The sequence below is a fragment of the Ixodes scapularis genome, unplaced genomic scaffold, assembly GCF_016920785.2.
Source record: "Ixodes scapularis isolate PalLabHiFi unplaced genomic scaffold, ASM1692078v2 PGA_scaffold4__175_contigs__length_147842914, whole genome shotgun sequence".
In the NCBI taxonomy this organism is placed as follows: Eukaryota; Metazoa; Arthropoda; class Arachnida; order Ixodida; family Ixodidae; genus Ixodes; species Ixodes scapularis.
In genome coordinates, this window is record NW_024609879.1 from 100,177,266 (window position 1) to 100,307,070 (window position 129,805).

The 129,805-nt window shown below is 45.5% G+C and overlaps 1 protein-coding gene and 1 non-coding gene across 3 annotated transcripts; one reads left to right on the forward strand and one right to left on the reverse strand.

Annotated features, from left to right (window-relative positions):
- Nucleotides 1-14,073: 14,073 nt before the first annotated feature.
- On the reverse strand, nucleotides 14,074-93,279 carry LOC120842421 (pecanex-like protein 1). 2 transcript variants are annotated; one of them, XM_042293261.1, is made up of 42 exons: nucleotides 92,939-93,279; nucleotides 89,385-89,584; nucleotides 88,599-88,807; nucleotides 88,350-88,496; nucleotides 86,270-86,362; nucleotides 84,438-84,601; nucleotides 83,669-83,803; nucleotides 81,359-81,671; nucleotides 79,147-79,355; nucleotides 77,759-77,942; nucleotides 76,486-76,755; nucleotides 72,999-73,151; nucleotides 72,361-72,417; nucleotides 71,757-71,871; nucleotides 68,793-68,974; nucleotides 64,299-64,404; nucleotides 63,309-63,504; nucleotides 59,287-59,538; nucleotides 56,979-57,133; nucleotides 54,837-54,990; nucleotides 50,854-50,886; nucleotides 49,678-49,852; nucleotides 47,895-48,005; nucleotides 46,023-46,114; nucleotides 43,357-43,463; nucleotides 41,138-41,246; nucleotides 40,211-40,303; nucleotides 38,465-38,615; nucleotides 35,544-35,679; nucleotides 34,342-34,519; nucleotides 33,797-33,905; nucleotides 33,351-33,480; nucleotides 29,850-29,908; nucleotides 27,972-28,187; nucleotides 26,539-26,792; nucleotides 24,769-24,999; nucleotides 24,189-24,292; nucleotides 23,747-23,897; nucleotides 21,802-21,953; nucleotides 20,782-21,135; nucleotides 19,206-19,315; nucleotides 14,074-16,663 (listed from the first exon to the last, which is right to left on the reverse strand). In XM_042293261.1, exons 1-42 carry the CDS (start codon nucleotides 93,089-93,091, stop codon nucleotides 16,218-16,220), a joined length of 6,948 nt encoding a protein of 2,315 aa, XP_042149195.1. In that variant the 5' UTR covers nucleotides 93,092-93,279; the 3' UTR covers nucleotides 14,074-16,217. The 2 variants fall into 2 exon arrangements, with proteins under 2 accessions (XP_042149195.1, XP_040069465.2); XM_040213531.2 differs by having other exon boundaries at nucleotides 88,341-88,496; nucleotides 92,939-93,250.
- Nucleotides 70,627-70,707, forward strand: Trnas-aga. Its single transcript has one exon. It is a non-coding gene; the product is annotated as a tRNA-Ser (tRNA).
- Nucleotides 93,280-129,805: the final 36,526 nt, after the last annotated feature.

Genomic DNA, 129,805 nt, shown 5'->3' on the forward strand with positions numbered 1-129,805 from the left:
TGAGGAGAAACCATGTGTGCGTTCCGCGCCAATGTTTTTTTCGCATCTTCAGTAGCTCTCATCGCCATATCCCCTTGTAAAGAGTGGTTAAGACATTTTGCGTTTCAAAGTGACCGATTGCGTTACGACCCATAGTGTTCAACTGCGGCGCGTCGCGCGGACCTTGGTTGCCATCTTGTCGTAAGCATTCATAAGCGATTGTGACACTGCTGGTCACAATCAAACGCAAATGTCCGAACCAAACAGTGGCGTAGCTAAGCCATCCGGCACCCCTTAGGTCTTTCGTGCACCCCCCCCCCCCCCACCCCTCCTCACTCTAGTAAGGCAGGGGGGGGGGGGGGAGGGGGAGGGCGATGCCGCCGGAGGTGGTACGCTCCATGTGACTGGGACGCCTGCTACTCGATGCCCAGCCCCCCCCCCCCCCCCCCCCCCCCACCTTATCCAAATAGTTCAGGGATAATTCTCCCGAATAATCCGGGTTATCTAGGAAAATCTTCCGACTCTATCATACTCTCTCATTAAATAGTGGGCCCGGAACGTATTCCTACAGCTTTCGAGGGCTTATTTTCGCTGTCCAAAAATTCTAGCTCCATTGGCGATGTATACGCGAGCAGAAAACTGCGTTGGATTACTTTTTTCGGGAGCTGTATAAAAATATCTTGCACAAAGAAATTCATGAACACTTCAATAACAACACCAAAGTCATGGTAACAAAGCCAAAAGAACGGCCCACGACCACCCGCCAAGTAAATCCCCGACTGCATCAATAATTTATGAATTTTAAAAGACAACGCGGGACAATGTGTTGTTCATCTTCCACCATGTACCTTCAACCTCGTTCGGTCTTCCCATCTCTCAACCCTGGTAGCGACTTGGCCCATGAACCTGCAGTCACACTGTTAATACCTGATATAAAAGGTGGTCTGCAGAAACTGTCCGAGGTGTGTTTTGCTTGCATGACTGTCCCATTGGCCAAACAAAGACAGTCTGCAGGCATGTTCGAAGCATACAAATGTGTAAGATGCACCGAATGTGCTGCAGCCATGTCCACAGATAAATATGTCATCATGTTTGCAGGGAACTCCGTGTCTTTTGTATACAATGTGCGAGCAATGGGACTGCGTGCAGAGGCCCGCATTTTCTCTGCACTTCCTCGCAGGAAGTGTCCTTTATTCCTAGCTGTTTGGATCAACTTTTCTCGGGATGCCCGCTTCCACGACATTACCTGAGTCGCCGTCTCTTCGTTCGAAGTCCCCTTCCGAAAGCTGCCCGATGGTGACGTCGTCGAACGAGGCAAGATCCGAGCTGGCGCCGAAGAGCGTCTGACACCGGCCTTGGGTCGTCGCTCCGTCCAACGCAGCGTAGCACGAGTTGTTGACGCAGCTGATCCTTTGTCTTTCCCAACGACGTCCGCGACAGCAGTTCCAGAATCGACGCGCTGTCACCAGGTCATCTAGAAAGTTCAAGGCGAAAACGTGAGTGTAGCCTCACACCCAAGTCGGCCGTCATTAACGGAAGGTTCCAGAATCGACGCGCTGTCACCAGGTCATCTAGAAAGTTCAAGGCGAAAACGTGAGTGTGGCCTCACACCCAAGTCGGCCCGGCCGTCATTAACGGAAGACTCTTTATTGAGTTCTCATAGACCACTGGGACCCATCACCCAATCAAAGACGGCCCGCTGACAGAAAATCAGCGTCCATATGAGGACGTGCACACACCGAGCGAGGTTTACGCACTCCGACACGTTGAAATTAACTATTGCTCTCTAATTATACCACGACTACAACTAATATAAACAAACTAATGATCCTAAAAAAAAAGACCCATCCGCCAATTCAATTCCCAGCGAAATTCAGCGGGGAAAATGACGTCACATGACTTTGTGTCACGTCACCTAGGAACAAATTCAGTTCCTCCGCTAGATTTAGCAGTAAAATTGACGCCACGTGACCTTAACACCATTTCAATTCCACGCTAAATTTAGCGGGGAAACTGAATTGGTGTTGAGGTCACGTGGCGTCAATTTCCCACCTAAATTTTGCAGGGAAACTGTGGAAGAAGGGGAAGTTATGGAGAAGGAGAGGGAAGGAGGAGAAGGGGAGATAAGGGGTGTTAGGTATGTAGAAATCCTGTTTATTAATTAAAGTGTTTTTTTTTTTTTCTTTATAAAAGTTGAACTTTCCATAGTTGCGTGGGCATTTTTTTTTCTACTTTTTCTACGTTGGTGTCGGCGTTCTGGAGGGAGCTTTTGCGGGGGCGTAGCGGCCGCGAGGTGGAAGCGCTTCCCCCGCGGAAACGTCTCCGGTTTCGGGAGGCTGCACGGACAGATCCCTGGGACAGCCCGCGCTTGCAGCTGCTTGTGGCTTTTAACCGAGTGTGCCTGTCTAAAGAGGGTTCCGACGCTTAGTGTCAAATTGTCGGTTTTGGCCGGTGTAATAATTTAGCTGTTGGCGCCAGCCAGACTGGGAAAAATGTAGGCAATGACTCTAGAAGGAATCTGGTTTTGGCGGTTGGAGCGCCAGGCTGACAGCTCGCCGACCATTGGGTAACAGTGTACCACGTGGGAGTGGTAGAATTTGAAGGGATTTGTCGGTCCCTGAAGAAAAAGGAGGCTTCTACGAGTCTACAAAAGGAGTGCTGAAAGGATTCACGGGGATTGGATTCGATTCGACTTTGGGAGACTGGGGACAAAGGTATGGGGTTTAATTTCGGGATTTTAACTCACTGCTGAGTTCATGTTGTTTTGCTTCGTAATAAAAGTGGCCACAGTGGCCACTGCAAAGCCAACCAACGTCGTAATGTGTTCAACAGAATCGAACAGCTTTTAGATTTTGTTTTATCAACATCCCGGGGGCTTTTATGGGGCGAGCATTACCCGGACCAGGACTCCACCCGCATACCAGGAAGGTTGACAAGGGGGGAGGAGGAGGGGAGGGTCCTCCGTACCCTCTCCTCCTCCTCCTCCTCCTCCTCCTGCGTACCCTCCCGTCACTGTATATAGAAAAATCAAAATACCTCAAGAGCTGCGCTCTAATTTCGCATTACAGAGATTTGTGAACGTCTTTCAATTATTGTTTAGCCACAATATCATGGAAGCGGTCAGTGTCTATGACTATAGCTCTTCCCACCTCTTTTCACTTTAGCAGAGCGAACGCTGGAGAGGAGGTCACACCCTTTCCAGCGTTCGCTTTGCTTAAGTGGAAAGAGTTGGGAGGAGCTTCCACTTTATTCTTAACGTGTCACCAAATATTTATTTTCAAGTGTGGAAATCTTGCTTCATCTTTCGAACTTGACTAAACGCTGATCTATCATCAGCATCTGACGCAGGGAATTCTGTACAGTTCCCCATTGCCGTACGAACTATGCACTTAAACAGTGCGCACTCATTGGCGGCGAACCCAATTTCTCCTGAGGGGAGGGATGCAATTTATATTTATACAGAAGCAACCACGATTGGCCAATCGGGCACTGTAATGTGCAGGATCGAAATCCTTTCGTCGTATTATTCTGGTTTTATCGACGGAAATAAGAGTAACGCAGACTTCCAACTTCAACCTCGTTGGTTTTATGAACACGATGGCTTCGAGATTCCGCCATGCTTGTTACATCTATACCATCGAGCTTGTCGTTCACATTTGATAATCCTATAGTCATGCCGCCACGAGTAGAAACCATAAAGTCGCAGTAACACTATCCATACATTATACAAAAATCACGGTATTCGCTGAGACATAATGACAGAGAAATATCTGGGGAGACGCCTCAAGCGTTTTCGAAGCACTTTTGTTGAAAATCACATAAAATGTTAAAAGCGCGAACTGAAACACGGACAAAACAAGAAACACCTACGACAAGGGCAGGCGCCACTTACAACTTAATTTATGAGAGAAAAAACATTCACTCAGCCAGACTGTCGTTCGCCATACCGATAACAGGCTATAAATCGATAACATATCGGAAGTCTTCTGTGAAGCCATCTAAATAAGACAATTCCGTATCCTGCAGAAAAATAGATGGTATATGCTTACACAGTTTTCACCCGCGTTCTTGATAAAGAAAGCATCAACGATTTCTCTCTCCGTCTTACCATCCCCTCTTTTAACAAACTTTAACAAAATTACGAGGACACCTAAGCACTTCTTATGAGTTGTGAATGCGAAAGCATGAATGCCGAATCGGACGCGGCTGAGTGCTCCTTCGAGTTTTGCGGTGCGAGTATTGAGGCAGGCGCCGCCATGTTCGTCAGCACCGAACAAAGTTCGTATCGTTTCGTATCGTATTGTAGTTTTTTTTTCTTCTGTTGTTGTAAAAGGTTAATAGTCGGTGACAGGTGAAGAATAAAGTGGATGCTCCTTCCACCTCTTTTCCACTTTAGCAGAGCGAACGCGCCAAGGATGGCCGTTGACACGTCTCGGTTACCCACCTGGTAAGATCTCGCCGTGTTGCTTTGCTGCAATAACATCACTCCGGCGCGTCGCAGGCAGTGACGCAGTTGGATGTATAACTGATTAGGGGTCCCGGTCCCTTCTCTTAGGCACGATGACGCGAGAGACGCTGTTATGCATGCGGCGTTAGTTATCGATAAATGTTACAGAGAACTGCGCAGCGCTCAGACTAGATATCCCCGAGCACAGAAATCGAAATGTAAGAATCTACTTATAATATTAGACCGACAGAATGTTTACGACCGAGTCAGCTTCCGCCCACACCTCGTGTGTGCACCACGCGTGCGCAGAGACCAGGTTCGCGTGATGTGAAGCGTTTGAACATGTACCGCCGAGAGCAGCGCCCCCACTGTGGTGTGACGTACGTCAGAGCCGCCTGTGGTGTATAAACTCAATAAAGACAGTAAGCGAGAAGAATCACTCACGAAAGCCAAAACACTAACGTGATTTTGGTGGCACTGAAGTATTACTTCAGCCGGCACTGGGGTAGATCAGTCAGTAAATGAAAGCGTGGAACGGAAGAGGAAGACATACATGAGCACAAGCCACATTCCCTCAAGACTGCGAATGCTATTTTCAAAATGAAGACCCGAGATTGAGAAATAAAAACAAAGCAAGAATAACCAAAGAAACAAATTGGTCAGACAAGAAGGTTTCAGACACCATAAGTTGTCAGCCCTCATTGAAAAATATTTACCTCAGTCCCGCATCTTTTTGGTAGACCAATAAAATCTCGTCTGTGTCACGCCATATTTTCACAATTGTCGCTGGCGACACGAGGTATATAAATAATTATAAACAGACAACACGATTGTTTTATCCAAAAATAATGACCGTGAGCTAAATGAAACTAAGCCAGACAGTGGATAAATGTCGCAGGACTAAGAAGGAATGATATCGTGAAAGAAGAGAACTCCAACACTCTTTTTCGTTTCTGTCTCCTGTTTTGCAGACACAATCTGGGGCACGTATAACCTTTGCTATGTGAAGATCGTCTTGCGTCCATTCAATGGCAGCAATACATACGTTAATCCAAAACACTCCACTAGCGCGAACACAACTCCGACGCTTTTTCGCATTTTAATTCTAAAGTAAAATGCAAAAAACGTCCGCATTTAGTGTCCGCATTTTCTTCGAAAGTAAAATGCATAAAAACCTTAGTAGATCAAAATGTACAACTCAGGTTAGTATCCAATTCGAGCACTTTCCAGCACTATACTGTAGTTTTGATGCGATTGCAATTGTTTGCACTAACAGTGTTACGGAGTGTATACAAGCGGTTATTTTCTTGTTGTATCTCCAGATGGGTCACAAATAACAGCTTATGCTGAGCATTTTTTTATATCGCATCTCGCTTTGAGCTGTGGTAAATTTTTGCCTCTGTTATCAGCAGTTCCATGACCCCGACCGAGTTGCGAAGCGATGGTTGTCGCAACGAGAGATAATTTGAATACAAAAGAACGCCAGAAAAGGCCACGGGTGAGTTAAGTGCTTACAAAGGACTTTTTGTTCAGGGCTAGCTTTTTGATGGGTATTAAATAGTTCAGCCTCTTCACTACCATTTAAAATACCCTCGAACTAATTTGCATTTGCATCATATGGCTTTCCAATGGACACGAGAAATCATTGACCATTCCCCTCTGCAGCTCGTCGACATCGCAACGTCTTACATGAAGGGCAAGTTTAGAATTCGTAGATCTATTTTTAATTATTCACGTACACACACCAAAATATCGTATGCTGTAAAACAGATATAAGTTTCAAAACCAGTAATTTTATGCTTTCTTCTTGACTCTGTGGGTGCAAGTTCGTATGGGCTCACTAACTCACAAGATGGAGGCATAATTTTATCTTCGACGCTTCTTCTTCTCTTTGATATGCCTATTGCAAACTAAATTAAAACTTGCCCTTTTGAAAAAAGAGAAATGGGAAGATGACAAATAGACAAATAGACCATATCAGGCTCTATCTTTGAAATAAAAAAGCGAGAGAGAGAGAACGCGTTCTGAGCATGCGCAATAGCTCTCTTCTTGAGGAATGCAAGCACCGCGCATGCCTCCACAGCCCAGTGACTCGGCATTTTTCGGCTGGGGGAAAGAGCTGAAAAGGCGTATACATGCGCAGGTCCTTATTGAACCTTCTAATTTGATTGCTTTGAAGTCTACATTATGTATGCACAACTATTGTCATACCTCCCTGTAATTTCAAGATGGGAAAGTATGCAGGCGAGCTGGTTACAAAAGATCATAATCTAAACCCTGAGACACGGATAAACAAAATGACGAACTCGTGTCCCGTGTCAGCCATGAATCAGGCTGGATGCATTGTGAAATAAAAGAAACTGCGAGCTAACTCGCAAAGAACCTACCTTGTTGCAAGACTTCGGATCCCGGATCTTGTGCCTCTGTCCATAACCATGAAAGCAGCATGGTGCCGACAGCCATGACGAGCAGAACCGAAGCCATGGTATGACACAGTGCCTCTTACAATGAACGCAAGCAAGGTCCTCTTCAGTGACGTACAACAAAACCTTTTCTTTTTTTTTTTTTGTTTCTTCACATGGCCACTTGCCAACTTCAGCGTCCGCCTCCAGTTCAGCCGGCACTTGTGAATCGTCCGCTCGAACATACGTTCAATCTGGACCAGGAGACCATAGCTTTCCGAAAACGAAGCCAAGCAACGGTTCACAAATTCGGCAGCGGAAGAACCACTTTGCTGAGGACAGATATTTCAAGACTCCTTTGACGCAGGCTGTAGACGTCGATGGCCAGTCCCTGACCACAGCCCGGCCCGCTGGCGTCACCTGTCTCAAGGTACACAAGGAACCAGATGTTGCTCGTGGGTGGCCCACGGATGTTGCAGGCCTAGACAGAAACAGACGGGTGTCCAAAGTAACGAACGTCAGCAGGCAACAGTCCACTTTTATGGCGGCCTCATATATTGGGCTAGATTATGGGGGGCGACGTTATCGCTTGTTATCAAAAAGGCTCTTCCAGTGCATGGCTCTTGTTCTCCTATTAGTGAGACGTTGGTGAGAAGGTTGCCGGAAGAAAAAAAAAAGAGGCAGTAAGGAATGCAAATTATTTCGAAGACCTCGTGCTGATGATAACGGCGGCTTAAAACTACTTTGGGAACGGTTTCCTGTCGATGTTTGGACTCTAGACAACCGTAGAAACGTATCGCTGTAATCTGACTCTTTAGAACGATTTTATAATAAACATGACGGGACCTATCTACATTGATAAGAATGAAGTAAACAATTCAACCTGCGACGACTCAAGGTCAAACGTGAAGGTTCAACTATAGAAAGCTGAGCATATATCTACAGGCGTAAAGGATGGTATAGTATACAACTCATTTGCGTGTCAACTTAGCAAGAGTAATCGTGATCCATAAGAGTCATTCTTTATTGTTCATATTGCATCCAATTTAATAAGAACCTACCATAAATAATGGCGCCGATTCTGCTCTAAGGACTCTCGTAGTAGTATAAAATGTTTACGGTTAGTTTGTAACCCACAGATTGTCCCCGTAAGACCTACATAAAGAGAGATTGCTTAACAAGGTCAGAAGACAGCACAAGTCCGAGGTATTTACGAGCAGTTAAAAAAAAAAAAAGAAGTTAAATTTGAATTTTTTGTATGAAACGAACATTGTATTTCTTTACCCAAACGTTTTAATGTTGGAAGTCATCTCGCTTGCGTTTTGCTCTTCTCTTTACAAAGTCAAAAGTTGTCTAATCTTCAAAAACAAAATTCCCACGGAGCACCAAAAAGTCGATCGGCCGACGGTTGGCCAGTGTCCGAATAGCTAGGTCACTGGCAAGCTGTTTGCCACCACAGACATCGACAATTTACGCAGATATTTATCTACGTAAATATGATCTACCATGTACAATTCTACATGGTAGATCATATTTACGTAGATCTTCGCTCATTAGCGTCAAGCGCGACTCAACTTTCAAGCAAACAATTCTACCGTGAAAGACTATACATATACCTGAACCGGATAACGAGACTGGATATAAAGAAGTACAATCATCAAGTGAGTGACGCAGAAAAGAAAAAGAAACAAGCGGGAAGAGAGAGAAAGAAAGGAAAATAAGTCTACCGCGTGATCACCCAGAGGAGAGAAAAGGACAAATCTACTTGTGTCAACGAATGTTGTTTGGCCCGCGGGTTTTCACGGCACGCCGCGTCGGCGAGGACTTGGACAAATAGCAACCAGCTGCCGCGTAATCACACGCGACGTTTGGTCAGCCTAGGCTCTCTTCGCTTGACATCTGACCTCGTATTTGAATATCCATTTTTTATGCACTTTCCCCCCGGCTCTCCCGGAAGCCGGGCGATAGGGTTTACTGCGAGTTAAGTCGGCGGTTTCGCACGTGTGGCGGCGTTCGTGTTGTGGGTGGCAGATTACTAAAACAAAGGGTTGCATGATCCTTTTTACGGACAGGAAGTTTGTCTGCCTTGACACTATAGGTAACTTCCGTCTCCTTGAACTTTGGTCTGCAGTATAGGACTGCCAAGAGTCTCAACCTGATTCACGCAGTAGCCTTTAAATACACGCCATGGAAGGCCGGTTTGTCGACGTAAAAATCAGCTAGTGCAGGTGGGAGAACAAGTGTTTGCAATGTTTAGTGTGCCGTCCGACGGCACATTACGCCCGCATTCGAATGCCGTCCTTTAGTGAAGAATGTCTTGCTTTTCGCACTTTGCGGCCGAAATTCGTATGCCTATTTTCGGTGTACTCTTTTGTGTTAAATTTGCCAATTATGTGTATACTCAGATTCCATGAAACTTTCATCATAACAAATAATATCTGAAAACCAAAGAATGATGGCTGGCTAGTACTCTATGGTCTCACAAATATTACAGCGAAGCTGTTTATGGCTAGGGTTCCGTGAGTTTTTCGAGTGCGTGACCAAAACCTCTACGCTCGCACCGCCGCACGAGCACGCCTTCCCCGTATAAATGAATCGAAGTAAATAACCAAAATAAAGCGTTGACGAACGCGCGCGCAAGATGCCATTTGTTTTAGGCTTTTGCTTGTGAACAGTTCCTGCTCCAGACGCCAGCACCTGCGGCGCGTGAAACACCATTCCGCATGCCTTCTTCTTGATGCTTGGGTAATTTAGCAATAGGTCTATTTCACCTCACCATAATGGGGAGGACGCGTATAGTCCGGACTCCCAAAGAGCAACGCGCCTACGAAGAGCAACGGCGGGAACGGCAACGTGAAGGTCAGCGGCGGCGGCGGGCGGCGAACACCACAAAACGCCAAACGCCATGCGGCAAACCAGAGAAGACGACGAACGTCGCGAGGCGGAGAACGCATCAAATCAATGTGTGTGTGCATCCTTTCGTCACGATGATCACCGATCAAGACAATAAATGTGTTCGTACCTTGGTTCAAAATTCTGTGTCACGTCTGTGTCGTGTGCTAAGCAGCTTCGCTGGTCGTCCACCTACGCAGAGTGGAATGGCTCATGATTTTTAGGTTCAATACACGTGCCTTAGGTTCTTTTTTTTGTTTGTATTTTGCAGAGGCTGTAGACGCCACTCAAGAACGTGAGATTTACACTCGAATTTATTTCTAATCGTAATCGCGACATTGAAGAGAGTGCCACTTCGGCAAACTGGAGAAGATCGCAAACCTGCATAGCGCAGGCGTAAAGATACAAAAGAAAGCATGCTGCTACATAAGAAAGCATACAAGAGTGCCGTCGGACGGCACTCTAAACAGCATAAACAAAACGAAAAAAAAAATAAGTTGCTTGTATGTTTATGCGACCTTGATGTTGGTACGCCTCAACGGGTGACCGCGGTCTCTTAGCTGTAGATGAGAAATTTAGCAAGTGCAGTACAATCGCTAACCTGGGGTTTTTAACGCGCATCACGCAGTAGTTACTACGCGAACGCATGCCAGTACGAAACTCATCCAGATCGAACTGGGCAGGGGTGGGGCAGGGGTCGCTGCAGAAACTTTCGCTGCAATCATCGAGCTGAGAAGTGTTAGCCCACTCGGCCACCCCGCAAAACCGCGCTTCCCACCCGACCCAAATCTTTCGCATATTTACTGATTTAGTGGTTTTCGATGAAGCTCAACACGTTTCTGATTCGAACCATATATTTATCTTCACTAATCCTGAAAGCCGAAAAAAATATAATCCCGAAAGCCGAAAAAAAAAAAAAAATCAGTGACTGTAGCGCCATTTGCACCAAAGGGCCTACCATGCTACATCCCGCTACGTCTAGTCAAAATGCGAGAAATTTTCGCCAACGTTGCGCCAAAAGTTAATTTCGCCAACTCAATACTCAAACTGATCTCTCAGGTCCAGTGGCGTTACTATGGTCATCGGCACCGTGGCCCACCGCGCGACCGCATTTTGTGTTCCTGTCTCAACAGGAGCACAAAATCGATAAAAATGGGCGATAGTACGCGCACTGCAATTACTGATATGTTTTTAACGATATCAAATATGACGGATCAATGCGTGGCTGTTACGTCATATGCTTTCCCATTGTGGCCGTCCTAACATATTTGAGGGGCTGTGGCACCACCAGCTGGCCAGTCTCCCCCCTTTAGATTGGTCCACGGCTATCAAACTTTGTTCCGCATCCCAAGATATTGTATAAAACCATTTGTGTGAACAGTGTTTCGAATTTGTACATTGTTGTTTAAAAAAGAAAATAATAACGCATGTTTGCGTACTGCTATTTCAGGAGGATGTGCGCGCCCGTCCTGGAAGGATACTTCTCCCTACACAAGCCTGTGATGTGGAGAAGCGTCGCAGCGAGAAACTCGTCTGCGTCGGGTTGTCCGACGACGTCACAGGAATTTGGAATACATTTTAGCGCTCAAAAAACAGGGACAAAGAGGCGAGAAACAGACAGCACAGTGTTTCTCGCCTCTTTGTCCCTGTTTCTTGAGCGCTAAAATGTATTCCAAATTCCAAAACCAACTAGCCCAGCAATCGACTCTACTGACGTCACAGGTTCGCAAGCATCTGGGTGCTCTCGTAAACGGTTCAATCGTGTAAAAAAAAAAAAAAAAATGTGAATAAGACATAACAAGTTAGTGATGGCCAGTGGTAACAATTCTCAACATATGTTTGTATGTACTATTTACACCAAGCCTATTTACCCCAAACCAGCCTTCAAACTTAAAAAGTCTTAGACAACAAGCAGAAACGTTTGAGAGCAGACGACAGTTCGAACGATCAGGCAGCCGTTTGAAGTTGAAGACGCACTGAACATAGTCCGCAGGTGGTCCGTACAACTTGGCGGTTTTCCCGCGTTCATATTGGAACAAAACAAATAAATCTGACGACCACAAGTATCCTTAAATTCAACACAACGTGCTCCGCACAAGCAATCGTGGTCCGGCGGCGTCTGGCTTTCCTTTCTCACGGCCCCTATCTACGTTCTTGGACGAACCGAGCAGGCAGAAAACACATGAAAGCTGACCTTCCAACCTTTCCCCGACTCTTTTGGCACAGTACCAGTCGCGGCGTTTTGACGAGGCAGGTTTCTTCCAAAGAGCACAGGAATGCACGTCCCGCATGGTGACTTCTGCCCAGTCCCAGACCGGAAGTGCGCCCGACACGCTACCACCACGCCGTGACGTCAAGGCGAGGGGAAGGAGCTATTGCCCTGCCTCCAGCGCGACAGCGCTTCAGCGTCTCGAGCGCGCGTGCGCAGCCAAAGCACAGCGGAAGGCATGAATGGCGTGCGGGAGGCCGGATGCTCCAAATTGCCGTTTTATCGTGGGTAGCGCCATTTTGAGAGCGAGAGAAGAGGGGAAAGGGCTACCGGCGCGTTCCCCCTCGCTGGTGCGTTAGAAAGAGTGAAAGTCCCGGATGAGAGGCTTCGCCGGTTTTGGGTGCACGCGTTAACCCGACCTTCGTTCGCACTCTCTTCTCCGCTTTAAACTCTCAAACTTAATTAGAGCCACGGGCTTCGATGGAGGCTGTCCCCCGATCATCGGGACACCATTGCTCTGTCATAGCGTGCAAGCATAACGACAGAAAGCGTCGAATACCGTCCGAGGACCTATGTAGCTTGCACGGAATCCGGCAAGTGCGGCTGCAATTAAGCTTCATCACTTTCCACATGACCCCGATCTCGGGCTGCACTAGTTGCGTACGTAAACCGAAAAGACTTTTCCCAAACACCGCCCTCTCGACTGCTCGGACATTTAGTGAATGGAGCACACACCGAACGCTGCGCCGCCGATGAACATGGGGTCCGCTCGTAAGGTGTGTCCAAGTTTTCTCGCGGTAATTGCTGTCTCAGGTTGCAACTAGAATGTTACGATTGAAGTCATAATCTTACGAGGGGTTATGAAGCTGCGGATAATGAACGATTTTTCAACTTTTTCTTTCTTAGTTTTCCACCTCATCTCACAAATCGCGCAGCGTACCAAACAGTTCAAGAAGAGGGAAAGGAGGAACTCCCCTCTTGCACCGACCCTCGTCTGTGTACTCTTCACACTGCCATTCTCCCCCTAGAAGATTAGCCCGTCGCTCGAAATTCAAACAAAAGCTGCTTCCCCTCCCCCCCCCCCCCCCCCCCCCCCCCCCTTTCCTCGTTCACGCCAAAGTTGACAGTGCTGTGGAAGCTACCTGCTTCTTGGACCAACCACACTTTTGCCACGTCATCACGCTCCCTCACTCTGATGAAAGGGAGGCGGCTGATTGGTCCGGCAAGCGAGTAGCTCCCACCACACTGTCACCTTAGGGGTGAAGGGAACATAGTGAGGTCGGGTGTCGTGCTTTGGGAATTGCGGATGGACACATTGAAAAGGCAGAGAGCTTTCGAAGGGAAGGAGGAACGAAATAGCCAGCTACGTTTTCAAATTTTCGTACCGAAAATCTGGTTTTTGATTTCCTATCTTCTTTCTTTTGGCCCACTAAACAATATGCTACTAGTAAAATCCCAATCTAAACTCATTTATCTCATCCGAAAATTCGTTTCATGTCCTCTTCAATGTGAGCTTGTTCTGAGCAACAGCGCCCTCAAATATTCCAAGCGCGCCAATGCACTACGTAAATCAATTAAAAAAAAAAAAGATTTGTAGCCTGTTTTGGCCTTTCCTGACAAACTTCTCGTACATAGAATACGTCCTTACAGGGTCACATGACCACCGTCCGCTAAGTTGGCAAAACGTAAACCACTAGAAAACAAGGCCTGCACCTTTCTCCCTTAACGTCACAATCCTCGCAGTACGGCCTAGCTTGCCTCAGTATCGTCGACAGCCCATCTTGCAGCGTCTCACGAACGCGACGTTAGCACGCAGCGACGCCAAGACGGCGCGTCTTGGCGTCGCGGAGTCTCTCGTCGAGCTTCAGCGTGTTTGCCGCTGGGCGCGGGTCGGGGATCCACCAACGATGACGTCATGCGCAGGCCTTGTCTTCCAAGTGGCCCTCCGCTGGCTCGTTTTGTTTGCAACGCGTCCACACTAGCGATGTAGTTCTTCGTTTTTCCTCGCGGGAGCGGGTGTTCTGGCTGGCTATGTTAAGTGGTTGAAAGTGAATAAACACTATTATTTTGAATGCTAGCGTTTTTACCGATCAGAATGACATAAGTAATTTGTGTGTGTCGCAAAAGGGAAATGACAAACCAAACTCGGTGGATGAATTTTTATATTACAAAAAGAGAAAGGACACATAATATTGCCACCTGGGCTCTTAAACAAAGCACCAATGAATGCAGAATGACAGAAATATATTTCAACTTCTCCGCTAAAATACCGGTGGAAGGTTTACACAAATACAAACGTGTGCCATTAAAAACAAGAGCAATCTGCTTAGATGGTAGTACAAACAAACGAAGCCCTTTCCAGATTTCAACTTGAAGAGCATCATCACAATACAATTATGCTCCAAGAATAAACTGAAAAAAAAAAAAAAAAAAAACATTCAATAATACCGGTTCGTTCTCCTTAGACTAGGCTGATTGTGGTGTATCATGGATACACCACAATCACACAAAATAAAGACCTCAGATGCTCTTGTTAACACTCATTTTTAAGCACATTGGGCCAAAAAACTCCATATATTTACAAGCAAAAATATCCATACATCACACTCTGGAGATGAAAAGACAATCCGAAATCAACTTTTTACACTATGTACAGGACAGGTGAAGAGACCCTAACTTAATGAGAAAAATGTTATGGACCCCTTGCTCTGCGTGTCATGTTCATCTAGTGTTTCTGCTTTGTAAATCTAGCACTCGCTTGTTTCAGAACTTCCGCTTATATATAGGTACCTGGACTGACTAGTGTTTCCTAGTCACACTTATCCTATTGATCCTCAGAAAAGACATGCTAAGACTGGTGTGTATTGATGCAGTCACTTGTCATCACAACAAATGATATGACCTTGCCTGTGCTGCCACTGGGAATGAAGGGCAACCGACTACATGACTGAATGCCATGGATTTTGGTGTCAAACAGGCCTGGACCTTGCCAAGAACAGTTTCTGACCATTTGCCTTTCACAATCACAAGGTATGTAACCTCCAATGCAGATGTTCCATGACTACAAATAGACGGTGCCAAAGAAACTGGGAACACAAAAGGGTACCTGGTTAAGCATGCACTAACTAACCTAGTTGACCGTTTTGCTGGATAGTTCCGAAGCTTCACAATCTGAAAACTACTCATCTTGCATACTATATGCTATACACCCTGCAAGTCCCTTCAAGGAGAATTTCCTGTACAGGTACACTACAAGTGGCAGTTTCAGAAGGTCTGCCTGCATCTCTGTTCCCTCCAACTCTCCAAACCTGATCTTTGTACAAAGGGAAATAACCTCCAAGCTTGATAAACACTAGCAGTAGAATTGCACTGGATATTTCTAGGACATCAGAAAGAGATACCTCAGGCAGAATAAAGAGGACAGACTAGACAGACATGGCAAGCTTTCAAGACTTCTAAAGAATGTTCAAAGATGAATAATTTACCTTGAGACCTAAGCACTTCTTGAAGGATATCTAAATATAGTTTTGAGGGCACTCGAGAGCTCTTAAGCAAACCTTATGAAAGGACAGTCCACAGGGCCTTTCCACGTATATACTAAGACATGGAAAACTGATATTCCTTAGGGCACTGAAAAGCACCTTCTAGGCAGACAAATAAGAATACTTGAAGAATTTCCACAAATAGAACCAGGACTTTAGGGCCGATCTTGCTGGGAGGCATCCATGAAGGACGTCTCCAAGAAACCTTTCAGGACACTGAATAGATTCCGCATGCTCAAAGTGCCATTTAGGAAAAGAAATCAAAACCTGATGTGCAAAACTGCCCATACGTCTACTGGGATGCCTCAAGGTAACCAGCACTTACTAACGAATGATCCAGTTTGTGTGGTGGGCCATGGGGCATGGGTCGTGGGCCAGTTTGTCCTGGGTCACGAGTTATGCAACCTCTAACTACGACCCATGGACCAGGGTCCATGGGTCGTGGACAATGGAGGCACCTTGGTGGCCTTGGAGTTTTTCCAGTCACATGGAACTTTCAGAAGAACCATCTGGCAGGCATCCAGGGAAAGCCTCGCAGGAAGGCATCTGCAAGGCCACCAGACATGTCCAGCACCTACTAACAAACAATCCAGTTTCTGTTGTGGGCCATCATGGAACCTCGTTGAAATATGGAAGTTTCCAGTCACATGGCTCTTCCACAAGGACCGTGTGGCAGGCATCCAAGGAAAGCCTCACAGGCAGACATCTGCAAGGACACTGAGACATGCCGCAAGAGATGTCGACCTTCAAATGTTCACCTTCTCGGTAGAAACCACCGCTGAGTCCCAGACGGCCGTGGCGCCACTTGCATACACCGACGCAGAAGAAGAATTCCTCCTACCGCCAGTGGCCTCTACCAGAAACGGACTGGCCGTCACGACAACCGCAGACTCCGTGGGACACTGCTGCTGCCTCAGCGGTGTCATGCCAAGGAGGGTGCCCCCTCCCACCGGCGTCGGCTTGTACACCACTGACGACGACACAGCAATGTTGCTCAGCGAGGTCCTGGTGAAGCTGGTGCTGTTACGGCCGAGACTGCTGACCGTGCTTCCACGGCCGATGCTGCTCGAGGCCGAGACACGTCCCATGCTACGGCTTCCCTGGTCCCCTGAGCCTCCATTACCGCTGCTGCTCCCAGTTTCCGTTGCCGATTGGCTCACCGAGTGAGAGCCACTCGAGTGACTGCGTCGAGCTGCATGAGGAGCGACGGCAGAGATGTCTCCAACTCCTTAAAAGGCACCTAGTAGCGTACATTCATCCTCAGTTCCTTTCTAGGGTGTTCCAGATGACCTTCTTTGGGCTGGAATATAAGCCCTTAACTCCTTCGTTACGACGGGAAAATAACTGTTTTTTATAGGCCTCAGAAAAAAAATAATCTTTTCACACCACAAATAATGGTTTAGCACATATTGCAGCACAGCAAATTACAGACAACTAAATGCTGTTTCCAAAAATGTAAGTTGCAAAGCAAAAAGCTTCATTAAATTTACACACACATTTTAAAAATTGCCATTTTCAAGGTTAGTTGAAAAAAAAAAAAAATAGAAAAGCCTGGTATGCACAAAAACAATCCCATAAAAAGGGATTCAAAATAGTATAAATTTCAAAGAAAAATAAACCAAAAACACTTTCTGGGGGGAAAACACTGCATACAGCTGTTTCTCAGATGCAAAAAAAAAAAAAAAAAGAAACGTTTACAAATCTCTGTAATGCGAAATTAGAGCACAGCTCTTAAGGAGAAGGAGGTGAAAGTATGACTCTTTGTGCCCTCCCCTTCTTCTCATTAACCAGCTAAACATAACGGGGAAATTTTCCCGCTAAATTTAGCAGGGAAATTTTCCCGTTAAATGTAGCTAGAAAATTTCCCCCACTAAATTTAGCGGGTTAAGTTTCCCGGCTAAATTTAGCAGGGAAATCGATGTCACGTAACATCAACAGCACTTCAGTTTCCCCACTAAATTTAGCGGGGAAAATGATGTCATAACTTCGTGTCACGTCACCCATTGAACAAATTCAGTTTCTCCGCCAGATTTAGCATGAAAATTGACGTGACAACGACACCAATTAAATTTCCCGCTAAATTTAGTGGGGCAGTTATGCCAACGCCGATGGCGATGCCGCAAAACGCGGAAACGGGCGCCCAAGAGCTGCGCTCTAAAAGAAAAACTTGTCATGGTGCTTGTTCCATGCGATGAAGCAGTTACTGGTTTTTGTCAGGCAGAGGTGCACCTTCCAGTTTTGGCACACATTTGCTTTTTGCTCAACCTTGCGGTTGTCATTGCACATTTTGCAGTTTCATTTTTTCGGCATCTTCTGGGGATGGTGCTGCAGTTGTTTTAGTACAAGGTCAAATGGAAGAATGTCTTCATCGTTGAGCTCAAGCAGCTGCTGGACGAGCACCAGAAACGTGCATCCACGCATATTTGCTTGTGTTGTCACAGATGGTCTTTATTACCTTTGTGGCGAAGAGAAGAAAGAATTTTCGGGCAGTTGTAAACTGCATTGCGCTGCTCCGTAGCGCTGCGCCTAGATCTTCTCCGGGCGGAACCTTCTTGGGCTGTACTGAAGTTTCATACCCGCGGGTGGCAGGACGTCTTAACCAAGTGAAGACGCCCTGCCACCCGCAAGGAGACCGCCCAAAGTCCTAAAACTCAACGGTGAATGGCTGAGGACGTTCCGGGCCGACTCGAAACATTGTCGCTGTCAGAGCTTGAATCTGATGAAGAGCTATCATCTTTGGACTTGTAGTTTGAGCCCTCATCGCAAATATAAAGCGCGGGTGCACTATAATTCCGAGTGGGATGCTTTTTTCGCGACGCAGTGAAGCCTGGCGACGACTGCATGGTAACGATGTTCACTGCACAGTAAACATGATAAGCACCTGCAGCGGCCCTTGCCAAGAATTTTACCCAAGAAATGAAACCCAAACTTTTATAAACTCACCCATGGCCAGTCCTGCATGAGGGACATAGGGCGAACCTTTAGAAATGTGGTGTAGGAGAATAAAACCTCTCGGGCTTGAAATCAAAGCTTACTATCAAACAGCTGGCACCTTCTTTGGCTAATTATCCCCACTCAACAATGTCAGATAGCAAATCCGATGTCGTAATTATGTCCCTTGTCTTACAGGGGAGTCATTTAATCACAAAAAGTTCATATTGGTGCAGCATAGTCACGAGCGACAGACGCGCAGTGGAGGGTGACGGCCACGCCCCTTTTTGCTACAATGCACACATTTCAGTTCAAGAAAATTTTCACCAAAAAGCACAACTCTGTGAGAGCAACGGAATCGAAACTGATTCCGAAAGTCCATTTCTTGGGCTAACCACTGGGTGGCGTTAGGTGCCTGAGAAACGACTTTAACGCATCGAAATTGATGATTGAATTCATAGATCACCGGTGATCGATCTGAATAGGCGTGGTTACGAAACAGTCAAAAATTTCTAGCATGGCAAGTCACTTTAAAGTTGGTGGAATAAGGCGGTCGGCTAAACCAAGCTTACCATGTGGTAATATAGGTCATCTAGGAACCAAAGGCTGATACAACCATGAGTTGCTATTGATTTATCCTGCCAAAGACTCCTTAAAGGTATATGTTTGTTGTACACCCTTCAAATGCCTGAAGAAGTGTGGAGCTGACTGGAGTGTATGAACATTACTATGTCAAATGTATCAGGCTTGCCTCAAAAACCAAGTAAGTACCACCTGCCATTGGAAGGTAGACGCTGCCCTACCTCTTGAGATGCTCCCAGACAGAGAGCCGGCCATGGTGTAGTCAAACATTGTGTCTTCTTGGACGGCAGTGCCACCGCTGGAACAGCCCTCGCCGCAACGTATCTTGAGCCTGCAAAGAAACAATAGAAAACTCCAAGTCACTCTGGATACTTGTAGAAGATGTTAGCCCAAAATATCCGGCCAACAGAAATTTTCCTCCAAGCTTTTTGACCCTTTCTTTCTTCAAGGGTTGACACCAAAGGCTGGTTCATACACGAAGTGCAACGCTGAGATGGCATGAAGCAAGTGCAGCACCAGCGCTAGAGGCAGCTTCGACTCGTCGCTTCATTGTGTGTGTAAACAGGGAAGACCGGGTCCCATGCAGCACAGCATCGAAACAGCACTGATGTAGCAGAAAGTCAGCACCTTGTCTATAGTGCTGATATAGCACTGCACCGTAGGCGTGACCAGGCCCTAACAATGCAAATGGTTCTTTGGCTACCAGATTTGTCCTGCTGATTAGGGAATGACCTGCAAACGCTTTTTAAAGCATTCAAAGGGGAAGCAGAAATGCCTTCTGTCTCTGCCTCCCTACCGAGCTTGGTCCATCAAAATCGAGATAAGCTTCTAGTTCAGTGAAAGGTCAGTGTAGTGAAGGTCCATTTCTTCGTTGGTCATGCTTGTGTTTTGAGGTCAGTTGGATGTTGTTTCTCGTGTTCCTCGCTATCGTTTTGCGAGCAAGTTGGTAACCTCCGGGGAGGTTGGATCATCACATAAATGTGACGACGTGAAATAAGATTTGTAGCTGCGTTTTGAGACAATGTGTGTGCTCGTCTGTTTTTTTACTTGTTCCCGGTCTTCGGTTTTAGAGCGCAGCTCTAGGAGCCCATTTCAGTGTTTCGCAGTGTCGGCGGGAAAATTGATGTCACGTGACCTCAACACCAATTAAATTTCCTGCTAAATTTAGCAGGGAAATTCAGTTTCTTTGCTAGATTTAGCAGACAAATTCAGTTCTCCACTAGATTTAGCAGGAAAATTGATGTCACATGACCTCAACACCAATTCGATTCCTTGCTAAATTTAGCAGGAAAATTCAGTTTCTCTGCTAGATTTAGAAAAAAAATTAAATTTTTTCGCTAGATTTAGAGAAAAAATTGACATCATGTGATTTCAACGCCAATTCAATTCCCCGCTAAATTTATCAGGAAATTGAATTGGTGTTGAGGTGACGTAACGTCAATTTTCCCGCTAAATTTAGCGGAGAAACTGAATTTGTTCATAGGCGACATGACACCAAGTCATGTGACTCATTTTCCCTGCTAAATTTAGCGGGGAAACTGAATTGGAGGAGAAGGGGAAAGGAGGGGATGAAGAACGAGGAGAGGAGGAGGCACATACCCTCCCCTCCTCCTCCTCAAGAGCTGCACTCTAAATTCGCATTACAGAGATTTGTGAACGTCTAATTTTTTCATTATGTAGTTAGTTCACCAGCTTGCCCGCGGTTCTTCAGTTTCATCGTAAAGCTTAGAAAAACTTCAAATATTTAACGCCGAGTCGGACCGGACGACACAAAGGAACCGAAGGGGTCGCTCTCACCGGTTCCAAAAGCCCACGAGGGCACCTCCGAAGCGGGACAGGCTCAGTGGCCCCCCGATGAGGCCGCACAGCTGCTGGGAGGTCTCCATGAAGGAGGTGGTCAGGGGGGACACGTAGATGGGGTACCCGATGGGCTGGTCGCACGACGAGTTGATGATGTTGCGCAGGGCCTGCTTGGCGTTCTGGATGCTGCCCCGCTCGGGGTTGCGGTTGCGCAGGTACACCAGCTCCTGCTGCTGCCCCGCCCACAGGCCCCGCACGCATTCTCGGTTCACCTTGATCACCCGGAAGCTCAGGTGCCGCCGGTTCAGCATGATGATCTTGTAGTCGTCCGAGCTGTCGTCGAAGACATGCCTGCGAACGTGGGGGAGATGCCGACGTCCGTGTGAAAACCCGGAAAGGAGCCGCTTTGCTAATCGGACGTCCCATTTGCACGGTGCGTTTGCTTATGACCGAGTTCTCGCGATCCTTTCCAACAAGATTAGACACTGGCACGCCGGCACCGTCTATGAGGTGGCCCTGGAACCGCATTTCACTAGAGCAAAGGTTTTGCGGTACTTGCAAGATAAAATGTGCAAACTATCAGCAAGATACGGCCGTTTATGACATTGTGAAAAGTTTGCAATGGAAGAATGCACTGGCGGTATCCGTTGTGTAGCTGGGGAACACCGGGCATTTCCATACACTGCCTAATTTCTTTGTGCATCTTCTTTCTTTCTTGGCTCAAAAATCTTTTGACAATGTTAATAAACCATTTCTCCTAGAGAGTATGTACAATTTATCTCACAAATACCCTTAAAACCTTCACCCTAGTGAAACGCAGTTCCAGGGTTACATGCCAGTGTGCTCTCTCGTGGTAAGAGATCACAAGAACTCGGTCACGAGATAAACAAACGTGAGTGTTTGAAATGGGCCTTACTTTGTGCTTTCTAAACAAACTAGCAACAGAATTGTTGTGCGGCGAAGCGATGTAGCCGAGGTGGTGAAATGCAATGTGGTGCTCATTGTTAGGTCTCTGACCTGAGGGCCAGCAAGGAAGGAACACTGGAGAGGACGGCGTTGCGCCAGGCAGGGTCCGCCTCGTGCGAGATGACCAGGTTCTTCTCGTAGTTGCTGATGGCATCGTAGAGCGCCGTGTGGTCGTCGTACTCCTCCGTCGACATGAAATGGTCCTGTAAAGACCTTAGAGTTAATATAATGTTCTAGAGGGAAAGGTTCCATACCTTGCGGCCTTTTAGAAACGGCAGGGCATAGACACGCAGACGTCAGAGGTCCCAGCAAGTGGTTTTGATGAGCCCACCTCATTGGTGAGACCTAACATACCAGGCGAAAATCACTCCACTTCCAGCTGGATTATGGAACTGGAAATAAGGCAGTCCAGCTGGATTCCAGCTGGACCCAGCTGGAATCCAGCTAGAATCCAGCTGGACTGCCTCCCTTCCAGTTCCATAATCCAGCTGGAAGTGGACTGATTTTCTCCTGGGAATTATACATAAAAAAGCAGCAAAACATCACCTCTAAGGTCTGCACCTAGCCCTTTTATAGCTTACAATTCAGGAAAACAATGGTATTGTGCATTGTATGAAAGTAGATAAGGTTAATGAGCACCTCTGTCACCCTCTCTCACTTGTTCTTTCTCTCAAGACCACCGATGTCAGTACCTATGATCTGCCATGTTTTGCTCTCGGCTTTACTCCCTTGTAACTACGGTCAGATGCCCATCTAAGTTTGTCCACATAAAGTCCCGGGCACACTCCCCCTTCATTGACTCGTGCTGTGAAACGAAAGCAAAGCCAAAGCTTTGTTGTTATTTCAACATAAAAAACGAGACAAAACAAACAAAAAAATTTTCTTCATTTTTTTTAGCACAAGTTTTACAAAAAAAGTTGGGCAGCATATCAACGTACTAGTAAGATGCCTAAAAAGCAAAAGAAAGTACTTAAAAATTTAGAGCCCTTCCACTTCACATAAAGATGTAGGACCAGCGAAACTGTTATCTTTACGACGTCTAGGACAACTTCTTGGATGACCTCAAGGACGACTCCTAGATTACGACGTCTAGGATGACCTCAAGGATGATGTCTAGGACGACCTCAAAGGTGACTTCTAGGACAATGTCTAGGACGACCCCAAGCCCCAAGGATGACTTCTAGGACAACCTCGAGGACAATGTCTAGGACGAGCCCAAGGATGACTTCTAGGATGACCTCGAGAACAACCTCTCGGACGATTTCAAGGAAGACGTCTCAAATGACCTCAAGGACAACATCTAAAACAACCTCAAGGACGACTTTAGGACGAACCTAAAAAAATCCAGCCTTTCCACCCTGGTGAAAATCAGAGTGGAAAGGCTGGAAAGGTTGCCACCATCTATAAGCAAAGGTGGCAACCAGACAACTGGCTTGCCGGTTGTCTGGTTGCCGCCATCCCTCACAGAGGGTGGCAACCTTTCCAGCCTTGTCTGGTTGCCGCCGTCACTCATAGATGACGGTAGCTGTCTGGAGTTTCATGTCGACATTTGTTTGTCCACGGACACAACACTGGGAAAACTAGCCCTTAACAGCTCCGCTGTAAAAACAATTAAACATTTCCGGTGTTTTCCTGTGACCACACGCTCCACAAAAAGAGGCGTTTTTTTTTTGTACGTAGTTACATATCATTAGACTGATTCCCACTGAGTTTATTTTCTTATTGCATTTTATTTCTATTTGTTTTTTCTCGGACAGGGTCCAAAAGAAGGGCCAGCGCAAAGCCTGACAAGGCACTAGTCCTTTGCCCATAGGTACATACACTGCAGAAAAAAACATTTAGCTGAACGTTACAAGCACAAGCATCATGACTGGCATCTTTACGATACCACATAAATATACAGATAACAAAAATACAATGCAAAATACAAAACACGTTCGCAGAACTCTTGAACTGACCCTGAAAATCAAAGAATAACTGCACTGCTAATGCTAACCTGGTGCAACTTGAGTGCCATCCGGACGCTGGGTGCCACAACGCGACGCAGCAGCTCCATGTCTTGGAAGACCCACTCGTCTCTGACACACGTGATGCGGAAGTCTCCCTTGAAGAGCGCGTGCAGGCCGTACAGCAAAAGGTCCACGCTGCTGTAAGTGCCAACCAGGGAACCCAAACATTGATATGCAAGTAAACATGCTCATATATGAAGCAGGAGTCTACAAAAACCAGGTGCCTTCCTTAAAAGAGGTACTGCAACCTGCTGACCGGGTCAAGGCATCATATAACTTTCAGAACTACGGACACATCTTACAAGCACACAAAAAGCCACCAAACCCATAACAGGTAAGGAGCTAGAGCATTGTCCTGCACGGTTCCAACAAAACTGACAGGAGGTAGGCCGGAAGTCGGCGAGAGGTCGGCAGGGAATCGGCACCAACCTCGAGAAGGAGTTGTGCGAGGCTGTCCCCAGGGCCCGTCGAGCCAGGAGGCTGAGCGCAAAGCACAGTGAAACCAGCATCGAGTTCCGGTCGTGTTCCAGAGTCTGAAATATATGCTCCGTATCACGAGAGAAAACAGAAATTGGCAAGAGACTTACAAGAGGTGCTTAATAACCAGCCCATGTGACTACAAAATGCAACTTAAACAGAAAAGAATAAATGTGTTTGCACAAATTATTGTTTTTGAGTTTGGATAGTCAATCTACTTGGATTCCAGGTGATAAATATTCCATAGTATTACATTACTGAACTTTGGTTCCGGGCAACACCACCAAGAATTAAAAGGACTGTGCACTCGAATTTTGTTGCTGTCAAAATCAGGCGTGGGCACAAATTGAACACAAGCGCTGCATTCGGCTGAAACTTGCATTCAATGCCTCGGCAGACGCTTGGGGCCCAATTTCCAACTCGGTGTTGCACTAGTGTGATGCCATCAGAAAAAGGGAGGCAGTGGACAAGCTTCGATTAGTCCAGGTTGTTCCAGAGCGGCTAAGAAGACATGAAACAAGAAGTGACTGACCTTTCCTGACCGGTTCACGCAGAACTGCAGCCACTCGAGGTAGACGTTGCAGAAGGAACTCCGCGAGATTCCTGACGCGCGGAAATCATAGTCCTCGTCAATGTTCATGTTGAAGACAGGGTCCACGTCCGTGTAGTTGCGCTCCAGAGTGGGGCTAAGTGCGTCCCGCACAGCCGGAAGGCCTAGCCAGTCTTCCAGGCAATTGGACGTCACCGTGTAGTACACGATGGACTGCATTTCAAACATGGCATCCTCAATCATCCAGGCAAAACTGTTCTACTTAGACAAAGTTTCCGTTACAGTAGAACCTCTCAATAGTAAGGGCCAATATAGCAAAGATGTTCATACCTTAGAGTGTGGAGGAGAGGGGAGGGGGTTGGGGGGTGTCAAGATGCCTATGTACCGTATATACGCGTGTAATGGCCGCAGGTATTTTTTTATGATTTCGGGCGATTACAAGGGGTGTGGCCATTACACGGAGAAAAATGAAAAAGGTTTTTGGAAATATATTTTTTTTGCCGAAAGTTTCACTACTTGCCTTCATTAAATGGAAGTACTCACACGCCTTGGTTGAACAAGAAAACCTTTATGGGTATTGCATAGACAGGCGTGCAAAGCCCTTTCCACTCGTCCGTAGATCACTTATCTTCAGAACTTGTCTTGGCGTCCGGCGTCTCGGCGTCGTCGACACCGAACATTGGCCTGGCTTTGTTTACTGTTGTCTTGAGCAAAGGCAACTTTGAGTTTAGAGCTGGCCGTGTAACTCGCATACTTCCCCATCCAGTAGCCTGGAGTGGGTGACACCGGGAAACTGGGGTACTCGCAAACACAAAGAGATGCACTGCGTCTGGTTCGAGATTGTTCGAGATGAAGCGAGAGGCGCAAACAGACAGGATAGAGTGCCTCAATGTTGTTGGCTGCCGCAGCCGGGTGGGTGCCATCTGCCTGCAGTACTTAAAAACAAAAAAAAAAGAAATGGCCGCACCTACGGTTCTAAAGTTGTAGGTGCCCCTGGCCTATACACGGGTAATTTTTAAATATATTTTTGCGGCTTTCTTTGTTTAAAGTTAGGGGTGCGGCTATTACACGAGCGCGGCCATTACACGCGTATATACAGTATATTATAGGGTGGGCTAGATTTTTGGGGGGGGAGGGGTCCCTATAAGCTCCCCCCGGCTACGCCACTGCCTTAAAGGCTCGATTACAAAAAAAGAGTACAAAATACTAACTCGAACTAAAGTATGATAAATTGATTTTGTAAGCCAACACTTATAAAACAATAAATCAAGCTGGTAAGCCAACACCTTGACATATACCTTGAACCCGACACCGAGAGATACTCCGAGCCCAACCATTAATTCAAACCCCTCAGCAGATTTTGAACCTGACAGCCCCCTTTCCATTTTAAACCCAGCACCCCAATGCATACCTTAAACCCAACACACCACTGTACATTTTGAATCCGACACCTCGACATATCTGGAATCCGATACCACTCCACACATTTTGAACCGGACACATCTCAAACCCGACACCCCTCCACACACGTCGAAACTGACACACCTTGAACCTGACACCCCTCCGCACATATTGAACCCAACACCCCAACACATGTTGAATCTGGTACCCCTCAACAAATTATGAAACTGACACATTTTGAACCCGACACACCACCACACATTTTAAACCCAGCACCCCTCCGCACAGTTTGTGTCCGACACCCCTCGCCACCCCTCATGACCATTTTGAACCTGACAGCCCTCCGCATACCTTGACGTAGTAGGTGACCAGGGCCTTGCGCAGGTCAAACACCTGGAGCATGGACACAGCGGAGTTGTCCGAGATGGAGTATCCCTCCAGGATGTACTTGGTGGCGGCCACCTGCCAGGCGAGCCAACGCTGGCCGAAGGCCGCATTGGCCGACAGCAGGTGTGGGAAGTGGCCTGGCTCGCAGCAGCAGCAGCCCTCGTCCTCCTCCACACCTTCGCTGATGGCCTCCACTTCGCGCTGCTGGCAGTAGGTGCCTGCAAGGTTCAGCAGCCTCGGCATCACCCCAAAGATGTCCCCCTCAAAGTTTCAAAGAAAATGTTAAAGGGACCATAAAAAGAATGCTGGCATTAGGGAACTGGATGATTCTCCTTTTCTGCATCCAGCTAACTTGTCAAAATGTCGCCCGTGCAAAATTTTTTTTTCCTCTTTCTATTTTGTTATTTTTATTGTACCCGACACACTACTGCACAGTTTGAACCTGACAAACCAACATACTGTAACATCCCGATAGGTAGCCCCCCTGAAATCGAGAGCAAATCAAGTGAAAATAAGGAGTGGGCTAACTTTTGGTGTACAGCCAAGAAAAGTTGAAAAAACAGTATTTTTAGGTCGTGTTTTCCTGCCAAACTTGTTATCACAGTGAAGGGCAATGAAGCAAAAGATGACTGTACTTCTCAGTCAGCAATGTTCGCTTATATCCCGCCACAGCTGCCTAGCCGCCTTTACGTCGAGGTCATCATTGGTCCGAACACTATGATTACTAGGAGTGGGCCATCTCATGGTGTTTAAAAGAAACTAGCAAATCAAGCTAAAAATAGGCTTCTATAGGTTTCCAGCTCAATGTGGAGAAAAAAGCAAAGGAAGCGAGAAAAAGAGACACACACTGCTGGTTTTTCCCTCTTTGTTCGGCTGGAAACATTCAGAGCATGTCGAACAAACCAGCTGAGCTCTAGGCAGTCACAACTAAAAATAGGGGTAGGGAATCTTTTGGGATATTAAGGTATGTTGAATTTGATACCCCTCCACACATTTTGAACATGTCATTTTTTTATACATTTTGAACCGGACGCCCCTTCACACATTTTTAACCCGACACCCCAACCTATAGCCACAAAAACTGATACCCACTTCATGTATTAGGAAAATATAATGTTTATTCCATACACTAATTGTTAATAAGATTAAATTGTTTTAATAATCTACAAGGTGTCTTTCTGAAAAATCTATGGGTTTTTGTTTTTTTTCACCGCAAAAATAAACTAAGTATTGCCAAACGCTCATTCTCCATCCAAATGTACCGTAGCGTTAGAGGTCCGAACCGGATGCCAAAGTTTCAGAACTAACTGTTACCTTATTCATAACTTATATAAGTACCTCTGCCATCCACTACCTACTATTCACCAACAAGGAGAGATCTAAAGGGGAGAACTCACCCCTGAACTCTAGTCCGCGCAGCTGGAAGGTGACTAGACCGTTGGCGAGCTCCACAATGTGCAGCAGGCAGTTGAGGTTGTCCGACGCGAGCACGAAGCAGTCGCCCTGGGTCACGCTGCCCCAGCGTCCCAGTGCAAGGTCCCCGTACAAGCTCTGCTGCAGCGAGCGTGTCAGGTGCTCGTAGAAGATAGAGTTGAGATTGTTGTCGTCCGAGCCTGCTCCCGGAGTAGAAGGAAAAGCCCAGTCTCAAGTTTTTAATACGAAAGCATTAACTGTCCCATGGAGCGAATCGACGTCATCAGCTTTGAAGCCGCGCCAAACGGCACCTATACTCCCCTGTCCCAATGGAGCGAAGAGAAACCGCAATCTGATGCATAGGCTCCCATTGGCTGGCGCTCGTCATCAAGGAACGAGGCTCCCATTGGCTCTCGCGTGGCATAGTTCCAAAAACACTCCACCAGACAAGCCCTTTCCATGGCGGCGCAGTGCACGTAGCGGCCCGGCCGTCGTAAGGGGGAGCGGTGGCCTCACAGCCCGCGCGGGCAAACTCCGGAGAGGCTGCACGTCCGAGCTCAGCGCGGCGCGGAACACATGCTTGGCTGTTGGCCGCTACCTGCCACTATGCTGCAGACGACTAAGTGAGCAGAAGAACGACATTCATGCTTTTGCATTCACAACTCATAAGAAGTACTTAGGTGTCCACAGAATTTTTGTGAACTAGACTGTGAGAACAATCGTTAATGAAGGAAGAAAAGGGGTCAGGCAACACTGAGGCGAAGAGAGAAGAAAAAAAAAAGATGGCAGTCTGGAAAGTGTGTGGTATTTGCTAATGTTGTTTTGTTAACTTGTAAGACTATGTTTCTTTAAAAAAAAAACTATGTTACTGGAAGAAAGACTCAACAAATCAATCATTGATAACTTAGAACTATAAAAAAAAACTGCTACAATCTTTCAAGAAATTAAAATTTATTGATTATTATGACAGTTGTGAGAGCTGCAACTGTCGGTGATAATCATAATACTACGGTTGTTAGGTAAATATAATAAAACTCCTAGTGAGCAAAGAGAGTTTCATGACCCAAATTTAATTCTTGGGTCTAGCAAACCATTTTAATTGCTATCAACAGAGACTGATTGATTACTATAACAGGCATGAAAGCCTGAACTATCACAGTAATGGTAGAATTATGGACAATAAATAGCACGAAAGACAGACAAGGGCATGAACACGCGGACGGGGCTAGCACTAACTTAAAACTGCTGTTTTAATGCATTTCCTTTTGCCACTTTCTTTTACAGCGAAGCTGTCTACGGCTAGGTTCTGGCGGATCGTCTCCGGCGACACACCGAGCAAGGACCAACAATTTTCAAATGGAAAGATGTATGCCCAACTTTATACTCCTCTCCACTGCCCTTTCCTGAGTCGTCTATACTCCTCGCCACGCACGGCGTCCCTCTCTCCTCCGACATAGCGCAATGCCGCACGCTTTTCGGCGGCCACCTGTGCAGCGCACCAGAGCCTGCGCCGTGATTGGTGTAGCCGCACAATAATAAAATGTCATTGTCTCTACCAGAGCGCCAGGCTTCCCTTCACGGGGTGGAAGGGCTCTCAATTTTTTGCTCATGTAATAATCTCGAAAACCATTTGCTAATAGAAATCTTGACCAGTACAGGAGAAAAGAAAGGGTTCTTTCTTTGGGAGCTGCACAGAACTTGCAGTACTACTGCACATGGCTCTTGTATACGCAAGCTTGGGAGATCAAGTTGGTTGATGATTAGTACCAATTCCTGTCCAAGTAAACCACTAATGTCGTCTCCATATTCTCGACACAACAGATATGAACTGACTACTTAAACCACTGGACAAATCTCCTTACCTGGATTCCGTTCAAGTTGGGAAGATAGCCTAGTGTTGGAATGGTCCACCCGCTTGGTGCTGAAACAAACCATTGAGGAAAAACTGGTGAATGAAATCCTTCAAGCTATCTATTGTTCATCTACAATTGTTTCATCGCTACAATAGAAGAATTATTCCTGATAAGTAGCTGCGACAAAGTAGAAAAAAAAGGAGCGCAGCAAAAGCTTTAATTTGTAAGACAGGCTTCAAACTTGAGTTGCAACCTATCATGTCTACATTAATGTGCCAATTCCAAACAGGTAAATTAGGACTAGGATTCCCTGTTTTCAAAGTTAATTTTTCGTGAAATTTGGAGCATGTTTTTTAAAGTTTATTTTTCGCGGAAAACACAGGCTTCATTGAAGTTTCTTTAATGCAAAAGCATTAATTAACTGTCCCACGGAGCGAGCCGGCGTCACCAGCATTGAAGCCGCGCCAAATGGCACCTTAAATCCTTTCTCCAAGTGAAGCCAGCTCCCAGCTATGAAAGCACGCGAAATGCCTAGCCAAACGGAACCTAGTTTCCCCGATCCCCAAAAAACGGAGTAAAGCTGATGGATTTTGGCTTTGGTCCCATTGGGAGGCGCACGTCGACGAGGCTCCCATTGGCCGCTGCGCGGCAGTTTTAACGACCGCCCCTCCATGGCACTGCGTGTCTGTCAGCGCGCCGCTAACACGAAACGTCCAAGGTCAGAGCAGCAATGAGAGGGCGCGCTCTGCTATCAACGCAAATACGCTGCAGACGAAATAAGGAAGCGGAAGAATGATGTGCATGCTTTTGCATTCACAACTCATAAGAAATGCTTCGGTGTACCTCAAGCCTTTTTTATTTCGACTCTCAATTCTCTGAAATTCCGAGATTAATTTTACTGTTTTCATTTTTTTTTTCATTAACAATACAAAATAAAGTGCATCCTGACACAAACATACCCTTAATTCGTAAAAACCCGCCTGTATCGAAGATACTTCTGCGGCTGCATTTGGCATTGGCATACTTGCCATTGGCAATACTAACTTTCCCGCAACAAATATTGACAAAGATATTGCTTCAATTAACGCCAATACTTTACCGGTGCACATCAGTAGAAAGCATGGAAGCTACAGCAGTCCTGCCCTCTACTATGAATTCTCAAGGTTTATTGCTTTCACCGTCCTAACAAAACAACCTTTCTGGCCTCTAAGAAGCGGAAATAGTATGCTCCAAACTGGAAACTGGAACAGTGGCTTTTGTCGTGACCCAGAAGTACAATGACCCGTTGCTCCGAACAAACTTTGACAAGATAAACAGTAAACCCTTTTATCAGTACTAGTCAGATATTTTAAAAAGGAATCTGGCCACTCCTCAGGATCACCGACCCCGTGCTCTCACAATATTCATTCGTAAAACACCATCCTTTTTGCTTTTTATGTTACCATTGTGACCTCAAAATCGCGGAGCTTTTTGGATAAATTCGAATTGACGAAAATTTTATCGGCGAGCGTTTTCCCCGAGTTTTTCGAATTCATTCCAAAAGACAGAACCTTAATTATGACACACATTACAAGTGCACAAAAGTCACACAAAGCAACTTTTAATATTTTCTAATGCACAGGTTGTGCTTCTCAACTAGTAAAGTTGAGAGCATAAAGTGTTGTTCAAAACCGCCATGCTTGTGAACGGTTAAAAAATACAGTGCGACTTATGTATGATAGACTCGGTGAAAGGATTTTACTACAATAAACATAATAAAAAAGCTAGCAAATTCAATATATATTTGACCACATTCTGGCATGAGTCCACTTACTATGACATGTTGCCAGTATACCAAACACAGTGATGTGATTGGCCTAAGCCATTTTGGAGCACCTTTTAGAGCAACCAAAACAGTGTTTTGGAGCAGCAAATGTGGACTTTGGAGCAGCCAAGACAGTGTTTTGGAGCAGCAAAAGTGGCTTTTGGAGCAGCCAAAACAGTGTTTCAGAGCAGAAAAAGTGACGTTTGGAGGATATATCCTTAGAAAAATTAATATTTGTTTTAAGGGCTGGACAAACGAAGGCCACTTGTGTTGTGTTGTGATGTGACGTGTTGGGGCGGAACTCGCTGCTTGTGTTTGTGGTGCTGAGACATCCCACAAGTATACAAAGCTGCAAGTGTTGCCGAAAAATTCCAAAAAAAAAACAACAACACTTGCTATCGTTTTACTGGTTCCCGACGTGGCAGATTTTTATAAAAAGTAAGCAAACCTAAAACAATGAATTGCAAGCATCCCGGCTGGTGCCTCTCGTGCAATCATGTTCACATGCACGTGAGGGCAACTTCGGCAGGCTTGCAGTTCCACGTGATTCGCCGCGCGAGCGGAGACAACGGCTGTTCGACCGAAACCGAAACCATGCTACCAACTGGTTCCCAAAATAGTATGCAAAATGTAACTGTCCAGCATACGACAATAAAAAGACCAGCGGCGCGTGCTTGCCAGGCCGGCAGGCGAGGTACAGGCTAAACACACAGGAAAAAAAGAACCTGAGAGTATTGATGCAAGACATTACGAATCAAGGTCAAAAAGCTTTTGGAGCGCTTTGTGCAACAACTGAACTCGAGACAAACAAGCGCGCTGTGTGGGTTCAGCGTGCAGACATTGCCTTCGTTGCTTTAGCTCACTTCTCGTCATCAACTTTCTTTCGCCGCGGATTTTTCACGTACCGGGGTCCCTCTCGAAAGAAAGCTCACCGAGAGAAACCTAGGTAATCAAAACTTCGCCAAGCATTAATTGAGTTAAAGAGGGATTTTTATAGCAGCGTATGATTTAAACAAGAGCAGGAATGTCGATGCGTTTCAGTTTAGAAAGCGCCATATCTGCAACGACGTGGGGACGGCAACACACGACGTCGCGCGACCACGGCGACTGTGGTCGCGCGAGCGCTTCAGCTCACAAAGTAACTCTCGCCACGCAAAAACGTGGTTTTGTTTCACAGCATGACGGCATGGCTGGAACCCGGCACACTAACGTCGGGGCGTCCGCACACGCACACGTCTATCGCTAGAAAAAAAGAAAAAAAAGAAAAAGGCGCGAGACGAGATTTCCGAGACAATGAGAGCGCGAAACGCAGGACGGGAAAAATCATGCAAGACCGAATAGACAATTGATGCAGGGTACTTTGTGTCGGGAGGCGTCTTGTGCCACCTAGCTCATGCATGCTCAATTACGGCTCTTAGTTTCGTTTTTAAAAGGTGACCAAGATTGCTCCTTTGGCTTGGCGCAGATTAGCCATATCTCTGTGAAATGTAGCAGGATGTAGCAGGGTTAGCCCCTTGGCGCAGTTTGGCGCAATTGGCGCATCAATCACATCACTGCAAACACATCTTGCATAGTAGACAGGTTTTCTGCAACTCAGTTGTATGTACTGTTTTTTTTTGCCTTTTCATAAGACTCTAACAACTGTAACTTGTAGCGGATCCTATTTAATGGATGTCTGTCCCCGGCAAAAAAAGGCAGGCACTCACTTGTAGTCTCTTTCCCAAAACTTGACGGGCCTCACGTAAGATGTGAAGAAAATGGCGCTTCCCAGCACGGGACTGAGCGGCGTCGACAGAATGGCCGATATAATGGCCTGCACAAACAACATGGCTGAATCTGGAGTCTAATGGTCAAGGAACCTGGTATCCAAAAGTCAAAGTTTTTACACTCTTAACAAATATTGATTGTGTGCTTCCTCTTGTAACAGAGAACAGATGTTAGATTTCGGACATGGAAAGTTTTGTGCGTGGATGATTTCCCAGCATGGCTTCTCAATAGATTTCAAGCTGGAGGGATGTATCATGAGAGAAACTGGGACTGACCCTGTATAATGGTTACTCCACTGTTGGTAAATGACCTTTCAATATTCAAGATGGTCCTTCAGAAACCGCTCTTTGGTTCAGACGTAACTAGAAGCGCTAGATAAGGATACGAGGCACACTGAACGGCTGGGCAAATGCGTGGAAGGCAGAGCCCCAGGTGATCTGCCACGGTGCAATGTAGGTGATGATGAAGCTCATCTTCAGCAACAGCTCATAAACCTGCAAAAAAAAAATTAATGTCAAGGTAGAGCTAATCGCGTGACAAAACACTGCCACAATTTTACCCTTCTTCGTCAATAAATGGTAAACGGTTGCACATTCTGTTCTTCCAAACTTATAACGCATGTTTTTAAAAACTAGAGATTGGAACAGGAGACCAAGGACAAAACTGAAAAACATTGCCAGAGTTGTCCTTGAAGAGTTTGTTTCAGTCTGCACAGTACTGTTCTTTACCCTCATCTTCAGACTGTTCACTTCATCAAGCAAAATTATTTTATCAAAAACAATGGGCAACGTCATGATGCACAATGAAACAATTTACATCACTTTATTTTCTTCTCAATTTCAAACTAACATAACCGAATACAGAAGTGCAGACAAGAGGTGGAAGCAAATCGGCAAATGGAAGTTGGCATGTGGCAAGAACCGAGACTACCTTTGAGAAGACAAAGAGGCAGCAGAAGTAGTTGACGAGGAACGGCTCCTTGGGTCCCCTGTAGTCGTAGCGGAAGAACAGGCTCGCAAACAGAAGCACCAGGAAGTGCTGCGAGGGGTCGTTGAAGGCGCTGCGCAGGCACTTCATGCTGCACACCACCAGCACCACGCAGCCGCCCCTGCACCAAGAAAGATATCCCAACGTCTTCATCATACCCGATAAGCTCAGAGACGCACACAATGTGCCTCAATTGAGCTGGGCACATGCTGTGTGTGTGACATCACCTGAGGTCAGTAGGTCACGTGACTTCAGGATGTATTGTAACACCGCGACATCATGACGTCCCTATGGGCTACATAGGCATGGTCTACATGTGAAAAATATGACAATGAAATTTGATGCTGGAATCTGGCACCGTAATCTGACGCTGAAATCGGACACTACAATCTGACAATGGAATGCAATGATCTTCTCATAGAAAACAAGCATATATGCACATTCTGTGGTAAAACGAAACATGCAATTGTCGAGCATCACCTGTCACGTCACAGCAAACGCAATTCGGTTGAAGACCGAGGTATCGTTCGTTATGCTAGATATTTAATTATTGCTTCAAGTAAAAGGAATGAGTGAATTCCACATACGTGGGGTACGAGATAACAAGGTTTATTTCCAAACAAATTCAGAAGGTGTGCTTGAGTTTGTTAGTCAGTTCCATTATCCAAGTTTTCTGACTGCCGTCTCCAACGCATTCCAAACTGTCCGACAGTCAGAGAAAGTATTTCACAATAAATGCATAGTGACGAATAAAAAAAACATGTATATTAAATGTACTGGACAAGAAAAGAATAAGAATGACAAAATATGAGCATTTATATTAAAAAAAACACTGCACTATGAAATATAACAACGCCACAAGGAACAGGCTGAAGCTCGTATAGCCGATACAATCACACTTGACAGAACGCCGCTAAAAATCTCAGTCATATACCTGTAAGCTGCCTTCATGTTGTTGTTTTTTTTTGTGGAAATTGAGGCATCGATTGTGAGTATTTTTTTGGCTACATCGGAACTGACAAATAATTTGCTGAAAGGTCTTCTTCGGAGGTTTTCGTTTTTTTATATGTGTGAAAACAAGAACACTTAGGTATATATAAATTAGGAAGCTACAAAACTCCCCCGATTATACTGAGGATACTCACGCGACTCCGAAGCGCTGGATGACGTCCGGCGTGCTCACGCTGAGAGCACTCAGGAACAGGAGTGGGTAGATGAAGTTCTTTTCCACAAACCACATCCAGACCTGCACCTTCTCAAACCACATCACCTTGGCAGGCTCTGACAAAAAAAAAAGATTCCAACAAAACACAACTAGAACATTTTGCAAGTACAGTAGACTCTCACTAATTCAAACTCCAGGAAGCCACAAACTTTGTTTTTATTATCAGAAGTTGTGAATTATAAAAAATTCATCTAAATACGATGCAGGATAAAATTATGATTTGCCATATGAATGGCTACACATAGGAAGCAGATATTTGATGATTACCTCTACATAGGCCTACAGATCATAAGCAGGTGTGCCACACACAAAACATTTGCAAAATGTAGGACATAAGTTTAATTATCTCTCAAAAATTTGTTCATCGTGGACTGCTTAGACAGCACGTCAAAGCTCAAAACAAAATTAAGTTTGTACATCGGGCCAAGAAGTTGTCTAGTGTGGACTATAAGGAAGGGGACACATGAGTGATGAAAACGTGCATCGCACGGCAGTTTTCATAGCAACTTGCGCGGAAACTGTGACGTGGACCTATGCCATGCTGCCACGTCACAGCGTCTGCGCAAGTTGCTACAAAAATCTCCGTGTGGTGCCCGTTTTCATAGCTCGTGTGGGCCCTGCCTGAGCCCCAGGGGGCATCGGTGGCCGAGTGGTGTTGCGCACACCATCTCACAGCATGTGGAGCGAAAGCTCGTGCTGCAGAACCCAGGGATCCTGGGTTCAATCCCCACCCCTGCCCGTTTTGATCTGATGATCATTGTACCGGCGTGCAGTCATGTATCACTACTGCGTGCTGCACGTTAAAGACCCCAGGCTAGCGGTTGCCCTACACTGGCTAAATTGCTCATCTACAATGACTGAACCGTCGCATCTTTGAAATGGCTGACCAGCTACACGCTGTATAAATATTCCTACAACCCCGATAACTTTTGCTTGAGCCCCGTTAAGTGCCCTTCTCACCGAGCACCGGTGTACTGCGGAGAAGCAACACCCGCAGAAGCAAGCTCTGCGGGTGTTGCTTCTCTGCAGTGTACTGGTGTTCAGAAAGAAGCGCACTCAACGCGGCCGCGAGAACCAAAAGAATGAATTGCACGAAAACTCCGTTTGAATTTAAGCGGCTTATGAACACATAAATAAAAACATAGAGAGACAACCAAAGTTTTGAAATTTGTTTAAGTTAACCAGAAGTACAAAATGTCCAAGTTTGAATTATCGCGAGCCTACTTATGTCGGTATGTCGGTGCTGGAAGGTAAAAGATGTCTGCTAAACGAGAACATACACAGATTGACATCCTTTAAAGAATTAATTTTATTTAATTTAAGATTTAATTTTGGAATTTTGAACTCACTTTTGGAGAAGAAAGATTCTTTTAACCTTTAATTTTGTTCAGTCAGCTCAAGCACATTCCAAGAAATGGATCACATACAAGGCATCTATCTCTCATAAACGAAAATAAACATAGAACCCAGCAGAAGGACTTTCCCTCCCCGTGTCACCTGTCGCTCATAATTTTGCTGTTTACTCAACGAGAGTCAAATATGTCCTCTTGCTATAATTCCTGACATGCGCAGTGAGGACACGAGCTCGGACCGAAGGCTCACACAGCACTCGTGTGATGCTTTATCATTACAAGAGTGCACTGTCGGAAACATGCAGGAGCCATATGTGCAGGGTGTTTTTTTCGGATTCACAGATATGTTTAAAAAAAAGCCACAAAAGCTACAGTAACTCAGTTTGTGCAGGCGAGTTATGCGTCCAGGGGGACATAATACGGGGGGGCTAATTGTCACGATAAGTCAAATAATTACCTATAATTTATTAATTGACTTTTTATTGAGGAAAAGAAACATATGGTTTTTATCAGAAACTTGCTGGGCATCATCAAAAACCACTAAATCAGTCAATTTGAGAAAGATTCGGAGCATGTGAGCAGTGCGGTGGTGCACTAAAGCTTCCACTGCCGAAACAGCTGAAATGCTGGAGGTACGAAAAAGTAGGGGATAACACCACCGTGCGCTTCTCATCCTGGTTTTTGCAGCGCCAACCTAGAGCTTGTTGCACGCGCAGTAACTTTAGCGCAACACCACACTCCCCATGCGCTCCAAATCATTTTAAAATTCACTTATTTAGTGGTTTTCGACAAGGCTCAGCCAGTTAGTTTCTATTTGAAACCATCTATATTTCCACTAATTAAAAAGTTTATTTACAAATTGTAGTTACTTATTCTACTTACCCTGACAATTAGCCCCCCATACAAAGTCCCCCTGGCCATATATAACTCACCTCCACAGATTGCATTAGTATAGCTTTCTCATCCTTTCTAAAAAAACAATCTGTAAAGCCTCAGAGAAAACCAAAAGCAACTGCATCTCCACGTGGTGAATGATGTTGATTGGGGCGAAGCTCTGGTGGTGCTTGTCTGCGTAGACGGTGAGCCGCAGCATGCCGAGCCTTTCGTTCGTTTTCATCCATGTCACGCTGTGGTCAAATGCTCAAATGCGTATATAACCACGTTCCCATACCACACATTCTCGATGAAAACGAATGAAAGGCTCGGCATGCTGCGGCTCACCGTCTAAGCAGACAAGCACCACCAGAGCTTTGCCCCAATCAACATCATTCACCACGTGGAGATGCGGTTGTTTTTTTTTTCCTCCATGAGCACGGATGCACGTGCACCCGACGGCGGACGGACATACGGATATGGCTAGCCCCTAAGGAGCTTCGCCCCTAAAAACAACGTAGAATGACACATTCTCCGTTTAAACGGCTGACGGGCACTCGCTACCCAGGGACCACCCCCAGGCACCAGAGTTGCAAATGAGGGTGCTCCGACTGACCCCTGACTTCAAACTGCTGGTGCTCGTTGGACTTGAGGATGGGGTGGGAGCAGCACAGCCAGGGCAGCTGCTTGCGAAGCTGCGGCATGCAGTAGTGCAGCACTAGGCCCCAGCCCATGGCTGTCAGGTGGAGCACCACCTCCAGGTACGGCTGCACAGCAGGGGGCACACCAGGGCTCACCAAACGTGGCACAACCACAGGTAGGGGTACAGTCCATTTTTCGGGTAATGTGAATGCCACCGGTTGGAAGGTAGAAATTAATTAACTGATTAGTCAGTTGAGTTGAACTCCAAACATCATGCCTAAAAGGAAACCAACACTAGATTTTTGCTTTTGAACTTTTATAAACATAACCAGCATAGTGCAGTCTCATTGAAAACTGCACATTATGCCACAAAAAATAAAATCTGGAAAACATTTTGAAGAATAGAATTATCAATTATTATTTAGGTTCATGGCGAAAAACAGCACGACTGGGACGAGGACCAAGAAGAGAGGTACACTGGACAAGCGCCGACTAGCAACTAAAATGTTATTGGAACAGAAAAATGAAAAGTTCAGCTGCTAGTCAGTGCTTGTCCAGTGTATCTCTCTTCATTGTCCTTTTCCCAGTCGCACTGTTTTTCACTATCAACTCCTACCAACTTGCCCAAAATGTCTTCTAATAAATTATGTAGGTCTCATAATCATGCTGGACAACAATACATGAAATGCTAAAGTGGTTTATCATAGGAGACAAAGGTGCCACCTCCAAAAATTAATAAAAGCGCACCCAACTTTTCCCAGCTCAAAACCTGGTTATTAATCAGTTAAAAACTTAATTGTGATTTGCACATTAATCCGAATCAGGGGTTCTCAAACTGGGTTCTGCAAAACACAGGGGTTCCGCGAGCTGGTCTGATGAGTTCTGCGGGCACCCAAATCGCAGTGCTCCCCCCCCTCGATTAACTTTCCACAGTCTGAGTAGGCGTCGCGGACAAGGCAACCTCACCCTTCGCACTAATATGTATATATATTTTACATTGTGCCCCAGGTTAACCCTTCTGCTGTCTTATTCTTTCTGTAATACTCCATCTTGTCTTCTTCTGAAAGTGCTCTTGTTGACTATCAATACCTTTATTATTGAGAAAGCATTAACTGCCCCATGGAGCGAGCCAGTGTCATCAGTTTGAAGTGCAAAAACGGCACCTTAGATCCTTTCTCCAAGTGAAGCCAGCTCCCAGCTATGAAGCCATGCGAAAAGTCTAGACAAAGGCACGGTAGTTTCCCCCATTCCAAAGGAGCGGAGTAAAGCTGATGGATTTTCGGCTTCAGTCCCATTGGCTGGCACGCGTTGACGAGGCTCCCATTGGCCGCTGAGCGTCAGTTTCAACGACCGCTTACCCCACGGCGCTGCGTGTCCGGCAGTACGCCGTTAACATGGAGCATCCAAGGTCAGCGCGCCGAGGAGCACGCGCGTGCTGACCGGCGATGAAAAATATGCAGCAGACGAAATAAGGGGGCAGAAGAATGACGTGCATGCTTTCGCATTCACAACTCATAAGAAGTGCTTAGGCGTACCTTGAGCCTGTTTTTGCCCAGTGTGATCAGTTGGCAACAGGGGGGGTTCCATGGGACTTTTTGAGGCTTGCTGGGATTCCCAGGGACGAAAAAGTTTGAGAACCCCTGATCTAGGTATTAAATAAATTACCTGGCCCTAATTTAGGTCTTAGCAAAACGAAAGCCTTAACGTGACTTTTTCCTACCTGCAACGCAGAAAACATGGTGCTGACATGGACTGCAAACGCTAGGACAGCGATGAAGACGCAGTGAATGGCGTCCGTCCTCAGTCTTGCCCTCTGAAATCAGCAGCAGCAGAAATTGAGAATTAAGAGCACGGTAATGTTTACAAAAAAAAAAAAAAAAAAAGATATATATATATATAATGCAAAGGTTCAAGCAAGCTGGACAAGCTGGATTATAACAATAATATTTCCTGGAGGAGGAAAACAAGGACACCAAAGGACAAACACAAATCTCCAAACACAACTAGGTGACTAGTGTGCGACTGAAAAAAGTCGCGCACCAGTCACCTAGCTGTGTTTGAAGATTTGTGCTTGTTCTTTGTCCCCCTTGTTTCCCTTTTCCAGGGATTATTATCAATACCATACATCGATTATTTATTTATTTATTTATTTATTCAAATACCTCGCTTGTACAAAAACCTCGAATGTAAAAAACAACATTTGGAGAAAATCAAAATTGAGGCAAAAACCATAGAAAGTTTAGCAGAACAAAAACACACATGAATCAATAATCAATCAAATCAATCAGTCACCAAAACAAAAACACACATGAATCAATAATCAATCAAATCAATCAGTCACCAAAACAAAAACACACATCCATCAATAACAAATCAAACAGTAGAAACCTAAAGGACTACTAGTAAGAGCAAGACCATGTGGGCGACATATTTGCATTATTGTTTCTACATGAGTGGACAAAACTTTTTTTGAGAAGAGGTGGGGATTCATGACGTGGGGGAGGGAGAGGAGTGGCGGGGGTGGGGGTTGGGGGGGGATGGATCATTTGGCATGTGTGTGCTTGCTTGAGCCCCCCTCTGCCTATGCCCCTGCAGCCCTCTGACGGACATCTCAACGTTTCCTAGCGGTGAAAGAAAGGTCACTCACAAAGGTCTTCTCCAGCTTTGCCGGCAAGGGGTCAACGTGTTCTGTGGCCCCCACTTCAGTGGCCCCCTTGGGGACTTTCTCTGCCCAGATCTGTCGTTTCACCAGGTTCCTGCCGACAAAAGTCAATGTCGCTATGTCATTCCAGTGTCGTGCCAAGCAGCCACCAAGATATTGGAGTAAAGGCTGGTTCCCACACATGCTTACAACAGGGCGCCCTGGTAATCTCTCACGACGACAAAACAGACTGGGGCCAGCTTTCGGGTAGCCATTATTCCAGGCTTCCTTTCCTTTCAACACTTTTCTCTCTCTCTCTCTCTCGGGTAGCCATGGAATACTTGTAATTTCCGTATATCCCTATATTTTTCACGCATCATTCTTTCTTAATTGGCCTGAAAAGCTTTTGACAATGCTACGAACAACCTCATATATAGCATATAAATTTGATCTCGCAAATATTGCAAAACCTGCGCTTTATTGAAATACAGTTGCAGGGTCACCTCATAGATGGCGCCAGCGTGCTCTCTCGTCATAAGAGATTGTAAGAACTTCGTCATAGGCAAATGCAGGTGTGTCAAACAGCCTTAAGAGGTGCAACCGTCATCTTTTACTAAGAAGAGGTGGTGCTCTATACCGCTGAGCTACAACCCACGTGAACGGTGAGGATGTACTATTCTAGTTTTCTTCTGTCGCTGATCGTACCTGGCTCCTCGTTCAAGTCTAATGTTTATTTTATCCGATTTTTTATTTTTCTTTGTGTGCCAGTAATGCACACAATAAGAGGATTTCAGTGTAGCAGCCCGCTGGACGCCAGGTCCTGCATACAAGCACACCAGTGCTTTCGCGTGCCTGCATATGTAACATGTTTATGATCTGAATAAAATTTCTTCTTCTTATTAATATTATTATTTGTTTTAAGCTACAACAGAGCCAGCCACTTATAACAAGCTCTAAAAGCTTAGTAATGTGTTAGTTACACGAGGAGTATGCTATAAGTAAAGTTCCGTGTATTCGGATAAAACCGAAAAAACTCAGAAAAACAATCACCGGTAAAGTTTTCATCGATTTAGATTTATCCGTAAAACTGAATTTCGAGGTCACAATGGTAAAACAAAAAGCAAAAATGACAGTATCGTACGAATATAGTTTGTCGAGCACACAGTTAGCTATCCTGAAAAAAGGCCAGTTCATTTTTTTTTTTTCATCTTGGGTCTATGACAAAATGGAGTTTTTCGTTTATTTCGTCAAAGTTTGTACAGTACAATGGGTCAATGCACTTCTGAGCCACGACAAAAGTCACTGTTCCGGTTTCCAGTTTGGACCATACTATTTGTGCTTCTTAGATAGAAGAAGAGTTGTGTTTCTGTTGTTTCTATAACAGTAAACAAAAATGTAGATTTTAGTAAAGGGTAGCTGGAGCTTTCATGCTTCCCAATGATTACATTAAGGAGTTTGGCTATTTCCAAGTACTGATGTTTATTGAAGCAACACTTGCATGCAAGATTTGTCGTAGGACAATTAGCAATCCGAATAGCAAGGGCGATTGGGAGTACTAACTTTTATCAACTTATGTTTTTGTCTAGAAATTATTTTGAATTTTGAAAAATTCGCACGAAAGCAGAGTTTAACTCTAAATTTGAGAGACCTGGGAATCAAACAAAAATAAACTTCAAAGAACCCCGAATTTCCAGCAAAAATAAACTCCGAAAAACACCCTCTGAATTTCACAAAAAATAAACTTCAAAAACGCGGAAACCTAGTTATAAGTAAAATAGCATTTCCACGTGATGAGCCTTGCTCAAAATTTGTTGTTCCCTTCATATGTGTTTGCTAGGATGGAAGCTTGTTAAGAGTGAACTAGCATTTGCACATGATAACCCTCGCTCTAAACATTTTGTTTCCTTCATATGTGTTTGTTAAAACAAAGGCTCGTCACAAGCAAAATTCAATTTACACATGATAAGCCTTCCTTAAAGATAGTTTTCATTGAAATGTTTTTTGCAAAAAGGTAAATTTGAATTTACATGTAGCCTTGCTTAAAATTTGGTAGCTCCATATATGTTCACTACTATGCTAAAAGTTTGTTGAAGGTGGACATGTTACAAGAGGGCGGCACAGTACACTGCTCTGAGACAAGCTCCTACGGCAGCTCTCCAGGCTGGTCTTAAGAATCAGAACAAAGAGACCAAAGATAGAAATGAGCCAACCCCGATTCAGCTCACCAGAGAATGGTGGGGTCGCTGGCACTCCTGCTGAGGAGGTAGCACGAGCTCACCAGCAAGCCACAAAAAAGCGAGAACATGATGTGCTGCGACGGAATGTGCCCCTCCTGTAGGGAGACACGCATCTCTCGGTTTAGACAAGTCTAAGGCCGTTGGGAAAGAACTCGATTCCATACCACACTAGAGAAACGCACCTCAAGCCCAAAACCGTCAGTCGATGTCGAAGGCGATCAATCTTGCATTTGTGCTGATGTTCCACACACCGTGCGAAAATTAACATTGCATTCCAACCTTGCCGAAACAAAGTTCTCGAATTTGGAGAGGTTTAAAAATAATTTGTAGCTTTTGAAACTTCTGCCGCCTCTGTACCTAGCCCCTCTATTGTTAGACCTATGAATGGTCTGCATAAAACTAGCCACGTAAGGCATCCAATTGCAATTCACTAGGGATGTGGATGACTAGAGGGGAGTAATGCCCAGTCCAAAATTTGAAGGACGATTTTACGTGAGGAGAAAGAAAAAAAGGAGCTCCTATTTTCAAGCTACGCTGTTTACTCACAATTGATCCAATCTGTGTGGTGGCCCAAAGGTAATATTAGAGAAATGCCATAGACCGTAAGTAGAGTTCCATGTTTTCGGATAAATCCGAAAAACTCGGAAAAAACTCCGCCGATAAAATTCTCGTCAATTTGGATTTATCCAATAAACTTCAAATTTCAATGTATCAATGCCAAAAAAAAAATGACAATATTATTTTAATTTAGTTTGGTGAGCGCACAGGGTCAATGGTCATGAGAAAAGGCCACCCCAGTTTTCTTCAAATCTCGCACCATTGACAAAAGGAATCTGCTGCTTTTCTCGTCAAAGTTCGATCAGGGGGGCTATGCAAGACAGTGGGACGAAAGAAACGGGACATCGCCGCCTGCTGCTGTGTCCCGGTCTGTTCATCCCGCCTCGTCCCACCGTCTTGCATAGCCCACCCCCAGGACAACAGGTCATTGAACTTGTGGGTCATGACAGAAACCACTGTTCCGGTTTCCAGTTTGTGCCATATTATTTATGCTTCTTAGAAAAAGGAGGGGTTGTGTTTCCTGAACATTGAAAGCTATGATCCCTAGCGGTTTCAAAGAAAAGGGAAGAGGGGGTGGGCAGTTGAAGCTATTAGTACATCCTTTACGAGATACTGTACCCTACAGATTCCCGGTGTATAGTGCTGAGGGGTAGGATGGGATGAATACGAGCTCTCCAGCCACTAGCTCCAGGAGTTTATTGATTTTAAGGGGGGACAGAAACCTAAATTTTAAACTTTTCTTTTTAATTCTTTTTTCAATTTTGAGGTTTTTGGTTTTAGAAACCAATTTTACACCCTTACACTAAATCCGATAGTCATACGTCCAATAGTTACGTCGATATAAAATATTTTCACCACATTGTGAGGCAGTAACAAAGTAAAAGAGTTCTATGTTTGAATGCATTTTTCTCAGTTCCACTTTTTGCTGCAAATTTCACACGAAGGAATATTTTGTTCGAAGGGGAAAGTATTCTGATACCACAGTCAACATGTTTCTAAACTGAAATTTACTGGGGAATCGGGCTATCTACTTTAATTTGTTTTAAGATGAAGTCCTCAGTGATAAAAAAAACCAAGTTTTCAAAAATTGACAGAGGACAGATATGCATCTCATATTTTGAGGTAATAACTCTTCCTGAAATATTTACATTTGAGTTATTAAAACTAGATAGCCCAAAGTCCCACATCCTCCACTTTATACTCAAGCAGCCAAAATGGTGCTTAATAGCTTCATTTGCATATCATAGATTTCTTAACAAAGAGTGACACATCAACATATATGTAGGTATGAAAATTTGTCCTATAGAGCTGAAAGTTTGCACGGTACACTTACATCTAAAGTTTAATCTCCACTGCAAATTTCATTCCGATCACGTGAGTAGTTCAGAAGTTCGACCTCTAGCCAGTGTCCCCCCTTAAGCTATCGACGTTTATCGAAGCAACACTCCTACACTCCTGTGCAACTTTCATCGTAGGACAAGTTAGTATTGCCAATGGCAATGGCACCAATGCCAAATCCAGCTGAAGAAATAATAATTGATACAAGTGCGCTCTTTGGAATCTAGAAAACGTTTACAACGAGATATTATTCATTTAAATTTTATTTTTGAAAAATGGCGAAAACTACAAAATTAAGCTTCGAATTTCGGAAAATTTGGAATTAAACAAAAATAAACTCCGATAAACTCAGAATTTCCAGCAAGAAATAAACTCTGAAAAATTTAACGAAAAATTAACTCTGAATACACGGAATAGCAACTACTATAAGCAATTTATTTTTTCCCTTACGAGGCTCCTGCATTTTATTAAAAACTTCAACAATGGTCTATCTCTGCCATAATAAAAAAAAAAAAACAGTAGAAAAGCAATCGCCTTCTTTTAATTATCGCAGGAGCTAGGCTTACATTGTATGAATATCGACAAAAATTGCTGCCCTTCTTTGAGGTAGGACCAACTTTTTAGGGCAAGTTAATCATGTGATAGTTACAGCTTGAAGGCTTACAGAGTCTAATATATGCGGTTCATTAAAATGCCCACCAATCTATCTGACCACCACTGAAGAGGCTATAAAATATACAGCAATGTTCCAATCACACCTTGAGAGCGACATATGCAACACCAGACAGGAAGACCACGAATGCCAGACTCCTGGAGATGCAGTAGACCGCAGAGACCAAACCAGTCGTAGCTGTGGACAGAGAGAATCACACACACACATACAATTAAATGTGTGAAAAAAAAAAAAGTGCATCCGTGACGGTAAATTCTGCAATATTTTACGGAGACGTTTTACCGCCAAAAAAGGGGCATGCAGATGCATCGTGTTTTGTAAACTGCAGAATTGGTTGCAGGAGTAATTTAGACTGGAGCAAGTGCCTACCCCCGAATTTTGTCATAATTATGATCTTGGATGAACCCTAATTGGGTAGTTTACAGTACACTGTAGACCGCATATAAAGTATGTCGCGAGAGTCGAGAAAATCCGCACTATAAGCGGTACCGCGGCATAACCAAAACATCAATTTTTCAAGCCAAAATACATGCCATCAGACAACTTACCTTTGTAAAAGAATTTATTTTACGTTAGATGAAAAATAAAGCTTAGTTTGAGGAAAGTCTTTATTTCACCAGACTAGTACACTTCTCTCTCAAGTGTGTCACACATTTTGAAAGAAGTGAGCGACTTTTGCCTGGTGCAGCCTTTTAACGGCGTCGCGGGTTGCGGATGGACATAGCGAGCGTTCGGAATTTCTAACCCTAATCACTTTTCTCCGGCAATGGAAACGCGTGAAAATTCGCGTCCTTTATACGGTACGCGCCAGTAATAGCTTCAACTTGGGCACAGGCATGAAATGCTCCAAATAAAAAATCCGGGCGACGTTCGAAAACACAAATGCTTAGAAAGCACCACTGTAGTCGAAGTAAACAAACACGACGACACGGGCGTTTCTGCCGTCTTGAGAGTGCCGCCACAACATCACCGCACGAGTAGGTGAATCTTCCCTTCTAGTACGTGCTGGGTTATCAAAACGACACACGAGGAAAATTCACAGTCAAGGATAGCGCTTTTACGTGGAACGATGAGCTTCTACCACGCCGTCTACGTTGACGATCAAAACCGACGCCATGTTTCCGGATAGAAGCAGCCGGCCGGCCGGTCCGCGACAGGCATGCAATGCGCGCGAACACTTCTCCTCGACCTGCGATTGGTTTGTCGTTGCGGTTGTTTCCAACATTTCCAACGCAGCGGAGGGATGCACACAAGTGTACGACACGTGCCTGTGTCCCTCCGTCGCTACGGCAACTGAAGCCTCCCTCTTCGCTTCTCCCCGCTTCTTCGAGCAACCTCTTTGCCCCGCGAGTGCCGCTTGTGGCTCGTGCCGTTATCTAGTGTCGCACAGGGAAGCGTGTTCTCTGCGTCGGTCAGTCGGCGCGGTCGTCGGGCTGTTCCGAAAACCATACTATAACCGGTATTTCCCTTCGTGCGCCTGCATTTTAAGCGGTATGTAATTACATGGAGTTCTATTGGAGGCGGACCGGTGGTTTAAAAAAACTGCATTATACCCGGTCCTGCACTATAAGCGGTTACGTTGTAAGTGGTCTATACTGTAATTAGGAGGCAAGCACATGTTTTGAAGGATCCACACCAAAAAGAAAACTAAAGCTAAAGACAGATGAAAAAAAAAAAAGAAACATAAATGTCATGAAAAACAAAATTATTGCAAATGACCACTCAAAGTGTGCTGCGATTGACAGCGATAGGTGCTGCGATGTGCAAAGGCACGTTGAGGGAAATTTGCCTTCAGCCAGGGGGCTGTACAATGCTTGCAATGGGTTCCTCGCTTTCAGTTTAACTGATGTAGGAGACATGTGAGAGGAGATGTGTGCTTTGATGGAACGATTGTGCGAGGTGTTGCGTGTGTTGAAAAAGGACCCAGAGAAAGGTCTCCAAAGTGTGATGAACTTGCCTGAGCCCCCGAAGAGATTCATGTCCACTTGTTCGAGCAGATAGATGACGAAGGTGTTGATCTGAGGAAGCAGTCCGAGGCTGAAGGTCAGCGGGAATGCCAGAATAAACACTGTGGAAGGAAAAAAAAAGAAAGGTAAAACGAGAACGGACGAAGAAGAAAATAAATAACATATGAAGAGGTTGGCAGCCTCGAAACGGATATATCCGCAGATGCAGAAAGTCCTCGAGGCTGGTTCACACATTCGTGAGCGCTTACGACCGAGTGCCTTAAAACCTCTTGAGATCTCTTTTGACGAGGGCACACAGTGGCGCCATCGGTCGGGTGGCTGTGGAATGCTTGGCATTTCGGTATAATAATGCGTCTGCATTTACCGCTCCGGTGCACACATCTGTTTTTAGTTTCGACCAACGAAATGGCTTCGTGAGTCTATGGCGCAGTTATTGCCGAGCTCTTTCAGCTCCGTTTGTTCACTTGTTACGTCCGTCTTCCCTTTTATGTAAAAAAGAAAGAGGCTCCTCACATGCTCCCGACGATGCGCTACAGTTGAAACACACTCCTCTTAGGATGGCACCGGGCCATAGGAACGTGGTATTGTTTCCCCAGTATGCCCAACGTACGATATGACGTAAAACCGAGGTGCAGCGATGCCGCTGTTTGCACAAAGCAGCCGACAGCCAGGAGGAAAGATTGGCTCTTAGTAGACAACAGTATGCAAACCGTAGGCGGTGATCGAGAGGAGCTGCGGTGGATTTGTCCGAAACTGCTGACATCGAGGAGAACGGACCGTCTCTCCAAAGACACTGGTACGCGGACTGTTAAGAGGTTTGAATTCCCCTTTTCCCGGCGAGTCGGGTCAGCCATACATATGCTAAAGGGCATTCCAAACTGGTCTGCAAAACATTGTCCAGACAAATCCGTAAAACTGAACCCGTTTTTTTTTTTTTTATATAACTTTCGCAGGTTGCAACAGGTGCATGTGTACGAAAACGTCTGGACAAGGTAGAGAGATAGCAACGGGACCGGCGATAGGCAGAGAAAGGGGGGGGGAGGGATTGAGCGGCAAAGGGAAAAATGCACATTAGTCTCCACGGGCGGAAGAGGGAGAAAAGGCTCCCCTATGGGATTTTCGAGTGGCTTCAAGGGGAGAACACAACGAAGGCCATAAGGATCCCTTTGTAGTTTTGTAAGGTCCCTGAGAAGTGAAAACCCCACACCACACCACACCCCGCTCCCGCACAAGGTTTGCGAGGGGGGTAAGGAGACAAGGAGGGTGGACTACCTTCTCCCGACTGGCTACTGCAAAAATCAGGCCTCCTCTGTGCTCCCCCAACTCCTGGCAGAGATTAATGTTTTCAACTTTGAGCGAGCGGGACCAGGAAAAAGTCACCGTTGAAATCACAGGAGACGTCACTCCTCTCTCACGGATCGTTCCTGGCGATGTTTTGCGGACGGGTTTGGACTACCCTCGACACGTTTCGTCAAGAATCAGTGTAGCGACAGCGGAAATTTCAGCGTAATTTTTTCCGATTTGTTTCGTGAATCATTCTGCTTGAAAATCTTTTGACAATGTTATGTACACTTGATTTTGCAAATACTGCAAAACCTTCGCTTTAGTGAAATGCAAGGATAGTCTTGTAAATGGTGCCAGCGTGACAGTGTTTTTTCTCGTCGTAATACATTGCAAGAACTTGGTCCTAAACAAATGCAAATGTGTGAACGGGTCTTAAAGGCCGGCCCTACGATTGCCATGCATTTAAGAATGAACAGCGGGCACGCTCACCAATCAGAAAGCTCCTCGCCCAGGTGACTGCGGAGTCGGTGAACAGGCGCAGGCCGTAGAGCGTGACTTGGGGGTACTGGACCTCGGAGACGCTCAGAAACTGAACTAGGACCAGCAGCGAGCAACAGAGGCAGAAGTAGACCGGTCGACTGTATAACACCACACGGTTGAAGCCCTAACAGGGAAACCACAGAAAAAAATTAGGAATCAAAAGGTCAAACATTGTTTACCTTAAAACAACGCTAAAGTGAATTTCGAGATTGTCTTTTTATCGTAAAAACTCAACCTATGCACCCTAAGAATCCTAGAAAACCACAAGCTTCTCTCGTGCATGGCCTTTTTCCCACTGAAAATGAGCGCAAGCATCCCAACATGCCCCTTTTTTACAGCGGAGCTGTTAAGGGCTACCGCCACCTACTGCCATCTATGAGCGACGGCGGCAAGCCACGTATCTGGTTGCCATCGTCGCTCATAGATGGCGGCAGCCTTTCCACTCTGGCTCGCCGACTTGCAGCCGGCCATTACTTTCTATTGTACAGCTCCGCTGGTTTTCCTTCTTCACCACAGTGGAAAAGCCAAAAGTATTTTTCTGATACCTTTCTCAGAAAGTGAGAACGAGGCATACTTTGTTTTGAGATGAACTTTTGCTCAAAGCAATCTCAAGAAGATATGAGCAAGTCAGTTTCAGAACTTCCTATGAGCAATCGTGAAAAATGGCAATTGGCTTGTTTTACATCGGGGGCTAACACCATCTGCAAAATGATAGCAAAAACAATAACAAAAAAATGTTTTGCAATTAAAATTTTGCAATGCAAGTTTCTTCTCTCACAACTATTATTTGATCAGAACGCCAAATTGAACACCTAGCACAGATCTGGCCAATCATTGGCCAATGGCTGGAAAGGGCCCTTTGGCCAGTGGCCAGACAGTGGCCAGCCATTGGTCGATGAATGGCCTTTCTCTTGCCATTGGCCAATGGCCACTGGCCATCAGCCATTGGCCAAGCATTCGCCAATGAATGGCCACTCTTTGGCCATTGGCCAAAAGACCATATCCAGCCATTAACCATTGCTTGGCCAAATCTGTGCTGCTTAAGAAGCTATTTCAACCGCTACTCGAAAGCTTTGGATCTTTGCAAATGCTTAGCAGCGAGAGATAGGAAGGCGATGCACTTACGTGAGTTGGAGATGCAGCATCTGGCTGCACACTCTGCAACCAAACCACAAAATTGTACGATAATTAACTCCGGTTGAAACTGCTACCTTTTTAAAATGAAAACATTGACAAGGATCAACTTTCTTTTCTCTCCTTGACTACTGCAGTGAAACCGCGTAAAATCGAAGTCATAAAAACTGAAAAAAAAAAAAAATCGAGATCAGCAAAGTTTTGAGATAAGCGAGATACTGAATTTTCACTGCACTGATTGGGCATTGCGTGAATAGAATCCTTTTAACAACTGTGCCAGTTGACTTGACACACCACGCACAAACAACACTCATAAGATGAGACAACAAAACTAGATAGCAAGACCGAACAAAAAAGGAAAACGAAAAGAACTTACAAAAAGAAAATTAATGAAAGAAAAAATAAGATGAAGGGCGGAAGATAGCATTGAGTACGAGGAAGAGAGAAACGGAACCGACTGCTAAGCCATATTGAATCTGGGGGAGGAGGAGGGGGGAGAACAAAAGTAAGACAACAGACATCCTTGAGGTGCATGCATGCTGTTCACGTTGGGGTGCTCATGACTACAGGACTTATTTTTAATGCGAAAGCATTAACTGTCTCATGGAGCGAGCCGACATCATCAGCTTTGAAACCACGCCAAATGGCTCTTAACCCTTTGCCGTCATGCGTCGGGCCAGGCCCCAACATCGGAGAAATGCGCTTCCGGTCAGGAGTCGGGCGTCGCCCGACACTCATTCCCGCGTCCTTTTAAACATGCTCCTTCGCTCTTCTTGCTGGATTGGTGGCGCCATCTCTTAGAAAACGCTTCAATCACATCACTCTTGAAAGGGTTCAAGTTTCTTCTCATAGAGGGCACGACTAGTCATAAAGAAAAAAACAAGACATGTTTTATGTTGTATGTTTTTTTTGCGCAACGGAGGAGCGCGCAAATTTCAACTTCGCTGGCAAGATGGTTATAGCCACGTTCCGGCCACGATCGTTTTATGTAACTCTCTGCGTGATGTAATTGAAAGTAACAACGATTTCAGTGAAGAGGACGACTATATCCCTCCATCAGATGATGGAGGGATATAGTCGGATAGGTCGCCTCTCCATCAGATGATGGAGAGGCGACCTCTGTGACTTGAGTGAAAGTAGTGATGAATATGAAATGACTGCGCAACACAGCGGCCGCAGAGCCGCTCCACCACAAACGTTGTTCCGAAGTTTGTAGACAAACAATCTCCCCGACGTTCCTGTCCTTACATTCAGTGTACGATGTTACCTTCGTACGGTGAAATAATTTTACTTTTCCGGGGCCCATGCGTACAAAATAGTTCCTGACCGGAATGACCATTAAGTTGATCAGAGTATCTGACCACAAAAGGTTAAATCTTTCTACAAATTAAGCCAGCTCCCATTAACCGGTTAGCAACAGCACCTTTTACACCGCTTCTATCCCATTGGCTAGCGCGTCGACCAGGCTCTGATTCGCCGGACCTGCAGCGCCATGGGGTGGCCAGTCGTTAAAACTGACGCTGTGCGTCAGTTTCAACGACCGGCCACCTCATGGTGCTGCGTGTCCGTCAGCGTGCCAACATGCGTAGAGCAAGAATGATGTACGTGCTTTCGCATTCACAACTCATAAGTGCTTAGGTGTACCTCAATCTTTTTTCTATTTTGCACTTTGTCGGATATGCGCAATGGTGCACAATTCTTTTTTGTGTGTGTGTTTGTTTTTCCTGTTTTTTCGTCAACCAATGTCTAACCACCGAATTCACAAACCTCACTCCGATTGAGGGGCCCCTCCACTTCCTCGAAGAAGGTGCAAGGGCCGGCACTGGCCAATCGCGACGACGGAGAGGCGGCCTGGGGTCGTCGCCATTGGCCAGCGCCGACCCTCGCACCTTCCTCGAGGAAGTGGAGGGGCCCCTCAATCAGAGTGAGGTTTGTGAATTCGGCAGTAAGCCACCAGTTCATTCTATGCAACACCCCATGCCCGTTTTTTAGGGGCGAAGCTCCTTAGGGTCTAGCCTTGTCCGTCCGGCATCCGTGCTCACATCGATCTTGCTGGTGCTCGTGCTCATGAGCTCACGTGCCCGTGTAGGGCAAAAAAAAAAAGAAAAAATGTTTGCACAGTTGACAGGATTCGAACCTGTGCGGGGAGAACCCAATGGATTTCTAGACCATCGCCTTAGCCGCTCGGCCAGGACTGCGGGACGAGTAGGGGGCTCTGAGATGTGGTAGTAACTGAAGAGCTGGGGATGTCATGGATGAAACGTTGAATGTAGCTGCTCACTGTCTATACAGGAGAGGGCACTGCGGTCAAATGCGTATATAATCGCGTTAAACTTTGCATGCATTGGGTCAACATTTATAGACGACAAGGCGCTGCGGTCAAATGCTCAAATGCGTATATAACCACGTTCCATACCACACATCCTCTTTCTGACATGGATGAAAACGAACGAAAGGCTCCGCATGCTGCGGCTCAGCGTCTACGCAGACAAGCACAACCAGAGCTTCGCCCCAATCAACATCATTCACCACATGGAGATGCGATCATTTTTTGTTTTGTTTTGATTTGTGTAATATTTGTTGTTAAGATTTTGAGAGATCCGAGGTCGATCCTGAAAACTTTTTGAGATAAGCAATGAGTGAATATTTATGGGAGTTCATTCCATGACAAGGAAATCTTTCGAGTTAACTGATACTTCGAGATAACCCAGTTCGAGTTGAAGGGATTACTGTATCTTTCTGCCTCAAGCCAATGAATACATGTAAGCAGCATGTGTCGTGACACTGCGAAAGCTATAAACAAAAAAAAAAAGATTCCTCTTTCTATATGATTAATATTTTGTCTAGTCAGGTTTGGCAGAGGCATAACAGAATACATGCTACAACAAGCTGTGCAACCCTAGAAAAAAAAAAAAGAAGAATTTTGCAGGTAAAAGCAGTTTACAGTGCTGAGAACAACCACACACCCCAAAAAGGTTTTTTTTTTATGTGATTTAATATGATATCACGAGACTACCCAACCAATATTTTGCTACAGAATCCCAGATATTTTTAATAAATCCAAAAAACTCAACTGCTCGAAACCGAAACACGAGCACGGAAGCTCATGGCTGCAAGTCACGTGGCCACACCCGACTGCATTTTTTTTTTTTTCTCCGCTTCTCGGGCGTGTGAGGCAGACGACGACAACAACGAAGTTGCGTGTACCATTTGTCGTGCAATTGTTTCGCACTTATATCCCTTCCACTCGATGTTCTGCACTTGAAGATTGATTGGCCGGTACCACGAAGGACAGCTCCGAAGTAGCAGCCCCACATCCGTCGCAACGTTGGTCCGTCGTGCGACGTTGTCGCGTTGTCCAGCCTGTGGTACTTCGCTACATTGAGAGTGACGGGTACATGTACTTCCTGTGATCTGTGCAAATTTTTTTTTCAAACAATGTATTTGCAACTTTCTGCAAGTCACAAAAATGGGGTTCATATTCTTTCCTATTTTTAATATTGAATCTGTGCCTTAGATGACCTACGACTTTGAATATATTTGGTACACATAGTTTGAATGCCACGTGACCATGAAAAAGAGAGTGAGTGCGACTGAAACCAGCCAATTCTCAACTGGCTGTTCTCAGACAAGAAGAAAACAAAGTTCAAGCCACAAATTGTGTTTGGGTAGTTGGGCTCTTATAGGTCATGTTAAAAAAAAACAACCTCGGCGAGCATAAATACCTTGTAGGTGTCCCTTTAGTCCAATAAAGCAGGAATCCAAGAATCTCTGGCACACGTCTCCCTCCCCCCCCTTCCCCCCCCCCCCCCCCCCCCACAAGACTAGGAAACCAGAAAAACAGCAAAAGCAAAAAACAAAAGAAATACAGTCATAAAGTTTTGACTCCCACTAAGTGAGCTCAGCACGACTGAAACATTTTGTCTCAGCAACTGCACAATACTGTACTGTTAAAAGTAGAGGCTGCCGCCCACCTTGAGCAGGCTGTACTGGCAGCTGGCCATGACAAAGCAGAAGAGGAAGCTGTAGATGTCTTGGAAGAAGCCCAAGGACAGGCACAGGGCTCCCAGGGCAGCAACCAGGACGGCCAGCATCACAGACAGAATGTTCTCAGAAATCGTCAGGTTCCTGGAAGTTCCAGGAAACAGGAACAGGACAAGAGCTCACGTAATTGATCTAACCTTATGGATAAATAGAAATTTGCAAAGAAGTGCCTACAGGGGTGTTTCTGTCCTTGTGGAGACTCATTTGCTCAAATCGATCTGAGATTTTTCCAAAAGTGTTGACAAAAATATTGATAATCGTCCTAAGGGCAATGACATTCTCTTGAGACTTCAATTTCATGCCACAAATGCTGAAGGATAATTTGCTCTTAATTTCAAACCTGTTAATTGAGTACACATCCATGCTGATGTGCACACTCAACATCTGTGTTTTTTGTAAACTTCACATCTGGTTGGTAAGATCTACATAAATAAGAACAGGGAAAACTTCCACTTCCAAGCTTTTTCGTATAGTAATTATTTTGTTATTCTGGGGAAGTGCTTGTATGTTTGGTTTCTGTAAAGTTAATGGTAGAATAACGAACACAAATTAACTCTGATAAACAGGGTTTATCTATGCAACTTCAGGACATTCAAACAACCACAAGTTTCTTGCTTCCGCTTCATGTGCATGCAGCAGTTAGGTGGCGCTGCGTCGCTTCAAGTTGGGTGTGTGATTAATGGTACCAGAGAGACAGATTAGTAATGGAGGGCTGCGTAAAACAGTATTTGGAACTTTCACAACAGGCACCAATCAAAATGGTTGTCATCTGGATGATCAACGTAGAACAGCAAGTATGAGGTGAGGCATATGACACGTAAGCAATTATAATTTTGTCAAATATGAGTATGGTTCCGTGTTTTTGGATACATCCGCAAAAATTAAGAAAAACATCTACCAGTAAAATTTTGGTCAATTCGAATTTATCCGACAAACTCAGAATTTTGATGTGTCAATGCCCCCCCCCCCCCCCCCCCCCCAAACCAAATTTTTCTTAAAAAGTCAGTACTTTATATTTTTATTAGCGCAGGGTGAATGGTCCTGGGAAAATGCCACTATAATTATCTTTCAAATCTCGGACCATTGTCAAAAGGGGACTTACCGCTTATTTCATCAAGGTTCATACAGGACAACAGATCCTTGTACGTTCGGGTCACAACAAAAGCCACTGTTTAGGTTTCGAAATTTGCCCATACTATTTGTGCTTTAGAGGAAGGAAAGGTTATGTTTTTGTAAGAGTGAAAACTATGGACCATAGAGATAGCAAAAAATAGGGAAGAGGGGCAGTTGAAACTTCTCTATTACATCCTTTACCACTCCACCTCACGTGGTCGTGGGGTAGTTTGATGGAATAGGATGGGATAAATAAGAGCTTCCCAGCGACCATCTCCAGGAGTTTATTAATTTTAATGTATTGATGTTTATCGAAGCAACACTTGTGTCTAACTTTTGCTGTGGGAAAAATTAGAATAGCCAATGGCAATGGCACCAATGCAAAACCCAGCTGAAGAAATATTAATTGATACAAGTGTGTTTTATTTTTTTTATCTGGCATATGTTTACATTTGGATATTATTTATTTATTTTTTATAGGAAACACTGCGAAATTAAACTTCAAATTTTGGAGAATTGGGAATCAAACAAAAATAAACCTTGATAAACTGTGAATTTTTGGCAAAAATGAACTTCGAAAAACACCCTCTGAATTTGACATAACTCGGAAAACACGGAACCCTAAAAAAGAGCATCAGAGCTTCGCTTGATATTTTTACGTCAAAAAGGTGTAAATATGCACCTTCACTGCGAAATCAGTCATCCAAAAACAAAGCAGTGTCATTCTCACATTCTGGTACAACCATTGCTGAAAGCTGTGAACAGTTGCAAATAGGCTCAGCATGCAGTAGGAGCGCGGACTACAGCGCAAGTTCTCTACTCTCGACAACACTTCGGTGCACATGTAGTCAAAGCACGACGGAAAGCAACAAGCACATGCCAAAGCTTCTTCCGCATTTCTATCTCGTCACCGACAGCAGGTACGGTTGAAGGGCACACCAGTGGGAGCTGCAGGTTACCTGTCCAGCACGGTGAGCAGCGCCAGTCGGTCGAAGCCCACCCGGACAAAGCGACAGGGCAGGAGCTTCAGGCGGTAGTAGTGGCGGGGCTGACTGGTGCGAAGGGTCCCGCTGCCAACAAAGCGCATGTGGCACGTAGAGTCCAGCTCCGTGTCCTGAGGGGAAAGCCGCACAAGGGATAGAAAACTGGCAGTGACTTTTACCTCCAAAGTCGTACAATGCGTAGAACACAGTATTTAAGGATCGCGATCGTTCAATTTTTTTCGCAAGGCAAGTCGTTTCGGGGAGTGAACGAGAACATATAGTTTAGTAATTCCCCCGCTAAATTTTGCACGGAAATGGACGTCACGTTACCCGACGTCACAAGATGTCGGGTGGCGTGACATGGCAACATGTGACATCGCGACGGCATGCCACGTGACCACTTCACGTGACATCAGTTTGTAATCACAGAATGTACTGAGGTAAAATGAGGCATACACAAAAATGGAAAGAAGAACGGGACGGAACACAGCGCCTCTTCCCATCTTTGTGTTTGCATTATTTTACATCAGTATGTTCCATGGTACTATAATGACTTTTCTTATTTAGTTTTTATTCATTTGTAGTGCATAGTGCCGGCAGCTGAGGGGCAGCCGAGGAAGGAGAAACACCAATGAAAGTTCACGACCGAAATAAATACGCGGGTGTAGTGCCACTGCACCCACAATTGATGCACGAGACCACGCTCTCGCAATAAACAATCTTTTCTGTAAAAGCGGTCCTAGTGTAGTAAAACGTTTCCCCCGAAAGAGAAGAGAAAAGCTGACACTACAGTAGACTCTATTCATTATTTCAAACTCTAGGAAGCCACAAATTTTGTTTGAATTATGATAAATTCTTTTAAATATGATGCAACATAAAATTATGATTTGCTATATGGATGGCTACACATACAAAGCAGATATTTGATGATTTCCTCTACACAGGCCTACAATCATAAGCAGGTATGCCACACACAAAACATTTGCAAAATGTAGGACATAAGTTTAATTATCTCTCAAAAATGTTGTTTATCATGGACTGTTTAGACAGCACATGACAACTCAAAACAAAGTTAAGTTTGTTCATCCAACAAAAAGGCTGTTTATTGTAGGCTATTAGCCCTGTTGAGCGCGTTTCTTGCCAAGCACAGCTGCACTGCAGAGGAGCAACACCCGCGGAAGCGAGCTCCGCGGGTGTTGTTTCTCCGCAGTGCACCGGTGCTTGGAAAGAAGCGCACTCAACGAGCCCACGAGAACAAAAAATTTAAATTACAAGAAAACACCGTTCAAATTAAGTAGCTTATAAATCCATAAAAAGTATAGCGGCACAACCAAAATTTTTAAATTTGTTTGAATTAGCCATAAGTATGAAATATCCGAGTTTGAAATATCGCGAGCCCACCGTAACATACTGCGGAAGCGCCCACTTCGTTCAAGCACCCACTTTTATCATTTCACCAGCTTGAGAATTTTGCCAATTATATGTTAAGCGCTAAATTTTAGCGGACAGGCGCCCAGGTCCAGATTAGCCCAGTTTTCAGTGAAAGTGGGGTAAGTGCCCCCCGGTATTTTACGGTACTACAGTCGCCGACGGAATTATCGGACGCCAAAATTACAGACTTGCTTGTTATTCCGGACATCAACGGGGAACCGTTACTTACCCGATTGAAATAGTACATATTAACAACCAGTTTTGCGGACAGTTTGCGGCCCTAAAGTTAAATTTTCCGGACTAAAATGCGAGCGGCGGCCGCCAAAGGGCTGCCATTTTGGATTTTTCGCTGGCTTGACCGTAGGCTTGGCTTGATGTTTTAAGTGGATTTGGATAGGTTTGGCAGAGCACTATTCTAGAGCTGCCGAATCAGCTGCTAGGCGTCCTATAGTATTTTTTTTGCTTCGCATCATCATCATCGTTTTCGTTTCTTTGTTCCATTGATTTTCCATCTCCAACCAAAGCCAGTCGCCATTTGTAAAGTGTGGAGCACGTTCTCGCCGTCTTCGTATATGACGCTGGCGCGGATGCAAGCGGACGTGATCTCCCGCAGGCGGAACATGAAACAAGGTAGCCTTCATGACTTTTTCAAGTCCGCCTAGGCTCAATAAAGCCAACGTTTGTGACCTGAGGATTTTTCGGACTGCTTTATTTATCGGACGTTTGTTCAGTTCTCACGAAGTCCGCAAAATCGGTCGGCGACTGTATACTGCATATAGAGAAGTTCTTCTGCAAGGAATTCTAAATTATTTCAATTATTTATGATAAAAATAAAACAAGGAGCATAGCTTGCCTGAGAGGAGGCTGTCTGGGAGAGGGTGGCCCCGCCCCCTCCGCGAACTGCCATGTGACTCAGAAAGGACTCGGCCAGGGCAAAGGGTGCTCTGGCTCCGCCCCCGTCGAAACCGGCCCCGCCCCTCAGGGACCCACCCACCGGGCCGCCGGCCAATGCCGACGTGGAATCAGAGGCCCCGCCCCTCCGCAGGTTGAGCGACGGCACCAGGGACGGCAGGGATTCGAGGGACGACGGCGGCTGGTGTTGCTGCTGTGGAGGAAACGAGAAAGGGCGTTCTGGATCGGACGACGGTGGGCTAAGGCACTGAAATAAAGGAAACTCAGCGCTGCATCAGCACTACTGTCAGTGCTGATTCAGGGCTGAGTGCACTGCATTGCGTGCGTAAACAAGAAAAGGCAATGTCACTTGCGTCGGATCACACAGATAGCGCGAAGTCAATGCTTTGTCTATAGACCCATGTTTGCACTGCGGTGTATGTGTGAACAGGCCTTAGGGCTGGTTCACACACATCGCACAGCGCACAAGCAGCACTCTAACTACGGGCACGATAAGTGCCCACTCAGCACCGTACTTCCCCTTCTGGTGGCTCAGGCCGTTCTCATCACAGCGTGCAATACCACAAAGTAGCTGGCCACAGCACGATAAATTTCCTGGATATAAGCAGGCAAATGAAGCGCTCTCGATGCCGTCTGATTTCGTCTGCTGTTGCAATTAATTACCTTCATTTGGAGAAAGACAAGATTTATGGTATTAGGATGAGAGCACCGCTTAGACAGCGTTCTTTGCAGATACTATCAGCTTCTGCCCGATAGGCAGATCACATTGAAGTAGTGAGAAATTTCGATTAAAGTCAATTTAAATCTGATACGTGTGAGCCCTGTACCTACTGTAAAACCCCACGTGAGAGATGCCCCACCCCCGAAAGGAAATCTGCCCCCTATTTTTGGTTTGATCTGCTATATCTTTTAAGCACCGAAAGATAGCCCACTCCTAGTGATCAAAGTGTTCGGATTAATGATGACCTCGACGTAAATGCGTCTAGCTAGCTATGGCAGGATATAAGCGAACTTTGCTGACTGGGAAGTACAGTCATCTTTGCTTCATTTCCCCTTGCTGCAAGAACAAGTTTGGCAGGGGCAGATAATCTGAAAATAGCATTTTTTCAACTTTTCTTTATTGCACACCGAAAGTTAGCCCTCTCCATATTTTCACCCAAATTTCTACTGATTTTAGGTGAGCTATCTCTCGTTATATTACGGTAATCAGTAGGGGTGTGCGAATACTCGAATATACGAATTTGAATTGAATAGAAAGTTCCCGAATAATTCGATTCGCGAATCGAATTCATAGTATTTGGTTCACTCGAATATTCAATATATTCGGCCAAAGACGTGCGGTCGGCGCGGAGCTGACAAAAAAGCAGTTTTTTTGTCTCCTGATGTAAGCGCCGTGATGTTAGACAGACCATGCGAGAAACACCTCTTGGTCCTACCATTCCACAAAGATCTAACGCACAGGTTAGAAAAAAGAAAAGTAACAAACGCCACGAACTTTATAGCACGCAGATTTACTCACGATCGTGACACAATTTACCCCTGACTCACAACCGAAACATCTCGTTTGCGCCGCCGCGCCATACCTAAATCTTTTCACGAGTAAAGCCCCTCGTTTCAAATTGAAGTGCCGATGTAAAACACACTTGGCCGCACTCACAGAAATCGGCAATTGCACGATCACAGAAAGAAAACCACGTTACCCACGCCGATGAAACCAGCCGAGTTATCGTCGTCATTCTTTTGGAACTGCAAGCCGCAAATTCTGATTCGGAACGAAACGGAACGGAAAAAAACAGCCGCATCTCCACGTGGTGAATGATGTTGATTGGGGCGAAGCTCTAGTAATGCTTGTCTGCGTAGACGGTGAGCTGCAGGATGCCGAGCCTTTCGTTCGTTTTCATCCATGTCACGCTGCGGTCAAATGCTCAAATGCGTATATAACCACGTTCCATACCACACATTCCTTTTCTGACATGGATGAAAACGAACCAAAGACTCGGCATGGTGCGGCTCACCGTCTACGCAGACAAGCACCACCAGAGCTTCGCCCCAATCAACATCATTCACCACGTGGAGATGCGTTTTTTTTTTGGTTTTTTTTGCCCTACACGAGCACAGGAGCACGTGCTCACGTGCACGTGAGCGAGTGAGCTCACGAGCAGGAGCACTTGCACCCAACGGCGGACGGACATACGGACATGGCTTGCCCCTAAGGAGCTTCACCCCTAAAATAGTGCGCCTAGATTTGAGAGGGTTTCCAACCGTTCGATAGCCGCGTTTAAATTACGAACTGCGAGAAGGTGACGAAAAGACGAAAGCATAGATCGGGATCGGGCAGGCAGGGCAGGCGTCATCGCTCTCTCTTTTGTTTGCTCGCCTTCTTTCCACGCGACAAAACAACACATGCACACTTACGACCAATCTGCACTGGAGCCGTCTCCGGGGTTTTAGTTTCGCTTGCTCCCTCTTTCAAATCAAGGCTCTCTAAAACAGGATATATAGAAGGAAAAATGGATGCATAGCAGCAGTTGGACGGTGGCTTGCGCCACCTAACCACGTTTTTTTTCTTACTTCAGATCATATTGCTTTAAGCCTGTTTACTCAGATTTGACACCTATCTGTTTATTTATGTGAAATAAAATCCCGGGTGCCCTTTTTCTTCCTTAAAATGGAGACCAAATATCGCAAAATGCCCTTTTTCTGAGATATACAAATATAAAAAAAGGTTGCGGTGTTAGGTTGTGCTTTAAACAAGAAAAAAAAGGCACGCGCGGCTGTAACTTAGGCTTTTTTGTGACGTTTAGGGTAGATAGATTATGTTTGCGCCATAAAATTGGATCTTTAGTGCCCGACGTTTGACAGCAACTGTTTTTTGTTTGTTTTTTTTCACCAGAACTTTCTTACATTTTGGCTTTTGTTCCGTACAAGATGCATATTCTGCACCAGGCACATACTCAGCACATGTAATAATCTCATTCGCAACACACTTTGAGAAATTCCTATAAATAAAATCACTATTCAATATTCAATTCAATGTTTGGCTTTTTTTCTTGATTCGATTCAGTATTCGATTCGAAAACTACTATTCGGTATTCGCACACCCCTAGCAATCAGACTTAATAGCTAAATGTTGCAGGTTTGCACTGAGTAGACTAGTAGTATTGGAAATAAGCCTAAGAAGTCGGGGAGGTGTAAGTGCGTTAGATTGTTTTTTCTAATGCACTGGTGGCAATTACTTCGGACTGATTCACCCATTTGCATTTGACCGCCACAGAGTGCGCTACAAGCTCTCGCAACCACTTAACGCTAGAGAGCAGCTAGATTAAAAAAAAGGGTCCATCTCAGGCCATGGACAGCGTTTGCAATTCAATGGTGGACGCCTCTTGTGGAGATTGGTCGCAGGTGTGCACACGCGCATTTTCGCGTGGCGAGAAGGAAAGCAGGTGGAAAGACAGAGAGCAGACGATTGACGCTTCAGGCAACTCCTCGCAGCTCGTGTTGCAAACGCGGCTCATGAACCACACAACCCCAATCGAGCAGCTGAAAACTCTCTGTAATACAGGCTCTCTACTTGACACACTGGCGCCATTTATACGGTTGCCCTGGAACACTCCTGACGTGCGCATCCGGGTTGTTCCTGCAAAACCTTCAGTCTAGTTGTATGCAGGTCGGAAGCATTCCGGGTCTGCCCAATAGATTGTCCCAGTGAGTTAAGCGCTTATGGAAGGTCAGAACATGCTCGGTCATGGTCAAACGTGAGTACAGAAAACAGCCATTAGGCTCCTGAAAAACTGCCGTGAATGAACGGTGCATATGCAGAAGACACATGGTCACGTCACATGATGTCACGTGATCGCGGATGTACACCCTGCCCAAGGCATCACGTCACTGAGTAACATTTCACAATGAGCTCCTCGAGGGCAGCTCCAAATGTGAGCTACAAGTTTCAAAATGGATCCTCACCACGCCTCCCTGGTGGAGGTGGTGGTGGTGCCGGTGGTGCGGCCTGAGCAGCTTGCCACCCGTGGCACCTGGTGTGGTGGCCCCCGTGGTGCTCGGCACCATGGTGGTGCACCCAAAGGGCACCACGGGCAAGCCCCTGGGTGCTGGACTCTCCAACACGGTCGTTGAGCTCGAACTGCTGTGCGAGGATGTCTCCCTGGGCAGACGAGGTGTTGCGCGTGTCACACGTGCTTGCAGTGCGATGGGCATGAACGTGATGCGCAGTGCTCGCAGCAACATCATGAATTTTGTAAGACTGCTTCAAAAGCTCCCAGTGGCAAAGCCTCAACAAAAGTACCGAATCATACAAAAAAATATATATATATATTAATTTTAGGGATAAAGCCAGGAGACACAGAGCCCGCAGTGTGTCTTAGTCTGTGTTGGTAATTTATTTATTAGCTTTTCTGATCTCTGGAGTCATGTAACCTTTTGCTAGATTTAGCAGGAAGTATTTTTCTGCCAAATGTAGTGAACATATTTGTGATTATTTATTTATTTACTGGCACGTGATTTAAACTTAAACATTTTATTCACGCAACAATTCAATTTCTTTTTTTTTGCTGCATCCAGCGGGGAATGATTCCTGCTAAATATAGCGGTAAATAAACCCTGCAGACAGTAGCTACCTTAAAAGATTGTACGGCATCCTAGAGAGATAACTGCACAGAAGAGAAAGATTGCCCAGTTCCTCGCTGCAGCCTGCGTTTCACGATCCCTCCAGCCTCTCAATAAAACCCTGCACTCTTCGAGCCAAAGCAATGCGTCCATGCCAGAGCTTTCGAGTGCAAAAGGGCTCTTGCTTTCTCACCGAACCAATCTCTTCGCAGTGTCACGACCATATTAGAATAGAAAACTGAGCACAAACTTAAAGGCCTGTCTCCTCCTTCTGACTATTTCTTTGTTTGCACACAAAGAAAGGAACCAACAAAGAAGAAACCATCCACTGACCACTTGTTGTCGAACATCAGCTGGAAGATCCTTGCGTCCGGAGAGACCTCCAGCCCCCGCGACACGCCCGTGCTGTTTTCGTCAAATGTGTATGTCTGCCAGTTCCCTGCAAGTAAAAGCCGCTCGACTAAACGAGAGCTCGGCTCTTTGTGCAATTTTACCGAAACCGGGAGCCAATCTCTTCACCGTGTATAGCCTGTTGCAGTTCTAGAATAGCGGGACAAGCACCCACAACAAAGCTCCCTGCTCACCGCGATTCGCGGTTTCCTCCTCTTCAACGTTCAATCTGCTAAAATAAAAAGATTGGAGGGCTTTGTAGGAGGAGCCTATCCCGCTATTCTTAACCAGCAATAGGGTGTATACTTCATATCCCCCTAAAAGGGGCCCCTGCAATGACTTTTTTACTGGTTTTTATTTTGCACCAAACCTGAGCGCACGGAACGTAGTAACTTAATGAAACTTTTTTTTTTCTCAGATTTCGCTTTATTTAAGAAGTTATAGGCAAATTAAAATTACAAAAACCAGCAAAAAATAACCTCCTTCATGACGTCTTTGGTTGCTTGAGTGGCCGTGAACTAGAGGGGGGGTAGTGAGCTCAGTGAGAGCTCACGGCTGCCGCACTCCGTGTCGATGGCTCGAGAGGGCGCCACGAAAGCATGTTCTAGATAGGCTGTATGAAGCGGGCAGCCAGGGCGGCTGGCATTGCATTTGCTGTGCAATAACACACTAATTCGGCCTGACACTTCATTGGCCACAAACGACAGCAAATACGGGGTAAAGGTCAGTTCAGAACGGGAGCCACTTTGCACTGCCACACCGCAAAACCTGCTTGCCGAAGCAGCCGAAGGCCTCTGCAACGCTCGGAACCGGTCGGATCCTCGACCGCAGCACCGCCGCCTACACCCGGGACCTTTTTACGCTCACCGCTCTTGGTGCCTCATCCCACTACTCCTTTCTAGTATCTGCCGCCTATTCCACGGCTTGGTGGCGGGTATGTCGATGGGTCATTTCTTGTTTCTGTACTTTATAAACTGCATTTGTTTCTTTTCTGAGCTAAAATACTGAAGAAAAACTGCTTTCATCAATAATTTAAGCGGTTCGTGCCACTTATATTTTGTATTTCAACTAAAAAGGAAGCATTTAGTGGCTCTGACCAGTAGTAAGGCCAGGACCAAAAACGTCACATATCGCATGCTTTTGGCACCGCGAGTCACCCCTGTAGGTGGAGGAGGTTTCCGCGTCGTCCGGTTAAAATATGATGCACTGATATTTAGTTACTCTCTCCGTGCCCGCTGGCTTGCCCGAACCCAACAGATGTGGAAACGGCAAAAAAGGTAGACGCTTAAATATGATTGCAGGGCCCCTTTAATTAAAAAGACAGTGAACCCCCAAAAACACATTTTCCGTTAGGTGCCGGGATTAAAAGTGTAATTAGGTATTAAAAAAAAAAAAAAAGCTTGCCCCTAAAAAAAGAAAATAATAAATCAGTGCAATATTTAAGCTGCAAGTCACACTTGAAGTTCGGAACAAGATATTTTGCATCAGAAGGAACAGGAGCAAAACATGCTTTAATTTCAAGATGACAGCCCCAAAATGGAACAGTCTTTCGGAATCGCAGCAACTTGAAATATGACTCGTAATATAACTATTAAATTAAAACATTTTCTCTTTTTCTTTTTTTGGGGGGAGGAGGAAAGAGAAAAAGAGAGAATATATTTAGTGACATAGTAAAATATGCCCTACCCCGGCACTTTAAGAAAATGTTTTTTGGGTGCTGAAGGCTACAAGCATGAGCAAACTCTCACATGGTGAGAATCTCCAAGCTATGAACTGTGGCTTCTAGTCTTTATTGCAACACAACTGAAGGGAAAATGAAGTTTAGGTGCCAGCACGAAGCATTAAAAAAGACCCTACTCTCGCGACACTAATAAAAAGCAATATACAGCCGAAGCTACAGCTCTCTATAAAAAAGGCTAGATTTGTCCGTAAAAAAAAAGTTATCTACGCAAAGCCAGCATGTTTACTATATCGGCATAGTATGCAAATACCCGCATCAGTGTCTTAGCGTATCCAATTTTTCTTCGGGGTAAAGGTGTCGTAAGCATTCCTGTAGTCTAGGTACCAGAGAAAAAGCAAAACACAACCCAGAAATAAAATTGTGTGTCGTGATTGATGGCTACAATGACAGCCTCGGAAAGGAACATATTCGGAACAGATTACTCGTCTCCATCAGATGCCGACACTCACTCGAATGCGTCTCAAACTGGTGTGTTCAGTGTCCCACCCATGCACCAAAAGTGGTCCCCAGGTGGCGACAAACGACGTCAGATGAGACGCAATGCCACGCCGACGGATATACCGACAACTTTTGAGGTTGGGGCTCTTTGTAAAAGATTGAAAAATAACTACAGTAGAATCTCGATGATACGAATCTCGCGGGGTCACCAAAAATATTCTTATTAGCCGAAATTCGTATTACCCAAACATCCGAAACTAGCTAAATTAACAAAAAAAATCACACTGAAAAACTTACCTAGGCACACAGAAAAGCTCTATTTATTTTTTACCAAAGAAATGTTGAATGTCTTTCTGCGATTTCTTCTTCGCTTAACTTCGCTCAAGCTTAACGTATTGAGCCGTCTTGGCTTGCTTCGCGTTAACATTGAAGGGCGTCCTTCATGATGAGTTTGCGCTGTCCAACGATCGTGCTTAACGTTGATGTCGCGCGGCTCCTTCGCCAGCTCGGTCCGCTTCTTCTTGAGGTCCTCATCCACCTTCCGCAGAATGTCCAATTTCTCTTTAAAAGACAGTGCTTCGCGCTTGCGAGACATCTCGCTTCGCCACCGCAAACGAGCGGGAAAACAAAACAAACACGTGCCCTCGAGCGCAGTAGCAGCAGAAACGGCTCCGTGTTGTGGTCCAGCTCACGCTCAAGACGCACGCTCGAATGAAGCTCCCCGGCCTGCTGCGGTCGGTGCTCCGCCACCTCGGTGATAAAATAAAAAAATAAAAAAACGCGAGCCTGGCGCCATCTGTCATCTCAAAGCGAAAGCAAAAAAATGCACTGCGTGACTGACGACCTTGGCGAGACTCCAAACCCGTTGCGGGCCGCATGCGCGTGCCGGCGGAGTTGCTGGCGGGCGTTCTCCACGGCGGCCGTCAGCGGGGCAGCGTCTGTTCCGGCGGAGTTGCTGGCGGGCGTTCTCCACGGCGACCGTCGGCGGGGCCAACGTTTATCAGCGTCTGTTCATATCAACCAAACAGGGACGAAAATCCATTCGTAATAACCGTATCCTAACCCATTGAAAACTAGGGGGCCTCGGCCGGGACCTAAAAAAAATTCATATCATCCCGAAATTCGTAACATCCGTAATCGTATCATCGAGATTCTACTGTAGTCCTCTGCCCGCTCCCGCGTGAGCACTGCAGGCTTAAGCCAATTCTGATAAAAAGTGAAATGGATCGTGTGACCAAGTGGAAATTTTAAGGAAAAAGCCAATTGGAATTAAGTGGGGATAAATGAAACCAACTATTGGAACAGATTGTAGAAGAACCTGGAGTTGGGCAAGTTGGTACATCTTAGATTCGAAAAGCGCCAGAAAACAAGGACAACAGAAGCATCGTTTCGTCTATTCCTTCTGTTGTCCTTGTTTTCTGGCGCTTTTCGAATCTATTGGAACAGCCAGTGGAACGGCCTGGGAAAACCAACCGGTACAAAAGTACCCACGTGCCCAACTCACTGTTCAGCTCCGCTACTAAGACACGAGCGTGCCCCACAGCGGGTCTGACGGTCACTGTTTGGCAACCATGAACCAAACTGCCCCGTCGCAGTGATCAGTTTCATATTTCTCGGCTCCCCTGGAGACCACCTCCGCCATCATGCGGGGTGCCTCCCTACTTGGGGAGATTCGAGAGGCGCTACCTTCCCCTTATAGGGATGCCTCAACCGGGTCTTCATGTGGCATCGCATGCCCCGCGTCACACGTCACGATCTCACGCGTTCCGCTCCATGTCGTACACCCCACGTTTACACATGTCACGCGTTGCACGTCATGCGGCCTCACGCCGTCCCCCCGTCTCACGCCACACGTCACACGCCGCGCTCCCCGCCTCAGGGGTTCCGTCCTCCAGCGGGGAAGGCTAGGGTTGGCAAGGCCCTCGTTGTCCCCCCCGTCCACGGGATGTCCCTACCATGGCAACTGGACGTAGTAGTCCCAGCAAAAAGTATGAGAGTGTGCGAGTGTCGACCGTTGGTTGTCGCGGCTTCCTAACTCCCAACTGCCGAAGCTTCCGAGGACTGTCAAGCTAAAGAGAGACCTACGGCAGAACAGGTGTCGGCCACGTATAGTACCATCGCTGCTGCGACGTCACCGGGATCGTGGCTGGCGACGACGCGACGCAGCTGCGAGGTCAGTGGCAATCGAAGGACCACTTTTTTGGACACGGTGAATGCGCCAGTGGAAAACACGTGACGGGCGCCACACAGCCACTCACCGTGCTCGTCCTGGAAGCAGTGGACGGCGCCGGGGGAGGTGTCGTCATGCGAGATGGCCAGGTGGGTGCCCGGGGTCGAAAGTATGCTGGCCAGCAGGTAGGCCGGCGGACCCCGGTCCGTGCAGCTGCGGCTGCGGGCCAGCGGGGCCCAGCCCATGGCCGCCACGCAGTCCCCTTTCTCCCTGGAAACCGTCCGAGTACAAACTCGTTGTAAAAAGTTACTCTTCGTGTTTTCCTCACATGAAACCATCTGGTGAAAGGTGGAGACGACAAGAACGAGGTGTTTTTATCGTAAACTTAACGTAAGAATCTAGAGAGAAAGGTCCCACGCATTTAGGCCAGTTGAGGACGGCCTAAATGATGGGACTACATGGCTGGCAACGCTTTGATACATAGCGGGAAAATATAGTTTGCAAGGTCTGTATCTATACTCCGTCTCACCCTACAATGGACTAGGGCCCAAAGGCTGCTGGGCGGAGCACTGCCTCAAAAAAGCTTGCATCCGCATTGTGAAAGAGTGCGCGAGAGAAATTTCGATATGCAGAGTACGAAGAGCACTAATCTAATGCATATGGCTCTCTGTTATGATAGCGCGCTATTTTATATTGGTGAAGTAAAGGTATATGGTATTGAGTTTCATAAACATTCTTGCCATATTTTGTAAACATGTTAGCTGTTTGGAGAAGTAGGATGGTGCGCAGGCAACACTGACATAAAGTCATTTTGCCTTAGCCATAACAATCCAATCCAATCCCACTTTTGTGTACGTAAAACATACCCAAACCCGCATCTCCCTTCCGCATGCAATCCGTACATACATTCCCGTGTCCCTTTTCCAACTCATCTTCGTTTTTTATTGGCCACAGCTTCTGATCCGAGGTTCTCTTCGTCCCATCTCTTCCAGACGGTATTTAATCCCTTCAGCAGTCTTCAGTAGTGGCAAGCAGACGGAGCCGCCACGAGGGCTCGATAAGCAGACGAAAAACTCGCCTTCGCATGACGCGTCTCGGTGCACCGATACGTATGAGGGAGCAAATATACCACGTGGTTCCTAACAGGCTCCTGATTGGACCAGGCGGCCTGTAGCATTGGGCTTTAGTCAATCGGAGGATGAGACCGTCCTTTATGTTCTTCCCTTATTTATAATTTATAGTCTTCTTTTAGCTTTATTTTGCGCGAGAAAACCAGCATTGCGAATTGTATAAAAATAAATAAAGTTAACACATATCCTAACAACTTCGGCTCATCGAAGCAAAAACAAACACATGTAACATATCGTCCGCTTTCTTTCTCCTCTCCCCTGTCACTCTCTTTCTCATTTTTTTTTTCTTGGGCCCACCAATGCCAGTGCCTGTGATTTGCAGCGTTCTGGTCCTGCCTTTACCCCCTTGGTGTTTATACATGATAATAGAGAAGACGTCAGAAAGAATGGAAATCAATCTTAATCTTAGTTTTGAGCTTCTGTCCCCCCTTAGGAGAAAAATATTGACCGCATCACCCCGTGGTGAATAATGTTGATTGAGGCGAAGCTCTGGTGGTGCTTGTCTGCGTAGACGCTGAGGTGAGCATGCCGAGCCTTTCGTTCCTTTTCATCCATGTCAGAAAGAGAATGTGCGGTATGGAACGTGGTTATATATGCATTTGAGCATTTGACCGCAGCACCCTTTCGTCTATAAACGTTGAGCCAATGCATGCAAAGTTTAACGCAATTATATACGCATTTGACCGCAGCGCCTTCTCCTGTATAGACGTTGAGCGGCTACATGCAACGTTTCATCCATGGCATCCCCAGCTCTTGAGTTACTACCACATCTCAAAGCCCCCTACTCGTCCCGCAGTCGTGGCCGAGTGGTTAAGGCGATGGACTAGAAATCCATTGGGGTCTCCCGCACAGGTTCGAATCCTGTCGACTGCACAAACATTTTTTTTTTCTTAATTTTTTTTTTTTTTTTTTACACGAGCGTGTGAGCATGTGAGCTCACGAGCACGAGCACCAGCAATATCGATGTGAGCACGGACGCCGGATGGACAAGGCTAGACCCTAAGGAGCTTTGCCCCTAAAAGCTTTTGACAATGGAAGTACATATGTCACAACTATAGCGTGCTAATCAAAGCTGCTGTGCTGGCAAAGAGGATAGGGTATCAACTAAAAAGCGATGGGTTGGTGGTTCAAATCCTGCTGAGGCACGCAGTCTTTTGTAAGGACCATTGGTCGTGTTACCATATTTTCGTTACAATATTTCGTGGTGCTCAGGCTTAAAAATCAGCCCGTAAAAGCATTCGCCTTTAAGAAGCAGATACAAGCACTCTCAATGGCAACTTGAAAGTGGAAACGAGCACCGGTCATATCAATCAAGGCCATGACAAGATACAGTCTTCTGTGTAGCCTTGGAGAAACACTGCTCACATTTGAGGCACGAGTTCATAGTGCAAGGCAATCACTACAATCTCTAACTTCTTCATTCTTAGTGCCTTCTGCTGCAACCCCTGCCTTCAGCAGCCTATCTTTCAAGGCATAATTTTTAATATAAAAGTGAAGCATGCACGCAAACATTCCTTCTTAGAATTTTTGAAATATAAAAGATCAAGCTATAGTATGCTAAAAAGACAGTCGGAAATCTCTTTAGTGGCCCTTTAGGGATAAGCCCATCTTTTAAAGAAAGATTTCTATGCAGCCATTCTTCAACAGATGAAAATTGCAAGGTCAAAGACAAGTTCCACTTGAGTGACTGCCACCTCAGCTTGCTCAACATTGCAGATTGCACATCCACCTTTCCATGTTTCCCATTATATGCACTTTTCCTGATAATGTCACTGCTGCCCACCCTGAATTGCCTGTCGCAAAACATAAAGAGGCAATGTCTGCACTTGTGGTCCTTGAAACACCAACGTTCGTTTGTTTCCGATTTACACAGTTGGCTTCAGGGAGCACACCAACTAAGACCAAAAGAAAACTCGACGCACCCTTCGACCTGAGGGAGGGTCGATGCGTTGGGCAACAGCGAGAGAAACTCTGAAGTTCCGCAGCCCGCCTTTCTCCGTGTGTTGGCGAGCTTGGGCCGTTTCCTGCTGGCCGTGGCTGGACGGCAAAACGATGTGAAACGTTAGCTCAACGAGAATGTGTTCAATACGATTTTTGGTGCAGTCTTGAATAGTTTAAGCTGGAACGATTCAGCAACAACAGAAACAAAGACACAACAAAGAAGCAAAGTCCTGAGACAAGAAGTTGAAATGGCACAAAAAAAAGTGCACAGACAAAAGTGTGGTGACATTGTGACTCAGTACGTTCTTTTCAGTGTTCTGAAATGTACTTTGAATTCACCTTGCCTTGCATTTTAGCTACTGCTTAATTGCACTTAATGCTAACTTGATTATGTCTAAGCACATGATACTGATGCTTGCTAATGTGTTCTTTGCATGATCAGGCTGCTGAGTCAAAGAGCACTGACAACACACTCTCGTCCACACCCTCTTTTGTGCCCCAGTTCTCAGCCGTCGTATGGTTGTTCCAGCTTACACTGTCCAATACGGTACGTCCGTGAGTGAATGAGCCGAGACACCAACATACCCTTAGCTGCGGGAGGGGTTGAGTTTCCAGGTTCTTCCGTGTTTACTGCCAGTCTCCCTGGAAGCACAGACAGTTCTAGAGAAGCTGAAAACTGAGAAAGACATGCCCACTCTACCTAGCAAGCTACAGCCGCAGTTACCAGATTGTCAAAATGCCAGTTACCAAAAACGCGGAAATCAGGCCGTAAATCCATCTTTTAGCGTGGTCTCCGCCACGTTTATATAAATGTACTGTCAGAAAATGAAGCGCTAGCGTTCCGATCCAGATGCCAAGGTCTCAGAACTAACTGTGATTTTAGTGTAAGAATGATTTGTGATTTCCTGGAATTTTCATTGATAAAATGGTGGCTATTGAAGCCCTCGAACACACGAAACTGAGTGGTGCCAGTTACTAAGAACAAGCCCCATTTTCCCACTGAAATTTTCAAAAAATCACTTATAACTTTTAATTGAAATAACGGTTAGTTCTGAAACTTTGGCATCTGGTACGGACCACTAGCGCTACATTTGAGAGGAGAATGAGCGTTCGGCGAGGCATCATTCATTTTTGCGGTGAAAGAAACCCCGTAAAGTTGGGGAGGGGGGGGGGGGGGGTACACGCTGTACTTATCGTAGAAATAAGATTTCAGGGCACTCAACTGCACACGTCCAGTTCCCTCTTGAGCTTCTGCAGCTCCACCTCGCACTCCTGGGCATCGTTGAGGTTGAGTATTTCCAGCAGGCGGCGGCTAAACACCGATCGTACCGTGGAGCCAGCGATGCCGCGCGCAGCCAAGGCGTAACCATGTTCCGCTGTGGAGCGGGGAAACACGCCAGACATACAACACCCTTCGACCAATGGCCGATCGAATATGGCTTCAGACATTGATCGTGCAATCGAGAAATCAGAACCCATGCTAGATCAAACAGATTGCAGAGACAAACTGCCTACTTTTAATGTTTCTAAGCGAGTTAAATTCATACTGCACTTCACCGCATGTTCTCACAATTCTACGTAAGGTGTACCCCCTATTGGTATCTTCTAATAACATTACCGTAGAATACCGCGCATCCGCCCATTCCACATTAAGTGCCCATATCCAAATTTCTAAGATACGAAAAAAAGTGCACAGTACATTTATATGTAATATAGACCGACCTCACCAAGCATTTGACGCATGCGCGAGGCAGCCATAACTTTAGTTCCCAGGAAGCAATCGGCAGTGCACGAGACTGTTCGTGGCCTGCACGCGCAGAGCTCTAGCGAGGTTGTCGCACACGCAGAAAGACTAAAGTTCCCTCTATGCTTTGCAGCAGAAGTGGCGTAGTCAAACTGGCTGGTGAGATCGGTCTATTGATGATCAGACAAGCACCCATCCCCCATTTTTTCATGATTATCTCTAAATTTTGAGTGGGCGCTTGCCCGGTATTTTACGGTACTACTATAGAGACCGAAAAAAAGTGAAAGCCGTTTACAACTCCCTGTAATGCCAAAGTGGAGCGCAGCTCTTGGGGAGGAGGAGGGAAGGGTACTGAGGAAAGGGCAGACCCCTCCTCCTCCTCCTCCTTCTCCTCCCCTCATACCTGACCACCTGACCCTAGGTGGTCAGGTGACCCCCTGGTCACCTGACCTCGGGGAAGGGGGGGGGTCACGTGACTTCGAGGGGGGGGGGGGAGGGGGCCACGTGACCTTAGGGGGGTCACCTTGGGGGGTCACGTGACCTTGGGAGAAGTCACGTGGCCTTGGGGTGACCTCGGGAGGGGTCACGTGACCTCGAGGGGGGGGGGGGGGGGTCACGTGACCTTGGGGTGACCTTGGTTACGCCGACGCCACTCAAGCCGGAAACGGGCGCCTAAGAGCTGCGCTCTAAAATATGAACGGTCGGTGACAGGTTTAAGAATGCAGTAGGTGCTCTGCCTCCAGTGCCAGCTTTCTGCCTTTATTTATTTCACATACTATCAGTCCTTATCAGAACTCTTACAAAAGAGAGAAAAGGTAAACACTTCGAACATAAAAAAAACACGGAGCGCACGCCACATTGCGGAAGCTGGAGGGTGCAGCCCTGGCACGACTGCGGCCCATACTCGCATTGTACGGCGAGTTTTAACATCACCCTCACCATATCTTGCATCATCATCGCAATTGTTTCTATGTGTCCTCCCATCACTCTATCTTCTACCGCAAAATGTGTTTTATGTGGCGTTTTCTACGATAAAAATTAGCCCCAACCAGCATAATAAGTGTCAAGAATGAGTGACATGCTGGAAGCGTTACAGACGTTACGATTATGTATAAAGTTGATAAAGTTTGATTCCCCAGCGAAGCTCGAACACGGGTCGGTGCGGCGGCAATCGGATGCTATAGCCACCGAGTTACTAGTGCAGCTACTATGGATGGGTCAATGTTTTCGTTTCAATGCAAAATTACCGTCAACAGTGGCAGGATTTGGATGGAAATAGTTGATAAATAATAATAAATAAATGATAAAACAAATATTTATATATTAAAAACATATAAATAACAAATAAAGTCCATAAATGAATAAGAAATAAAATTAAATAATTATCAAGAAATAAACATAAAATTGTAAAAATATGATAAAGTAAAAAAAAACTACCGTATTTATTCGAATATAAGGATGTCACGATTATAAGGCGAGGGGGCAGTTGAAGGACCCGAGAAAAAGAAAAAAAATCGTCATATTGCTTGCTATACTGAGTTTCGAATAAAAGGCAGGGTATGACTTTGAGACTACGGATTTTGGAAAAAAGCTCGCCTTATATTCGAATAAATACGATATTAATGTAAAAATGGGAGAAACATTATTGAAAAAAATCAGGGATGTGTGAATATTGAAAATTTTGAATATGAATCAAATATAAATATGGTAAAAAGCTTGCTTTGAATATCAAATATGTGTTCAGTAATAAGAAATGGCGACAACCCTCGTCTTTTGCGACAAGGGCTGCCTCCTCCATTGAACCATATCATTCTGTTGGTCGACTGCCCTGAGGTCTGTTCACAGCGTCCTTTTTATATTCTTTCATCGACCGAGTGTTGTGTAGGTGGTTTTGAAACATTGTAGTTGTTCCAATCGACGTTTTGAAGAACACTTGCGCACGACTTGCACCGAGCTGTCAATGGCAAGGGTTTTGTGTGGTACTGCCAGAGAAAAATGTTTTCCGGCTTTCGTTCCTCGCTTACTTGGTGGCTCATCAACAGCGGCTGTGGCCACACTCTGAGAACACGTTCAAACAAGGACTCGCATTAAGAGCAGCTAGCATGGCTGACAAATTGCCAAACAAAGCACAGAAAGAAGTGGTGGCCATCTTGTCCAGTACTTGAGTCTATGACAATGTCATGTTCTTCGCGTAGCTTTTTCTCTTTTTTGATTTCCAAACATTTGTAAATACTTCGAGAAAAGATTATTGAGATAAGCTTATTGTTTTGCCTAAATTCATTATGCAAAGAATACATAATGTATATTGCTAAAAACGTTATACACAACTCGCTTGATAAGAAAAACAACAAAACTATTGATGTTTTGTGGGGCAGATAAGAGTTTTACGCAAAACGGAAACAGCCGACACAGAACAAATAATGAAAGCATCGCGAGAAGACTTCAGTGAATAAACATCCCAAGATACTTCAGAATGTTCAAGGCATGTGTATTATTCCTAATTTACCCGAATATTCAAAGTTCTGTCCGAATTATTCGTCGTCTTTTCAAACATTCGGCAGGAAATTCTTAATATGCAATTCTCGAGTCTAATACATATCAAACGAGGAACATATTCTTATTGTATTCGAAATTCCGTATATTCACACACCCCTAGAAATAACAGATAATAAAACAATAAAAATCCTGCCCAAAGGACACACGGAGCGTGGCTTGTGTGGGAACACATTGCGCAGTCCTTGGTCTTTGTCAGCATGATCAAGCTAGTGCAACTTTCTTTTCACTCTTTCCTAAACCCACTGAAGAGCAGCCAGCTAGGACAAATGTCCAGGCAGACCTCTTTGTCTTTCTGTCATTCAAATCAATCGATCAATTGAGTTTAATATGCGCGGGTGCAACGCGAGTCTCCGCATAAAGGTCCGCAGTCAGCCCACAATTCTTGAGTGGGTGGGGCCCATGCAACCAACCTCTGCTGCTGTTCCCATCTTCCAAGTACTGCTTGGGGATTGCGCCGAGCGCCACGGAAGGCCGACATGTGGCGCCAAGCGGCGTCATCTCGTCGGGCGACGAGGGAGAGCTGGCGTCCGAGAGGCTCTGGTCTGAGGACTCGCTGGTCCGTGCCAGAGCCGACAGCTGAAAGGGCAGGCCACAGTCCAGGCTTCCGGCGGCCGTCGGATCGGCCGGCTCCGACGGCTGTGAACGGCACGGCATCCTCTTCTCCTCCACACCGCAGAACTCTGTTCCGAGAGACAAAAAGTGCCGGCACAAAGCGCTCATGTGGAATGAAAGGGTCCTGTGATCTACCTTGCAAACGAATGCAGCCCAAATATCGTCCCCCTGACTGCAGACCTTGATGCCCTCTCACACACTTGCAGTTGCTTAAAGCCGAGTTCTTGCACTCTATTACGACGACGAAACACGCTGGTACACCGGCGCCATCTATAAGGTGACCCTGGAACTTCACTTCACCAAAGCGAAGGTTTTACAGTCTTTGCGAGATCAGATGTACATATTATCTGCGAGAAATGGTCGTTTATAGCGTTTTCAAAAGTTTTTCGAGCCACAAACGGAAGAACGATGCGCGAAAAAATAGAAACTATATGGAAGTGCAAAGTGTACTGCGGCCACCAGACAGATGTCGCCAGTGTAATTGCTCGTCGTAAAAAATCCCAAAAGGTTTTGGCACTCGGTCGTAATCAGTCGCAGGTACGCGAACGGACCCTCGTGCGTACATTGAACAAAACTGATGAAAGAGGCAAGTTTTTCCAAATTTCCTAACACTGCACAGCAAGCTGCTTGCCAAATCGGCAGATTTCATTGACTTGGCGTACGTCAGACCTCAGTGGCCAGTTTAATAAATGTTTCGACGAAATTAGGTTGTACTATTCACCCGGTGGTCTTCATAGATGTAGTCGGTTACAGGTTAAGAAAAGCAGACAAAGCTCCTCTTGCAAAGCCTCTTTCCCCTTTAGCAGAGTGAATGCTGTAGAGGAGGCGAGTGGAGAGAAGAAAACCACCAATCATGGCGAGCAGAGAGCCTTTTTTTGGACGGACTCGTAACGCTTCTCCCAATGAAACAAATATTGCCGTAAGAAGTTACCTCGTGGCATTACAAGTTGCACGGAGGAAACGTCAGTGGCGAGAGGAGGATGTACGGCGAGGAATCAACACCGAATTTGAAGCTAATCACGTTACTGATTCGGCTCTGCAGCGAATCTGCGAACCGGTCTTTGCACTCACCCATTGGGGGTGGAGCCTTGGCGTCGCACGCCGCACCTACGGGCCTGCCCGACGGATTTCCAAAGAGCCAGTCGAGCCCGCCCACGCTGCTCCGCTCGGAACAGGCGGGCGACGGGAGTGGGTCCGGATTCCGTTGGTTCCCGCCTTCCAGCCAGCCGGGGTACTGCTCCGGCAAATCAAGCTCCTGGAAATTGGGAGACGAAATTTTCGTTCCATTGGACTCATCTCTTTGAAGGAGAGCTGCGGTGGTTTCTGAGCTATCCACACTAAGTACTTTTTCAAAAAACCCGGGCCTTACTCATTGTGGAATGCTATTTGTTATCACTAAATTCAAAATAGATGTCGAAAAAACGGAAACGAAGGTGATGCCAAAAACTAACATTAAGACTTTCCCACGGTTCGCAGTGGGGTGATGTCATATGATGTATGACGTGTAAGTCGAACAAGCAGCCTAAAAAATATGTATATATATATATTTGTGCGTGTTTTTTTGTTTTGCTAGTGTAAGCTTAACGAGCATTTGTTTCACATCATCAAACTACATGTAACCTGTGGGGAACAAGCTGCAATGTCTCTCCCTTATTGCCCTGTACTGGAACATCTGATGCGATGTTTTCAATGTTGCCAGTAGAGCCTTTTATAATCTTGAGAAAAAAAACATTATTGTGACTTGCAATTTGAGTTACAATACTCATTTTCACGTCAGAAAAAAAAGAAAGTTTTGTGCATTGTTCATACGTTGCGTGGAGTAGTTCTTACAATATTTGGTTGTCGGAGGGAGAAGCAATGTTTTCGGCGCTTGAAACGTGTACGTCTTGATAAGAGAATGTATCTGGAATCCAAAATCCACCTACATATCTCTTAATTTTCTACACAAAGAAAAAAACTAGTAATGCTCAGCGAGTTTCCGGATTTCTTTTAATAAGGTTTATTTTTATTTATTTCTTTCAGAAACCATAAGGGCCCAAGAAGTATTACATACGAAGGGGGATGCTGCAAAATCAGCCAAACAAGAAATCCAAGACAAAACAATACCATACAAAAAATGTCAAAAACATACTAAGAACCATCATATCTTGACGTGAAAACGAGTATAGTTCAGATGTGTCTACGAATGTGTTGAACCAATTTCGAGAGAGATCGGTGACTATCAAAGAGTTTGCCCGAGTATGTCGAGCGTTTTTCGCGTGCCTCTCAGTGAATAAGCTTCCAAGCATTGTTTTCTCACCATTTAACGTCTTGTAATCAATTGGGAATGTGGTTTACTGGCCACGTTGTACCATTTCTGTCGTCATCCTTTAAAACCACACACACACACAAAAAAAGACAGCTCCCATTTCAGGGTTTTTGAAAAATAAAAAAAAAAAAACTCAAGAGGCCCCACCAACCTGGGGGTTCCCGCTGCAGGGGTCCAGGGGCTTGTAGATCACCGTGAAGTGGGTGCTGCTGCTCCGGTCAGACTCTCCCGAGGTCGAGGACACCGTGTCCGTGGAGGCCATCAGACTGTCGGAGTGGGCGTCACCCGCCGCCCCACTCTCGCCACCGGAGTGCAGCAGGGGCGCTCCAAATGGCTCCTCCTCGGGCTTCCCAAACTCGGCTGGAAATATGTTACATGAGCAAACTATGTCTGCCTCTTATCACGAGTCGGGTGCTAAAATAAAAATAAGCACGAGACGAGACAAGGTGAAAAACGAGAGAAGCAAACGGGGACTGCACTGTTTCCATCATCTGGTAGTATTAAGGCCCGTTTTTTTACCAAACGCTCAATGCTACAAAATTCCTGTCACATTTTTCAAATAGGCCACAACCCCATCGAAGGTTAGAATGGGCTAATGGGCTTAAATTTAGATGCGCCCTCTCTAAAAGAGAGCGTGCATTGTTGTGCGAGTGTATAACTTTTATTTCAGGAACACAGATTACAAAGTCCGGCTTCTAAAGGTGGTTTTTTTTTTATGGAGCTTTTCACAGCAATTTTTTTATGGCCGCCGATTTGCCTTTAAATTGGCTGTACCAAAAACCAAGTATTGAGAGAAAAAAAAAAATATCAAAAGTTAATGAATTTTTTGAAATCACTCGTGATGTTTTTTCAAATTGAGAGCCTCTACTCGCAAGACTGAAGTGTGACAACAAAAATGGTACAAAGTGGGCAGCAAAATATGTTCCCAACTGATTACAAGATGTTTGATGGTGGAAGAAGAACACTTGGAAGCTCATTCACAGAGAAGCACAGAAAACATTGTCGACATACTCCATTGAAGACTACCTGAGCGACCTGAAAGTCTACCATTTGTGACGTCACACCACTAGAGAGCGCGGGGCAATATGAATGTTGGTTTCGGCATTATCTTCACTTACAATTTTTTCAATAGTTCTTTTGAATTTCGAGACCATGAAGTTCTTCATACCATGAAGAACGAAGTATGGGTATTCAGAAAATGCAATTTGTTTGGGTAGTTCGAAAACTGGCCGGAGTGCCCCTTTATTGCCTTTCTTCGTGGGATCAAGAAACGATTCCGAGATGGACACTTTTACGGGTGTGTCTTGTGCAATGTGATGAAAGCCCACTGGAATGTAATAATTATGAGTTGAATTCTGTCGAGCAATCAGAGAAATAAAACGTTCAGCCTTTCCACTCTCAAGAAGAAGAGAGACCAGCGGAGCTGTACTTGATACACTGTGTGCTTCTTCTTCGTCGCCATCTGTTTTTCGCGCTGTTTATTACGATGAATTTTCACCAACGTGCCCAACTATCCATTCTTCTATAATACAGTGAAACCCGTTTAGAACGAACCCACGTACAGCAAATTATTGTCAATATCGAACTCACGGAAAATTTAAATAAAAATGCATTTAAAAAGTACTTTTTATAACGAACAACATATTGGCTATATCAAACTTTTTACCCCCCGGGAAGGCTTCCAAAGACGTGCAAACAATCATCTAAAGAAAATTCTAAAAGCTCAAGCCACGAACAAAATTAACAAAGAGAAGCAATTCAGAAAGGGAAAAAACAAAAAAAAAAAGACACTGCACGCACGCACAGAAAAAAAACAACTTCATCGCAAAGCGGTTGCCTATGAAGAGAAGTGGTTCAAAAGGGAAAATAAGCTAAAAAAACAAACTCTGCAAGCATGCCAAAAAAAAAAAAGAAGCTTTCCAGCATTTTGTTACAAGGTAAAAGCGAAGAGATGACAGAGAAAGAGAAGCTCTAGCTTTACAACGAATGCATCGTGGAAGTTTGTTGTAAATGGTTTTTGCTATATCAAACTACTTGCTATATCAAACTGATCGTAGCGTTTCCTGCTGTTCGTTATAAACGGGTTTGACTGTAGCTAGAAAGGTTGCCGCCATCTACGAGCAACGGCGGAAACCATACTGGTTCTGTGCTTGTCGCCGTCACTTATAGATGGCGGTAGCTGTCCAGGTAGGTTTGTGTCCACATACACGGACACTATCCTAGGGAACCTAGCCCTTAAGAGCTCCGCCGTAAAAAAGAACCTCCTGTCCATTCAATAACCGAATCGGATGCCTCAGGAAGTTAGAAACAGGCACTTCCACACGTTAAAGGTGGCAACCCCAAACGGCCAGGCCAACTCTCACCATCGTCATTCCCGGCAATGCCACCCGTCTCGCCGCACTGCCGTCGGCGTCGCAACGTTGCCGCATCCAGCGATCGGTGCCGGACCAGCAGCGATTGGGTGCTACTGCTGCTGCCCGGCGGCGTCTCGGCCGCCGGCTGTTCGGCGATCGGCTTGATGGCGTCGCCGAGCAGCGGAGGTCGGAGGAACTCGGCGCTCCTTCGCGTGTGGCGCGGCACCGGCACCGCACCTGCCAAGCCACCCGCGCTGGTGATCCGAATCGCTTCCAGCGACACAGGGTGAGACGGCGGTGCAACCGACCTTGGCATCTGCGGCTGGTGGAAGCGAGCAAAATTATAGGGACCGATAGAAAGGTGCATCTAAGACTGGTTCAGGCATGAGCTAACGAGGCTTCACAGTATATTTGTGAGATCAGGCCTCTGCACCATCTATGAGAAATAGTCACCTATACATTACCAAACTTTTTCGAGCCCACCGTAAAGAATGATGAATAAAATATTAGAATATACAGGGTGCACGAGGTATTTGAAAGCATAACAAAGATTCCAGGAAAAAAAACTGACGTTTCAAGTAAATATTTTATATATTTGCAGAAAATTTGGTACAGATTCTATTCATGTTCTCGAATTTCATTCGATTAAACCACCTTCGGTGGCAATGACTGAATTGATGCGGCTTCGAAAACGGCCGCACGCCCCGATCGAGAGGTCCTCGTTGATGTTGCCCATAATGTCTACAATGGCAGCCTTTAACGACTCTTTGGTGTTGTGGGGCTGCTCGTTGGTATCTCTCGACGACGCCCCAGACATAGTGGTCCAAAGGGTTTACATCTGCAGACGGGGGCAGACTTATGTCAGCTTGGGGGGGGGGGGGTGCAGAAGTTGGCATTCAATCGGTGGGGGAGAGGGGGGAGGTCTATTGAGACACGACATTACGGCTAAAGTGTTGCCAGATCTATTATGTTGACCCAATATTTGCTACGTCACCAAAAACGAAAATATTGGCTGGTGTATATCAATTTTATCATTAAAAAAGTTTACCTTAGGGACAAAAGCAGTCCCCCCCCCCCTCCCCCCACAACATTTGCCTTTCTGGAGATTCAGGAGGCTGCATGTTGGGATCGTAGGGGTTGTCAGCCAGCCAATCTTGGGTGGCGTGGGCCATTGGCCCTAAGGCTTCATTGCAAGAAATGGGGAGGCATGACGTGATCCTCGCTGCTCACAATGGTTAGAACCATGACAGAGGACGAAAACTTTGTCAAATAACCATAGGGAGCTCATCGAGGCTCGCACGGAGTCACCCATCAATCCTCCTGTCAAACTTTTGGTCTGGGTCAAAGTTCTCGTCGGAAGAAAACCAAAGCACGTCTAGCTCGTCAGGGTGCCGGAGCTTGCTCGACGAGCGCTTAGACCAGATGACACGGTTTTTCTGGGCTTCCTGGGAGATAAACTGTAGTCTCCTCATAACACAACAAATATCTAAGGGCCTCGTGCACCGCAAGCCCGATAGTGGAGTCTGCTACCTCGAGCTGCTTGACTAGTGCCCCTCGTCGACTAGCTGAAGTCATCGTTCGCAATGCCCACTCCTGTTGGGCAAACTCGGCCATCCCTACGAAGTCCGACCGCCGGGAATGTTTATTTCGCTCAGCGTCAGATGCAACTTCTCCATCAGAATCCAAAAGCCATTTTACGACATTGAAAACAAAGGACCTCAACACATTCGAGAAGATGGCCATATCCAAACCGCCGCAGTGAAGACCGAAGCAACCGGGACGCGGGACGGCGTGCATCTTCATTCCTCGTGTCAGACCGGAAGCTGCCGTTTTAAAATTGATATGCTAGATATATGACATAGATGCAGCCAAAGGCAAGCTCGAGCGTCTAGCTAGACATAGTAAGAGAACGGGAAGTTACGCACCCTCAAGTTGCATTCTCAAATACCTCGCGCACTATGTACATATGCAGATCGCAAGAGTTCCATGACCACCCGACAGATGGCGCCAGTGTTTCCTCTCGCCGTAAGTGGCTATAACGCACTCGATCCCCTTTAAATGCGTGAACCAGTCTCGACGACCCCGCAGAAACTTCAGAATAAATGAGCACGCGCTAAATTTCTGTCTAAAAAAAAAAGGTTGGCTACCGTATTAGAAATCATTCTATTTTTAATCCCATTATATTCCATTTGATTTCGATAAAAGAAAGTGGCTCAAATGACCATTCGATACCCGTACCGGCGTTTCCTTAAGACCATACAAGTTCAGGCACTCTCGGGCAAGACAGAGCTGTGGTACAAGAGTGGGATTTCCACTCACAGGAGGGCAGGTTTCAAGCTCGCTGTGGGCGCGTCGTACCACCCGCTTAGCGTCGGCGTCTTCCAAACGGAGGTTGGTGCCGCTCTTGCGCTGCTGAGCTGCTCGCGCCAATTCGGCCGCACGCACGCTCGGATCCTGAACGGGAGACGGAGGAACAAAGACGGCACGAGAGGCGTCGATAAACCTAGCGTTCAACAATGAATCCCTCATCCTTGTACATAGCGCAACAGTGTTAGTACAGACGGGCAATTGGTAATTTTTAATTGACGCAGAATGCGCAATATGACAGGCAGCTAGCAGCTTTCTGTTATGCACTTCCTAGTGTGTCGCAAGCGAGGTTTCGAGAGTTCAATCTACCGTAAAATACTGCATATACGCTCGCATCTCAAGAAGTGCCCACTCTGGCAAACTTCCAACCCACTGAGCTAACCGAGGCGTTTTCATACTTAAAGGTTTTGACAAAACACTAAAGTGCTCCTATACCATTCCGCCAGATCATACGAGGGCATACCCTATCATGTGCCCCATCTGCTTTTCTGCTCCTAAAGCTAACAAATGCTCATGTGAAAGTTTTTCGCGATTATGACTTTGTTTATACTTTTGCGTCGGCGCTTGTTCGGTATTTTACGGTAGGTCACCACAACTCAACAAAGTTAACAGAACCCAGCTTCACTGCCCGAGGCTGGTGGCGTACGTGGTTTACCAGGCGCTCTCAAAGCAGTAATTCAGAAGAAGGCAAATTATTAATAGATGGCATAGGAATGCTTACCTGCGAAAGGAACGCAAGTTCCACCGATCCCGTGGCGTTGCGTAGAGAAGCCGCGGAAGACCCCGACGAAAGAAAGCTGCTGCCTCCGCGTCGCCGGTGTGGCGGCAAGTGACCCTCGGGATGGAGCGAGATGGAGGAACCAGATGCAACGTCCCTCAGGGCCCCTGCAATGCAGAAAACCAAATGAGGCTTATGCTATGCTTCAGTATACTAGGGGACGACTTTCACCTTGGTCAGGGGAAAATTATGCCCGTACTATCCTCCGTCTGACCTTGCGATGAGCCACGGCAGACACTACGAGCCATCCTAAACAATCCATCGCTGCGAACAAGTCACGTGACAATATGCCCCTCATGTCACGGCGGACCTCACAATATCACGGAACACTCCCGTAGCATTGGATTGGTTGGGATGGCTTGTAGTGTTTGTTACAGTCGATCGTAAGGTGAAATAAAATATAGTAGATGGTGTTCCAAAATGTCCTTCCCAGGCTGAACTGGCTGGGTTCACCGCCACCTCAATCATATCCTCTTTCGGCCTCGTACGATTTTTACTATGGCAGAAAAACGCCAGGATTAACCATTCGTGACAGTTAAGATACTACTCAATTTTTCTCTAGATTGCATCGTAGTCTGCACTTGCCTAGATCAACTAGGATTTCAAAGGTACAGGAAATGCAACAACTTTACATCAGCTTTTATATGCAGCAAAGCTGATCAAAAAGTTGACACTTCTGGGTTCAGTCTTAAAAGATTCCACTCGGTTCTTTTCAATTATGTCAAAGAAGTTAATTACCAAAAAACTTTCAGCCTTTCCACTCTGGTGAAGAAGGAAGACCAGCGAAGCTCTATTATGGTGGGACGACCTCAAGGACGACTTCTTAAACGATGCCTAGAGGACGACGTCTAGGACGACTCCAAGGACGACTTCTAGGACGAGTTCAGGGATTACGTCTAGGATGACTTCAGGGATGACGTCTAGGACGACCTCAAGGACGCCTAGGACGACCTCAGGGACGACATCTAGGACGACCTCAGGGACGACTTCTAGGACAACCTCGGGGATGCCTAGGCCGACCTCAAGGATGACTTCTAGAACGATCTCGAGGATGACATCTAGGACGATCTCAAGAATGACTTCAAGGACGACCTCAAGGATAGCGTCTAGGACGACCTCAAGGACGACTTCTAGGATTACCTTGAGGACAACATCTAGAGGACGTCGCCCTTTAGGCGTTGTCCTCGCGGACGACTTCTAGGACGACGCCTAGAGAAATTCAGCCTTTCCACTCTGGTGAAAACCAGAGTGGAAAGGCTGGAAAGGCTGCAACAAACTATGAGCGACGGCAAGCCAACAACTGGCTTGCCAGACAACTGGCAAGCCGGTTGTCTGGTTGCCGCCATCACTCAAAGGTGGCGATAGCTGTCCAGAGTTTTGTGTCAACATTTATTTGGTGACGGACACGAAACTGGGGAAACTAGCGCCTAACAGCTCCGCTGTAAGAATGAGTTAACCACCTTATTACCCCAGATGGTATGCACCCCTAAATAGGCCTTTTGACAGAGACTAATATCCTACCAACCTTTATTCTGTGTGGCATGTGGATTTCAGAGAAAGATTTTGGCTGGCGAAGCAGTTTCTTTATTGATACTTTTATCATCCGTTTTTCTTAGTATAAAAATTCACAATTCACAGTATAGACATTCTTTGGGCCACAGAAATGTTTTTAGAAGAAAAGCAGAGCAATAGCATCGAATAAAACAAACAAAGATTCAGACGAACGTTGATTTTTCTTTACATCAATTCCAGGGCTACAGGAAACAGACACTCACCGTTGTTCTGCACTGTCCCATGATGGTCCTCCCTGCCACCCGAGCTTGCGGCGAGAGCGGTGATCGGGAGGCAGCCCGACTTGAGGTCGGACACTGCCAAGAGAAAAGAAAAAACTTAGTCTTTTATGTGACATGTATCTTCACGGTACACAACGTGGAACATTTATTCCGCTTATACTCCTAAATCTGAAAAATGTCTGTGCCCCATTAATCTTTACATGCAGCTTTGCACTCTGAAAAAGTCTACAAGTTTCTATGATTTCTGAGCTTGATCACCCAGAAATACTCCGAAGCAAACGTCACAACTTTAACGGCGTTTTCAATCGCGTCACGCGAGGCGCTGACCTTTAGGGATTGCAGGCTGCATCCCACTGTCGAGCTTAGAATCCCAGAGGTACATTCATGAATCGTCAACCTCGCCTGAAGTGCACTTGCGCCCATTACCTCATAGTAAACAGGGTTTTGGGTTTTGGGATTTAAAGGGGGCAGGACACGCCAAAAATAAAATATGAGACAAATGTACTGCTAGGACCTATTGTATGTTCTTATAATCCTGCAAAATTTGTTTCGAAAGTGGCACGATAGTTTCGTCGATCAATCATTTTAGACGCGGGACCTTCGGATCCCATTCGAAAAGGCCGCCATGGCTTAAGGGTCACAGACTTCAATTTCTTGGCGTCTTAAGCTTCAACTTCCTTGTTTATCTTCCGCATTTCAAGCATGCGCTCTGTGACGATTATTTTCTACGGCATCGCTCACTTCATTGAGGTCTTCGACACTGATCGCTGCAGCGATGAGAGTGATTGTTATCGAGAGATGTTGGAAGCTGTTTCTTTTTGGATGCGACCTGCTGGCGACCAGCTCGAGCAACAGTGAGTCACGGAAGAGCTCGCCGTGGTCACCGTCATCCAGAGAAATCTCACAGGTGCATGCAGGGTGGACGGTTAGAGGGTTGGGGTGCGAGAGCGAGAATAGTATTGGGGTTGCCAAGTTGCGCAAGCAGTTTTGATTGTATTGCGGCAAGGCGAGCTTGGGCGACCATGGGGGTGCCTAGATTGAGAGAGTGTTCATGATCATGTGGTTTATGAGCACCATGGTGTGATTAACTTGGGCAGTGTTGCCTGGTCGCCAGATGAAAATGATAAAAATTCGTAAATTGCTATATGCAATTACTAGAGCTCTAAAGATCACGAAACTTGGTATATATGCAAAGTAGCCTATGAGCATTCCATTTAAAGAGTAATCTATCCATTTAAATTTTGTGTCCTAGCCCTTTTAACCGAAAAAATCCGGAAATTGCTCAATGGTCAATTTTTTTAAGGGATTTATCCTAAAAACTTCAAACTATCCGGACAAAAATACCCGGGACAATTCACATTAGCCTCAATTCGGTGGTCTTAAGAAGAGAACTCAACAGCTTTCTTTTTAACCTTGCGCTGTTGACAAAGAAGGTTTATCCTCGTTGTCCGCTCAACAAAACAGGTCGATATGTCTGTATTTCTGGGACTTGATAGAAGTCAATCTAAATATGTGATTGCGTTAGCCACTGATCCAGTTTTGAGTTTACACCATATCATTTGGGCCTCTTAGGGGGAGGAGGTGGCAGTGTGTTTATAAAGGTGGAAGCTATTTTCCACAAGTTTCTTTGAAGTATTTATCATAATTAACGTCCCTTTTTATACTAGTTTTATATGTCTGATTTTGGCTATTATATCTTTCTATTACAAAATTTCGAGAATTGTGAATACAACAACACAGAACTTTGTTGAGTGCCCCTTCCTTGGGAAGTGGGAATTTAACAGGACGAAACTTTAGTAAACTCCTAACTTGCAAAAAAAATATCTACAGAAATGTTCCTTGAAACACTAAACTGTGAAAACCCAGAATCCTTCTTAAAATCGAGCAAAATAATATGTTTGGTTTGGGTGCACAGCGAAAAGAGCAAAGGATGAGATGAGGATGATGGTGTTGAGGGATCAAGGTGATGACAGAGTTAACTGTGGCGACAATGAGCCGGTGATTATGATGCCAATGGATCATGACTGTTACTGGAGACTAGCACAAGTATTACAGTGTTCACCCTCTTGAAGGACTTCGGCCACAAGCCCAAACTCGGGACTTCGGGGAGCACCGCCGGATGTGCCGTGGAAGCTGTGGTCTTGCTTGGCGGACGTGGATCCGCCCGAACTGCCTGAACTGTTCCGGTGGTGCACGTCCACTTGGAGGTCTGCAAAAAAAAAAAGGTCCACAAGGTTCCCACCCATATTTAAGGAAAATGCTCAATCGGGGGTACTTGATGACACGCTGAAATCTCCAAAAGTTTCCTCACCGATGCCACAGGTGCTGCCGTCGGAGGCCTTGAGGTCGAACTCGTTGGAGCGCACCAGTCGCTCGATGAGTTCCAGAGACTCTGCCGGTGCAATGCTGGTCAGCTTCACGGGCCCCTCGTTGAAGGAGTTGCGGGAACTGCACTGCACGGGCGGCGTTTCCCCCTCCTGACGCTGCTTCAGCACTGCCATCTCAATGTGCTCCGCCTCCCTGCAACCATCAAAGAGGGAAGAGGCGTTTCAGATGTGTTGCAGGGAACGTAGAGGGTGGTTCCAGCGGATCCGACGCTGTAGAACGAGCCAAAAAAATAGCTGCCTGAACATAGAAAGTTCAAACTTTCAGCGATTGTACATCGAGCAGGTCAGTTTTACTTCGTGAATTTTCGAAGTGTAGTTCTCTTCCAGTAAAAAAAATCAGAGCAACAAACTTGCTAAAGTCGAACAGCCAGCGAGCAGACAACGCACTCTGTTGTCTGCTCGTCTATCGGAAGATGGCTGCCACGAGAGGAATTCAGGAACCTCCAGGGGAGTGGTGATTGAGGAACCTCCAGGGGAATGGAAGTTCCTCTACTCCCCTGGAGGTTGAAGAATTCCCGGCTGTGTTCCGTCTTCTTCTACATGAGCCCCGATAAACACCGATTTTATGTCCGACACTGAAAGTAGCCATTGAAAAATGTTGAATCTGTGAGGAAAAACAAACCCCAAAAACATGTAGCCCTAATTATATTGCACAGATTAACATAATATTGAAAATTATTGCAGGCTCCCTTTAGAGAAGAACAACTTACTTCTTGGAGCCGTGACCCTGCGACCCCAGCGTGTTGTGGTCGACGGACACGGAGCGGTTGGAATCGTCGCTCGACTCCTCGATGCACTCCCCGCTGTCGAACATGCGGTGCAGCCGCACATTGACCATCTTGAGAGTGGTGAACAGGGCACCCACAATGCCCGCATAGCTGACCCACACCACCAGCACGGGCTGCAGGAACTGCACAAGGACGTCGTACATCATTTAACTACAGGCCTGTTAAAAATAAGCTAAACAGGTCATTCAATTCGAAACAAAACCGTGAGAATTTCAATTTAGGCACGTTAAAGGTTACCCAAACCGCACAGATTTGGTCAATCATTGGCCAACACTAAACCAGACAGTGGCCAGCCATTGGCCGATGACTGCCTCCCTCTGGCCGCTGGCTATCAGCTATCAGCCTAGCACTGGCCGACGATTGGAATGGCCACTCTTTGGCCATTGGTCAAAAGACCATTGCCAGCCATTGGCCAATGATTTGCCAAAATTTGTGCTGCTTGGGTGTTTCTTAAATGTTCTTTTGATTTCATTTCTAGGAGCGTCGTAATCGCCAACTAAAGTTTCGACAAAGCCTCGCCCATTGCGGCGTGCCAAACGCAGAAGGGCGCGAAAGTGGAGAGAAAAACTAGCAAAAGTGACGTCATCGGCGAAGTCAGATGACCCTTGCTCGCCACTAAGCTGGCACAAGGATCCCGACGATGACGTCACAATGTCTTGGAGAGATAACAGGCCGTAGGGAGGGTTGCCGCACGGCCTGCGGCAATCGCTGCTTGCATTTCACGATTTAAAGGGGCTTAGTGTTTACTTCTGCCCAGGGACGCCGGAACCGGAAGGGGCCAAAGCCTCCCCCAAGTATTCTTATGAGGGGGCTCAGACCATCTATAACAGGGGTGCACAATATGCGGCCCATAAGCCGCGTGCGACCCCCGGCCACTTTCTGTGCGGCTTGTGGAATGACGCTGCGAAATGTAGTGAAGAGGGCAACCAGTGCGATGATGCCAGATATTGAAAACCCGCGCAGTTCCTAATAAACACTTTTTTGGCCCACGTCATTTTTGAGTTGTGTACCCCAGCTCTATAACGCTTGGAAGGAAGACGCCAGGCACTCATCACGTCACACCAGGCGCCTGGCGCTCATCACACGCAGTAGTGAAAGAGAGAAAGGAACCAGCAAGGATAGTAAACGAAACTCAGATTGTAATACCTGCAAAAAAAAAAATTTAGTATATCAACAATAAAAGAACGACAAAAAGAACTTGGCCCCCCCCCCCCCCCCCCCCTCAAAATATACTTCCGGCGACACTGCTTCTGCCCAAGTTAACTGCGGCAGCCAAGTTCACTGGACAAACTCAGATTTCTTAAAAAGCGTTCCAGCTTCATTTAAAAAAAAAAAAAAAAAGAAACACCTACAAGCGCTTGTATGCGCTAGAGCCACGAAATTAGCTATGCTTTGAAGCAACCACACTTCGGGTTTTTCGGCGCTTAAAATTATTTCCAGCTATCTGAAATCTCAGGAAAGGGTTTTCCATAGCCCCCAAGATGTTACTATGGTGCGCGGCAGAGGAAGCCGACATTGCCCAAGCTTCTTGACGCCATATCTCAAGCTCAGGTAGTGGCATTTTTTAATCGTAATGCTCCCATATTGTGTCCACTTTGCACTAAGCACCTAAATGCCGGAGCCCACAGGATAACCAGGGAGTGAAGTGCCGATACTCTAAGCATACCTCTATTCTCCATTTCATGATAACGTGGCAAACTGTGGAGGCTACGGCCATCGCGACCCGATAGTAGCATCGCAGCAGGGCACGTGATCCCACGTCACGGGAGCGTTTGTAACACTGCGCCAAACGCAGGCCCGGATGATCCATCTATCGTCCGCTGACCAAAAGTCGTCCGCTGCAAAACCAGCCAACTTCGGACGAACGTCCACCGCCGCAACATTGCCGTCTGCTAGAGTTGAGAGTTCTTTGGGAATAGTTCATGAGGCAACCATATGCTCAATTTAGCCACAAATTTGTGGCGGGTGCTAATGCCAGGGCGACGTTTTCGGCGGAAGCGGTTGATTACAGGGCTGCGATCAATTAAGCATTGTTCAAAAGCCACATGGTTCTTGGGAAAGGTAACATGTCTTCATAAAGTAACATGTCTTCGTCTTTCTTCTGTGTCGTGTAGCATGGAGTCGATTGAAATGCAATTGCGCGAGTTCAATTGTCGTTAAAAAAAGAAAGAAGTCTCGAACCCCTTTTTGTCACAGACAGCGCTGTTGCTGTGGCGGTAACGAGGCCTCTGGGGCCTTGACCGTGGAGTGTTATCACGTGCCTTGTTCCGACGCCCTTATTGGGTTGCGGGGCCTGCAGCCTTTACAGATCGCCAAGTTCTCGTGAAACAGAGTATAGCATATACCTTTCCAGTGCTTATTACCCTAAAGAGAAATGTGAAGTCACTGGGCTGTGGACAGATGCACAACGCCCGATATTTCGTGGAGGAGCGCTATTGCACATGCTCAGAACTCGTCCCAAGGCCCACTAGACAACAATGGCAGCATACAGAAGGTGGTTATTGGATCATCTGGATGCAAACAACGAACATGGCCTGCACTGACATTGGGCTCGTCTGCTATGCCGATGGTCTACCCCCCAAAACGTTCGTTTTACCGCTAGTTTTACACTGTAGGAGTGGTACTTTGAGGCAAGCAATAAGTATGATGATGATGATGATTAAGAGTTTGACGGTACAAAAATAAGATGCCATACTGAAGCAAACAAAATATATTTTAATTGATCAACAGTTAAAGAAATTGTGAAAGTTTAAAAGACATTACAATTAGCATAAATGGTCAGTAGAAATAATCATCGACTCTGCGAAATGAAGACCCCCGCAAACTATCTATCTACCTGCCGTCAGTGAAAATGTGCCAGTAATGAAGAAATTCAACTTTTTTTTTTTTTTTTTTTGGTGATTGGCAGTAATAGATTGTTGATGACAATTACAGTTGATGGTGGCTACTGATGGAGAAAACTTTCAGTAAAGAAAGAGTAATAAAATTGTTTTAAAGAAAGGTGGGCCTTTAAGAAAAGGAAATCACACGGTTTTTGAAGTTCGAATGAAAGTTGATAAGCCATGTTGGCAATTAACGTTAACGACAGTTGAGAGACGGAAACACACCGCTGGGGACGCTCCCATAGACCTTCCACCAGATTAACTAACAGGAAAAAAAAGGTACGCAGGGCGACTTACGAAATTTATTGAAACTAAGCAAATAAAGCTCCATTGCTCGCAGAGTGGTAATCTGCAAATCGTCCGTAAACTCGCCTACCTACGGAGGTAGGCTTCAACTCGGTCCAGGCAAATCCATTCTTATTTGATGGGATATTTGTGCTTCTTATGGAATCACTCGGGTGACTACGAGAGGTTTTCATGCTTGCAAATCGACGATAGGAAGTGAACTCTTATCGGCGTCAGCATGACTCAAGGCAACCGAAACGACTCAAGTGTAACGTACGCTTGCAAAACCCGTAAACAAGCAAGTCTTACCATGTACAATGAGAACGGCAAGCATAGTAGGAAAAGCCAGAGATAAAGGTGCAGGATGTTTGACTCGTGATCCTGCCTCGGGTCGTAGAACCATCCTCCCGTGAACGAAGCCCAGACCCCTTGACGGAGTATCTCCAACGTCTGGGATCCCATCTAGGTGCCGGGCAGGACGTGGAGACCCATCACAACGTTACTCCGCGCTGGTACTCGATGAGCCGTGATCAAAAGCTTGGTGACGCTTCGACATGGCGATATCTTCGCCGGAATGGCCAGAAAACTTTTTGTGGGAAACTCTACGAATGACACTCCATTACAGAGATGGGAAATCTGGCTTGTTGCTGGCTACGGCACTGCCGATTGCCCAAACGCATCCGTAAGTTTTAGTTTCGGTTTTGAGACGGTGGCTAAATTTGGCGAAATGGTGTTTCGTGGACGACCGGCTTGTTTCGTGCAGGGCAGATAGCATGGCACGCATATTATTTTTCAGTTTCTGCTAGTTTATTTTTAAACAATTCGTTTATTTTTACCGAATTCTTTAAAAAAAATTAATACAATCTCAGCACTTTACGGATTATTTGGGCCTACTGCCCTACTGCGATGTTTTGAGTCAGCGGCGCAAACTTCATTTTCCCGGGGGGAGAAAGAGGGGGGGGGGGGGGGGGGGGGGGACAAGAGGAAAAAGGGGAGGGAAGAAAGAAGTGAAAAACGTTTACGACTTCCTGTAATGCCGAATTAGAGCGCAGCTCTTGAGGAGGAGGAGGGGAGGGTACGGGCAGGGCCGGATTAAGGTACGGGCTAAGGGGGCTGCAGCCCTGGGCCCCAGTCTGACAGGGGGCTCCACGCTGGCCCCTACAAATTTAAAAATATTAGTCTTTTTTTTTTATGAAAGCTTAGACACAAAGCAGAAAAAACACTTCGAAGGGCCTCTGGCGCAATGGCCTTCTCGTTCTCTTTTCCTCAACAAGGAAACAAGCATGCCATAATGTTCCCGTCTCTAGATCAGGTGGCGTTTGTGAGCTCGTTGTACAAGAGCGTGCCAGAACAACAAAATTTAACGCGACCTCCCAAGCTCCTTGTTAGATGGAAGGACGGTTATGGAGCTTTCTTTTGTACAGGGGCCCCCTTAGCGTGTTTAACGGACAATTGAGGGCAGGAAGTTAAGCAAGCGTTAAGCAAGCAACGCAGATGGTTCATGCATGTTGTTATAAACCTTTTCGCGAAACTCCATATGGAGTTTATTCCAGAACGATAAGTTTGGAACAAGCGAAAAGCTGCCCGTAAATCTTCCGGACACCGTCTCTATAGCCACCAACAAAGAGGCGTTTCAAGGAGCCGCCTGTTAAGACGCCCCTCAACAGATTTTGATTTGTACTGACTGCAAGGATGTGCTCTAGAGTCGATATCTGGTCTGCCAGTGCAACTGAACACTCTTCCTTCCAGCGACTGTTACGAATACTGCAATGGTTTCACCAACCTCTGAGGCATAACCTCTTACTTTTTAACGTTCAGTCGCAAAAAAAAAAAAAAAAAAAAAAAAAAAAAAAAAAAAAAAAAAAAAGGCCGCCGAGGTTTAAATTACTGCATTTAAAAAGAACAAGATTAGTACTAAATCTGATGCAGAACATTTTCCCCATTCAAAAAGACAGCGTGTAGATACAAAAAGAAAACATCTTCTCGATTCTTATTATAAATTCTTTAAATGCAAATGTGCCCGAACGACAGTGGTCGATGTCTTAGAATCGCACACAGTTTCTCCTATGCTTTAAATGTGTCAGTCTGTGTTTGTTTGCGAAACGAGGGTTCAGTTATTAGAAGAGCGTTTACGAAGTAGTTTGATCCCGATAAAGACTGCTTCAGCCAACGAAATTTCTTTCTAGCCCATGTCACTTCCTTCACTGTTCGCACCAGTAATTAATTACCAGAGGTAGTTAGAAGTTAAAACGCTTCCAATAATTTGGAACAATTACAAGAATGAGGGCTCTAGATTTTCGTGGCAGTTGTCGATTTGCGAGGCATGTCCTTTAAGGGAAGCGAAATTAGAATGGGAATTTTGCAGGTACCTTTTCGGTTGCTACATAACTCAATTCGTGTGTGATTAATGATGCCACTCGACATGTTAGCAAAAGGGTCACCTGTGCTACAAGTCGACACATTGGACAATTTGTATAAACTGGCCCGGGCATGGTACTCTATGAATCTAGCTGTAATTCTAGTCAAACAAATTCATGAACGGAGTGAACATTTTAAACGGAAGCAATTCAGTGTTAGTTTTTTTGTGTGTCTGTGTGGTTAAGTTGCTGGATGTGAACGACAAATCCTAATATTTTCGACAATATTTATTTTATTTTATTTTTTTACCTGAAAATTACTGCATTGTAAATTGCTAGAGGGGTTGATTATTTGCGAAGTAGCTTTTAAACAACCGCATCCGCCTCAATGCCAGTAAGAAAAACTTGAATTCCATTGAATATACGGATCTAAACAGGGCTCGACAATAATCATACGATGAAACATATCTACAGGGTGAAACAAGGAGACGCCAGGCTCTTTAAATCGACCGGAAAATTCGATTTCTTAACCTATCGCGCTACGACTTTGTGCAGCGTTGCCCACAAATGGTGCATTTTTTTTTTTTTTAATGAAATTTGCGAAGAGCGAACTTACCTGAGGAAAAAGTAAAGAAAGAAAAAGGCTTAGCTCCTATGGAAACGCAGCGACGCCACCGGTCTGCAAACAACACGGCGCCGTTTCGCGATAATAGTACTTAGAGTTCATTTTTTGAAAATGTGTATAAAAGGTTATTTTCTTTGACGGATGTGGCTATACTCCGTTTCACCTTCAGTCCGAGCGCAGTGGACGCTTGGAGCTATCCCAGCCAATCCGGCGTGGAGAGAGTGTCATGTAACCTTGAGCATCCTGTGCCGCTCTGCTCAACCGGCAGGTCACGCGATTTTCTCCCGGCGCTGGATCGCCTGGGATAGCTCGTGGCGTCCACTGCGCTCGGACTGAAGGTGGAACGGAGTTTATAGCGCTAAGATTGTGGCATGGGCGTCAGCAGTAGGGAGCCTTCATGTGCGCTTTGCTAGGGTGATGCCACCCTTTGTAATACCACTCGCCGACAAACCAGCAGCCATTTTGTTCCTCGGCGATAATCCGTGGGGCTTATAACCCTCCCGGAAACAAGCACCTTATCTCAGAAGTTCGGAGCAGCGTTGTGGAACCCACGGAGGGAGGATTAGCATTTTCCCCCTCGGATGGGATTACCGATGGACACAAAGGCCACTTTCCGGCGCACGGGGAAACAATGAGAGAAACAAAATGGCGGTGGAAGAGGGTGTGGGAAAGGGAAACAGGCAGTTGGCATCACTCTATGCGAAGCGCACATGAAGGCACTCTAGTCAGCAGGATTGCGCGGATATGTAAGGAGTGGGTGAAATAGACGTAGTAGCATATAGTTTGAGACGCTCTCCTTACTGTGTGTTTGCCTTTTATGTTCGGAGTTTTCCCAGTTCTTTTGGCCCTAATCTTGGGTAGCTTTACGACATAGCGAAATAAATACCTCCGCGTAATATACTCCCCGTAAAAGGTGCTTCATGGCCGCTCTTGAAACCACAAGTCGCTGCCATTGAACCTTTGGCAGCTCGTGCCGTTGGAAAACAAGCTACGCGACGAACAAGCTCGACTTGAAAACAACAGGAAGCGTATCACCGTTGCCGGCTGTTGCGGCGACAATGCTCCTGAGGGAGGCATCGCTCTTTCTCGTGTCGGTCTGTCGGTTGGCTCCAGCTCTGTTCATTCCAATCTTGGATAAAGTGAACAGAAGAAAAACAAAACAAAAGACCCTTGAAGTGAAATGCAATGTAATTGGGAGGTTATATGTCCCAAGTGAAGTAGTAAGTAATAATACTATAAACAAAAGGTAGTATCTTCAAAGTATAAAACACCGGTACTTTTTAACGCGATATTTCATGGTGATGTTTCCTTCTCCTATACAGTGTTTTTCAGACTGTAGTATGCGTAGCCCGAGGGGTAGTCAAGTACGAGTACGTAATCGGAGGTACCGCCTCTGATCGGGGGTACATACATAAATTAGTTTCGGCAATGACGACGAGTAGGGAATATAATCAAATGGCCACAAAGTAGTTTTCTTTCTTTTTATCTCACATGACGAATTACTCAACACAAAGTCATAAGGCACTTATTTGTACACCACTTCTCTCAGAGAAACGACCGGATGATGTCTCGAAAGACAATAGCAAATTTGCAAAAAGCGACAATCCGCTTTTTTGTTTTTGTTTTTATGTTTGTGCATATTTATATTTTATTCCACCAGTCGGTGGACCGCACTGGAAAAGTCAAGGGATGCGAGCACCCGATTCTTGAAAGAGCAAATTTCTTAGGAGCTCGCTCATGAGGTCGCCAGTTCAGGAGCTTGGGGAATTTCTACCAATTTGGTACATGTGGAAGTTGCCTCTGTATACAAACTGAGCAATGTGTTCTCAGCTCGCGCGTCTGGTGATATTTCAATATATCTACCAGTATCTCTTGAGAGTTTATCGAGCATTGTTTTGTCATACAAATTTCTAAAAAAACGAATTTGGAGAATGTATTTCGAAGTCTGAGATCGGGAGTCAGCGACGTGAAAACAGAAGGCGGTCGCCTTCCCCAGTGCGAGGGAAGGGGGAAAAACCTTTTTGTACTTTTCGACCGTTCTTTCTCTTCCATCTGCCGACCACTTCCGACGCTCCGTCGGGAATCGCAGTTTCCCCAGAAAGTACAAAAAAAAAATTTATGCAAAGTACAAGATCGCGTTTGAGGAATGTACTCATTTCAGTAAAGTGCAAGTAATCAAAACCTACTTGAGGCAGTGAGAAGTACTTTAATACATTAACTTCCCAGCACGTGTCCAAACTTCTGACAAACATTCGCTCATACCAAATCTTGGCTCGAGTGCTCTTTTTTTTTTTTTTTTTACCGTTTTTTTTTATGTTAAACGCACGAGAGGGCGCCACCAAACCACTTCGTGAATTATTTCAAGAAAGCTTTAAACAAATAAATGAAAACAAATGAACCAGTTTCGCGTAAAGTAAATGGAAGAATAAGACAAATTTGCATTTAGCTGTTTATAAGACGGTTACTTTCCAGAAAAAACTCCCGCGGTCATGTGCGAGGGTACTATGCATTTTATATTCAAGAACCGAAAATACGCCCAGCCTTTTAAATGCGCCTTGATTGACTATGCAACTCGCCTTCTGAGCAGCCTTCACTCTGCTAAAGTGGAAAGAGTGGAGGGCTTCGTGGAAGGAGCTTCTTTTCATTTCATTTAATTTATTTTCACCTTAAGGGCCCGGTAAGGGCATTACATAAGGGGGGGGGGGGGCAGTAAAACGAAGAATACAATAGCAGACGCGGTAGTAGAACAATAACAGTAACTATAAACAAGATACATGAGAAATTTTGTAAATTATCGTCAAAACACTGTTCCATCAGAGGTGCTGACGATGGAGGATGGCAACTGGTTCCACTGTGTGATGGCATATGGGAGGAATGATTCGTTGAATGAGTTCGCTTTACCTGAAATACGTTTGATTGCACAAGAGTTGTTTAGGCGGGAGGATATTCTATCGGGGGATGAGAGCAGGGCGCTTTTTAGTTCTGGGCAATGATAATAAATTTTATGAAGAAGGCATGTTCTGCTGTACTTGACCTGCAATAGAGAATAGAGCGACAAATTAGTTATTTGACCGGGATAGCAGACCCATAAAGACAGCAAGCGCCATGAGGATGCACTTTTGGCGCTCTATTGGCTCCATTGAACCGTAGCATCGGTTGCAGTCCGACTTAAAGGGAAACAGAGCGCGTTGTGTACATTTTAAAGGATTGGGAGCTTTTATGTGGTAAATCAGGAGTGTAAGGTCAAGATGCAACCAACACGCCAGAAAACAAAAGGAGAATGACAGTGACACGTATATATTAAAATATATATTTGTTTTGACTCGTTATTTCGGAGGGAGGATTTTTGAATGTCTAGATTTATACAAACAGATTTTGAACTTTCCATTGTTTTGTGCTGCCTTATCCGTTTCTTTTTTTTTTTTTCCGTTTCAGGGTTCACAAGTATGCCCCTTATGCTCCTGCTATTAGTTTACTGAGAGAGCCGCTCGCCGTGAACCCGCATCAAGCCCACCGACGAACCCGCACTAATCTCGCAAAGCGCTCCCATCCCAATACTATTACCTGAGCCCACAAGCTTCAGCTTGTAACAACGCTAAATGAAGGATGACACCGGCCGACCCATCCATCTTACTGCACAAAGTTGGAGCCCGCATGAGAAGGTATCCTCGGCGCTCCTCGGGCGCCCCCTACCACGGTCGCGATGACCTAGAAATATTTTTTCCAAGTTCAGTGCAACTTTGAACTCGTATCGTGCTATGGCCGCCGCCCCCCCCCCCCCCCCCCCCCCCCCCACAATCCAGCTGTTGAACTGCTCACGTATTCGGAGTTGTGAATACCGGAAAACAAAACTGTTTGAGCAGCATTCCGCCGCGCACGCACGCACACACACAGGCATGTACGCACAAATGCACTTTCGTCTTCGTGCCCCCCCCCCCCCCCCCCCCCCTTTTTCCGTCCAGCCCTTTGACCCCTTTGAGCCCTCTAACCAACTGCAACGCCCTCCGCCCAAGAACTGGTTTGCGCCGTCGGCAAGAAGCATGCGCGGTGGCTCTTTTTACCCCTACACCTTTATATACCTTGTGAGAGAAACACCTCCGACACTGCACCCGCGTGTCGTTAAATCTCTCGGTGTTCCTGCCGCGTCGAATGTATTACATAAAACACGCGGCTAAAGCGTTCCAGCGAAAGCGCCGAATCGTCATATCAACATCCGGTGTAGGACTCGGAGGGAATTCTCAATCGGACAAGACCGTCTCGTGACCGTCCGGAGAGGAGGAATTACTCGAGTGCAGATTCATCGCTATGGCTGGTATCTTGGGGGTCTCGCTGTTTTAGCATAGGCACGTCCAAGTCATGGGAATAAGGCTGTCGTATACCTAATGATTTAAAGATAAGCGTCCAACGGTGGCGTCAAAACCAATAAGCTGTTGACCCGTAGACGTCTTGGGTTGCACAAGATGTCAGCAAGCATTTTTATCTGGATTTCTAAACCGCTATAAGATGTCTGCGAGACATATACCTACGAGACGTCTGGAAGACACGTCCATAAGGCATCTTACTTCTAAGCATGAAGACGTCAATAAGACAAATATAAGATGTCTTGAAGTGTTGTGTCAATTGTCTTGTGTACACCACAAATAACTGCTAGCTTTCTTAAAAAGTGCACGTGGGCGCACGCTGTCTATAGTGATACACTGATACGCCGAACAAAAATAATTTTGGGGAGTTTTAACTGTTAAACAAACGAAGGGCGTCTGGCACGCCCCAGCGAAAGACTGAGGATCAATAGACCACTTGGGAATATTTTCATGTGCAACCGAAATCTCAGTCACGACAGCGCCTTCTCCGTAATAAGCCTCTGTCCAACTTGCAGGTACTTAGACCAGGAGTCGAACCCACCAACTGGCGGCTTGCGCAGGTACTTAGAGCAATGTGCCTCAAGTCACCGAGGCGGCTGATAAGTCTTTGCCCCGACCACGCTCGAAAAAAATTAAAGAACAGAGTAGAGCACATTATACCCATCACAGTGATACCCATACATCATTCGCGGTTATGCTCTAGACTTTGGATTCTCCGTTACGTTGCGGATGCATGAGCCCAGGCTGGAGGTTCCTGAGGAGATGTCGTCTGAACGTCCACAGGATATCCGGGGATGATGGAATGTTTTGGCATCCTGAAGGCTGAACCATGTTATTTCCAGGGTTAGCTCCTGGAAGCTGTTTTCGGTACTGGAGACGACACGATTCCCAAATCATCCCAGGCTTCTCTGGATGTTCAAGAGCCACCTGGATAGGATAAAGAGCTAGACTAATTAGAATTAGTTATATATCTAAAACAGGCGAACTATCATCTGCCATTGTCAAATCTGGACAGACATAATGGTACATCAGATATGACACTATTCGGTAGTCAATGAGTTATATCGCCAAGGAGTTAGTTCAGACGTATTCATGCCAGACATGCAACTGGCAGAAATTACAATGTAAAGCACGAATACGGGACCAAAATAGACCACAGCAATCAACAGAACAGGAGGCAATTAGGCTCGAAATTCGGGTCTAGAGACTGCAGTCTCATGAAACCAAATTGATAAGCGAAGGAGAAACCCCAACCGAAACAAACAAAAAAACAATTACACAAAAGCAGAAAACGAATTGATCTCGCTTCACGCAGCGTGTATATACACGCCTGCCTGGAGGATGCCGCTCCAAATGGGGTGATACGCTTTCGATGTAGCAGCTCAAAGTAGACGAACGGCTAATGGAAGCTCTTTCGGCGGCCTCTGCAAGAGGGCAGCGGCTGTTGCTCATTGAAGCGCCCGATGGACGGGGGATCGGCGATCATTTTCCCTGCTGACAGACCGTTGACGCCCGGTCAGCGACCGCCTTCCCCGCCGTCCCCGATGTAGCAGTAGTCGGCATCGCATTGCACTTGTGCCCGACATTCCAGGCGGACCGGTCGCGGTGCCACCGTCATCAGCTGTTTGTAGAGCCACCTAGATGACAAGGCCTGCTTATTTCGCTCCCAGACGTCATCGCTAGTGGATTCACGCAGCGCCACCTATAGCTCCCGTCAGCGGGGGCCGGGGGGTCGGAGATGCACTAACGATGAACTCATGAGCAGGCTTTGTCTTCTAGGTAATACGTGAAGCGCAAGTAAAAAAAGAAAAAAGAAAAAAAAAGCTTTCTGAGCAGTTTGACTGATCCCGAGCCCTTTGCTAACAAACAATAATGACAAAAAAAAAACAAAAAAAAAACGGAAAAGCATTTGATATATAAATATTATTTATTTATTTGGTACCTACATCGCCCGGTGGGCATTACAGTAAGCGGGGATGGGGGGGGGGGGGGGGGGGGGGGGGCGAAAGATATTTACAAAAGCAAAGGTGTACAGCAGAACAACAACAACAAATAACAAGGCCCCAAGCAGGAGAAACATATATACTGCAATAATATAAAAAAAATGAATAACAGGGAAATAACCATGTCAAGCAGGAGAAACATGCCAATATATACTGCAATAATGTGAAGAAAAAAAAAAAGATTAACAGCATGCAGAAGTCACACAAAAAATCATCGAACCGACTACAATAAGTTTCATCAAAAGTGATTGTACAGTAGGAAGCTCTACAAGTGAGTCGGGCAGCACATTCCATTCATTAACTGTCCGCGAAAAAAAAAGAATATTTTAGAACGTGCGTCCGTGCGCAAAATTCTCGGATCTGTTTTTGATTACTAGTATTAAGGAAAACGTAATGAGATTCCAATAGGTATCTCGACTTGTCTATATACCGACGCCACCGTGATAAATATTATACATAAACTTAATACGGAGGCACTTTCCTCTTAGTTGTAAAGGTTTCCATCCGAGTTGGAGCTTTAATTGAGAGACACTATGAAAATTATAGTTATTTAGCACATATCTAGCGGCCTGGTTTTGAAATATTTCACTTTGATTTATACAGGTTTGCGTGTGTCGGTCCCGAAGAATACAAGCGTAGTCCAGGATTGGGAGGACGTAATATAAGTAGAGGGTTTCTTTCAAATGAGCCGACACTTTTCTGAAATTGCGACGCAAAAAAATGGAGCATGCCGCTGGTCTTAAAACATAATAACTTCACATGATCATTCCATCTTAAATCAGCGGTTAGGAGTACCCCGACATAAACTGCCGCAGTGCAAAGTTGCAAAGGAAGATGGTTTAGTTTAAAAACTGCAGAGACAATTTTACGTTTTCTAGTGAATCGAACGTGGACACATTTTTCACTTGTCACACCACTCTGTGATCTTATTTAAATCACCCTGTAAGACCTGGACGTCGTTGTCATCGGCCACTTCTCTGTATAAAACGCAATCGTCAGCATACAACCTTATATTCGATGAAATTCCGCGCGTGATATCATTATTGAAAATTAGAAAAAGAAGGGGGCCTAAAACAGAGCCTTGTGGTACACCTGACATTACATCTATATATGATGAATGAAATCCATTCATGATGACGCGCTGTTTTCTAGCATTAAGATAATCTGCTATCCATTGCAAAACTTTTACATCGATGTTTAGGCTATGTAATTTATGAAGCAAGAGCGAGTGATTGACCACGTGAAAAGCTTTCCTGGAATCTAGAAAAATACAATCAGTTTGGCGGCATCTATTAAATGCACAAGCAAGGTCGTGATAAAATAATAGGAGCTGAGTGTTCCATGATAACCCTGTGCGGAAACCGTGTTGAGCCGAGGAAAAGAAATTGTTGATATTTAAATGACTAATAAGGTTAGAAAAAATTATATTTTCCATTATCTTACAACATTCACGCGTTAGGGAAATCGGCCTATAGTTTTCGACACTTTTTTTTTTACCGTTCTTGTGTATTGGGACTACATTACCAAACTTTCAATCATCAGGTAGACGTCCACTCTCTAGCGACTTCGTAAATATTATTAATAAGTATGATGCTATAATATCGGTGCAAGATTTCAATACGATATTTGGAATTCCATCCGGCCCAGGTGCTTTTCCAAGTTTTATATTGCCTAGTAATTTTCTTATGTCATTGCGATCGAACGCGAGTTCGTTCATTTTACCGCGAACATTGTCAACCGTCGGCGGTAGTGATGAAGGTGCGAAAGTTGAAAACACAGATTTGAAGTATTTATTGAAAGCGGATGCCTTGACGCTATCGTCTGTCACAAGATTATCATCAACCAGAAAAGAGGAGACACCAGCCACATCCTTTCGTTGCGATTTTACATACTTCCAAAGTTCCTTTCGTTTCATTTCATTTATTTACTCTCAAGGCCGAAGCATTACACAAAGGAGTGGTGAAGGAAAAAAAAAAATACAACATGAACATAAACACAGCAGGGGGATTACAAAAAATGGTTGCAAATGGAACTTTTGAGACGGTCGGTGTCAGTGATTGAAGCGATGGAGGCGGGGAGGTGGTTCCAGTCTGTGCAGGTCTTGGGAATGAATGAGTGAAAGTGCAAATTGGTGCGGCTGCTTGGGACGCCCACCTTGAACTGATGGTCGCTGCGGGAAGAAATGGTGCCAGAAAGAGAGTCACTGAGTAGAGAATTGAAATGATAAACCTTGTGAAAGAGACAAAGACGAGATAGTTTACCACGCAATGAAAGATCGGGTAAGTTAAGATTAGACTTCATAGAAGTGACACTGGCAGTTCGAAAGTAATCTAAGAAGATGAAACACGCGGAACGGTTTTGAATGGCTTCTATTCGAAGAATAAAGGAGTTAATATGAGAGTCCCAGATTGATGATGCATATTCAAGCTTTGACCTCACTAAAGTTTTATAAAGTATGAATTTTAAGTTAGTTGGGGCTAAAGAAAAATTACGCCGTAGATAACCGAGTGCGCGATTAGCATTACTCGTGGTGTAGTCGACGTGATCATGCCATGAAAGGTTAGCAGAAATGATAATGCCAAGATATTTGTAGGACGAAACTTGCGTTAGGCGAACACCTTTAAGTAAGTAGTCACACGGCAGGATGTGACTTGAATGACGTGAAATTCTCATTGACTTACATTTGGCAGGGTTAAGTTTCATTAGCCAGGTGTCACACCAAAATGAAATGTTATCGAGGTCAGGCTGAAGAGCAGGATGATCAGCAGGTTCCAGAATTTTGCGATAAACAACACAGTCGTCAGCGAAAAGTTTTATAGATGAAGAAATGCAGCTAGGAAAGTCGTTAATATAAATAATAAAAAGCAAGGGCCCTAGCACTGACCCCTGCGGGACACCGGACGTTACAGGACAGTGAGGGGAGTTATGGTCATTGGCGGTTACATATTGCGTGCGATTAGACAAGAAGCATTCTATCCATTTAAAAATATTAGGGTCCATGTTAAGTTTACTTAATTTATAGAGGAGCAGACTATGACAGACACTATCGAATGCTTTAGAAAAGTCGATGAACATGCTGTCAACAGTGACTAAGTGATCTGCAGCAGAGAATAAGTTGTTAGTAAAGGCGAGTAGTTGAGTTTCACATGAGTAATTTTTTCTGAAGCCGTGTTGATGCATACTAAAAAAAGAATTAGTTTCGAGGAAGGATACCATATGGCAGTATATGACATGTTCCATGAGTTTGCACGGTATACTGGTTAATGAAATGGGTCTATAATTATTGGGACAATGAGTGTTACCTGATTTGTGCTGAGGAACCACCTTTCCCACCTTCCAGTCGTTCGGGAGCGTACAGGATTGGGACAGTCCTTAAGTTTGCTATCAAGTGAGAGAAAATATTCTGACTCAGCTTTCTTTATTTTTACTTTGAGATCTTTTTGAAGATTTTTAAGCTGGCCCAAGATCAGTGAATCGTTACTTTTTTATATCGTGCAAAAACACGTTTATTTTTATTTATTGAGCGTCTGATTTCTGAATTAATCCATGGCTTATCTTGTTTGCGCTTCGCGCTGACCACCTTTGTTGGAACATAAATTTCTACAAATTCTTGTATTTTATTTTTAAAGATGTTCCATCAGGTAAAGAGAGAGAGAGAGAGAGAAGGTATGTTTATTTACAGGAAAGCAAAGAGGTCAACCTGCTTGTGAGTGCTGGTTTCACATTACAGTATTCACATGTGATGTGAATACCATCAGGTATTCCCATCACATGACACAATGTTCACCTCGAAATCAGACAAAAAATTCATAAGATCAAAACCTAAACTATCATAATCCCCACTATTGAACATGTACGCCTTTTTGGGTGGGTTTCTATATCTAGGCACATTCAAACATTTCATAGTCGCTACTACTGCCTCATGATCACTTATTCCGGGGACTACTGAAGCGGAGGTGATCGATGGAAACCTATTACAAAGAAGAATATCCAAAACACTTGCACGACTAACGCCAAGTCTTGTGGGTTCAGTAACAAACTGGTACAAATGGAATTCGTTAATAATCTCGGAAAATGTTGCGTAGAGCGAGGATGAATTTTCAATCACGGGGCGGTGATCTAGCCAGGTAACATCTGGTAGATTAAAATCACCACCCAAGACTACATGACCCGGCGCAACAACAGAAAGTGCGTTATATAATGAAAGAAGCGGTTGAGCAGTGCTCGATGGCGGCCTATATACATATACACATAAATACACACATAGTACGCAATGAGGCCGTCAAATTGTTTTCAATATCTTGAATTGGTTGTAGTTTCTTAGTATCCGCACAATAGTGACGAAAACTATGCTGCTCTCCTTATATGCTGCATAAAAAAAAAATTCAGTCAGGAGGAAAACAAGATAATAAAAATCACTTTCTATTTAGAAAGAAAATAGTTTCCATACATATCCGAGTATTCGTTTTTATATTTAACGCTAAGCCTGTATCCGTATTGTTCATGTATTTTCAAAACCTTAGTTTCTCAACAAAAATAAACAAACAAACAAACAAAAAACAATTCTGTGTGAAAGTTATATGGCACGTTACATACAAGACTTAATGCTCTTTTTTGTAGTAAAAATAGTTTTTGTAGATTTGCTTTATTGGTAGTACCCCCAACCAGATGAAAATAGTTCAAGTGAGATACGAATACTGTGTTATAAAGGAGTAATTTGAAGCTTGATGGAAGTATTAGACGATCTCGGTGTAATAAACCAATGATGCAGGCACCTTTAGAAATAATATTATCTATGTGTTCAGTCCAAGTCATATGACATGAAAGAAACACTCCCAAAGTCCTGAACGTGCGTACTATTTCGATGGAGGAAGAGAAGGATTATATCACTGAAAAAGTTAACATCCTTGTTTTGGGGGCTAAAAAACACGAATTTTCTATGGTTTTTGTTTTCTGAGGTTGGTTTTTTAAAAGGCTATTTTTCTTGGGATATCATTTGCTGTTTGTACAATGTCGTTGGAATTTTGAGCGGATAAAAATATACTAGTGTCGTCAGCGTAAATGTTAAATTTTGCTTACTGTGAAATGTTAACAATGTCGTTCACGAAGCACATCACAAATGCTTTCATCATCATAGCATGCCACGAGGGGCGTGGGGCGTTGAACCGATATCGATACTCTCTGGTAATATGGGAAGTGCTTTGAGTCACCGAAACGACTTTTGTTCTGTTATCGACTCAAGTAGCGCTGATGTTGTTTCAACGGAGCCATGGCTTTCCTCAAGTGTTAAGAGTTGTGAAATATTTTGTTGCGAAAAACGTAACAATGTTTATCGTTGTGACAGTGGTGCAAGAACTGGGGGCGGGGTTCTTATTGCTGTTGCTGATTATATCGATTATTTTTGTGTACAACTGATTAGTGAGCTGAAAATGACCGGCATTTGTCTGTGTGTGAATCATCAGAAGTTAGTAATATGCGCGTGCTGTCGTCCACCCTCTAGCAAAAAGTACATCTTTTGTTTCAATCTTCATTACTTTTGTTTCAATCTTCATCGTTTTGGGCAATTTCAACTATCCATATATATATCATAGAGTAGCCCGCATGCTTTCTGCCGACCATTTTGGTCAGAAGAGTCTGAATTTATAAATTTATGTAATGACTTCAGCTTTACTCAATTAGACACTCTCCCCATGAGAGTTACCACTACCACAGCCACCTTGTTAGATGGCAACATCTCCCGAGTTCATTTCTTTAGTAACAAATGTGCGAGGTTTCAGTGATCGTTCTTCACCCAGAAGTAAGTTAAAACGATACGGGCCTATGGTAGAGCTTACTTCGATGCTATAAACAGGGAACTTTGTTTGTTTCTTGACAATTAATTGCCTAATTTTTTGGACCGCTCTGTAGATAAAAACTAGGAACTATTTAAAATGCAGGTGGTTAATCTTACGAACAAACACATTCCTTTACAAAATATTCCAGTTTTCTCGGAAACTCCCTGGTTTCATATTACGTCGAAAAGGCTTTTTAATAAGAAAAAGCGAAAATTTCGAACGGCTAAGTTTTCCAATTCAGATGTTAAGGGGTCTGAGTATCATGTCGCAGCCAAGGCCTATAAATATGCCGTTGCTCTTGCAAGGACCGTTCATTTTTCAGTCACCTCGCCGTCCCTCCTAACCAATAACCCTAAAGAGTTTTGGAATCTGATCAGTCATCCTGCGAACCTGTGCCCGTTGATGACTGTGCAAATGTTTTGAATTCTGCTCTTGTTGATTCATTTTCTGATACGTCTCTTTCTGTGATATCCCCCTTTCGACAATATGACTTCATTCCTATGTACCCCATTGTACTTGAGACCGGTGGCATTGCAAGTATATTTGATAACTTAAAAAATGTATTGTTCCGCAGGGTCTGACGACATTAACTCTAAATTTCTAAAAAGTACTAAGGAATATTCTTCTATCATACTTTGCAAGATATTCGAACAGTCTATTGCTCTTGGTTGTTTACCGGACGATTGGAAGGTAAGCAAGGTGGTGCCGATACATAAAACTGGCGATAGACATTCTCCCTCCAATTTTCGTCCCATTTCTCTGACAAGCATTCCATGCAAAATTCTTAAACACGTCATTTATTCACACCTGGAAATCTACCTTGAATCAAATTCTTTTTCACTCAATGGCAACAGGGTTTTCGTAAATCATTTTCATGCGAGACGCAGCCTCTTACCTTCACTCATGATCTTCATCTTATTCTTGATCGCACTTCCAAAGTTAATTGCATCTTTCTTGACTTCTCAAAGGCATTCGATAAAGTAACTCATAAATTTCTACCTTATAAGCTTAGCAAACTAAATAGTGGCCCTAATGTACTTGCCTGGCTTCATTCCTTTCATTCAAAATTCAACTGACTACGCCTAGGACTAACCTATTCAAATTTTCTCCCTTGCAGTTGGCTATTACTGATTGGAACAACCTCCCGGAAGCTATTGTGAGCATCACAGAATGCAATGACTTCAGATCTGCCATTTCCTCTCTCGACACTACCTAGCGTCCTGTTTGTACGCGTTCCCAAACATCCTAGCCTTTTTTCCTGTTTGTGTTATTTTGAGTGTTTAAATACGCCCCCCCCCCCCCCCCTTTATGTAAAGCCCCCTGTGGGCATTTAAGGGTTAAATAAATGAAATGAAACTAATTGGTCCTAATTCATGTGCGGAACCAATACATCATTCAGTCTGGCTCCCGCTACGTCAGGGGCAGTGTTGTACGGAACAGCGTTCCAAGGAACGGCGTTCCTGGAACGCGTTCCTTTTAGGAGGAACGAAGGAACGCCGCCGTTCCATTTTGCATGGGTGGAACTGGAACGGGAACGCGTTACATTTTCACTGGAACGGTAAAAGGACCGGCGTTCCTTTTTTTCGTCCAGTGGAGTAATTTTTATTTTATTTCTAAAAGGGGAATTCTTAAAGTATAAAAACAGTATCCATCTATACGAAGAGCAGATTTCGTTAACTTTTTGGTTACATACCATATGGTTAATTTTGTGTCATACTCGCTTGGCGACAGTCGGGTGCAGGAGAGCTAGTGGACATCGATTCTTTTTTCAGCGCCCGAGACTGCGGTACAAAAATCCAAGCTTTTACTCGAAGGAAGAGACACAGAAAGAAAGACGTTTCAAACTCAGCTACTTTCTTTGCTTCCACGGATCCTCGTACACCCAGAAATCTAAGACCGACTACAGTCATTACTGAACTTCCACAAATAGACGTACAGTTACAACAGAAGAGCAGGTTACCCGGCATCGAACGCACCCTTGTGTCCCAAATATTGGTGACATAAAATATACAAAAAAAAAACTAATTTTTATTTCTTATCCCTTTGTTCCCTATCTTCAAACTGAACAACGAGTCCAACCTTCAGGAAGAAGGACTTGTACTTTTCAAGACTGACCTTCACACAGCCCTACCTTCTTCACTTGCTCGTCTTGCGGACGGCAACACCGAGAAACAACTGTTGTTATGTTCGAACAAGTGACTTTGTTAGATTGAAACGCGTGAGGTTGTTGCGAAACGCTCGTTCAATGTGGGGTAACACTACATTTGGCTCGTCTGAATCGCCCACCACAAGATATGGTTAAAAGCTGAGATGTTTAATGGTGAATATATCAACAAATAAAACACTGTTTCCGCTTGTCTTCTTCTCTTGGTGCCTTTCCATCACTGCATTCAAATTTGTCATTTGATGGGATAAATAGAAAACAACAAAAAACACTTTGTTTGATCTAATTGTATATGGCAATCGTCAAAATACAAATGTAACGTATATGTAACGATACGTTCCATTTCTTTAACTGTAACGGGAACGAGTTCCTTTTCGACATGTGGAACTTGTAAAGGGAACGCGTTCCGAACATCAGAAGGAACGAGGAACGAGCTTTCGTTCCATTTTTTTAGGAACGTGTACACCACTGGTCAGGGGTCCCTCAAGGCTCCGTATTAGGTCCCCTGCTTTTCCTTATTTTCATAAATGATTTATCTTCCTGTGTTTCATCTTCAATTAACCTTTTTGCTGATGACTGCGTTATATACCGTGAAGTGACTAACGATTCTGATGTTTTTTGTCGTCAGTCTGACCTTCATCGTGTGTCCGAGTGGTGTGATTTATGAAAGATGAAACTTAACACGAAAAAATGCAAAGTAATGACTGTTTCCCGACTGAACACCGACTCTTCTTGCTACTTCCTTAACAACACTTTTTTTTGGAACGAGTGTCATCTTCTAAGTACTTAGGTGTTCATATTGCGTCCAGTCTATCCCGGGAAACTCACACTCAGTACATAACAAATAATGCGAATCGTATGCTAGGCTTCCTCAAACGAAATTTTCCGCCTGTCCCTGTATATCTCTAAAACTCCTCCTATACAAAACACTTCTTCGTTCAAAGCTGTAATATGTCTCTGCCCTTTGGGACCACTGCACTGACAAAACACTTGTTCGTTCAAAGCTGTAATATGTCTCTGCCCTTTGGGACCCCTGCACTGACGTATTAACATCTGCAATCGAAGCCATTTAAAATAGATCTGTTCGCTACATTCTTACTAATTATCGCCGCACCGCCAGCGTAACATCCACGAAACTAACTTTGGACCTGCCCAATCTTGCACTCCGTCGTGAATTCTCCCGTCTGTGCCTATTTCATAAGGTCTGTCATAAAGCTTCCTTACGTGTCAGAGCGCTAACTCCACCCTCCTACATCTCATCACGTCTTGATCACCAACACAAGATGGGTCTTCCTACACGGTAAGACTACTCCTTTTTATAATTATTTTATTCCCAAAACAACGGCCTCATGAAACCACCTTCCGTCGTCCGTGGCATGCATAACTGATCACATCAACTTTAAGCGTTGCCTACATTGACACATTCCTGCATCTTATTAGAAATGTTGTGTTTTTGCCCGTAGGTTTTTGTTTTCTATTATTTTTTGTATTTGACTGTTAACCCACTCTCTTCGGGTCCTGAGGGATAATTAAATAAATAAATAAATAAATATGTTAGAGAGCAACGGTCCAGAATACTATCCTGTGGTACGCCAGACTTTTAGAACTTATGTCGGAGATGTGACCATTAATATTGATATACTGACGCTGGTGGTCTAGGTAGGATCTTGTGAGAAGTACCGCATGTCCTCTAATGCCGTTAATATGAAATTTCTGATGAAGCAGCTCGTGATTATTAAAATCAAATGCTTCGGTGAAAGCAATAATATACCATATTATGTTCTTTCCTTCAAAACTATGTGAACTAAATTAATTTTCATCCAACAAGCCTAGCTCCGCGGACCGCTTATTCCTAAATCCGAACTGGGAATCTGTAATAATATCATGTTTGTTCTATAAATGTGGTAAGGCGATTATAAATTACTTTTTCTAGGCCTTTGGAAAAAGCTGTAAGGCGTGACACAGGTCTGTAATTGTTTATATGATTTTCATCACCTTTTTTGTGAAGTACCGCCACTTTCGCTATTTGCTTTTTGTAGGGAATATGGCTGCCTTTGAACAAAGATAAAAAAATATGCACTAAAAGCTGGCAAATCGTATTCAATATATATATAATCGGTAGTATCTGCATGGTCGTCAGCGTCGCATCCACGGTTTTCGAGCTTTCCTAAAACGTCTCACCGGTTTACGAGAGAAACGGCTTTTGTAAATGTAGGGTGTCTGAAGTCACCAGGCTCGATCTAAAATGGGCGGTAAATAGTGAAGCCTGAACGAAGCAATCTACACTTCTCGTCAAAGGTGTATTTCACAGGTCCATTTTTTCTTGTAAAATTACAAAGCGTAGCCCCCTCTCTGTAAAAAATAGGGCCAAAAAAAGTTGCCAGGGTCAACGGCGGGCGGCGACGCAGACGACTGAGTCGAGCGGCGGCGGCAACGGAAGAAAGCAGACGACACGCAGACGAAATCCGTCGGCAGCAAGAACGCCGTCATTATGCAACTGCGTTTTTTTTAATGCGAAAGTATCAACTAACTGTCCTATGGAGCAGCTGACGTCATCAGCTTTGAAGCCGCGCCAAATGGCACCTTAAATTCTTTCTCTAAGTGAAGCCTAGCCAAGCGGCACCTAGTTTCCCCGATCCCTAAGAAGCGGAGTAAAGCTGATGGATTTCGGCTTCGGTCCCATCGGCTGGCGCGCGTCGAGGAGGCACCCGATGACCGCTGCGCGTCAGTTTCCACGACCGCCACCCCATGGCGCTGCGTGTCCGTCAGCGCGGATAACACGAAACGTCCAAGGTCAGAGAGGCGAGGAGAGGGCACGCTCTGCCGTCGACGCAAATACGCTGCAGACGAAATAAAGGAGCGGAAGAATGACGTGCATGCTTTCGCATTCACAACTCATGTGAAGTGCTTAGGTGTACCTCGTGCCTTTTCTTCTAATTTTTTTACTTCCAAGTTTTGCTTTTATTGTACGCATTTATTTTTAAAACAAAGATACACTATAAAGATATTACTTTCATTTTAATAAATTACGGTCGTCGCGAGCAGTCTCGATAACGAGGTAGTTGGGCCGCTCTACTCAGTCGTCTGCGTCGCCGCCCGCCGTTGAACCTGGCAAGTTTTTTTTGTCCTACTTTTGCAGAAAGAGAACTACGCTTTTTAATTGTTCAAGAAAAAACGGACTTGTGAAATACACATTTGACGAAAAATCTTGATTGCTTCGTGCAGGAGTCGATTTTTACGGTTTATTTTAAATCGAGCCTGGAGACTTCGGACACTCTATACTCCGGAACGTATCTGAACCCAACAGAACACAACCCGCCTGCTTCTTGCACGCGGGTTGCGATGATGTCAGAACGGCGAGCTCTGATTGGCTGATTGAAAACACAAATATAGTGGGTAGACATCAAGGCATCTAGCATTGAGATCTACCCACTATCCGTTCAATCAAAGCCAAACAGAGCTCGACGTCATTCTGACGTCACCCCGTAACTCCTATCAACGTTATTAGATTAGCTCAGTTACAGAACTGCTCATAGATGCTGCATGCACAAGCGGTACCCCCCTCACTCACCAAGCCTCACCTCCCGTCGCTCGACGCGCCGGACGGCTGCTATAGTAACTGCAGTGCATTCTATGGAATACGTACGTTTCGAAGCACAGCGTCTAGATGGCGTTCAAAGCCTGCTCTATATAGAGTTCCTGTATATAGCTACCTACGGTAGCAGAGTTGCACATTCAGCCTCGGAGGGTGGCCGTAGCGCCGGCTTTTCTGCACGCCCTGGATGCTTTGCTCGTCAGGTGACTAGACTTGGCTAATAGCGGCGCCGCGCGCGCCGCCGCGCTTGGAAAACAGGAGAGGAGGAGAAAGAGGCGAAGGCAGGGGAACATACGCCGGGGCGCGAGCAACGTCGGCGAAGCGACCGTAAAGGTAGCTTTCTTGCTCGGCGCCGGATGCTTTACTCCTCACGTGATGGATCTCGGTGAATAGCAGCGTGGCCGGCGCGGGGAAAACAAATGCGCAACTCTGCTCCGCCTTCGGGGGAACATATCAAGGAACTCTAGCTCTATATAACACACAGTTATAAAACAAAAATCTAGATGGCGCTTTAAAAGACGGGAAGAGGATTAAAGTGAGTGAGGGGGGAACATCTGGATGATCGTCGTAGAACAGCTGTAAGGGGCGGGGTCTGCGACGCGTAATTAATTTTAGTTTTGAGCAGTTTTACTTAATTTTTTCCCGCAGGGAAGGTGTAGGCCGGCACATTTCTTGTGATGCCGATCATCCAGGACCGCGGAACCACCACTGCTGAAAGTTGCGAATAGTGTACGGAAATGAGTGAATGGATAACAAAGAGAGCCCACATAATAGCCACGGCACTCGCCGCACCTTCTTCGAGTAGGTTGTGTTCAGAAAGGCACTCAACGTTGGGAGACGATTTGTTAGCATTTTGAGAGGTCATCTTGATCGTAGTTAGTTTCCTGTCATGTTCTATGCTTATCAATGTTCTCTTACAGACAGCAATGAGTGCCGGACTGATGACAAAAGAAGAGAAACAAAAGAAACCTCAATGTTTTGCTGTAACGGGGTCAAATAGACACCATGCAAAAAAGTGTATTTTTTGTGTTAATTTTTTTATTTTCTTCTATTTGTTATTTTTTTTACATTGAAGACTGCATTATTGTCGTGGGTCGTTTCCGGTTTTCGGAAATTGGAAACAGCGCGCAAAAAGACGAAGACGGCGAGAGAAGAGCACAGGACAAGCGCTGACTATCAACTGAAGTTTTATTAAAAACGGCTCAAACAAAAAAACACCACACAGCCAACCAACGCCAAAACAACCAATGGCGTGTCGCTCACCAGTCATCTATAACGGTTCTGCGTTGCGCCTCAGTGTGGCAATCTTTGCTTCCCTAAAACTACCCTTTTGTTTAAGGATTTTAGGGAAAAAACTCTACGAGAAAAAAAAAGCGCCTTTGGGAAGGCGAGGGGGAAAACCTTCATTGTACGAACTTTGGTGTAAAATATGAGTCACAATCGGCACAAAAGCGATGTTTTCACGGGCTGAATCTAAGTCACCGTACGCACCGACCAGCGTGGGTGGCTCAATCTTCAAGCTAATTAAACACAACCAAACTCAAGAAAAGCAGCTATCGTACCTTCCCATTCACTTGACTGCAACATTGGTGTTTCCTCCAGTGAAACGCCGATCGTCTGTCGTCCTCAGTCCACTGTTCTACATCCTTATAAAGAAACCACTTATCAGTTACCAAGTAGTCGTCACTTTGAATGAGATTCGGGACAGACAAGAAATCAAAACGTTTTTCCATGATTCCTCCCCATCCAAGAAATCGAAAGCACGCGACCGTGTGTTGTGGAGTGAACACACTTTCAAACACGTGATGGAAGGAAAGAATCTACTGAGGCTTCACCGCACTAATCAACACTTGGGCAAACTTAAGAAATATTTAGACCTTCGTCAAATTACATTGTTCGTCACCGCGCCGACAACACGTGCCCGCGAAAGCCGCCAGAGACGCGGAGAGGCGCAAAGCGACCTGTCCCGCCTGGTTCTCGGTTTTCCCGCTTGGTGGCGTCCATTTTGCTGGAGTCGCGAATAGCTGGTTGAATCGCAGTTACTTTCGTAATAGACGCCGTCCGGTTTCCCGGGACTCCAACACAATCGGGTACAAGTCGTCCCGGTAACTAATCGAGAAACTTGCTTGAAGGCGCTTGTCTCGTGCTTCTTGCTGCTTCGACGCTCTTATCGAGACGACTCTGATTGCGGCTTGACTTAAAGGGGCCCTGCAATCATATTTAAGCGTCTACCTTTTTTTGCGGTTTCCACATCTTTTGGGGTTCGGGCAAGCCAGCGGGCACGGAGAGAGTAACTAAATATCAGTGCGTAATATTTTAACTGGACGACGCGGAAACCTCCTCCACCTACGGGGGCGACCCGCGGTGCCGAAGGCGCGCGAAATGTGGTCTTTGGTCCTGGGCTTACTACTGGTCAGAGCTTCTGAAAGCTTCTTTTTAACCGAAATACAAAATACAAGTGGCGCGAACCGTTTCAGTTATTTATAAAAGTAGTTTTTGTTCAGTATTTTAGACCGAAAAAGAAACAAATGTAGTTTATAAAGTACGGAAACAAGAAATTACCCGTCGACATACCCGCCACCAAGCGGTGAAAAAGGCGGTGCATACTAGAAAGGTGCAGTGGGATCAGGCACCGACGAGCGGCGAGCGTAGAGAGGTCCCGGATGTACGCGGCGGGGCTGCGGTCGTATTCGTCGAGGATCTCGACGAATACGAGGATCAGACCGTTTCCGAGCGTTTCGAAGGCCTTCGGCGAGAAGGTTTGGCTTGCGGTTTGGCCGTTTGGCGGTGTGGCAGCGCGAAGTGGCTCCCGTTCTGAACTGATCTTTACCCCGTGTTTGCTGTCGTTTGTGGCCAATGAAGTGTCATGCTAAATTAGTGTTTAGTCGAGCAGAAAATGCAATGCGAGCCGCCCTGGCTGCCCGCTTCATACAGCCTATCCAGAGCATGCTTTAGCGGTGCCCTCTCGAGCCGTCGACACGGAGTGCGGCAGCCGTGAGCGCTCGCTCTAGTTCACGGCCACTCAAGCCAGGACCAAGGACGTGATGAATGAGGTTATTTTTTGCTTGTTTTTGTAAATTTAATTTGCCTATATCTTTTAAAATAAAGCGAAATTCGAGAAAATAAAAGTTTCATTCAGATACTATATTCAGTGTGCTCAGGATCGGTGCGAATTAAGAACCAGTGAAAAAGTCCCTGCAGGGCCCCGTTAACTTCATTTCGGCCAGTGTCCGCCCTTCCTTGAGCAACTCCAGGAACATCCAGATACTCGGGGATGCACAACCGACGCGCACCCTAAACATTTCACTGTGGGTAGATGTGTCTTCTATAGGGTAGAGTTACCATAAAAATAAATTCGTTTTGACATACTCACATATTGTGCGTGTATGTGCGTGTGTTGGGGGGGGGGGGGGGGGCATTGTACAATGATGCACAACCAGAACATGACGTCATATAATCCGGTAGATATTAAAACTGCGCACCGTTAAAGAATATTAGCCAGTTAATCGGTGACCCCTAATCGAAAAATTCATCTGCTATTCGGTCTATAGAAGATTTCTAGGGTTTCTAAAGTATCACAAAATTATACATGTAATTTAACAATCTTGCGAATGCAATTGATAGAATTTGTACGAACCTAAAAACGAAAAAAAAAGTATCTTTTATATGGGTAGCGGAGAAAGGCTCACCGGAGAAAAGCTCACCGGAGATAAGCTCACCGCAGAAAAACTCACCGGAGAAAAGCTCACCGGAGAAAAGCTCAACGGAAAACCGGCATATGCGGAGAAAAGCTCACCGGCCTTTGAGCGGATGCGGAGAGAAGCTCACCGATTTTTCCTAACTTAGCAGATTCTCCGTCAAACGTGGCAATTTAGCGCAATTCGCATTCGTCACTTCATTAAAAATATGTCCTCTTTTTTGTAATATTCTTGAAGTACATTGGGCATATTTACTAATTCCTCAGAAACTAGTAATCACCCATTCTGTATATTAATTAAGCCGCAAGTATAAAATAAGAACATCGTACACCGGTAAAAAAAGACAACAATTTATTGACAGCTGACAGTGCGCCTTCGGTAGCTCTGTCAGATAAAGAGGTTTGTTCTTTGCAAGCTAATATGAATAGCGGTGTGGTGAACCGTTTCAGCTCCAAATATTTTGTAGTGCCTAATAGATAAGTAGGTGTTTGTTGATGTAATCAGTGTCGGCTGCGCTGTTTTCTTTTTGTTAATTTCACTAACAAAACTTTAGTTGCGAGAACAGCGTCGTGTTTGTTGTCTTCACTCCGGCGTCGTCGTTTGAGCGGTTTTCATTATGTATAACGTTTACCAACTCGCCCTATTCGCTACATTACACAAGACTACTTATTATATAGGTCACGAGTAACAACGATGAGAGTGTGCAGCTCTGAAGATCACAGGTGGTCCTCAGTAGAAGGGCTCTATCGCGCAAAGGCAACGAGTGGAAACACCAGCACGAACGGCTAGAAAACGTGCATGTCCGCGGAAGAAAGAAGCCTCAATATCCTACTGACTGTTTTATCCTATTTTCAAAGGTAAACAAAAACTTCAAATCTCATTTCAGGCACCGCATCGTTGCGCATGCACTTTCGTATTTTCGGTAATTACAGTTTAGATTTTTAGATTTTAGGCAGACATGATTAAGTTTTGGAACTGTTTCCTGTTCTTCAGGTGCATAAAGTATTCAGTTAGGCTTCGTTGCGTAGAGAGTAAGCCATAGAAAGCACTCGCCCGCAATTATTAATTTGGGAGCAATATACCTAATAAGCTTAACAAATATTACAATAAAAGGATATTTTCTTTCTTACAAAGCTGACGAATTTTAATGTTCATAAATTGATATAGGTTACGCATGATCCAACAACCTCCATATAAAAAGAAGAAAAACAAAGGGTGAGCTTTTATCCGCATACGCTCAATGGCCGGTGAGCTTTTCTTCGCATCCGCCGGTTTTGCGGCGAGCTTTTCTCCGGTGAGCTTATCTCCGGTGAGCTTTTCTCCGGTGAGCTTTTCTCCGGGATTCCTTTTATATTACTGTTGCACGGCACGGATCTCTGCGCATTTCGAAAGGAGCCTTTTTTTATTTTGTCTAATATTATTGTTCTTTTTCTGTTCGCCCTGTTTCTCCTTTGTTCGCGATCACCTGAACACTGGACCATGTGTCAGATGTCCAACTGTATTCGACCATAAGAGACGTGACAACGCCGAATTAACTCGAGCGCACCTGCCTCGACAAACTGTACTGCGTTTGTTTGACAACTGCTTAGAAGTCAAACAGGGCTAACGGAAGAAAATGCAGTGTCTTCCGCGCAAAAGGTATGCCCCGTCAGTCTGGCTGTCGGCGCTGCAAAAACCAGAAATGACGCAGCCCAGTTTGATTCGAACTTTTGATCCGGGTACGGCGGTATCTTTTTGACCTCTGTCAACAAAAGTGATGAAACGTTTTTGAAATGTGCGTGCTTCTTTTGTCAACGCTTGATTCCGTTCGCCGTCTGTCAGAAACTTCTCGGCATTCGATAACCATGCATGGACATGCATGTTCAAAGAAGTCACACAAGAGGAGCCAAAGCACACAATGGCCAGCAAACTTGTTCTCTTTCCCTCTCTTTTTTTTTTTTTTTTTCCTTCGGTGGCCGGGGGATTCTTATAATACGGATTATCGATTTCACGCTCTGCGAGCGCCGTGAATTATCACCGGAATACGCGTGTCTTTGTGTGAATAAGTCTTGAAAATGGTTGAGTGCTTCGAGGGCGCGTACAACGAGGCCTTGAGGAGAGGGCAATGGTTTCCCCTTGTCTGTGAAGAACGTCGTTCAAGGTCAGTGCGTCAAGAGAGATACAGTCGCCACGTCTTCGTGCATGGGATGTATACACGGCGTTTCTGGAAACGTGGGCCAAATCGCTCCTGCAAAATCTACGCATCGCGCAGAAAGAAAAGATTGATGCAATGGTAATTTTCTGTCGAATGGCCCATTTAAAGAAAATATTAGCTTTCAGTATAATTTGGGTAATTAATTACTTCTCAGTAATTTAACGTTTAATATTAAAGGAATGGTTTTAATTAGGAGCTTTATTAGAATCATTGAAAGCTACTAAATCCACCCAGATTACAACGATATGCGACGCCTGAAGCATTTTACGGCGTTCCGAAAATGTGCTCAATTTGGGCCGATAAGAAACCGAAACCTAGAAACGCGTCCAGATTAAAGAATTTCTTGGAACGCCGTAAAATGCTGCGCGTGCCTTACGTCATTGTAATATATGTTGATTTAGTAGTTTCGGATGATTAGCATCAAGTTTTGAATTGAAACCGTACCTTTTAAGTTAATAATTGAAGATTTAATTACTAAAAGTAATTACCCAATAATACTGAGCGCTAATGATTTTTCTCGATGGGTCCTTTGGCACAGACCACTACGGCATAAACCTGTTTTTCTGTGCGATCCGCAGTTTTCGCAGGAGCGCACCCTTTCTATGTACATGCGCACACCCAAAACATAATAAAAAAATGGATACTGCTATAGCCTCCTCTATACTCACAGAGCCTGGCAGATCGCCACGAGAAGCGGCCGCCAAAATTGAAAAGGTAGAGCGGCAGACAACGGATGAGAGGAAGCCACATGACTGGCGCCCCGCTGCGGCGAGAGGCCGAAAAACCCTTCTCCCGATATGGCCTCCGAGATCCCCAAACGCGGGTCTGGGAGGCCATGCTCCCGAGTTATTGAATAGAGAGTTTTAGCAGACCGTTTTTTTTTTCGCCCCGAAAATACGGTAACCGGACAAAAGCTCACCGGACAAAAGCTCACCGGACAGAAGCTCACCGGACAAAAGCTCACCCGTTTTTTCACTGGGGGAAAACTGCGGTCAGCACTCCTTCCATATGTTTATCCAAGAAGGAATGTTGCTTTCTCGACACAAAGTGACAGCGCATAACGTTGGCTAAGGAGCACGTGGCGTCCATTACATGTTTTTATCTTTGTTTGTTTGTCATGACGTTCAGTATATATACTTGATGTTAGCACGAATAAGCCCTAGTTGTAAGTCAGCGCCTTGTTCGTCTTCCTTCTTGTTCTTGTCCGTGTCCTTGCGCTATTTTAATTTTTAATCGTAGTTATCGGGGCGCTTCTTTTTTCGTCGGGTTTGAAAATCATGTTTCGGGTCTTCGCCGCTACAAAAGCTGTGCGCTGACGTCCAGGTTCCCCGAGAAATGCTCTGTGCTACCAGACCCTCGCACTCTAAATCTGCGACCGGGCAGTCTATGGCTCCGTCGTTGAACTGCCAGGCTTTGTGACTATAGAGGAGGCTATGATACTGTTGGTTCATCGGCGGTCAGAGTCGTCATTCGGACTCCACTTCACCTTCCAATGGACCGCAGAGGACGCTACAAGCCATCCCAGCCAATCAAACGCTGTAAAAATATCACGTGACTATGTGGGACAAGAGTGGTGGGCCAACGCCACTCGTTTTCACTTTATGAACCGTAGTAAAAAAAACGTCCGGCTCCTCGCGGAGCATTACTAATGTTCCCAATTTATATGGAGAATTAGGATATATATGGTAGGTGCTTTTTAGATTAAATATGCGTTATCTTATCAAGAAAACACGTTTCAAACGCCAGAAGCATCGCACCTTCCTTCCACAACCAAATCTTGTCAGAACTACTTTGCGTGGCGTATGAACAATGCGCAAAACTTCCTTTTTTTTTAGTGTATCTACGCAGCGCCGCCTAGTTTGCTTCAGCATCGCCGCCGCTGCGTTTTGCGGCGTCTCACGAGACACAACAAGCGCCACTCAGCACTCGGTGACGCCAAGAGTTGTGTGGTGGGCAGCCGTGTACATCATGTGTAACATGACATATGCCTGACATCTCTCGGATGTCTTGATCACCTCCGGGAATCAACAAGAATTCAAGAATAGTACAACAAACTGCCCACTTGTTTGTTTGTTCAGTTAGTTTCCATTACTTTTTTTTTTCTTTTTTTGGAAAAGGGGGGGGGGGGGGGATTTGTTCGCGTACCTTTTCCAACTGACTATCCCTGATCCTACTAGATCCTAGGGGTTCTAGAATGATCATGAAAACTGATGACTAATTTATTCGTTGGCATTAAAACATTTTTCTAATCCGTGACTCTAGGTAAGACGAGGCATTTCATGGATTTTTTTTCACGGGTGCTTAAAGGGCCTACAGAAAGAGATCCTTTAAATAATAAGCGAATTAAATTGTGACCTTGACTCTGCGCATGCCCATCGGCGAGAGTTGGTTCCAAAGAATTCTAAAGGTTTTTAAACGGGGGGTGCAAACATTATTGTACTTTGCGCAAATGCGCTTAGAACGAATTCTTGACGTCAATGACCTATGAAATATGCGTTCGTTTTTCACCACACGCAAAAAAAAAAAAAAATTGTAGAAAAAAAAATAAAGAAAAACGAGCAGCGTTCACCCGCTCAACTCGCAGCAAGAACAAGCGGCCACGTGATCTGGAGACGGTTATATGCCGCCAATGTTGATCATAGACAAGAGCTGAGGTCGGTAAAGCACAGGACACGCGCTGAGTTCCAGACATTATTAGGGTCCGGCTATTGTAGTCATTGCCGCGTTCGGAGAGGGGAGGGGCCACTACCCGAATGCTTGTCGAGCTATTGATTATCACAAGCCCAAATCGAGGGATCACGCAATACTCGGGTCCAATCCATAAGCTGCATTCAGACACCGTCACTGGAGGATACTGTGACCCAACGTTACTAGATTACCTCAGTTGTGGAACTCCCGCAGAGGAAGGTAAACCCCCCTCCCCTCACTCCCTTTAGTCCGCCTCTCGTTATTTAAAGCGCCATCTAGATTTTCGTTTCGTAACTGTGTGTTCCATAGAGTACGGTAGAACGCCATCTAGATGCTTTACTTCGAAATGTACGTATTCCACAGAATACGCTGCAGTTACCATAGCAGCCGCCCAGCGCTTCGAGCGACGGGAGGCGAGTCGTGGTGAGTGAGGGGGGGTACAACTCGTGCATGCAGCGTCTATGAGCAGTTCCGTAACTAAGCTAATTTATATGATGGAACCCCCACGCAACGCCCTAAGGTTTTGCGAAGGAGAGATAGAAAGATAACGCTCGCTTTTATCCTTGAAATTTCACGCAACAAAGCGGTTTCTTCGTCAATGGCCTTGCGTGCGCCAGTGAACTCGTGTGAGAAAAACATTCCAATTGCATATCGTTGCAACGCACCGAACAACACGCGGCCCTCACGTCAGGCAGCTGCGGTGGCGCTGTCGACGGCACTGCACACGGGGAGATGCTTCACCTCACGTGAATTTGGTTTCTGCGCACGCGCAGTGCCCGGGCAAACGCCGGCTTGAACTCAACTCTCCTACGTCACGCCGCGGTGGTGGCGCGTCAGGCGCACTTCCGGTCTGGGGCGGTGGGCAGAAGTCGCCGTGCGAGACATGCATTCCTGTGTTGTTTTCGGAGAAACCAGACAAAAAAACCTACCTTCGCGTCAAAATGCTGCGACGGGGGCTGTACCAAGAAAGGCTGGATAGGTTTGAAAATTAGTTTTCATGTGTTTCTGCCCCCTCCTTTGGTCCGAGAACGTGGATAGTAGCCGTGAAAAGGGCAAACCAGACGCTGTTGAACTGCGATTGCTTGTGCGGGCAACACTTTGTGATCGCCAGATGTATTTCTTTTGTTCCAACATGAACGAGAGAAAACCGCCAAGTTGTCCGGACCACCCACGGGTTCAGTCCCTCTTCAAATTCACACGGCCGCCTGATCGTTCGAACTTTTGTCTGCTCTTTCAAACTTGTCTGCTTTTTGTCATCTGCTTGTTCAAACAAAAATGACCCATAGACCAAACTTTGACCCAGTGATTGCTATAAGTAGTAATTGCAGGCCTCAAAAGACTTAAGTTGGCTCGGTGAAAACAGTAGATACAAGATGTTGATCAATGGTACCAGTGGCCATCACCGACTTGTTACGCTTGGTCTGTTGCCGCTTCCGATTTTCAGTATCGACGTCGATCATCGTCGCTACCTTCTACACTTTTGCAGCACGAGTGACGTCGCGACTGAAAATATCTGGAAGAATCTCATCATGGTTTTGGCGTCCATTCTGCGGCGTTCATGCGAATGAATCGCCGCGCGTTAAACTATTTATGCAAAGTTTAGCGGCGTAACGAGCCTTGATAATTTCGCTCAGGCGATTAAAGTGGTAAGACATTGCTATGAGGACTTACGATCGACAATTCCAACGCGAAAAAGAGATTGCGGGCTCGCACAGACGCCGACAACGTGACATTCCAATGGTTTGCTGACGCGGGACGCGGTGCTTCTTGCCCACACTCCATTGCGCATACGTTCGAACTGTCGTCTGCTCTTTCAAACTTGTCTGCTTTTGTAGCGTGAGCTACACGGCCGAGGTTGAGCAGTTTCGCGTGACTGTCAAAGAGCCGTGCTGTGCAAGAGCGAGGAGCAGTGACGTCACACGGCGCACAGCTGGCGCGCCGGAGCCGCCGCCGCCGCGCGCTCCGCCGCAGCTCGTTCAAACGACAGCGGCCCGTAAACCAAATGTTGGCCCGGTAATTGCGATAAAAACTAAGTGCAGGCCTGAAAACATTTTTGTAGGTTGGTTGGGGTAAGTAAGCTAACTGTAAAAAGTAGGTACAAGAAGATGTTGATTATTGTTACCGGTGGCCATCACCGGCTTGTAATGCCCGATTCTACTTGCGGTTTTCTGTATCGACGTCCATTATCTCAGCTACGGTCCACACTTTTGCAGCCCGAGCGACGTCGCGACTGAAAATCGCGAGCAGAATCTCATCGTGGGAGTCAGGCTTTACCGCCCATTCTGCGGCGTCCACCTGAAATGAATCGCCGCACGCCACATTCTTCACGCAAAGTTTTGCGGTGTAACGAGCCTCGTTACTTTTGCTGAAGCCGCTCAAGTAGTCAGACTTTGTTAGGAGGACGTAGAATCAACAATTCCAACGCGAAAAAGAGCACGGGGGTTCCCACCGACGCCGACAACAACGCAATTCAATGGTTTGTCTACGGACGACGGCGAGCTTCTTGCCCACCCTCCACCGCACATGCGCGGCGCCGGTGGCGTCCGCTAGGGGCGCTCCGGTTTGTTTGTAAACATGAGTCGGTGTATAAGTCCTTCGTACACTTCACAAAGTTTCGGGTATTAAGTGTATGCATTAGAGCCTTTTCAAGATCCCATCGAGCAACATTGGCGGTCACTGACTTAGAATTGGGCGCGAGGAATCATGTTTGTACTTTTAGACTTAGACTAGGTGGCGCAAGCTACCGCCCGTTACGAAGGTACAGCTATTAGCATCCATCCACTCATCCATGGGCACAAAGCGTGTGGCGTGTGCAACAAAATCGTTGGGCGTGTGATCGGATCCGAGACCACGCCGAACGATGACGCAGCACTCGTTCTCAATACGTGCTGAGCCGAGTTCACGCCGAACGCGCCCCGCGAAGAGATAGTGCAACCAACCTTTGCTGCGCTGTCATCGCGCGACGCAGCAGAGTCGAGTTGCACTATCTCTCCACGCGGCGCGGTGCTGCCGGGGCCGAGATGTACTCCGATAACAAACCGAAACTTAAAAACCCGTCGAATTTGTGCGGTTTTTCAGAAGGCCGTAAAGTGCTTCGCGTGCCTTCTATCGTTCTGCAATTTGTTGGTTTAGTGGTTTTCAATGATGCTGAGCAATTTTCCAATTTAAACCATGCCCTTAAACACAATATTAAAAAAAGTTAATTAGGCAAAAATAATTACCAAGTTAATTATCCCGGACTTTAATGCTTTTCTTAAACGGGCCCCTGGCCTAGGACCACAACGCCACAAGCCTTTTTTCGTTGCGATGAGTAGTTTTCGCAGGAGCGATTTGTCCGGCGCGTTCTCTGAAACAGCCTGTATATGCCCAATACATGAACTTCAGACTACATGATCAGACAATGGTGGTTTCGAATGTTTAATTGGCGCTGCAGTTACCAGGATGGCGCGCACTTTTGAAAGAAGTCTATTGTTATCAGCAGATCGGCTTCCTGCTCCCGCATCAGTGTTTAAGGCAGGCCAGTCCTCATTGTTTCTGCTCTACGATGACATAGACAATGAAACTCGACGGGCGAGAGGGGCCGTGTAATGTAAACGAGATCATCCGACCGATAATTTTTTTCCCAGTCTCTGCGCCATCATGTAGCTCGTGGATTTCCCAAACTTTTTCTCGTCAATAGGAGTCCTCTCACCGGGGCAGCCCTCGACAAGGTCCAGTGCAGCGTAAGCGACGTGCTCTCCATCAAGCGGCCTCTACCTAAGCCTTTCTGGCGCCTGCGATGCAATGTCCTCGTCGTAGCATTCCCAAGTAGACAGCGCAATCCCGCTTTTGTGTATTGACGCTTGAGCCTTCCAGTCAAGAATGAGGCCACACATGCACAGTGTGAGATAGTAGGTAGTCACCGTGACGAGGTCGCCGTCGACGCGCCACGAACCGTGGAGAATCGGGAATATTTGTGGAGAACAGGTGTTTCCCAGCTGTGTGTGTGCACGTGTGCACAAACGGGAGCAATGCATAAAAAGTAAACAACTTTGCAAAAGCTAAAAGAAATCGTGTATTTGAGCTGCCTTATGCAGTCGACGCGGTGCCGAGCAAAGATCGGTATCAATCGAGTCAACGGATAAGCCGAATAGAATGGTAGTGTATGTGTGTGTGGTGACCCCGATTGCTTGCTTGTCACTACGGTCACCCGCAGGCTGCGAGTTCAATCGACTGACCTTGAAAGCAGACTGAGAATTGTTTTTCCATGCGAGGAACGAATCGCTCCGATAGCCCTTGCCTGTAAGTCGACCGTACATCGTTGCCTTCGCATAAAACTGGTTGTACGATGGTCTCTATGGTCTATTAGCCCCGAGAGCGAACACAAGCGTCGCTGCGGTCGCCGTGCCCTGATTGGGTGAGGTATACCGTGACGTCAGGGGGAGGACTCCGCTCCGCGATCTTGCATCGGCTCGTTTCCCAGCACCGGTTTCCTGGTTTGGCGTTGTGTGCCGCAAGCTCTTCGAGGAGCTGGACTTCGCTCACCCGGTGTACAAGACGTTGAGTTAGGCCGATATTGACGTGCTTCCGTACATTTTATAAGTTTGCTTGTCCCTTTTACTTTTAAAATTGGGTTACAAATCCCGAAAGCGATCGGCGGAGGCAATTCCGCCGATGAACCTCCCCGTCCGTCCACACGACATAAGGCAATCTTGCGAGGGGTCGGTGAAGCGGTGGCGCAAGTGTTTCAAACGCTGGAATTCTGTTCCTTGCATGTTCATGATTTAGGACGATATTGCATCCCGCTTTCAAGGCATTTGAAGTGGCATTTATATCATGGGCCTTTCGGTGATCGGCAATTTAGCTTGCGACCCCGACTCTGCGCTGCCACTCTGCAGGCGCTGGTTCGCAGATATTTTAAAGGCCCTGTGTCTGATTATCTTTGAAGTGCTCGTGGAACAGGGTTGTTTTACGTAAATGTAGTTTCTTCATGAATTAATTATACAGTTTATACACGTATGCAGGCATATTTCTTAGAAGATGCACAATTACTGGAAGTTAGTTTGTATGGTAGCAGCAAAAACGGTCGAATTGCCCCCAGTTGCCTGTATGTATTGAACTACCCAAAATATGCACAGCAATAGTGCCGTAATTCGGAATGTTTATACTTTTTTCGTGACATTCTTTATTCCAGTCTTGGGTATTCGGAAAATACACCGTTTAGTCTGAATTGTCATTTCCAATTAAAAGAGACACTGCTGCAGTTCCCCAAAAGCTTCCTTAGCCTCCAAACTTCCTACAGCTGGACTCTCTGACAACAGAGGAAAACAGGAGTAAAAGCAAGCATTCGAACTTTTGTCCAGTGGTAGATGCAGCACTAGTAGGAGTTTTAGTAGATCGTTTTCAAAGGCCCGCTATGAGCGCGCGCTTCAGAGCATGCATAGAAGTGGCAGCGCGAGCTCCCGCTACGATTATCGGGGCCTCGAATCACGATCTACTAAAACTCTCTAGTAGCAGAAAATGTGGAACCTGTGAAGGGCGACAGTCTGCGTGAGAAAAGCTTCTGGTATTTTAGCTTCAGGACAATTCGATTTAAGTAAAATATCAATTTTAGGGCTTAGGGGACTAATAACGAGCTAGACACCTTCGCTTACGCTTTTTATACATTAGTTGAGGGTTGATATAAAACAAGTCCACACACACCACCCATGTAATCCATTGAATCCAGCAAAGGTCAAATTCGAATCCAGCAAAGGTCAAATGCGAGCAAAGTATATAATAAATGTTCCTTGTTTTTTTTTTTTACTTTGCCCCTGCTCTTGGGCTGCCTTACTTGTGATTCTCTCCCCATGGTCCAGACTGTATTTTGCATGATGCTCGAGCAGCATGCAACTTTTCTGCTTCGGCGATCGTGTAAAAAAGCAGAGATGCAAAAAATATAGTACACATAACCTGCCATTTCATTCAGACCATCAGCAACATTTACTATGCGAGATATAAATCTATAGTGCATGATGCTCTTGCAATTGTGGCCATACTTCTTTATATTCATATACCAGCTGCGATTCATGCGTTGCCTGCCCTGTCAATCATGCTTAAAATGTTGCTTGAAGTTTCGCCTGTAGCTACAGGCCATACATCAATAAAGGCGCATATAAAAATTTACACTTCCTACGAAAAACACGCAAAAAAAAATAGAAAGGAGAACGCCGACAGCTAGCGTCGTCCCAGCCTCCACAGGGCGAGCGGGGCGAGTCGGGGAAAAATTCTCTCATCGCCGTGACGTCACCCCGGTTCACCGTAAGGGGGCGCCACGCGAACTTCTCGGGGCTAATAGAGAATTTCCACCAGCAGTTATCGGATGTAGTGGTCGATTGCAGAAATAATGGGACTTGGACAAAGCTCCAAGACACGTGGTGAGTGAATGATGATGGTTGGCCAAAGGACGTCTTGTGACCTTGGGGTAGGCTGACCATATTTCTCAAGGTAGAAAACGGGACATCCCAGCCCGGAGGGGGGGGGGGGGGGGGGGGGGAGTGAGTGAGTGAGTGAGTGAGGGGGAGAAAGAAGGAGGAGAAGGAGAGAGAGAGAGAGGAGGGGAGGGAAGGGAGGGGATGGGTGTAGTAAAGGTTGAGATTGGGAGAACAAATTTAAGGCCAGATTTACGATTTCAAAGCGTTAACATATTTCATGCGTGCTGTATTCATTAACTAAACAAAAAGAATATTTCTATTCACGAGTCTTGACAAAAATACTTGTTTGTGGGCAAGAACAGTTCTCCGAATTTTACTGGGTAAATGTTTTAAAGTACCTACTTTTTTTCTTTTTTGTAAAATATATTTGTAACAAGTGGGCATAGTTTCCGCTTGCTTCAACTCGCTTTGTGCCAAGTTCGAAATTATGCACTCCTGCGAAAACGGGACATGATTCCTTATTGGGACAAAAAGACGGGACGGCCCAAACGGACCTCGAAAACGGGTCTGTCCCGGCCAAAACGTAACGTCTGGTCACCCTACCTTGGGGGAGCTTCGCCCCCGTGGTGCATCTATAGACGCTTTGCACGTTCGTCAGAGAGCAGCCGCCATTGCTGACCTTCTCTTGTCGTACTGAGATACCGAGCCGCTGGAAACAAGCGTTGACGAGCCTCCACAAAGGCCAATGCTGGGGAGAGGGACACAGTATAATCTAAAATGGCAATGACCTGGCCTGCTATGGTAGTGATGAAGTGAGGTGAACGGAATAAGCGGAAACAAAAACTGACGGTCAATTATGACGGCGCCCATGCATAGCTGCTGCAAAGCGCCTATTGTTGAGTCCGGTTGTATCGAAGTCAACGGGAACTGGGAATCACTTTGCTATATCCGCTATTTTGTTATAACCGACTTCGATTATAACGAAGTGCAAAAGGGAACGGGAAATCGAGATCGCTTCGCTGTAGTCACTATTTCGTTATAACCGAGTTCGTTATAACCGTTCTCGACAGTATACATGGCCTGGTGGACTTCTAACCCGTAATAGCTCAGGAACGTCAAATTTTAGTGCTGAAGTAGTAAGAAGAAGCGTTTCGAAAGTAATGAAAGGGGGGTTAATATATTTTTCTTTTTATATTCATAGAACATCAGCGAAAGAAAGGCGATAAAACAGTAGTTTATACCATTCGCTTGGGTTCGAACTCGAG

What these genes read in the sequence shown, in the direction of transcription:
- LOC120842421 (XM_040213531.2), bottom strand. Translation starts at nt 93,091, where the DNA reads ATGGGATCCCAGACGTTGGAGATACTCCGTCAAGGGGTCTGGGCTTCG. An exon ending in AGCTTGAAACCTGCCCTCCT is followed by an intron (nt 81,672 to 83,668) that starts GTGAGTGGAAAT and finishes CGCTTCCACCAG; the next exon opens with CCGCAGATGCCAAGGTCGGT. An exon ending in GCGCGGACTAGAGTTCAGGG is followed by an intron (nt 26,793 to 27,971) that starts GTGAGTTCTCCC and finishes TGAACCTTGCAG; the next exon opens with GCACCTACTGCCAGCAGCGC.